The sequence below is a fragment of the Lampetra planeri genome, chromosome 10, assembly GCF_965212315.1.
Source record: "Lampetra planeri chromosome 10, kcLamPlan1.2.h2, whole genome shotgun sequence".
In the NCBI taxonomy this organism is placed as follows: domain Eukaryota; kingdom Metazoa; phylum Chordata; class Hyperoartia; order Petromyzontiformes; family Petromyzontidae; genus Lampetra; species Lampetra planeri.
The window spans coordinates 3,595,599-3,717,605 of record NC_136116.1 but is presented as its reverse complement, the minus strand read 5'-3'; the positions used below and the strand labels follow the sequence as shown (position 1 = coordinate 3,717,605).

The 122,007-nt window shown below is 48.3% G+C and overlaps 2 protein-coding genes and 1 long non-coding RNA gene across 6 annotated transcripts; 2 read left to right on the top strand and 1 right to left on the bottom strand.

Moving 5' to 3' along the window:
- Positions 1–8,202: 8,202 nt before the first annotated feature.
- On the top strand, positions 8,203–12,261 carry LOC144721153 (uncharacterized). Its single transcript, XR_013585845.1, has 3 exons — positions 8,203–8,308; positions 10,433–10,465; positions 11,663–12,261. It is a non-coding gene; the product is annotated as an uncharacterized LOC144721153 (long non-coding RNA).
- A 5,970-nt stretch (positions 12,262–18,231) lies between these two features.
- Positions 18,232–85,785, top strand: LOC144721128 (uncharacterized). Its single transcript, XM_078598524.1, has 38 exons — positions 18,232–18,310; positions 23,057–23,283; positions 24,626–24,807; positions 25,421–25,810; positions 27,153–27,173; positions 28,198–28,257; positions 33,363–33,416; positions 34,150–34,194; positions 36,656–36,682; positions 38,351–38,395; positions 39,849–39,893; positions 40,024–40,077; positions 46,871–46,939; positions 49,907–49,975; positions 50,648–50,716; positions 55,007–55,075; positions 55,676–55,744; positions 55,909–55,977; positions 56,663–56,731; positions 58,208–58,279; positions 62,340–62,408; positions 63,396–63,467; positions 64,996–65,064; positions 68,635–68,703; positions 69,659–69,727; positions 71,115–71,183; positions 72,086–72,154; positions 72,926–72,994; positions 74,099–74,167; positions 75,270–75,350; positions 76,566–76,601; positions 79,339–79,375; positions 80,045–80,193; positions 80,340–80,748; positions 81,911–82,059; positions 83,334–83,454; positions 84,106–84,285; positions 85,051–85,785. The coding sequence occupies exons 2-38, from the start codon at positions 23,061–23,063 to the stop codon at positions 85,071–85,073; spliced, it is 3,510 nt and encodes a 1,169-aa protein (XP_078454650.1). The 5' UTR covers positions 18,232–18,310; positions 23,057–23,060; the 3' UTR covers positions 85,074–85,785.
- A 4,227-nt stretch (positions 85,786–90,012) lies between these two features.
- Positions 90,013–107,080, bottom strand: LOC144720860 (ceramide synthase 6-like). Of its 4 annotated transcripts, none has more exons than XM_078597955.1 (11): positions 106,457–107,080; positions 103,695–103,800; positions 102,724–102,854; positions 102,034–102,091; positions 101,744–101,794; positions 101,454–101,546; positions 96,440–96,568; positions 95,423–95,529; positions 94,779–94,935; positions 94,050–94,081; positions 90,013–92,978 (listed from the first exon to the last, which is right to left on the bottom strand). In XM_078597955.1, exons 1-11 carry the CDS (start codon positions 106,627–106,629, stop codon positions 92,732–92,734), a joined length of 1,284 nt encoding a protein of 427 aa, XP_078454081.1. In that variant the 5' UTR covers positions 106,630–107,080; the 3' UTR covers positions 90,013–92,731. The 4 variants fall into 4 exon arrangements, with proteins under 4 accessions (XP_078454081.1, XP_078454082.1, XP_078454083.1 ...); XM_078597956.1 differs by having other exon boundaries at positions 94,050–94,076; positions 106,457–107,079; XM_078597957.1 differs by lacking the exon at positions 94,050–94,081 and having other exon boundaries at positions 106,457–107,078.
- Positions 107,081–122,007: the final 14,927 nt, after the last annotated feature.

Below are 122,007 nucleotides of genomic sequence, written 5' to 3'. Positions count from 1 at the left end.
TTACTACCCAGGAACACATTTTTTTCTCAACACAGTGTTATTCATTAAATATTTCCGCCCCCCCCACCCAAACCCAACCCACCCCCTCGCGGACCCCCAACAACAACAACAACACTCGCCATTCGCCACTAAGTGGCGGCGACATTACCGCGCCGCTTGTGCCAGGCTAGGTGCACTTTCAGTCAGTCGACCCATGGGCACCTAGGTATGTCCTTTGACCTCCTGCCAGCGGGGCGTTCGACACTTCACGTGGCCTTAAAGTGCACAAAGCCTCGGACCCCATCACAACAGGACACGACAGCGGTTGATGGCCTCCAAGTGCCGGTTGATGGCCCCTTCCAATGTGCAACATCATTGACGCGCGCTGCAGAAATCCGTGCGGGTTCCGTTCGCGACAGCCGACAGTGGAGTCATGCAACAACTCCACACACAGGACAAACTCGATTTACGGGTTGTATTGCGATGATGATGGTGATGATGGATTATAACGCGTGTCGTTGGCGCGACGGGATGCACAATACCACGCTTGGTCAACCATTTGATTCGTTCAGATGTTCTATAAAGCGTACTTATTTACGGACCTGCGTTTGTTTTGGATACGATAGGTTTTTGGAAATACTCTGTAGTATTAAGCAAGTGCGCGTTTAAACGTTTTGAAGCTTTCAATTGAAATGCATTGAAGCACTTAACTCTTGATTATATCATAGTCGATAATTCCAACATTCTTAGGCTGTCATCATTATTAGTGAGCGGTAGTTAACTGGATGCCGCTTGAGTCTGCCAATGTACAGCTGCGTGTTAGTAGAGACATTGCGTCAATCCACTGCTGGATGAGGGCCTCCCCACGCCGTGCGGGCCGTGACAATTATTTTGACCATACTTCACCACTCCAGTCAGTGCGGATTGAAGGCAGTGGATATAAACGTGGGAGCGTAGAAGCACAGTACAACAATGAATAATATTGCAATTCTTCTTGGTTCTTTCGGTAAAGTCACGTAGAAGGGAAATAATAAAATGATAAAAATAAAACATAATAAAATAATTCTCACGACGTTTCGGTCACAACGCAAGCAGTCGTCCTCAGGTGAAGAACAGGTCTGTCGGGAAGACGGCGTCATTCAGAACAGGTCTGTCGGGAAGACAGCGTCTGAATGACGCTGTCTTCCCGACAGACCTGTTCTTCACCTGAGGGCGGCTGCTTGCGTTGTGGCCGAAACGTCGTGAGAATTATTTAATTATGTTTTATTATTTTCCTTCTACGTGACTTTACCGAAAGAACCAAGAAGATGAATCCCTGCAGTCACGAATACTTTAAATCGAAATTTTTATTGCAATTTCCTCTGCTACCCACCACGTAGCCTTGCGGCTGCCGATAACACATATTATACATGGTGGTCGCCCATCCAGCCACTATCCGGGCTCAACTCAGATTACGAGATTCAGGTGATTTGGCCACCCATAGTTCTGGGATGCAACGTATTGTAATTGAACGGCTTTGGGACTAAAAGCCTCAACCTCCAGCACGTGGCACCGGTTTCCCCCGAGTCTGACCTGGTCACCGTCATCAACGCACTGGGCAGTCGCCCCCGTGACGTAGCTGCCGAGTGTGCAGGCGGTGTAACTGCACCGGGATTTTTTTATTTAAAGCTTTCGTGACTGCAGGGATTCATCTTCTTGGTTCTTTCGGTAAAGTCACGTAGAAGGGAAATAATAAAATAATAAAAATTTAACATAATAAAATAATTATCACGACGTTTCGGCTACAACGCAAGCATCCGTCCTCATTCTTCACCTGATGACGGCTGCTTGCGTTGTAGCCGAAACGTCGTGAGAATTATTTTATTATGTTTTATTTGTATTATTTTATTATTTCCCTTCTACGTGACTTTACCGAAAGAACCAAGAAGATGCACCGGGATTGCCTCCATTTCATTTCCCTAATCCGTACCGTACCGTTAGTATTCGTGCTCATGCCAGCCACGTGGTGCCTTCAAGGCTCCCTCTGTTGACAGAAACCCGAACTGCGTTACGAAAAAAAGGCTGCGAGTCCCCACCCCCCCCCCCCCCCGGTGTTGCCACGACTGCTACGAAGTGAAACTTTGTCGAGAGGAAATTCATTAGGAGGCCGTCCATAAATGACGTCACGCGATTTTGGACGATTTTTTACCCCCCCTCCCCTCGTCACACGGCGTCATAAAAAGGCAGGCCCCCCCTCAAATATGACGTCGCAAAGCTCTGCCCCCCCCCCCCAAACCATATTTCCATTTTGAAAATAAAACATGCTTCAAATCGCTTTAATCTATTGTCATTGTAGTGCGTACTCTGATGTTGTAGGAGAAAATATTTATTAAAAAGTCTGTTTAATTAAGTAGAACGTGTTGTCTATATTTATTTAAAGTTGCGCTTTTTGATGTGACGTCACATTTCTCACCCCCCCCCCCTCGTCGCACATCGTCACAAATATCTGACCCCCCCCCCCCCTAGGTGCGTGACGTCATTTATGGACGGCCCGTAGTTTGTGCTCTTGGAGTGGATATCGTGTTCATGTACCCGTGGTGACGTTCGCGACGCATCTGGTGCCCTAATAATAATAACAACACATTATTTTAATTGTGCCCAAAATGTTGAACCGAATCTCGGTGCATTTCTGAATAACGGCAAATTACAATATAAATAATGTGCGTTGAAACATTACCAAAAAAACAATTACTTATGTGAATTTCGAAACAAATATCTGCCGTATTGTCAATTCGCTTCTGCATGCAGGCCTCCTCCATGCCATGCAGGTCATGAGGGTGGTTTGACCATTAGCTTCTCAATGCGGGTTGGTAAAGGGGAACCATCACCGGTTCGGATATCACTCGCCATCGATGTTTACCGTGGCCGGAAATCTAATTTATATGGTCGGGTTAATAGCGCTGTGCTCTCATAATTGTGCTCGCAAACAAAATCATTCTGCCATTGAATATGATTCATCCTGGAAATTCTAGTGTAAGAAAAACAAAAACCCCGGACTTTTAACATTTGCCTTGAAGATGGATTTCTTGATGTCACGAAGGCATTGAGTCCAAAGAACACCGCAGATTGCAGACCCTCGTCTGAGCCGCGCGTGCCGCATGAGCCGTGCCCGTGAGCGGCAATCGAACACAAGTTCCGTGCGGCTTCCGCGCGAGATCATCGTGAAAGACTCATCGATCCCAGCACGACCTCGCCCGGTATACAGGAGTTCGTGGGTTCGATCCCGAGCCTGATGCCCGCTTAATATTTGGAGTTTGCGTGTCTCTCTCACCCGTGGTCGCGTGGATTTTTCTCAGGGTTCTCCGTTTTTCCACCCTCCACATTTAGAAACGTGCGTTTAGAATATTTGGATGCTATAAATGTCCACATGATAAGCCACTTCATTGGGATATAATTTGTGGACAGGTCGCTTCTGAAAAATAGCTATCTAGCTCACTTGGCTTAAATAAAAAATAGTTAAGTTTTATTAAATGGTAGGTGGGGGGGGGTGTCAAATTTCACCGCTCTTCGGCACCCCCGTCCACGGGCCCTCTGTTCAATTGCACCGCCTGCACACTCAATAGTTCCGCACCTGCGCCCTACAAAGTCTCCCGTACGGAGCAGTGCAGCGGGGAGAGTGGTGGAGCCAGTGCTGACGTCCCTCTTGACGTGCGCAGGTTCCTCGCGTGTCAGTGCGGCGTGCGCGTCACTTGCGCGTGTGTCTGCATGTGGGTGGGTGTGTGCGTCAGTTCATCACGCGCTGCGTTGCTTAAATTATTTATCGGGAGGATGAGCCCCTTCACTCGAGCCTCGGGCAATAAAAACGTGGGAGCGCACAGGGAGGGCGAACAGAGATCCGGGAGCGGAGAGAGAGAGTGCAGCAGAACAGCTCGTGCGCTAAGTAGAAGCAGGCTGTCCGGGCACGAGCAGGCACAGCAGTAGCGGGCATAGCAGCAGCAGCAGCAGCAGAAGACAGCAGCAGCAGCACGGTCTTCAGCTGTTGCGGGAAATACAGCGACTCGGGTGAATTGCGCATTCCCACTTAATTAGAAACAACGGCAAGCGTTGTTTGTCTCCTCTTGGAGACGTATTCACGCTCGAGACTTTTACGCAACAGGTGCAGTTTTATGAACGCGCGTGTCCCCACGTGCCAATGTACTCACGAAATGTAATCGCATCGACGCAGAGTGCAATTCATGCGTGCTTCGTTCGTTTTAATCGCGCCTGTAGTTACGAGCGTACTCTGTGCTGCCGTGTTATCGATGTGCGAGCCTGCGTGTCTGTCTATTGAACGCGCGCGTGTTTTGTTTTTGATTCCAGCATTCGTCTATACCCCAGCCAGCCTGGCTGCTGTAAGCATTTGACAGTGTACATGTTTCTATGCTTCTTGTTAATGATTGTCTACAGGGACCGTCGGAGGTGTTTTCTTTGTTCTGAGCGCGCACACACGCACACACACACACACGCGCGCACGCTGGCAACTCTTTCGCGAAATGGACAGCGCCGCGGCTGGAACCCAAACCCCATAAAAGTGAATGGAAGTTGCGCATTTACATCCGACGCTCATTTTAGAAGAGAGCATTGTCACTGATTATGTTTTGCGGTTCCGTTATACGAAATAGCTCTCGGATGCGTATCTGGCTTGTACCGCGTGCTGTCTGGCACGAATTCTTACCTTCAACTACTTCACCTGCTGGGAGCTCATTGAGGACCACGTGCGACGAAACATCGGACATCGTGCTGTACAACACGCGGTACAGCCCGAAACAGACGTGCGAGAGAGATAATCCCGGCTGTTGTTGCGCGCGTTTTCTTACAGAGTTCGCAAGCTTCTTCTTCACCTTCAGCAGCAGCAGCATCATCAGCAGCAGCATGAATCGTCTGCTCGCCCTGGCACTCGCCGCCGCCCTCGTAGCGCAGTGCGCTCTGAGCCACGAGCGCGCCTGGGAGGATGCGCCCCTCGCCCCGTTACGACGCGACTTGCAGCAGCCGGCCTTCTCCGTAAGACCCCGGGACCCATCCCGACCGCACCCCTACCACCATCCCACCCATGCAACCATCTGTCCGAGTCGCCCCCCCCCTCCCTCGTCCCTCCTCCACGTGTCCCCTTGCCGCTCTCGAGCTCGCTGCTCACTCCGCCGCTGCGGCGATGCCCGCATCGGGGCGCGCGCGCGCAGAGAACCCGGGCGTCTATACCCGCGGTGTCTAAGATGTACGTGCGGTGTTTTGATTCGTTTCTGTGTGTCAACGCTTTCCAATTTAGGTTCAAAGCGGAAATGCATTAGCTCTGTCCGTCTGTCTGTTGCACGGGGGTCGCGATAAACTCTCCTAATAGATGATCTGAAATCAATTAAACTCTCGTGTAACGTTGTGTTGTTATTGATAACGTTGTGGACACAACATCCACACCGGTGCAAAAAAAAAACTGATTTGCAAACTATACTCGTCGGCTTCCTTAAGGCTAGTAAAATAATTCTGAAGACAAAGCGTTACTCATGGTCCACGCGTACGCATGCTGTTTCTTCCTTCTTGGAGTTTACGTTGTAGATGGGATTTGATGATCGCATCGTTCGGTGGGGAGTGTAACGAGCGCTTGCGCGTACGTGCGTGCGTGTGGTGGTGTAGCGGCCAACGCACTGCGCTACGAACCCGACGACCCGAATTCGATTCCCGCTCACGGCCAACAGCAGTGGCGATTATCTGAAAGGGTCCTGGGCCTCCCCTAGGTCGACTCAGTCTCAAATAAGTACCTGGTGCGGTGTGTAAACATCGTCACTGGGGAGACAAAGGTGGTCAGGCGTGGTGCTGGTCACCCACCTTCTCGTGTGCCGTTCCGGCCTTCATAGGTGCTCGCTAACAGCACTTGCCCCTACAGTCTGTTCAGGCTATACGGGGGGATCTTTGTCTTTGTGCGTGCATGCGTGAACGTGCATGCGTGAACGTGCATGCGTGAACGTGCATGCGTGAACGTGCATGCGTGAACGTGCATGCGTGAACGTGCATGCGTGAACGTGCATGCGTGAACGTGCATGCGTTCATTCGCGAGCACGTGTGTGATGCTGCTCGCATGCGTGTGTATTCGTATGGAATACCGGTGGCTCATTCGCCGCTTGTTGTAACATTCATGGTTCGAGTCGAGCGGCCGCCCTGATTAATACTGCGGTGTGTATTAAACCATACAGATGTCCGCTTCACGGTGGATGTTAAATATCCCGTGACGTCTAAATTTGAAAACTTTAGCCGCAAATTATTTAATTTGAATATACAAAGCAATCACCGCCCCGCCCCCCCCCTCCTTAGCTCAGAAAGAGTAATTAGACTCACAGAGGCTTTCCTGGGTAAACGACCGTCATGATAAGTATTCAATGGTTTGCACGATGTAAATACGACCATTGGCTGTGCGCACGTCTCAATGGGTCTCGGCGGCTCTTGGAGAGACAGAGAGAGGAAAAGAAAAAGCGCCTCTCCGCTCGCCACTCGGCGATTCAATATCGCGCACGAAACGCGCGGAGATCCGTCTACCCTCGCCACGGAGGGCTTTTGACTGCTCGGTATCACGGAATGTCAAGACATAAGCTCTGCAAGCCGTGCGTTTCTTATTCTCCGCTCGTTGACGCGTTGAACGTGAGCGCTTTTGACGCGTAAAGGAAACGGCGCAATTGCGTAAATTCATCGTCAAAAAAATTTGCCGCGTGGCAACTGACATCGGGTGACCTCGCAAGCGTGTCGGTGGGATATATTATTTTTGTGTGCTTCAAAATCGATTACCGTTAAAATCTAATGCGCGGTTAACTCAATGAAGCTGTTCATGACGACATGCACACTGCAAAAAAAAAACGGGAGTCGCGCGGCCTCAATGACTTAAAACGGATAGAATTGACAGATAACAAAAAAAAACTCATTTGGCAATGGCTGCTCTCACAGGAAAATATGTGCTTGGTCAGTGGCAGACAAATCCCACAACGCAGAGATCTCAAAGCGAATTGATATGTTCCATGCAAAAGGTCCATTGCCCAAAACGTCGCCTATTATACACGTTTTCCTATTGAGGGCAGTGTTGAGGTTTGTATTATTTGTGCTTCTGGACCCCCCGTCAACGCAGTATCACGCGTTTATTTAGTTTAATTTTCAGAGATAGACACAGCACAACAACAAGAACACCAACTTGCATCGTCGCTCTATTAACAGGCGAATGTACACATGCTGAAGAATGTCTGAATATTGCATCGCCGTCAGATACATTCCGTCGAGAAACACGTTCCAATGCCTTGTAACTTTTTATTTTATTTTTTATTCTGAGCTATTGAGCTCTTTTTTAGAAGCGATCTGGCCACAAATGATAGCTCAGTGAAGTGGCTTATCACGTGGCAATGTATAGCAGTCAATTTTTCTAAACGCACGTTTCTAAATGTGGACAAATAACCCAGAGGACCCGGAGGAAAATTCACGCGACCACGGGAAAAACATGAAAACTTGTACATTTACAGCAGGCGTCAGGGTCAGGATCGAACCCACGACCTCCTGTCTGCCAGGCGAGGTAGTTAACATCTTGCTACCATGGTCGCCAACACTCACTCTGCAAGTAACTGCGTATCCTAGATAGGAAACCTGTCCCAGGTAGACTCAGACGAAATTGGGTACCTGGTTCTGTTTGTAACAATCACCACTGGCAGGGGGGAGAGACAGACAACAATGCTTGATTCTGGCCACGCCATACCCCTGTTGCTTAATAGGTGTTCGCTAACAACGTAAACTTCAGCAAGCTACAAGTATTCAGTCAGTGGCTCAGTACTAAACGAACGCTGTGTTAAACAATGAGCACTGGAGCCACATGGAGCACGTGGTGTGACAGTCTGTGTGTGCCCGCACCTGCGGGGAGCGGTGGTGTAGCGGTTAGCGTGCTCCGCTAAGAACCTGAGTTCGATTCCCTGCTCACGGCCAGCAACAGTGAATATTTATTTGAACCGGTCCTAGGCCTCCCCTAGGTCGACTCAGCCTCAAATGAGTACATGTTACGGTGTGTAAACATCGCCACTGGGGAGTCAACGGCGCCCGGGCCTGGGACTGGCCACCCACCCCCTCGCGTCCCGAACCGGTTTTCATAGGTACTCGCTAACAGCACTTGCCCCAACAGTCTGTTAAGGCTACACGGGGGATCTTTGTCTTTCTCTTTTTTCCCCCACACCTGTACCCTCGCCTGCACAGGTGGAGCAAGCGCTGCGGCAGAGTCTGAACGAGATGGGGGTGCGAGCGCGGAGGAGGAAGCCTCACCCCAAGGAATTCGTGGGCCTCATGGGCAGGCGGGCATCTGGTAGCCAAACACGCACGCACGCACGCTCCCTCCCTCATCTCCAGGGCTGTGCAGAGGTTTGGGAGGGCAGTTTCCCCCCCGGGCCATCAATAATATTTTCTTCAGGTGGTCCTTCTATCCAAATAAATGCCCTATAGTCGATGTCGCTTCCGGATCAAACGGGCGTGAGGTGGCTCAACTACTTTCCAGCGTCGAGTCCGTGGTGAAAAGTGCACATTCGCATGGCAAGAGCGAGGTTGCACATTGGACAATTGACGCTCGTTTGACTTCGCAAGTAGTCGTGGTGGTAGTCGTTGATTTTGCAGGGGTGCACACCAGGTTTGATCCCTGAGTGGGATTTGAACTGGTGACCTGATAGTGACCTGCATCAGCCACCTGGTTGGCTTGATCAATGCCATGACGAGATCTACGCGTGCGCTGACCACAGGGCAGTGAATGAGTAGCCCGTGGGTGGCTTTGTCTGCTTTTTATCAGCTTCAGAGTTACACTCCATCGGAGGTGAATTATTTGGTTTATTGATTACACTGGTCAACAAAATGAAATTTTTTTTTTCTGGCCTGGACTTTTGCAACTGTTTTAGACTAATTTCAGGATGCTGATTCCAAATCTGATCTCAGATTTGCTCTATCACATCTCATTTTATGCTATCGGCATACCCCATTTTCATTGATTTTACACGAAATTAACTCTGTCACTTATGATTGCAAGTTGTTGCGAGTCAGTGACTGCTTTAGTGTTAAAATATGGTGCTGTATTTTTAGGATAGTGTGTTTATAATATCATTTTATGTAGATATCCACATTTATTTAATATTTTTCTTCTGCAGTTTTCATTGAAAATGCAATATTTGATATCTCAAAAACCTGATGTGATAGACAAAAACTGATGCCAGATTTGGAATCAGCACCCCCAAAACTACCTTAATACTGTTGGAATATCTTATGCCAGAAAAAGTGTGTTGACCAGTGTTATTGATATCGCATTTTTAAGTATTTAGCATGATACTTTAAGTGATATATAAATATAGTCGGACCTTGCATTATACGAGTGAAACCAATCAGTCTGTTTTATGTATTTTTTTTAATTGGCCCACATTCTAATGTACATTTTTTCAGATAAACTCTATGCTAAATTTCCTAACCCTTCTTGGACATAATTAGAATGTATATCAGCCACTGATTGAGACAGCAATTGTCATGGATGTATTAAATATGATGCTCGCATGGCAAATGACGGGAAATAAATCTAGCTGAAGCTGCGAATGCGTTTATAAGAATATCAATCAAGTGTTCAGGGAAGCCTCTTTGAGACTTAAGACTTCCCGCAAAGACATCGGCATGGGAATATGTGATGGGCTTATTGGGGACATTTTTCTTTGTTGTATTGTCCGTGGCTGCTGTACAATAGTAACCCGTTGACAGTTGCTGATGAGTTTAAATGGAGTGGAAACGGATTTTAACGTTGCATAGTGTAAACAATCTCTGTTGTGATAATGGAGTATAGATTTTACATAGCGGGCGTGAGTACTGTAGGTCGTTCAAACCAGTAAGCTTCATTATGCATCAATAAAGGTTGTATTACCAATATGCCATTTGAAAAAGATAGGCGCTGCTTTGTATCTCACTAAAAGTTATTTGACAAGGTATTGATTAAACATTCTGGTAATTGATTCGACAAAGTTCTGATTATGTACCCAAATCCTGATATAAGCCTCCTTTCTCCAAGATAAGAACGAGGGCTTTTGTAATCTCATACAGTCCCTCCGCTTGGCTCACAAGGAATTACTGTCCGCTCATTTAAACAACGACGAACATTTATTGCGCCGTTGGGTGGAGCAGTGGCGCCGTGGCTTGTGTACCGCGCCACGAACCCGGCGACTCCAATCGATCTCCAGACACGACTGACATCAGTGGCGAGTGATATTTGAGCCAGCCCTGGCTCCCCCGCCCTCCCTTCACCAATCCACATTGACCGGTTTAAATTTCAACAAGAGAATCACGGTGACCGATAGAGTGTGTGGAGTGCACTGACAGAGTGGCTGGAAATTATTCTCAAAAAATTATAATATTGTGAGCTTATTATGAATGCAAGCACTACAACTTTCCAATATGTTTTCATTCGCAGATATTGAAGACATTTTACAAGAACAAATGCAAAGTGAGTATGCGGCACACGCAAGTACGATGCTACTACTATCTCTGCGATCCACACCGCGTTTGCGTGAGAATTGAATTGGTGAACTCGCAAGGGGCCGAGTCCTTCACGAGAAAAATGCGCAATAAGAGAGGTCGTTTTTGGCGGCGCCAGACATCACTCAGACGCAACAGGGCGAGGCAGTGAGCCGGCCTTTCTCGCCTCGGACGATCCTATCTGATCGTACAGGTGTTAATAGCCCATCTAAAATACGCAGCATTTGTAACGTTTCGGTGACGCGCGCGGGGAGATTGGACTGAAGGAAAGGACAGAGACGTATGCTGCAATTCGATGTTTATTCCTTTAAATTGACCTGGCCAGATGGAAACAGAGCAAGGCTCCGCCAAAGAGAGATACTGTATCTTAATGGGCTGCCAAATCACTTTCAAGAGGATTTGGTTACATTCTTGAAGCAAACTAAATTACTGTGACAAAAGCCAAACGTGAATTGCGTGCTTGGTTTTTTTCTCATGGATTAATTTAATAAAGGGTACTTTAATTTAACAGCAACAAACATTTTTGTGCATCCATTAAAAGTTTCAATATCACGTACGCACATTCTTGACGACATTCGTCTTTGAATTCGACGCATTATTCAAACGCACATACGGTGGAATTATACATTTAAATATACACAATTGAAACAAATGTGTGCCTGCTATGAGTTGAATACCGCGTGCAGTTGAGAGTGAGTGAGTGACCGCAGGTGAATGTGAATTCAGCGACGTGTGATTTGTCGCCATAAATTTCTTCCCGACGCCCAGAATTGTAAAAGCCCACTCGGCAGTTGAACCCCGGGAGGGGAGCAGCTTTAACGCAATGGCCCATTGCTTTGTCTCGAGCGAAATGTCGAGCCGAGGTGTTGCCATTGTGTTGGCAGCAACAATGGCCAAATACTCGAAACCCTCACCGCTCTTACATTTGTCTTGTCATTTGTAACAAACAAAAGAAAAGCCAGCGTAAGCCTCAATTTCATCGCCCGTGTTGGGTGACCCGTCATCTGGCCCCTTAAGCCTTGGATGTGTTTAAGAAGGAGGAGAAAAATACACTTTCTGCATCTCTTAAAAAAGGAGCGGCGTTCGGCGCGTGGCATGGCGCGTGGCATGGCGTGCCTGCGGTCGTTGTAACGGAAGTTTATTTGGGTGCCCTCTTTCCCCGCAGCAGATGATGCGGATGGAACGTATTGACGTAGGAACGACGAACCTCCAGCAACCGAAGATGAAAAAATGTAATGGAATACACATGTGTTGGATAAACAAACTTAACGCGTTTCCTTTCAAGTCGTGATGTTTTCGTTGTCGTTTGTTTGGTTCGCGGGTTTATGTTTTGTTTTCGTTTGTCTCGCCACTGCATGCAACCGATGTCAAGCTCTTTTTGTGTCCCATTTGCTGTAGCAGAGTTTACAGATGTGAACATGTTGTTATTAACCAGGGTAGAACGTTTTTGATGGCACTATACGATACCTCCATGCATAGAGATCTGTCACTCGTGAGCATTATAAAGGCGCATAGTCATGAAACTATTACTCGCACAGCCAGGCCGCTCGTAATATTTCACATGAAGATGAATTTGTACGATGTTCAGAGTTTTATATTTATTTTTGTTTTTTGTAAATCAAGTCCTATGAACTGTCCTCACACGTACGTTGTTTAAGAATTACGCCCATCATCAGAATTTACTTCTGTGTGTGTGTGTCGGTGTGTTATATTAAATGTATGTAATTTAAATTGGATATGTATAAATGGAGATATAAAAACCTACATTTTGTATTTGTACTTCAGTTTTATATATGTCAAGCAGCCAATCGACAAGGATCGTTTTGCGAGATGTGACCCAACAGGTCAAAGACAGTATTTTTTTTTATCCATCCACGTGTCTTAGGTCACCTGTGAAATTATAGCTCCTTGCCATGCTGCTCCATCTCTCAATAACTTTTCCACTTGAACCTTAGCAAGCAAAAAAAATCCATTATTTCTCACCCAGCATCGAATAACATGCGCCCTGAGATGCAGTCATATTAAGACACTTGATATAAATAACAATTTCTTACTGCTCTGTGAAAACGTTTTAAGAGAAATCTACTCAAATATGATTCATTATCACGTTTTCCTTCGTGTTGGATCGTGCAATGCATCTTTAAAATTTAAACTATAACCCTCCACCACCCAACAGAGCCAATCAACTCATGTTGTCACGTGGGCAAACGTGTCAATTGTTTTATTGCAAACCGGAATGTTGACAAGCAAGGAAAATGTCAACAATTTTAAATATCCAAACAAAGCAATGCTGGGCTTCAGCAAAAGTGTAATCTTTTGGACTCTGGGCATCAATTGAAAAAGTGCCGTCTCACTCAGCCGTGCCGCCGTGCAAGGAAAAAGAGCATCGTAGTGACACCCACCAACATCACAACTTCATAACCACTGCAGGCGATCGCCAGTCACAGTGGTAGAGCCTGCGTGACAATTATCCTGTACACACCCAGCCCCAAACGCAGTCGCACAAACAGTTCCCCACGTCACGAGTTGTCAGCTGTTGGGATAAAGGAGCCTCCACTATCTACGATCTCCGAGCAGTCAGCCGAGAATGTTACACAATCATAAGCTTGACGACGCACGGGCAATATGTTGCAATCTTTAATGAGCTACGATTGATCTTCGCTTCTGCCACAGCTGACACGGACGCGGGTGTATGGTACGTACAGCCGCATTGCGTTAGACACACTTCAGACTCAGAGTATTTATTCATACCGGAGAAATCCGATGAGCTATGAAGCTATTTTTTACGCAGATGTCCAGTAGGGGCGGGTAAGAACGTTACAACAACAAACAATACAGACACATGATAGTAGTGCAAAGTAAAAGAAAGGTAAACAAATCACACAAACACAAATAAAACTAAACCATCCCCATCCTACCAGGCAAAGCCTACTGAGGCATTCAACTATTTTTCAGAAGCGACCTGGCCACAAATGATACTTCAACAAAACGGCCCATTATATGGACATTTCTAGCACTAAAATAATCTAATTAACATAGCACGGGGGCCATGTTAATGAGATTAACACTAAAATTTCAAGATACAAGTCAACAACACTGCCTCAATATATGTTTTAGTATATTCCGTGACATTTTAGGCAATGGTGCTTCTTCATAACCATGGCCGTCCATAGGGGGGGGGGGGGGGGTTCAGGACCCAGGGCAAACCACACCGTGTGAGACCCCCCCCGCACGCCTTCACACTAAACCGGAAGCATTACATCTGAAACCGTGACATCGAAGCGTGGGGGAAGGGGCCCCCCAAAGCGCGGGGCCCGGGGCGGTCATCCCTATTCGCTGTACGCTCGTGAGGTCTCTGTTGGCAGCACACGTGCTAGCACAATGGGCCATCAACAGAGTACGTGCACTGTGAAGAAGCAGCGTCGAAGCCCAAGACGGCTGCCTGCCGAGTAGTGCGCAGAGTGCACACACACCGTACACATACAGAGTACACACACACAGTACACACACACAGTACACACACAGAGTACACACACAGAGTACACACGCAGAGTGCACACACACCGTACACACAGAGTACACACGCACACAGTACACACACACAGTACACACACAGAGTACACACACCGTACACACGCAGAGTACACACGCACACAGTACACACACAGAGTACACACGCAGAGTACACACACACCGTACACACAGAGTACACGCGCACACAGTATCACTGACAATGTTGCCCCACGTCCGACCGCATAGCCGCATGAAGAGTGAATTCAAACCGCATCGTATCGCGAATTTTGGGGAGAAATAGGTGAGCCCGCTTGTGTGCTAAATAGCACACACGGAACCCGCGTAAAGCGAGGGAAAGCCTGTATATTTTCTTGTTTCGGCCACGGTGTTGTTGACGAGTGTGTTGCGGTGTTGTGTTGTTGATTGCAACGTGCGCACCAGACGCAGCAGCATCAGCATCATCACCAAGCGATATGGTCACTGCTGATGATGATGGTTATGGGCTTCCACGCGCCATGCCATGCCCGTTCAGTCCCGGTTGGTGACGATGGGAAGCAAGGAATCTATTTTTTTTATTTATCCCGGAGAAATCACGATGAGCTATGAAGCTCTTTTTCACAGATGTCCAGTAAGGGGCGGGACATAAAGTTACAACAACACGATACAAGTGAAGAGTATAGGTAAGTTAAGCAAATCACTAAAACTATATACGTAAAATAAAGTATATATATAGGTTCAGGTTGCATAAGTGCACCGATTCCTAAGCTTGGGCTAAGCAGAAAAACAGTCCCATACCACACCGAGACAACAACACACAGTCGCTCAATAAAATAGCACATTTAAATTGAACCATCACGGGACCTCTTTTGCCAGTATCAAAATATGAGAATAGGTTTTCCCCTTTTTTCTGGCAACAAAACAGGTGTTAAGATGTTAAAACACCGAACTGAAACCTTTTACAAGGAATCATGTCTGCATTAACCACAATACTTGTGGTCAGAATGCAAAAAAAACATACTCTGCTCAAATATGCATTGTCTTTGAAACTGATTGGTCCACACCAGAGACAGCTTTCTTTGGAGCCTAGTCTCAAACGGTGTTAGACCAGAGGACGACAAAAGACGCCTTTTAGCGTCCTCTGAGACGAGGCTCCTAAGAAATCTGTCTCTGGTGTGGACCAATCAGTTTCAAAGACAATGCATACATTAGCAGAGTGGTTTTTTTTGCATTCTGACCACAAGTATTGTGGTTAACGCAGACACGACTCCTTGTAAAAGGTTTCAGTTTGGTGTCTTAACATCTTAGCATCTGTTTTGTTGCCAGAAAAAAGTGGAAAACCTCTTCTCAAATTGAACCATGTTAAAGAAGACTCTGGGCCTCTCTTTGTCCACGAGGTAACTCTTTATTTCCACTGCACAGGCTCGCAAAGTCTTCACTCGGTCTCTCTCCCGCACATCCCCGAGCTCCGCCTCCCACTCTCTCTTTTAACCTCTTCCTGACTCCGCCAATCCTCAACCTCTTTCCTCTCTCCTGACCCCCCTCCCCCTTTTGTCACTCGCCCACATCTGTCAACTCACACGGTTTATAACCCCGTGTCCATGTACAGGGAAATTGAGTTTTCAGGTCCATACGCCGTACATCCATTTTAATACGGGCAACATTGTTTTTTTTTGCCTATTTGTGTTTCTCCCTTGGGATGGGACTTTGTAGGATGAACGTTTAGATTTATAACGGCACGGGGTGGCCAATAAGGTCTGAATTGGTCTGTATTACGGTAGGGGCACGGTATGCTCACTCGATTTTCCCTTTTTGAACGTCCCCAGCCAATACCCCTTGCTCCTCGTGCCCTCCTCAATCAGAGCGTGAAGAGTTTGCTGCCCCCCGCTTGATTGCCAGGCGCTTCTCGGTCTTCGGGCGAGTAAGCGCCGCCCTCTTCCCCAGTCCCAGCAGGGATCGTGTGGCAGCGATGACAGCTACAAATCGCAGAGACGAACACCGTGCAGTGCGTCACAACGGTGGATTCCTCCCACGTTGCACCGGCAGCCGATAGCAACCTCGGTGGCCCGATTGTCAATCCACTGCTGGATGAGGCTCTCCCTCCCAACGCAACTCTCTGCAATGATTGCGTCTGTTGAACGCAAATTGCTGGTCGCCTACCCGAGCGCCATCCAGGCTCAAGACCTCCTGCTGCGCTTTGGAGATCGTGCCGAGAGCTGGCACATTCCGGGTGATTCGCTCGAAGGCAAGCAACGCTGTGGCCAAGGGTCCGTTCAACAACGCACTGAGCATGATTCAGCCGAACGTGGTGCCTCACTAGCACGGACAGCCCACGGGAGGGAACCCTTACATTGCTTTCAAAGCAGCCGACAGGAGGGGCGGTGTGTCAGTCGCGGGATAAGCGTGGGGGGCAGGCGGGGGGCGGGGGGGGTGCCTTGCCCCCCGCTCCGCCCGCCCCCTGGCGGCCAAAGCTACGAGTTGGGTCCCCTTTGACAACCACCTTGAGAGACAAATGAAAATACTGGGGGGCCCCATCTGACCGATTGCCGCACCCCCTCAAGCTGATCATGTCGTGACTACGCCACTGGCTTGTGCCTCTCCGTTCATTTGATTGTGTCGACGTATGCCTGGCACGAACAGCCCAACGAGCCTTATCCATCTCTCTCTCTCCCCCCGTGTGGATATTCATACACCGCGTCGCTGGCAGATGGAGTCGGTGGTACGTGGCTAGTAGTAGCCACAGCCAATATTGCGAGAGGGATACTGGATGCGGTGTGCCGGGTGCGGACATATATTTGCTTGCCGGTTCACCGAACCGGGCAGAGCCGGATCAAATTGAACACCTGGGTGGGAGTCCTGCCACTCTCAAGGGGCCGGCCATAAATGACGTCACGCACCTAGGGGGGGGGGGGGGTCAGACATTTGTGACGATGTGTGACGAGGGGGGGGGGGTTTGAGAAATGTGACGTCACATCACAATGCGCAACTTTAAATCAATATGGAATTGTTATAACAACACTAATTGTTATAACATTTCTACAACATCAGAGTGCAGCACCACATTAAATACGCACTACAATGACAATAGTTTAAAGCGATTTGAAGCATGTTTTATTTTCAAAATGTAAATATGGTTTTGGCGGGGGGCAGAGCTTTGTGACGTCATATTTGAGGGGGGTTCTGACTTTTTGTGACGCCGTGTGACGAGGGGGGGGGGGTCAAAAATCGTCCAAAATCGCGTGACGTAATTATGGACGGCCACAAGTGCCACGGTTTGATTCCCCGTCACGGCTAACACAGTGGTGAGTTACACAGACTCGGTACCCCCCCCCCCCTTCCTCACCAACCCGCACTAACCATTGTGGTGAAGTATGGTCGTACAAACTCTTCGACCGACACAGCGTGCAAGAGGCCTGGCTTCGTCCAGAAGTGGAATCGACAATGGCTGTAAGTTACGTCACAAGACGCAAACGACATGAGGTGCACACAGACTCAATCATTACAATAGCGACCACTTCTACAAGGGTAACAATAGTTGATGCCGTATGGATAACTGACAGGGCTTTAATTAAAATCGTGTCTGTTCGGCTCGGTGACCCTTAAAATACACCCGCACCCGGCACACCACATCAGGTATTTACCGCTGGTTATTTTAATCGATGTTGTTAGTCACGTATCATGACCTGGGTCGACCAAGCAAACCCGAGAAAATTATTCCTGAAAAACTAAAAAAAAAGATTAATACCCCACAACAGCACGGAGACAGCTCACAACAAACACTGGAGAGAGAAAATAAAAACCAACAGCAATGACAACTCTGAGAATCCAAAATTCACACGGGAGATGTCATATCGTGGTGCTTGTGGCTGCTTCGCATGGTTGGTGGCATTTGCTCGGGTGCAATGAATGAATTGGTGGAGTTGTAAAGAAATCGGTAGCCCGATGTCAGCAGAGCTCCCCTCCGGCCCGTTAGCCCCCCCTGCCCCCGTCGCACCCAGCACAGTTGCACCGCCTGCACACTCGACAGCTGACGCCCCGCGCCACTCGCAGTTGGGCGTCGTTCTGCTGCTGCTGCTACCGCCGACAAAGGCGGGCAGGGAGGGACGGCGGAACGGAGGGGGACGAAGGGAGGGGAGGAATGAAGACGAGAAATAAGAGCGACGAGAGAGGAGAAAGTAGGAGGAGATAGTTGTTGGGGGTGGGGGGGCAGAAAGCCAGACCCAGGGCAGGCACTCGTTTTGGATGAACGAAGCAGCGGACGCGGCATCTCCCGTCTCGTGATCGCTGCTCACCACGGCAGGAGGTAGGTGAGCCTCCGTGATGCCCTTCACTTTGCAGGTGGAAACCTTTCGGCGGAGCTACGCGCGAGCCGTACGCGGACTGCAGGTGTGTCTAACCACGAGCGCGCACTGCAGGTGTGTCTAACCACGAGCGCGCACTGCAGGTGTGAGCTCGTTGGCCACGGGTGAAGCGAATGGCCGGCGCGATAGGCGGCTTGTGAGATCGCGACAGGGCAAGCCTTCTGAGCGATAGCTCCAGGCTTGGTCTTCAGAGTGCTGTACATGTGAGCCTCAGACGCTGCAAAGCTACACACGAGCTTACGACAGTGGTAGGTGAACTGATTAACAAGTCGGCGGATTAACTGGGGCGACAAAGTGAAGGCCAATATTTACCGGAGCTCCAGGCCACCGTGTGTTTTCTTCAATTCACCCTGTGTCACCTGTGGAGTGCGCGCTGGCGGTGACTTTTGCCCCTTGGTCCCACGTGCTGATTGTCGCAGAGGTGTCATTTATTTGCGGTGGCGATCTGAACGTGCATCGCATCTTTACTTGCGTCGCTTTGCCCTTTCTTCTTTTGCTGCCGCCGCTGCTGCTGCTGCTCTTCGTACACAAACGAGCAGCAGTTCACAGACCGACGCAGTCTGGAAGCTGTTGAAGGCCCTCGCTGTCAATTAACGGCAGATTTGTTTTTACTTTTTACGACTAAGGAGGGAGGGCTACCGTGGCCGAGTGGCCTTGCCACCTGTCCCGGTTTTCCCCTTTTTAAAGGTGGCTATCCTGGGACGTCTGTAACTCTGCCGGGAATATTAAAGGTCCCGGTTTTTGTCAGTGGCGTCATGATGATGATAATAACCAGTCGCGTAACTATCGTGCGGGAAGGGGGTGCCTTGCCCCCCCCCCCCCGCCCTCTCTGGTGGCCAAAGCTACGAGTTGGGGCCCCCTTATCAAGCACCATGAGATATGTTTTTCAACAACGGTGTAAAAGAACAACGACACTTATTTAAAACGCGGTCGGTTTCCATTTTATTTGAATGAAAATGCCATCATTTACGTTGCGCGTTTTATTTTTATTTAATTAAAATTAAAATATTAGGGGCCCCCACCTGACCGATTGCCGCATGGCCTGAGCTGACAATGTCGTTACTGCGCCAAATGATAATAAGACACCACTCAAGGACACGCTTTTACATGGAGTTCTGTTCTCTTCCCCTGTATTCCTGTTTTTCCCATGATATGTTCCTGTTGGGGTGGTTCTTTCCAGTACCTCAGGTGGAAACCCTATTACAGAGTGAGGAACTGGTTGGTAATTACAAAAGTGAGTGATCTCTTGGTGAAGCTGATTATACACGCCAAGCGAAATCACTGGCTCTGTGGAGCGACAGAATGAGTTCGTGAAATATGGTTGGAATATACATGTACCTCCGATTGGCTATGTACGGTGCGAAAGAAGTTCAACATTCATGCGTGCATGATCCTTATGCAGCCATCGCTTTACAGCGCCCCAAAATTTGAGTGCTGAGTTTCGGGGTTGTTTTCGTTCTTCTCTGGCCTGACACTGGTGAGACGAGGCCCTCAAGAAGGCCGCTGTCTTTGGTGTAGGCCAATCAGTTTAAAATACAATGCCCGTATATTATCAGAGCATGTTTTGTCGGCATGTTCACCACAAGTACCGTGCGTGGTTAATGTAGTGCTTGATTGCTTGCAAAAGGTTCATATTTGGTGTTTAAACATCTGAACACCTCCTGTTTTATTTCCAGAAAGGGTAAACACCTATTATTATTATTTGAGTGATGAGTTTACTTGATTTGTTACACGGGAGATCCGTGGTGCTGCGTGATAACAGCAGCAGGCAATAAGAACAACAGCAACAACAAGATACATCAACGTCAATATCGCCAGAGAACGCGTAACACGACCCTTAAGGGATATTGCACAAGGAACAAACGAAGGCGTTTTCCCGTGGTAAAGGATCACGGGCGAATCTCAACGTTGATTTATTATCCGTTTACAAATGAACATTTTGCCTGCTCTGTTGGCGTTTGGCACTCTTGCTAGGCTGCCCACTAAACTTTCTGAACGCTGAATTCAGTGCGGGGTGTTTTTGTTCCATTTAAGACTGAACATGAGATAACGTGAACCCGAGCTATCGTCTGTGAGTATGTACTGCGGGCTGAGGGGCATGACACACGAATGCCGAAACCGAAGAGTTTCCCTGTTCGAACAAGCGATGGGACGTTGCTCGTCGATGCTAATAGCCCCGTGTCACGGACGACACGTCCAGCCCTTTGTTAAATCCACTGCTGGATGAAGGCCTCCCCGTGCCTTGTGGGGGCTGTTTGACTATACTTCACCACGCTGGTCAGTGCAGGTTCGCCGACGGTGGGAAGCATAGATGCGGGAGCTTATAAATACGGTACAACAACACTGTTTTGCTGCACTGCCTTCGACTGCCCAACCATATCCCTGCAGCAGCCTATAACACCTGTTATGCACGGTAGTTCGTTTTTCGAAGCACTATGCAGTCTAAAACCTGCTTAGCGTTTGATATCCGATAAGGAAAAGCACACTCCGCGTGATTTGGTCCTAGGCAATAACCCCTTCCGCTAGAGGTGGCAATTCCACGTTGCTCTGGCGGGAGCCAGTCTCCCAGCAGGAACAACTGCTGTCGCGTTCACAGCAAAGTCTCTCTCGTTGTCTCAAGCTTCGAGGGGCGTAAGGGGGCTGAGTCGACCCCGCCGACCAGGATTTGAACTCGCAAACCCTGACGATCGCGAGTCAAGCTCACGTCAACCCGCAGAGCCCCCTCGCGGCGCTGGATATGGCAAGATAATTACAGAGAAGGAACAACTCCGTAACTTAAAAAAATAAACATCCTTTAACAAAAACAACCACCACCAGACGTGACCATCACTCGTGTCCACTGGTCAACTTGCGCGATAGTTAACCTAAAAGTGGCTTAATGGGAAGTTGGAACTCCGATAAAACTCCAAACACGTGCACACATACAAATACAGATATCCCCCGTATAGAATTAACATACTGTAGGGGCAAGTGCTGTTAGCAAGGCCGGCACGGCACACGAGGGGGTGGGTTGACAACACCACGCCCGGCCGCCTTTGTCTCTCCAGTGACGATGTTTACACATCGCATCAAGTACTCATTTGAGGCTGAGTCGACCTAGGGGAGGCCCAGGACCGGTTCAGATAATCGTCACTGGTGTTGGCCGTGAGCGGGAATCGAACCCGGGCCGCCAGGTTCGTAGAGCAGCGAGCTGACCACTACACCACCGCTCCCCACTGCACACACACGCACAGACACTCACACACAGACACACACGCACAGACACTCACACACAGACACACACGCACAGACACACACACACACACACAGACACACACGCACAGACACACACGCACAGACACACACACACAGACACACACGCACAGACACACACACAGACACACACGCACAGACACTCACACACAAACACACGCGCACAGACACTCACACACAGACACACACGCACAGACACTCACACACAGACACTCACGCACAGACACACACGCACAGACACACACGCACAGACACTCACACACAAACACTCACGCACAGACACTCACACACAGACACACAGACACACACGCACAGACACACACGCACAGACACTCACGCACAGACACTCACACACAGACACACACGCACAGACACACGCACGCAAGCCTAACAATCGGTGGCATTCCAAAAGCTCGCCGTGGTTTCGTGTTTTTTTTGTTGTTGCGCGAGTCCCTCGTACAAGGCGAGCAAAGGGACCCCCCCCCGGTGACGATGACCGCACCAGGAGGTGGAGGGGACCCCCAGAGGCACCACTCCTCCTCATAGCAGAGATCAGAGGTCTTACCTCAATAAACTCTCCACCCCCCCCTCCACCCCCCGTGATTATAACCTTTAAAGCATTTGTGTGTGAACTTGAAGCGTTGATGATAAACTCCCTGGCACGTTTCAAGTGGTTTTGTAATTTACAGCGCCTCCCTCTCTTTTTTTGTCAAATCCGCGATTGGACCGCTTACCCCTCGTCACATCAGTGACGGGGGGTGAGGGGGGTTGCCGTACTTCGCTCTGCTTGTCGGTGCGAATTGGTGCAGGATGGGAGCGGACCCGGGACCATTGCCGGATATCACCCGCCGTTAATGTTCGCCGTAGCCAGGCATCGAACCCATGTGGTGGGCTTTGTGGTGGAGTGTGGTAACCGTGGCATCCACCCCTTAAGTAGTTGATGCTTCAATGAAGTTAGAATCTTGAGTTGTAGATGTGAAGCCCTCTGCACACCACCTGACGCTGGCCCCACTGTTAGCAGACATAACTCAGAACAAATGAAAGCACACCCGGGTGTCTGTGCAGGCAATGGGCCCCATATATCAATAGAGCTGTCCTACAGGGAGACGCCCAGAATCCATCAAGAGAGGTGAAGGTCTGTGTCAGGTGTGTGGCGTGGTGGGCATGGAGCCCTGGGGAAAGAAATTAAACGCGGGCCCCTGTAAAATTGTCCCCCTCCCACCCCCCCCCTTCTTCCCTTCGTGGCCCGGCGCCTGGGCCCTTTCGACCCCATTGCAGTTGCACCGCCGGGACACTCGATAACTACCCCACTCGGTCTGTCGAACCGCGTGTTGCGGGTACGTCTACTTCATACTCCGTGGCACCATGGGCCCCGCGGTGCAGTTGCACCGCCTGCACCCTCACTGTCTACTCGGCTGGTCTGTGCGGTGTCGCAGGTCCATGTCCCCGTTCAGGGCCACGTCTTCCGCGGGCGGCGGTTGGCAGCTTCGCGGCTCCACGGTGGCGCTCCTGGTGCTGCTGCTGTGCTGCATGGCGGAGCTGGCGAGCGGCCAACGGGCGGGCGGCCGGCGAGATTCGACAAGGAGGGCCCCCTCGTCGTTGCGCCACAAGAGGCCCCAGGCAAACCCGATGCCCGCTTCGTTGTACGGGAGCGACGGCCCAGGTTTGGCGGCGAGCTCACCTCTCAGTTGACAGACGCTTCCCGGTCAAATGCGAACTGCAGTGGGGCTTAGTTCCTCGACGGAATACTTTGTGTGACACTGTTTGAATGGAGTAGAAATGTGATTAGTAGCCACGGTAGTAGCGAGAGGCTTCTCCGGCCATCTGGACCGCTCTTCCTTCCGATTATAATCGGAAGCCACTGGAGCTATGCACTTTTAAATCTAGATTGAAAACTTATTTCTTTATAATTGCTTTTTGTGTTTTAGTTTGTTGTCCTTCCCCTGCACCTCCGGTTAGCGCCGTTGGCTACGTACGGTGCAAAATAAGTTTAACATACCTACGTACGAGATGTGGTGTGTTTTGGGTGGAAAAATGTTTTACGGGTCACCAGCGCTGAACAGATCTGGCTGCTGTGGGGAGGTGAAACTGTGGGGGGGTCGAGGGTCAGCCCGGCCACTCCGTGGACGCAAAAGTCAACCCCACTGGGACGGCTGCTCAACATCACCCAGATAGGAGCGCCAGTTTATTGCACTTTGTATTGAATGTTGTTTTTAAATTCACCCATGAAGCTTAATACAATTTAAAGCTGTCTCTTTTTTAAAGGAGAAAAGTCCTGCTTGGAAATTGTATCCGTTTCGTGATTTAATATTTTGGGTTTTTTTTTGCAAATAAATATTTTGGTGTTTGGAATTGCGCTGCTAATTTGACAATTTGAATTCAATACTGCCGCGTAAAATCAAATATTCTACGAACCACCAACATTTGAGACCTATGTCTGTTCACTCGTTAGCTACTGTCAGCCAGCAATATCAGTGTTTTTTAAAATATCTTTTTAAATTATCGGTAAAGTATTCTGTAAAAGTCCATTTTGGTTCGTTGCGACTTGCGAAATGTTGCTTATCCAGGCCATTTCTTAAGTCATCAATTTTCCTGAAACACAGAGGCCTTTTATTGGACACGCATTACAACTGGAGGATATGGATCCACTCAGATACAATCTGCTTTTGTCACTCTGCCTCGGCTGCCCCTGGGGGGGGGGGTATATCCCATGTCTCCATCTCTCAGCACGCGTGCATGCGCGCGCGACTGAAGAAACGCACTACGTCCTATCTTCTAATGCCATAAACGCTTTCAACTTGCTTCTGTTTTCACTTACCAAGCAACTAACCCCCCACCTTCCCACCCCCCGATTGTCGCCACCCATCGAGTCTTGACCTAAACTATAAAACATAATAAATAACAAGGCGGTAAACAAAAAGTTGTGTTGTCTTCGTCCGTCCCGTGCACCACACGTCTGCCACTGCTCGTGCGCCTCGCCGTTCCCTTTGGCAAATGTGGTCCAGACGTGAACTTGACCTGCGCCATGGAGATCGCCTTCCTCATCGACAGCTCGGAGAGCGCCAAGGGCAGCAACTACAATTTCGAGCAGAAGTTCGTGCTGGACTTCACGGCGATGCTGCAGAGGGAGGCCGGCCTCGCTGGCATCCTCAGCTGGAGGATCGGACTCCTCCAGTACAGCAGCACGGTCAGTGCCCTCTACTTTGCGAGGGTGTAGTATCTTTTTTTTCGATTAATGCGCCGGGGCCCCAGAGATAGAGGAATCGTGCGCGAGGATGATGATTAAAATATAAGCGTGCCCAATGATTTGTTTCCAAGGATTTCATTTTGTTTTTGTTAGATTTTTTTTCAAGTTACGTTGATAAATGGCTATGGTCACAAAAAGAAACATAATTTCAAGTAAACACGGATTGAAAATTATGATTCCCATGAAATATGGAGAATTTGAAACTCATATTGGGCAGGAACCACGTTGGAACACAAATCACTGACGCAGAAACAAAGCCCATCCACGACAGTGGCATAGCCTGGTTGCCATGTGCCCTGGTGCCAGCAATGAAACGTGTACTCCCATTACGTGTTTAATACGTGCGCGTCGATTGATACCCTGAGCATCCTTTCGACGAGATGTTCCATCTCAATGGATTTACGTGGGTGAAATATGCCAATAAACTAAATAAAATGTAGTTCCCCCCTTTAAATCACAACAAAACCTGTCGCCTGGGCCCCTCCTGCCCACATTCTACGTCCATACAACCGTGCCACGCGTGTCTCTTCCCCCCCTCTCTCTCTCTCTGCAGGTGCGCGTGGAGCAGATGCTGCGTGACTGGCAGGGACCGGACGATTTCTCCGCTCGGGTGCGGCAGATGACGTACATCGGACACGGCACGTACACGGCGTACGCGCTGGGCAACCTCACGGAGCTGTATGACGAGCAGGCGCGGGCCGACTCGGTGCGAGTCGCCGTCCTCGTGACGGACGGCGTCGACCACCCGCGCGGCCCCGACCCGGCGCAGGCGGCGGGGGCGCTGCGCGCGCAGGGCACGCGCCTCTTCGTGCTGGGCCTGAGCAACGTGGCGCGCCAGCCGGACAACGCGGCCCGCCTGCGACTCATGGCCAGCGCGCCGGCCACGCGATACGTGCACGACCTGCGCCACCCGGCCACGCTGGGCACTCTCGTCGCCGAGCTGGTGAGGCCGGGGGTGACGCGGGGAGAACGTTGCTGGGCAGCCGCTTCTGTTTGTGCTCGACGGAGGCCAATTGTTGAAAGTGTACGCAGTATGAAATGTTGGAAATCTTGTAAAAACTAAGTGTGCATACGCGAAATGCAAGATAATACGCACATTCTACTTTTCCTTTACAATAATGAAAGCCGTATAATGAACAAACAATCTTGATACTTTTCTGCAATCATGAAAGTGACCTAATTCCTGCACGCACAGAGCAGTTTTCACTGCAGTTCTTGGGGCATTGTGGCATATTATGCTCAGCAATCATTATGATGTAGGCGTCAGCGGAATTAACTGACATTTCCTAGAACACAATTCTGACATGCCATATGGTGACGAGTAAATGACGAATTAAAAGTTTGACACTTAGTTTTAAACAGGTTAATTGGACATTCATGATAAAGGTTTTTTTGGGTTAGGTCGCATAAGTAGAAATGTGTCGTTAACCCGACACAGCCAATTGGTAAGGTTTGTCACGTAAACAAAACGTGGCAACTAGTTGCTACTTCAGCCCACCGGTGTGTTGGAGAGTAAAATTTTACTACGACATTCCTCCGGTAATTACATCCAGCATCATCGGGCGATTTTGTCAGAATTGGCGGATTAACGATACATTTATACTCATGCGATCTAACCCAAAACAACTTTATTATGAATAATATTAGTCGCGAAAGCCTACGTGACAAACGAAATTGCACAGTGCTGCAGTAATTTTAGAGTAGTCTTGAACGATAACCTCGATCATTTTATATTTCACTTTATTTTGTTCATTCATCATCACGATCATCCATTTTCTGTCCACTACTGAATGAAAGCCTCCCCGTGCTGCCACCATCCTTTGCTTTCCTGCGATACCACAATCCGTACATCTCCCACACGCGAACTGATCTCTCCACTCCATCTCCGTGTTGGTCGGTTGTCCTCCTCAAGTGCATTTTATCCTTTGGCTGCCATTCTACCACCGGTCTCGTCTCTCATCCGTCATCCCTCGCGAGCGGCGTGTACTGCCTGAGCCCACCAACCTTCCCGAACGGCCAAGGCAGAGAGATCTCTGCGATCAGTGTTTGATTCCCCGCTCTGTGTTGTCCCTCTTTATGTGTAACTCCGAGCGTCTACCTCTCCGTGATTATTTGTGAATTCTTCCACTGCTGTTCTAGTTTCATCGTTTCGTGCCCACATTTCTAACGCACAGATCACAGCGAGAGTCATGCTATTCCATTTAGTTTATTGAAACGCTCAGTATTGTACCCTCATTTGTGTATTGTCTAATCTTCCGCATATTTTGGCATTATGTTTCCTGCAGAACACGCTTGCCGATGAAGAGGTAAGATGTGCAAAAGCACTGTTTCTTTTTTTTCCCTAAAATGAGAAGCAATGAGCGTGAAGCGGAAAATGCTCAATTCCGTCTGTTCAGCACGTCACCTGTCACAGTTCACGAGATTTAAGTGATGCATGTTGAGCCTGAGTTTTAACACCAAACTTTGGAGGTGGTTGTACATCTCAGGGGGCGGTTAATATTGAGTCAGAGACGTTGAACCAACACTGCTGAGATCCCGGAGTAAACTTTAGGCAGCTACCCATGATTAAACTGAACGCATCTGTAAACTATTTTAGTTATTTGTGACTGTGCACCACTACCAATGCAGTATCAAAACATATATTTGTAAAATTTTCATGATTAAGCTGGATTCCCAAGTACGGTTATTGTGAGTTTATGATCTCAGCTTGTTCACCAATGCACCGCATGACATAAAAAAATATTACCGTACCTTAAATATTATTTTTCACTACATTTAGCTTATTCAAGCTGCTGGAGAATGAAACATTTGTTTGACGGCGAAGAAGATTATTTTGCAAGGCATGTAAAAGGTGCTGCCCACGGTGCATATAAGAAGACTGTGAAGTCCATTCAGATGTAGTTCTGTAATGTCATCTTCTGGGGAGTTGTGCTCTAACATGTGGTGGTTTACTGCTCTGCTACAAGAGCTCAAAGGTGGATATTTCCTAATCTCATGAGATGCTATGATACCAATAACATTGCTGGAATATACGGTGTTCTCCACGCATTCACCCCCAATCCCGCACGCCTGCAATTTACTGCACAAGTTGGGCAATGCGTCTTGCAATCCAGCGTGTGTGCGTGTGTGATTTGTAGCTTTCTTTGCCACACCGGGCACGAGTTTGGACGTCCGTCTTACCTTCCGGAGCACCTCGACTCATTCGGAACCAAAACAAAAAATAACAGGAAATATTGTGTGTGTGTGTGTTGGGGGTGGGTGTGTGGGTGAAAGCAAAAAAAGTTTGTTCCCAAACTAAAATTTCCGTGTATTTCCTCGTGTGCCGAGCAGTGCCCCAAGCCGCCGGCGTGCCAGTGCGAGAAAGGCGAGCGTGGAGCTGCGGGAATCCCGGTGAGAAGTCGTGGGCCACCGTTCCCTGTCACACTTTCCCATGCACGACGACTCACGTGCCCTTGTTTGTGGTTCCTACGCAGCTGCGCGTGATGGCGGCAGTGGGATTTGTGGCGTTGAATGTAATCAATGAAGCCCTTAACGCCTGCATTAAGGAGACATTTTTCTTTTTTGTAAAGTGTGTTCGGAGTGTACGGATGTCGGGCTTTCGTAGAACAAAGCGTGTCTCTCTCTCTCTCTCTCTGGTTGCCAACATAGTTTACATTGCATGGTTGACAGACCTGAAAATTCAATTGGTTTCAAATAAAATCAGTCAGGTGTGCAACCATGCTCCTGGCACCGTTGGTACGTTTTCTTTTGCCGTGGACTTTTTCCCCCGTTTTTCAATTCCACCGCTCAATGCCATCGATAGTCTTGAGCGGTGCAAACGACGAAAATGTGTCTTGTCGATGGAGCGATATTTTGTTTCAAAAGTTTGGACATGGGCAATGACATCACGGTAGCGTTTCTAAGGTGGTGGGAGTACAGGTGGGGCACTCGGCTCTTTTTAATGCTCAATCGTTGGACGATTATGGAAAGTAAAGTTCGTGGTTTGGGACAGCAGTGATTCTGACAAAGGTCTGACGAACGTTGGAGTGGTCGGTTTTATATACTCGGTCTTGAAAAAAAAATGAAAATTAAAATATGCGTAATTTTTCCAAATTGGCATAATTCCGTAAACTTACACATTACCATAATTTCGGAAAATTACACGTTGTTTAATTTTTTTTTTATATATAATTTTCAAAACCGATTATATACAACAGGTCTCCAACGTTGGAGTCTGTTCACCAAGTGGAAGACCTCAGGGCAAATGGTGCGGTAGATGTTGGGCCCGATTTTGGAGATCGTGTGTCCTACCGTGCAGTGGCAGCTGCGGAACCTGTAGGAGGGTGGAAAGCGCTTGCTTGGTGTGGCGGTGTCAACGACCTTCAGGCCGCGATGACGTGCTGACGTTTATTGCTCTGACCATGGCACTTGCATGGCCTCAAATCGCACGGCGTGCCCGTGGCCACAACATCTACACCGCCAGCTGAATCCAGGGGACTCGTTTAGTGATGTAGAAACGTGCGTTCAGAGTATTTGGGTGCCATACATTTGCACATTCATAATCAAGTTTTTCCATAATTCTGGCAAAAATCGCCCCATGATGCTGGATGTTATTACCAGCGAAACGTCACAGTACCCAAATTGCAAATGTTGTGGATTTACTCTCCAACACACCAGTTAAGTAGTGACTAACTGGCACGTTTTGTTTACGTGACAAACCTTACTAATTGGCTGTGTCGGGTGGTGGCGCGATCCAACCTAAAAAAACTTCATTTTGAAGAATATTGGTCGCGAAAGCCGACGTGTTCCCGGTCTTAAATAGAGCAGCACGGTGACGTCATCATTTAACCCAATCTGGTGCAGTGATTTGAGGCGGAGAGGGGGAGGGTATTGAAATTATATAATAGATTGGTAATCATTCAGTTGTTATTAACTAGTATTTGTTTCCCCTATAAGGACGGGCCATGTCATCACTTTGCCACTGTTGTTAGTTGTAAGACCGGGAGCAAGTGGAGGGCTTCATCATTCTGGCAAATTGCCTGATGATGCTGGATGTAATTACCAGCGAAACGTCGTACTCAAAAATTGTAAATGATGTTGATTCACTCTTCAACACACCGGTGGGCTAAAGTAGTGAACTATTTGTGTTTTGTAAGCGTGACACATTTTTTACTGTTTGGCCGTGTCGGGTGGTGGAGGGTTACGACACATTTATAAATAACGCGATCTAACCCGAAAACCTTTATTATGAAATAATGTGTGGTAATATTATGGGCATTGTCTTTGAAACGGATTGTCCTACATCAGAGACAGCAGCAGCCTTCTTAATGGCCTCGCCTCACCAGTGTGAGACCAGGCCAAACGCCCTCCCCAGGGAGCTCCCGCGAGCCCTGCTTGAGCTACCCCGAGTGGAGGGCCCCATCCGCCTGCCAGCAGGGGCGTGAGCGAGCAATTACAGGGGCTGCGCCTCTAACCTTCTGTGAATGGAAGCGTCCAGCATCGGTGTGCGTCACGCGAAAGCAGGGAAGCCTGCACTGTCAGCCCCCCCCCCCCCCGTCTGCCTACGGATACCACAATGCGGCTTCTGTTCTGCCTACTTAGTCGCCAATAGGATAAACATTCCTCCCATTGACATTTCTAAAGCCGATCCCTCATGGTTATGCACGGGTTAAGAGTTCTTTCGAGGGAGGAGGGGGTGGCGGGTGGCAGAACCTCCCCCCCCCCCCAATATTTTAATTGCATTCCATGCATTCGAAAGTTGACTTGGTCTGTGCGCGTGCGTGGTCAGTGACCCGGGAGAATACTTTTGGTGTTTAGTGCCGTGCCCTCGTTATTTCTCTGGGTCAGGTGTGGGGGGAATGCTCAGGTGTGAGGCTGCGGCAGTGGTGCGCCCTGCGAATAGTTTCGCTGGAGAAGAAACCCTCCGGGGGGTGAAGTAATACAGCTCGGCCCCCGTACACACGTGCTCCGCCACAAGCCATTTTTATTAAATCTTTCACATCCTCCCCACTCCTCGGGTTACGCATACTATAATGGGGGCATGGCATTTCAAACCCGAATTTACCAAATGAATACTGGAAGAACAATTTATCATCGACAATTATGGGTTTTTTTAATACTGTACTCTGTGGGTGGAGACGTCCAGAAAGTGCCTCTCGGTGGTAAAGAATTTAGGAGAAAAAATAATAAAAATAAGTAAATTCTAACCATTCTCAATCCACAAAAAAAGTGTATTAGGGCCTTCCCACGCCACGCCTGTCACTGGAGTCTTTGACTCAACTTCACTGCGCTTTGTCAGTGCATGTTGGCGAGAGCTGGGGAGGGAAGGACGGTCCATATCATCACTTGCCACTGTGGTTAGTTGTAAGCCAGGGATCGAACTCGGGTCCCCGGACCAGTGCTCTGCCACTGGTAAAGGACCTCCTTGAATAATATCCTAAACGAAATAACACATGTGCCATTGCTCTCTCGAGGGTTTATGTGGATTTTTTTCTCAGTTTCTGTACGCCCACATTTTGGACCTAAATCCATGATATCCTGCATTAGCCAGTCTCTCCGCAGGGCTCACCAGTTAATGAAGCGGATCGTAAACGCTGCCAAACACAACACATGGCATTAGCTGCAATATGGACACATTCTACCGAATGGAGGTCTGACTAAAATGCCACTACCACCACCACCACCACGGTGGTAACTCAAGAGGGGCAGGGCGAAGGAGATGGGAATTCACATCAGGCAAAAAAGTGAAAAACACGGCGACTAATACACGAGGGTACGGAAAAAGTGTAGGGATGGCCTGCAGCGTCGAAAGTCTCGCAGTGAAGCCAGGTGGGCTCATGAGTGCGGTCGTATTTCTTCCCGGAGACAGCCATAATTGTCGGTTTGCTCTCTACCCCGAGTGGTGCAGTTTGAGGGCAGCGCTCACTCCAGGGCAGCGTGCGGCGAGTAGCGCACAAACAAAACAAACTAAACTATAAACTTTTACATTTTGATTTAAAGCTTTCATGACTACTGCAGGGATTCATATTCATGGTTCTTTCGGTAAAGTCACGTAGAAGGGAAACAATGATTGCTTGTGTTGCAGTCGAAACGTCATGAGAATTTTATTGTTTTATATTTTTATTATTTTATTGTTTCCCTTCTACGTGACTTTACCGAAAGAAACAAGAATATAAACTTTTATTTTTAGTTTACCCGGTAAGGCCCACTGACTGAGCTATATCACTATTTTTAGAAGCCACCGGGCCAAACATGATAGCTCAACGAAGTTGCTTGTCACGTGCACATTCATAGCAGCCAAATACTCTAAATGCACGTTGATTCTAAATGTGGAGGGGGAAAACTGGAGGGGAAATTCACGCGACCATAGGGAGAACATGCAAACTCCAAATATGCAGCAGGCGTCAGGGTCGGGAACAAACTCACAAACCTCCTGCATACCAGGCGAGGTAGTTAACATCTCGCCACCGTGGAGAGACGTTAACGCGCACAGCAGCCCTGTAGCACTTTTCGATTGAAGGGCGTTAGATCGGTGGTACTCGGTCAACTGAGTTTGATTCCCGGCTACAGCGAACATCGGTGACAAATGACGTCAGCACCGGCCTTGCCCCCTCCCTCGACCAGCCCGCACCTGCCGGCGTGTTTAAATGCGGCGATGGCCTCCCCAATGGTCGACATTGCTGTGGGAAACCCTTCATCATCTATACTCCTTGGTTCTTTCGGTAAAGTCACGTAGGTGAAAATAAAAAATATTGTATTTTATTTTTATTTACTTTTATTATTATTATTATTATTTTCACCTACGTGACTTTACCGAAAGAACCAAAGAGTATGGATCCTTGCAGTCACGAAAACTTCAAATCTAGAACCCTTCATCTGTTGGCGGATCGACAGTAGCTTAAATGAAAACAGAAACTTACTGGCGGGAGGAAGGTGGCACGACGCCGTCAACGTTGCCGCGACCTTGGGACAAACGTGAAGCGCCGTAGAGACTGCGCGCCGCCGCGATCTGCTCGCGCCTGCCGTGTGAGTGCCCTCTGTGTGAGTGCCCTCTGCCCAAGCTCCCCACCCCGTGTGCGTACGACGAACGGCTTCGACGGACCATCTCTTAGCCGTAACTCGAGTTGTCATTTTGTCCGGCTGGTTGTTGCAGACAGACGCATTTTTATATTCTTGGGTCTTTCGATGAAGTCACGTAGATAGGTTCAAAGGAAATACATAAATGATAAACCTATCTACGAGACTTTACCGAAAGACCCACGAATATGAATTCCTGCAGTCACGAAAGCTTTAAGTCAAGACGCATTTTTCATTTTTTTTTACATGTATGTCAAATGGATCTTGCGAATTAAACGCCCCCCCCCCCCCGCCATGCTACGTAGCTGGTGCCACAGCTTTCACGTTCATCAGCCCCCAGTGTTGGGGTTGTGTGAGTGTCTGCGAGTCTTTATGTATTGCTCGATACAGCTCTGTACACACGCGGGATTTGATGATGATTCTCTTTCTTTCTATCGCAGGGTAGGAAAGGAAAACCGGGAAGGGATGGTGCGCATGGTGAAAGAGGACAGAAGGTGAGCGACATCATCACCACCGCCTGCACCACCAGCACCAAAGACAACGATCCTCCGTGTAGCCTTAACAGACTGTTGGGGCAAGTGCTGTTAGCGAGTAGCACCTATGCAGGCCGGCACGGCACACGAGTGGGTGGGTGGCCAACACCACGCCCGACCACCTTTGTCTCTCCAGTGGTGATGTTTTCGCACCGCACCAGGTACTCATTTGAGGCTGAGTCGACCTAAGGGAGGCCGAGGACCGGTTAACATAATCGTGACTGCACCACCGCTCCCCACACCACTAGCACCATCGCCAGCACCGCACCTTCACACTCTACAGCAGGGGTGGGGAACGTCCGGCCCGCGAGCCGTACAAGGCCTGCGAAATCATTTGGTGTGGCCCTGCCAAGGCAACCGCAGACGGGACTCGAAATGCAATAAATCTAAGAGCAAACCTGGAAAAGCAGTTGCGAGTAGCAACATCATCAATACCAGCTAACATCACATGCCTCGCCAAAGAGAAGCAGTTCCAGCCATCACATTAGGGGTGAGTTAATTAAATGTTTGAGCAAATATAACGGGCTAATTTTATACTTGATAATTTTGTATGGCCCGCGAATGATGTTGTAAATATCCAAATGGCCCTTGGCAGAAAAAAGGTTCCCTACCCCTGCTCTACAGCTACGCCACTGACCGTTGATCTCCTCGCTAGGAGTTCGTCTCCCTTAACGGTGTCGCCCGTAACCCACAGGGCGACGCCGGGGTGCCAGGAACCCGTGGAGCTGATGGCGCGGAGGTGAGAAGCCCTGGCTTGAGACATTTTTTGTGTAAAAACTTTTATTGATATTTTAAAAACGAGTTTACATTCGCGAACAGGTTGTGATACATGTGTGATGAGACAGATGGGTCTGGAACTATTCAAGTCAGTATTGTCCACCCCTTTATTTTAAATAGCAGAATTTATCGAGGAATTATTGAATGATTGAGGTATTTAATTTCTGTGAAAACATTAATGAAAGAGGTCCACTCATTTTGATTTAGCAGCTGGTCCTACTTTTTTTGATGATGTCCACAACTATTCCATTTTGGTCTGGAAGCTCTCCAATTTTTTCATTCTGTGAAGGGCCGTGATTGCCTCTTAATGTCTGGAACATCCTCCTCCCCCTCATCTCAAAAATCTGTCATAGCACTCGCAGAAACACGGAGAGGTGCATGCTCGTAATGACATTGAAGGACGGGACGAGGCGGACATGGAGCAGGGAACATGTGCAAATTAAAGCATCGTATTGATCGTTCGGTAAATTAAGTGGCTTTGGGCAGGACGCGGCTCGGTAAGTGACTGTAGCGGATGAACAACGCTGGCGACGCTACGTCAGCTCAAAAGAAAACAACGCTCCCATGAGGATGACCACTTTTTGAGATGTCGCGACGAAATCGGCTCATGATGACATGGGGCGGGCGGGTGGGGGGGGGCTTCATCCGGCAGTGGATAGAACATGGCTGCTGGCAATATTGAGACGTTGCCGTTACGAGCGTAGGGTACACAATTGATGCGCAGTATTGTACGGCTAAGAGGGGGCCCTGTGAGCCTGCGTTTGTGCCCTGGGGGGGGGGGGGGGGGGTAGGGGAGGCGGTGGGGGGGACTGGTGAACAAAAAAGTGAACGTCTGCGATTTGTCTGGAAATAATTTTTCGTTGTGGCGGCTTTGATCACGAGTGTCTCTCTGATTTTTTATCGTGACCTTAATTTGTCCGTAACAAATTCGGTAATGTGTGAAAAAACATAAAAAGGAGATTGTTAGCCCGTGGAGAACAAGCGTGTGCTTTGAGTGTTGGGAATGCGATCCGTACACGGGACATTTGGAGGGAAAAAATATTGAAAGTCTTCCAGTCCTGCCCAGCGACTTGCTGGCTGTGGCTCCAGGTCACGTCAGCAGTAAACTCCATCTTGAGTTTTCCAGCCAAGAAATCCATGCACCCTCTACGTATGTATGTGTGTATGTTGAACTTCTTTCGCACCGTACGTAGCCCACCGTGCTAACCGGAGTGAGAATAGCCCAGCAACACCCCCTGGTCCATTAGACGTCGACTCTTGTTCTTTTCTACGTCATTATTCTCATTATTTACCAGCTCATCTCAACCACGCCTCTGGCCAAATCACCCAGAAACGTACCAGGTTTCGTCAAAACTCGCAAGCTAAGCAGGCTCTAGCCTGGATAGCGCCCGTGGATGGGTGACCGCCACACCCGGCGGGTTTTCATAGGGAGCTTGTGCGCGGTTGCTAGGTGCATCGGTGCATCGAAGGAGCGTGATGGTTCTGGGGAAGCCTCCAATCCTCCAGTGGATTGGGAACTTCTCGCGATAGTGAAATGACCCAGGCCTTTTTATGTGAAATCCTGATGAGTGAAGGTTTCAGAAGGAATGGCGCAAGTTCTTGTTGACAGTTGTGGTAAAGAAATTATTATTTATTTTGTAAACATTCATTTCATTGGTCAATACCACTTTAGTATGTAGAGGACTGCAGAGCTTGGGCATTTGTTGGCACCGGCTCATTGCGTGGGTGCCTTTCTAGCTGTCTGTGATTCCTCGTGCCTCTAAATGAGTCGTTCTCACTCCGTGAGGGCGAGCGGACACTGTGCGCGTTACGAGCCGATTTTTTTTCTTCATATTTCTATAATTAAAGGGGGTTCAGTTGTGTAATTTTCACAAAACGCGCTGCCGTACGCCCCGAACACATTCTAGCAGTCGCGTCAATAACGCATCTTCATTCCTTTGTTCCCTCACCGATGTTCAAAGTAACATTTCACCCGTGCAATTTGCAGTTTCTTATTACAAAACCGAGAAAGGACCACCCCAAAAAAGCGAGCTAAGTGCCCTCCAAGCTCTGATGAGGCCGGCACTTTTTGTTGTTGTTGTTGTGTTGCCGTTGCCGAGAGGACATCCCCGCGTGCGCGGTGGGTCGGGCGCGCCAGGTGTCGAGAGCCAATTTGGTGCCCTGAAATTACAGAGAGGGCTGTGCGCCACAGGAGCGCGTGCGCACACGTGTTTGGCTGCTCTTCTGCACACCCCAGACCTTCAACCCCCCACCCCCCACCGCTACGCCCTTTGCCCCCTAGCTGTTGTCGTCCGCGTAGTATATTTTTTTTCCACCGTTGATTCTCTTAACAGATATGTTTCGCTTTCCTTTGTTGTGCTCCCTTGTGGTTCCGTGTGGTTTTACGATAATTTACCTCGCCTTTTTTTCCCTGGAAATCGCAGGGCCGGCCAGGATTTTCAGGGGAGAAGGTAATCACGAAAAAGTGGCATTGTGTGTGGCCTCCTCTTCCATTGTACTTGACCTCACCCCCCTCCCCCTCCCCCTCCCCCTCACCCCCCCCCCCCCAAACTATCCTCCTGCCCCCCCCCCTCCCATTCACCGCCACCCATCGGTGATGCATCTGCGGCATTCGCATGAAAGATGCAGTCACCTCCTAAGTCATCGTCGAGTTCTTAACGATTCACTCATTGATTCATTTCAAATAGTTCGGTGGTCACAGTTTCACTCGAGCATCACATTTTAAAGAAATGTTTCGTGTCATTTGCACTGTCTGTACTGTACACGTTGTTTTTTCTGCCTTATTTCTCTAATCGCCTATTTATAGAAGCGATTTTAACAGCAACATCGTTTTTTTCATCAATTGTAAATATAGCATTATTACATGCCCGATTCTATGCACGTTCTTGTGCACACTCGTGAATGTTAAGTGCTTAATCAACCAATATTTGCATATACATTCTTAATTGATTTGCTTATTTATTTTTGGTGATTTTCTTACCTGTCCTATATTTTGCACATATTATCGTGTTTGTGTATTGTATTGTTGCTGTAACTTTCTGACCCTCCCCTACTGGACATCTGTGAAAAATGGCTTCACAGCTCGTCGGATTTCTCCAGGATAAACGAAGAATCTGATTCTGTTGATGCGCATTACTCATCTAATGCACTAAATAGTGTGTTCACGCACCAAAATGTATCGTGTCAACCGCCTCTGACCATACCACCCGCAATCCACCTAATGCCGTCAGATTTCAGAAGCTAAGCAGCGTTGAGTCAAATAGTGCTTGGATGGGCGAACACGGCCCAACGGTAGCGCATTTGCTGCTTGTGGCAGAGGTTCACTGTTCGAATCCATTTGGCCGCCCTGGTTAATACTGCCGTCTAATAATAATAATAATAACACTACTACGCTGCGTCTGCTTCACAGTGGACATTATAGATTTCCCGGACTAGAGTTGAACATTGTGTGTCGGCGTCAGGGTCAAAATTTTCCAAATTGGAAAAATTACCTGCAAATTACTCAAACGTGATTATACCGGCAGAAAAATGGTCATTTGCAGGCCAGGTGCGAAGTCACCTTTGTGCTCACAAGAACCAGCTATGATGGAAATCGCTCTGCGACACCGCAGCGTTACAGCAGGGCACTATATCAGCATCAAATCATTGTCACCAAGCATTTCAGGTGTTATAGGCTGTAGGGCTACATGCTTGACAGCAGAGGGAAGTTAAATAAATTACCTCAAGATACCTCTACATTCATGCTCCCCGTCTTCATCAAAGCCTCACAGTCCGCATGGCTCGGGGAGGCCCTCCTCCAGCAGTGGATCGATCGAGGGCTTGTTGTAACGTGTCCATTCGAAACCATCTCCAGCTTCTTCTTGGTTCTTTCGGTAAAGTCACGTAGAATGGAAATAATAAAATAATAACATTATTACATGCTTTTATTTTTATTATTTTATTATTTCCATTCTACGTGGCTTTACCGAATAAACCAAGAAGATGAATCCCTGCAGTCACGAAAGCTTTAAATCGAAACTATCTCCAGCTTTTGACCACAACATCGTCACCAAGTCACAGGGCTCTGGAGGACTCGTCAGGCGGTGCCCTGCCTGACTGTCTCTCGCCCCTCTGTGCAGGGTGACAGGGGTCAGTGCGGAGCCGCCGGCGAGAAGGGAGACAGGGTGGGTGAGACCCGAGCGGTTAACACGGGAGATGATTTGCGCTGATAAGAGTGTTTACACCAACATACACATGTATCAACAAACATACACATGTACAACCATAGACACGTGCAAACTATACAGATGTACAACAAAGGCAAATATAAAGATCCCCCCGTGTAGCCTTAACAGACTGCCGGGGCAAGCGCTGTTAGCGAGCATCTATGATGGCCGGCATGGCGCACGAGGGGGTGGGTGGCCAGCACCACGCCCGACCGCCTTTGTCTCTCGAGTGGCGATGTTTACACATCTCACCAGGTACTCATTTGAGGCTGATTCGACCTCGGGGAGACCCAGGACCGGTTGAGATAATCGTCACTGGTGATAGCCATGAGCGGGAATCGAACTCGGGTCGCAGGAGTTTTTTAAAATGAAAACAACTCAACACATTTGTCAAGAACACCGCATCCTTCATAATATATATATATAACCTGCAACGTTTCAGGCGATGGCCCTTCTTCATAGCACATGAGCAGAGGCCAGAGAGAGAGAGAGTGGATTATAAGAGTTGTAGATTGCACTTTGCACCATGGGGCCTGATGGGAATGAAATGTGAAAACAGTTTCCTGATGACCAGTTTTTAAATAGGTGTTTGAATAGTGACCTGGTAGTTAACTAATTAGTCCCAGAAAAAAGTTTTCAATAATCAAAAAGTATTACTATATAAAATCTGTTGGTATGAAAAGTGAAAAAATACATATGTACATATGCACAAACATACACACGTTTGCATGGTTCCACATGCATATGTTGGAACAAGTATATATTTGTGTAACTATGCTTATCAATGTACTGGAATCATATTTACACAGGCGTATGCATCTACAATCTCATACGTAATGTACACGCATTGAACTGGTAACTCTTGCACATATTTGTAACGGGAACGTATTTACACAAAACATGTACACACACAGAATACAACATTTGACGCCGCGGTGGCGAGATGTTAACTACCTTGCCTGATATATAGGAGGTTATGGGTTCGATCCCAAAGCTGACGCCAGTATATTTGGAGTTTGCATGTTCTCCCCGTGGTCGTGTGGATTTTTCTCCGGGTCCTCCAGTTTTTCCCTCCACATTTCGTAACTTGCTTTTTGATTATTTGGCTGCTATGAATGTCCACATGATAAGCTACTTCATTGGGCCATCATTTGTGGCCAGGTCGCTTCTGAAAAAGAGCTATACAGCTCAATGAGCCTTAAAAATGTGTGTAGTTTAATTGTATAGTTTGACCCGTACATGCAATCATATGCAAGTCATGTAAACTATCATCGTCACACGAGACTTTGCAAATCCACATGAGCGAAAGCGGAGCGCGCGATCACGCCTTGGCAGCTGGACGATGATTGATCACCGCATGCCAATAACCCACTTAACAGACAAATCTTGTTTTGTTCCTCACGCCTGCCAGGGACCAGACGGGCCGAGTGGTCCAAGGGGACCCGAAGGCCCGAAGGTAACGGCGCCGTGTGACGTCACAAAGGCGGCACCCGCGGTTGACGGCCTCCCGTTTGTGTGTGGGGGGTGTTGCGAGCCCTTTGGCGTGATTGTGATGCCCTCGACTAATGTGTCCATCTGACCTTCAGGGGCCTCCAGGACCTTCAGGTGAACAAGGCCTCGAAGGCATCCAGGGACCAAAGGTACGGTTTGGTGCAGGGGTGGGGGGCGGCGGTGTGGTTAATTGAAACATTCCACGCACTGCCCGGGTGAGATATATTCAGAGCGAAGCGTGTAATTCCTCCAATGGCCATGGTCCACGGGCCACTGAGCGTTGCCGCCGCGTTGGCCAGATGTTATCTCCCTAGCCTGGTATGGAGGAGGTCGTGGGTTCAATCCCAACCCTGACGCCTGCTGTATATTTGGAGTTGGCATGTCTCTTTCCCCGTGATGGCGTGCATTTTTGTCCAGCTCCTCCGGTATTTCCCGCCATATTTAGAATCAACACGCGTTTAAGAGTATTTGGCTGATATAAAGTTCCACGTGATAAGATGCTTCGTTGAGCTATCATTTGTGGCCATGTCGCTTGTGAAAAAGTCCTACATAGCTCGGTGGGCCTTACCTGGTAAATAAAGTAAAAATAAAGCAAAGAGCCTGCAACCGTGATCGTTTAGCTGCATACCGACTGCCCGGCCAGGGTTATGACATTTTTTTCTGAACGAGATTTGTTCAGTTGGCTTCATAATGCGGCCTCTTATTCTCTGCAAAAGGTCAACATAATGAGCTTGCAGGCCAGCTCTGCGTTCAAAACTGGAAATATAGAACCGTCGTTGTTAGCCGCAAAGAATGTGAGAATCGGAGAGAATGCAGAGATGTGCTGAGAGAACAAATGTCAGATGAGACAACATTTGATGTTATCAGAATATTTACCGGGTCCGCTGGTAGACTGAAGTAGTATGTGCCGCGTGAACAGTAGTCAGAGCCATAGCAGCGAGAGGTACACACTGGATACGGTGTGCTGGGTACAGACATTTCTTCTGCGTCTCTAACCCATACAGACCCGGTTGGAATTGAACCACACCGTGGTATACAATGTACGAGAAACATACGTGGTACAAGGGAAACCTGGGCAAAGCGCTTATCAGCTCTGCAACTTACTTTACGCATTTCTTTACTTCACACGCGGGCTCTTCTTGGAGCGTCGTCCGTAAACACTGACTCTAAAGCAACGGCGCCGTAATTATGGCATTACTGTCACGGTCACGTGCGCCACGGAAAGATAACGGGCGGGGAAATCTGACAGCTTACGAATGTTGGCTCCTCATCAAACCACCGGCAGCAGTGGGTTAGCACGCAGGTGTCCGGTTGGCACGCACGTCTGGAATGCTCGGAAAACGGCCGTGCCCGGTTTATTAAATTAACGAGCGGCTTGCGGGCCCTCCCTCTGATCGCTGCTTCCCACGGCGGGTGTGGTGCGGTCGGGTAGACGACGGGTGGAAGCTCGGGCTCGGTGCGTCAGACGCGTGCGTGTGTGCGACGCTGCAGATGCTGACAGCTGTTCGTCGGGCAGGCGTGGCCGCGCGTGCCCGGGCCTTTTCCATTCAGCAGCAAAAAAAAGGCAACTTTTACACGCGTCCGATGGCATTTTAATGCCCGCAGTAGGGCCACCCGTAGGTGGGAGCACAAAAGTGGCAATTTTTGACCCAGGACTTCACACAAAAGAGGGCACCCACAACGGGGCCGTGTGTGTTTTTTGTTGTTTCCTGTCGCTAACGAAAAAGGGGGCTGCACGTGACACTCTGCCCTGGGACTCCAAGAACCGTCCGTGTAGCACAGTTATTTGAAGTGGATAGTTATCGTTTATGATGGGGATTATTTCTCCAAAGAGGTTGTCGAGCAGCATTATTATCGATGGCTGAGTTATTATTGAGCCATCTGAAAGTGTTCCAAATAATGATTGGGGTAAATATGTTTTGGCAGCGGCGATCAATGTTGTAAATATATACCAGTTTCGCTTTGGACAGATTTAGTGACCTTTTTTTGAAAAATCTTATGATGGACTCAACCACGTGTCGCTTGACATACTTTACAGTGGTAGTACAGCAGCAGCAGTCCTTTATTTATTCAGTAAAACCTATTGAGCCTCAGCACTCTTTCTCAGCAAGGGGCCTGCATTGGGATCTATGGACAAGCTTGTCGATCATCATTCTACTCCTTTGGCTGTTGCTGCTGATGCAAATTCTGCTGTTGCTGAGGACCATTCTTCTATTGCTGCTGGTGATAAATACAATGCTGCATCTGATTGCTGCTGCTGCAAATTCTGCTGCTGCTGCTTATGATGATGACCATTATTATATTGCTGCTGGTGATAAAGCCAATGCTGCATCTGCTGCTGCTGCTGCTCCCACAGTCGCTGAAAATGATGTTGACGCTGATAATGATATTGGGTGTCTGACTGTGCACGGTGGAGGCTTGTGTGCAACACAGTGACAGTAAAAGGGCCAAATTCGGTGTCTGTGCTGCCGCTCCTATTAACCGGTCTACGCCGCAGATGGCCTTGGGCTGTGGCTGACTTGTCTCGCACTCCGTGGCTGCGGCGATGTTTTTACTGTGCTTTGGGTTGGATTTCACCTGTCAAACAAACCAAATTGGTGAAAGTTTTTTTTTTCTGTTTCTCCTGAATAGCTGTCTGGACGTTTCTGTCAGCCTCAGTATGCGCGCTAAAAAAACGACGGCTACCAGTGAATTAACAGATTAGGTTGTTCAAAAATAGAAGTATTGTTTTTTTGAGCTTATTTACACAGCATACATCCAGGCATTCCTCGTACAGATGGACGGGCATTCATTCCTCCCTGGGAGATGTTGCCCCTATGACGAATATGGAAATGACATGCGAGCGACACGCGGGCAGGGGATCATAACGAAGGCACCGCCGACGAGAAATGCGCATCGGTCGCGTCGCTCACGCCAGGACTACTCTACGATGTTGTCCGCTCTCGTTGTCTCTCTCTCAGTTTCAGCATTGGGAATGTCGCAACGTCTTGTTTCTGCTGTGGGCTCGGTGATAACGAAGAGTTGTCAAGCAAAGGGGCGCACAATGCACATTTCGCTGCCTTTCTCTTACAAAAGGACTGAGTGTTGCGATGGGGCAGTCGTTGTCGTTTCACGCGGAGGCAGGGCTGTTATTGACGAATGTGTTGGGTCATTGTTTTGTTATTTGTGCTCATGCACCACTGCCATCGCATGATCACCAAATGTTTATTTTTCTTTACAATTCAAAGATTGACTTTAGAGTTAAAATGTGGTTTGTAGCAAGGTGCACATTCGATGCTCAGAAACGTAATTTTTATTTCCACCATCAACAGCCAGGGTCAATCCACCGTGGCACGAAGGCCTCCCCACGTTGTTCCCATTCCTCGCGGCATTGAAATTCCACGATCCATCTCACTCCTGCACCCGAGCTAATGTTATCTCTCCATCTCCCTGGTGATCTGTCATTCCATCACCTGTCTTGTCCTTTGACCATCATCCCTTCTAGCCATGCCAAAGCCTGCCTCTTACGTCGCTTGACAGTCAATACGATGTCTCTGATTGGCATTGTTCCCTGAACAACGCGTCCATCTTTCGATTTCTCGATGTGATTCCCAACGTTCATCATTACGTTATCCCCCGTGTACTTTTACACTTCTTCCGTTGTTCTTGGTGGATTATCTTTCATTCACTTTCATCGCTTTTGTTTTTTCAACGCGTAAAAGTTTTGCCAATCTAAGAATGGCTGCCTGGGCGCGATGAGATTTACACTCTCGTCGTTCGAGTTTTAGCGCCTTCGTTGGCATGGAGGCACAGACTGAGCCGTCTCCTGTGTCTGCGTCGGCGTAAAAAAAAACAATTCTAAAAGCGTGAGAATGATTTAAGTTCGCAACGCTATTTACGACAGCGTCCAGACTTCGGACTTCAGCAGCGGGGGAGTTTTTATTCTCTTTTGCATTTTTCTTAAAAACCGTGTCCTGGAAACGCGTTCGTGAGAGCATTGGCGTCGGTGGCTTTATACTCGGTCCCGAAACTCGCGCTGCCGCCGTAGCAGCTGCTCAGTTTCAATGCCACCCCGCAGATACTCTGGTTTGCATGACAAGTGTCTTCCTCTGTACGGGCAACATCTGAAGATAAGATGCATCGGCTATCGTTGTTCCGAAAGCATGTTTTGTCCACAATAATTGGCACGTTATTTTCGACCGCGATATTGCAGAGTTAAGTCACCTGCACGATACGAGCTGCCATAGTTTGTACGCGTAAAGCCGTCACTGAAAGTCACATTCTTTATTGTATTCATCGTTGGTGCAAACAAATAATGCACAAATTAACCTGATAAAGAACTGCCAGACTTTGCAGAACGTCTGACATTTGCACAACTCGCAGACACAAAAACATTAGTATCGCGTGACAGAATTCCAGATTCATATCCCGCTGTCGCGGCGACGGCAGAAGTTGTGCCTTCAGATTAACTTTGTCCGGACAACCGTGTTCACGAACGACGCAGCATCAGTGGTAACCACAGGAAGTGGGGCCCGGGAGGAGGGGGCGGGTTTGGCAGTTCCCCCCGTCAGTAAAGGCCAAGGACGCCTCGGAGGAAGCATTTCGCACTGGGCTTCCAAAGAGATTTCACCGGACCCTGGTGGCCATTGAAGTCCACATCAGATTTAAGAAAATGTATTCCTCTGTTTCCAAAAAGTAGCTCTGATAAGGCACTGCGTGGTCAGTGACATCGAAACGAATACTCCTCGAACAGCAGAGCCGAGGAAAATGCTCCATTGCCAGTTGTGTTCCCAGGTTTGTCCAACTTTACTTTATTAATGACCGTTTTGTCATTTGGGAGATTTTCTCTGTCCAAATGATGTGTCCTGGTTGTTTTTTATTTGTAGCTCAGAGATGGCGACCCGAGATGAGATGTGTCCCTGCGGCGTGAGGGTGGCACAGGCTGGGAATCCCCAGGGAATGTCGCGGCTCTGGAAACACACCGGCCAATGTTTGCGGTCTCTGACGCCACAACGCCGCCCTTTTGTCCGTTGCCTGACTCGAGGACATGTGGACGCGGAGCGGTCTTGTGGGAAAAGCGAGTTCATTGTCAATTACCCTGGACCGGTGGGCATCTGGGTGCTTCGCGGGTCACTCGGCTTGACTTGCGGCAGAGTCGGTCAGGGCACTCGCCCTGGTGCGGCACAATGAATTATTGCGACTTGAACAGCTGAATGCAATAAAATTACGAGAGCCGCATTGCAAGTTTTTGTTTTACAGTCTATCATATTTTTCTACAAATGAAACTATAGTTAGCCGGCAGCGAGCATGACTGCACGCTCTGAGAGCTTATCTCTGTGTGCAACAATGAGCGGCATTGAAACGCGCCGTTTGGAGTGTCTGTCCGGAACGGAGAGCAGATTTCTGCGATTTTTTTCAGCGACTCGCGCGTCTGAAAACGGGTCACGAGATGCCAAAGCTCACTGGGCTGTCTGACCTACAGTACGACGGCCTGGCGCGTAAATACCCCAGCGTGCCTCTGCGACTCTGAATGCGCTGAAAGCGGTCCTTTAAAAATTAAAACATAAGGTGCATTGTGGCGGTTAACAAAATTCCCTTTCACGGGATTTGTTGTGCCGTGCGGGGGTGGAATTCATGACACATGCCAGGCAAATAAGTATGCAGGAGATGAACACTCTCACGGTGACAGTGTAGTGCGGCTGAGATTACAGGCAAGGGCGGTGGTAGGCGGGGGGGGACAGAACGGGTTGTGTGCGCGCACAGAACAGAGCTGTGGTGGCCCCAAGCTACTGATTCAGATGGCAAAAGCTGCCATGTTTTGTTTCAAATTAACCAGTTGATTCCCGCTTTTCAGTTTGAAAGGCGGGAATCAATAATAATTTCAGCTTATAAAACGCACAGTACTCGCTCGCTCTCGAAGAGAGAGAGAGAAAACAACTTAGAGACGAGATCGGGAACCGATGACGAGCGGTAAGGAGCAACGTCATTATCCGGCACCAATCATTGTCAAAGCTCTGCTTGCTATGTTTGGAGACAAAAAAATGAATTCGTGATAAATTATCTACCTTTCTGTTGCGGCTAACATGGCTGTGAACTTCGCTCACCAATTGCACAACCCATGCAAGAGGGCCAAGGTCGACCAGACTGATCGCTTTGTCTCACCCACGACTTTGTTCGACCACCGCCACACCGCGGCTCACGTCGCTTTCCGCTTCTTTGCTCGCACCGCCGCTCGCCTTTGGAGTTCCCTCCCATCGTCTCTTTCCCCAGAATGCTCGTATCCTAGATCCATTGAAGAAACGTACGGATTCTCATTATGTTTTACTATCAATTGCGTTATTTGTTGCTGACCGTTTGGCGTCTTAGGTGTTTGGGCCTGAGTTCAGCAACAGTGGTAAAACAAATAAAGGAGGCTTTAAAAACAATGGGAATATTACTTTTTAAATGTGAATACATTGGTATTAGGTAAAGCGCTTTATTCATCGTGTGGAAAATAAAATATCTTAAAACAAATATTTGTATTTATAGGTAGCGACAGATTGGAGCCCGGCTTACATTTACTTGAAGCATCTGCGTGCTCATATAAAACTGCTCGGCTCTTGAGCAGCATGGCAATGTCATATCTTTGCACGTGTGTGCGTGCGCGCGTGTGTATGCATGGGGAGCGATTAGTGCACTGCGCTACGAACCCAGCGACCCGAGTTCAATTCCCGCTCACAACCAATAACAATGTCGCATTTTTAACCGATCCTGGGCCTCCCCTAAGTCGACTCAGCCTCAAATGAGTACCTGATGCGGTGTGTAAACATCAGCACTGGGGAGACAAAGTCGGCCAGGCGTGGTGTTGTCGACCCATAACCTCGTGCGCCGTGCCAGCCTTTAATAGGTGCTCGCCAACAGCGCTTGCCCCAACAGTCTGTTAAGGCTATGTGGGGGATCTTTGTCTTTGCATGTGCCGGACAGGGAGAGAGGGGCTTGCCTGGCCCTCCAGGTGTGCAGGGCGAGGCGGGCATTGGACACCCAGGACCTAAGGTAAGCAGGCCTTCACCGCGTGACAGCAGAGGCCACGGGGCGACACCGCGCGACCTTCCTGCTGATACTCACAGCCCCAGAGAGACGGCGATGACGTCTTCGCTCGAGTGCCGGATCATCCTCGTAGCAAAACTAGCACGTGTAGCTACACATGTAGCTACACGTGCTGCGGGCCCCGCACTTTCAAGGGCCCCGCGCTAAACGCTTTCAAGCTATCAATTCCGGTTCAGTGATTCTGCACTTGCTCTATTACTATAGTACTATACTGCTTTAAACTTTTATGAACGACTGAGTGTTTAAGGTTAGCGATTTGTGGTATTATCTGTCTGTATAGCAAATGAAAAAATACAATTACTTTACCATGCAAGTTAAAATTGTGTGTTTTAATATTTATGTTTTTTAAAATTAAGGGCCTCTTTATAACATATGCTACAGACCCCGCACTAGCTTAATCCGGCACTGATTCGCCCGCAAGAGCAACGCGCAGACACGCAATGCCTCGCTGTCAGAAACGTTTCCTACGCAGCCATCGCTGTTCGCGGAGAAAGTACGCTTCTTGCAGAATACGCTTTTTTTACGAGTGTTTCTCAATGTTCTTTAAAAAAATTAACTTCGTACAATTGCTTCTCGTCCCCCATCACCCACAAACGCACACATTTGCCCAGGAAGCAGAGCAGAAAGATTTAAAGTTATAGCCAGAAGCGTTTATTGGATTAAAGAGACAGAGCTTAATAAGAGGCACCTACAGGCACGGGCGTACTTCTTGCTTTTCAGCCAAATTCTGATCGCTAAAGCCTCGGTGCACATCGGTGTTTCATGCAAAAAAAAATACTAATCGGTGTTAACACTTTGTTATTTTGTGCTGAGCCCATCTGTGCCTTTGGGGCAGTCCATAAATGACGTCACGCGATTTTGGCCGATTTTTGACCCCCCCACCTCGTCACACGGCGTCACAAAAAGTCAGACCCCCCTCAAATATGACGTCACAAAGCTATGCACCCCCCCGCCCCCCAAAAATAAAACATGCTTCAAATCGCTTTAAACTATTGTCATTGTAGTGCGTATTTAATGTGCCGCTGCACTCTGATGTTGTAAGAGAAAATATTTATCAAAAAGTCTATTTAATTAAGTAGAACGTGTTGTCTATATTTATTGAAAGTTGCGAATTTTGATTGACGTCACATTTCTCAAACCCCCCCCCCCCTCGTCACACATCGTCACAAATGTCTAACCCCCCCCCCCAGGTGCGTGACGTCATTTATGTACGGCCCCTTTTAGACGTTTACTTTTGCTCGGCTGCAACTTCAAGAGATGTCAATACAATGGAGATCAAAAGAGAGGCTCGCGCGGGCAAAACAGCGTCGAGCTTCGGGTCACGAGTGGCGATTTCAGAGCCCCAAGTTCTTTCGCAGCGCCGACCGGCATCATCACTCGGCACGCGTTCGGATCGTTTGAGGGACGAGATTCCTGGCGACTCTCGCTTTTACCGTTCATCGAGATTCGCGCGGCAACGCTTCAGAACCGTCACCGGTGATGCGTTCGTTGCCCGCAACCATCCCGGTGGGAGGTCTCCGTTTGGCTTTCATAAATCACGAGCAAAAACACCCCTCCTCGGCCGTGTGTGGGCTTCGTGCCGGCTGTGACAGAATGTGCAAGATTCACTGGTTTCATTGCGAGTGGGAGTCAGGAGCAACGCGCGTGCGCCTACGTGTGTGAGTGTGTGTGGGGAGCTGTTAGTGTAGCGGTGAGCGCGCTGCGCTACGAACCCGGCGATCCCACTCAGGGCCAGCACCAATGACGATTATCTGAACCGGGCATGGGCCACCCCTGGGTCGACTCAGCCTCAAATGAGTGCCTAGTGCGATGTGTAAACATCGCCACTGGGGAGACAAAGGCGGCCGGGCGTGGTTCTGGCTAGCCACCCCCTCGTGAGCCGTGTTGGCCTTCATAGGTGCTCGCTAACAGCACTTGCCCCAACAGTCTGTTAAGGCTACACGGGGGATCGTTGTCTTTGGTGCTGGTGGTGCAGGCGGCGGTGATGATGTCGCTCACCTTCTGTCCTCTTTCACCATGCGCACCATCCATTCCCGGTTCGCTAACAGCACTTTCCCCAACAGTCTGTTAAGGCTTTGTTTGTATGTCCGTGCGTGCGAGACGTGGTGGCGTAGTGGTGAACGCACCGAGCCGAGTTCAATTCCCGGTCATGGCCAACCAAATTTTTATTTTTATTAATTTTAATTTCATTTTTTACCTACGTGACTTTACCGAAAGAACTAAGAGTATGAATCCTTGCAGTCACGAAAGCTTCAAATCTAGAATCACAGTGAACAAATATCTGAACTGGTCCTGAGACTTGCCGAGGTCGAACCGGCCTCATTGTTGAGCACCTGGTGCAGTGTATGAACGTTCGGTGCTGGGAAGACAAAGACGGCCAGACGTGGTGCTAGTCACACCGTCCCCTCGTGCGTCTTGCCAGCCTTAATAGGTGCTCGCTGACGGCACCTTGCCTCGAGAGTCTGTTGAAGCTCTCCGATGCGTTTTCTAGACTGCTCCGCGTGTGGTTCGGCACGATGTCCGACGTTTCGCTCCGCGTGATGGAAGAACCTTCTCGAGAAACCCCGCTGGGTTTTTGGTTCAGTGGAAACAAAGAAAGCTCCTTTGGCGCAACCGCGTGGACCTACGCAGCGGGCCCCACAGACGCTTCTAGGGCAGTGGTGCTTATCTGCTTCTCAATCCAAAAAAAAAATGCATGTTAATAAATACATAGGGTGTGATGAAACAACGTTATTGTACTTATTTTTTTTTACCTTCTAAAAAAAAATCTGCCCATGTCTCGCACCCCCAGAAAGAGCATCTCGCACCCCTAGAGGGTGCAGCGTGCACGCCAGGTCAAGAAGAAGCACCGCTCCACGAGAATCCGCGTCTCTGTGTGTGTGTGCGTGTGGGCGTCTTGTGCGCATCTCCTAGGGCGACTTTGGTTTCCCAGGCAGAGCCGGACCTGCGGGCCCCGCTGGGATCGGTGAACCTGGGCTACCGGTGAGGCAGCGCAGGCACGGCGAGAGGCCTCACCGCACTCACGCACTCCGGCACGGCCGTCTTTATTCGCAGCGTGTTGCTCCAGAAGACCGACAACGGCCCGATCGTAAATGAATAATAACGTGGAGCATGTAGCAGCGCAATCGTCGGAGTGACAGGTCAGAGTGACAGGTCAAGAAGTGTTATCTCCAAAATTATTTTGACGAACATTACATGCGCGTGTGTCGTCTTGTCTTTGTGTGTGTTGTGTGCATTGAGTAGCCTGGCACAAGCACTTTGGGGATGTCACCGCCACTTAGTGGCGAATGGCGGTTGTCGATGTTGTTGTTTATGTGAAGGCAGTGGTGGCACTGTGGCTCGTGCAACGGTGCCTTGATCCCTCGCAACATGGGTTTGGTTTCTGGCCACGAGTGACATCAGTAGCCAGCGAAATACCAACCTGTCTCAACTCGACCGTAAATGAACACGTGGTGCAGTGTGTACGCATCAGCTGTGCGGAGACAAAGGCGGCTGGGCGTGGCTCGAGTCAGACCATCCCCTCGTGTGCACCGAACAGCCCTAACATCCTTGAACAGGCAACACGGGGGGGACGGGGGGGGGGGGTTCTTTAACATGCATGTTGTATGTTATTCGTATGAACGTGTGCCTGCGTTGTCCGTCTGTGCTGTTCAGGGTGCACCAGGAGCTCAGGGACAGCCGGGCGAGAGAGGCCTCGCAGGGGAAGGGTTTCAGGGCGCCAAGGTTCGGGTCGCACGATGCGCCGCGTCACACACGCAACAAAGACAAAGATCCCCCGTGTAGCCTCAACAGACTGTTGGGGCAAGTGCTGTTAGCGAGTAGCACCTATGCAGGCCGGCACGGCACACGACAGGGTGGGTGGCCAGAACCACGCCCGACCGGCTTTGTCTTCCCAGTGGCGATGTTCTAACGCACCGCACCAGGTACTCATTTGAGGATGAGCCGACCTAGGGGAGGCCCAGGACCGGTTCAGATAATGAATCGTCACTGGTGTTGATGGTCGCGAGCGGGAATCGAACCCAGATCGCCGGGTTGGTAGTGCAGCACCCTCACCGCTACACCACCGCCGCCCCACACACACGCACGTGATAACCCTCTCAACAACCTCGTTCTCGTTCTACGCACGTGATAACCCTCTCAACAACCTCGTTCTCGTTCTACGCACGTGATAACCCTCTCAACAACCTCGTTCTCGTTCTACGCACGTGATAACCCTCTCAACAACCTCGTTCTCGTTCTACGCACGTGATAACCCTCTCAACAACCTCGTTCTCGTTCTACGCACGTGATAACCCTCTCAACAACCTCGTTCTCGTTCTACGCACGTGATAACCCTCTCAACAACCTCTATCTCGTTCTACGCACGTGATAACCCTCTCAACAACCTCGTTCTCGTTCTACGCACGTGATAACCCTCTCAACAACCTCGTTCTCGTTCTACGCACGTGATAACCCTCTCAACAACCTCTATCTCGTTCTACGCACGTGATAACCCTCTCAACAACCTCGTTCTCGTTCTACGCACGTGATAACCCTCTCAACAACCTCGTTCTCGTTCTACGCACGTGATAACCCTCTCAACAACCTCTATCTCGTTCTACGCACGTGATAACCCTCTCAACAACCTCGTTCTCGTTCTACGCACGTGATAACCCTCTCAACAACCTCGTTCTCGTTCTACGCACGTGATAACCCTCTCAACAACCTCTATCTCGTTCTACGCACGTGATAACCCTCTCAACAACCTCGTTCTCGTTCTACGCACGTGATAACCCTCTCAACAACCTCGTTCTCGTTCTACGCACGTGATAACCCTCTCAACAACCTCGTTCTCGTTCTACGCACGTGATAACCCTCTCAACAACCTCTATCTCGTTCTACGCACGTGATAACCCTCTCAACAACCTCGTTCTCGTTCTACGCACGTGATAACCCTCTCAACAACCTCGTTCTCGTTCTACGCACGTGATAACCCTCTCAACAACCTCGTTCTCGTTCTACGCACGTGATAACCCTCTCAACAACCTCGTTCTCGTTCTACGCACGTGATAACCCTCTCAACAACCTCTATCTCGTTCTACGCACGTGATAACCCTCTCAACAACCTCGTTCTCGTTCTACGCACGTGATAACCCTCTCAACAACCTCGTTCTCGTTCTACGCACGTGATAACCCTCTCAACAACCTCGTTCTCGTTCTACGCACGTGATAACCCTCTCAACAACCTCGTTCTCGTTCTACGCACGTGATAACCCTCTCAACAACCTCTATCTCGTTCTACGCACGTGATAACCCTCTCAACAACCTCGTTCTCGTTCTACGCACGTGATAACCCTCTCAACAACCTCGTTCTCGTTCTACGCACGTGATAACCCTCTCAACAACCTCGTTCTCGTTCTACGCACGTGATAACCCTCTCAACAACCTCGTTCTCGTTCTACGCACGTGATAACCCTCTCAACAACCTCGTTCTCGTTCTACGCACGTGATAACCCTCTCAACAACCTCGTTCTCGTTCTACGCACGTGATAACCCTCTCAACAATCTCTATCTCGTTCTACGCACGTGAACCCCAGACACCCTCGCAGCAGCAGCAGCAGCGGCTTTTGTCTGCGAGCCGTCGAACAAAGTGGTCACCTCAACGCGATGCGCGTTCAGATGCGCTTCTGCGGCCGTCTCTAGAACGTTCTTCCTTCCGATATTAGGAAGCCACTGGAGCTATGCACTTTTAAATGTAGATTGAAAACGAATTTCTTGATAATTTCTTTTTTGTGTTTAGTTTATTGTCCTTCCCCGACACTTCCGATTAGCACGGTTGGCTACATACGGTGCGAAAGAAGTTCAACATACATACCTTATGCACAAATGGAACAAATGGAAAATTAAAAACTCTCCAGTGTGCGACTGTGGTCATCCAGAACAGACCGTACTACACGTAACGATATGATGGCCGCTCCTTAAATACGAAGTAGACCATCGCAGCGCTCCACTAACGCTGCTCTTGACGCGGTTTTCTGGCGTGACCAACTGAATGTGGATTGTAGTGGTTGCCTTGCTTCTACAGCAGTCACACGAAATAAGATGTTCTTTTAAATCCTTTATATTAAGTTCGCTTGCTTGCTTGCGTGCTTGTGCGCTTGCTTGCTTGCTTACGACCGTGCAAATCTTTCGGCCGTTTTTTAACCCACTTCCCGTGATCCAATCGAGCTGACATTTTCCACACAGACTCGTTGTGCGTGACAATTAATTTTCGTGAAAAAATTTTTTTCCAAAATTTTACACTGTTTAGGGAATTTTTTTTAAATATTTAATTACCAATTGCCTAATGCTGGCAGACAATCATCTGAACCATAGGTGGCAGCCATCTCAAGCCAGAGGACGAGAGGACTCTAGCCGCCACGCATATAAAGGATTTAGAGTGAAAAACTTTGTTTTTACGGGTTAATTTTTTATCTCACAAACACAATACAATAGCAAAGAGAGACAAAGAAAATGGCGAAAGACAGTGAGTGGGAAGACAAGACGGGGCAAGATCATGAAGCAGAAATCAGATCGAAACATGTTCGCAAAGTGGCAACGCGATTGCATTTTTTTTACTTTTCTCCTCGTTTCGCAGGACGGAGCCGAGGGATTTTGGACGCTGCGGTTTCAGGGGCTTGAGTCGCGTGTATCCCTGTGCTTTGGGTGGTGGTTTTACACCTGCTCCACCAATTTATTAATTTCCTGCAGGAATCTTCCTGCTAATTAGCCTGGGATCACGCGCTGCCCTGTTACGTTTCATAAGCTGATCAATCTCAACCAACACTCACTTTCGAAGACAGCCGTAATTTCTTCCATAAACATACGGCGCCTTCGTCGTAACAATAAACGGTGCGCGTCGTGTGAGCATCTATTGGCTTTGTGGTGTTTACCAACTCTGAAACTGATGGGATTGAGTCAATTTAATATAATAAATGCATAGTTTATAAGTCTCATCTTAAACATCAGAATTCAAATGCTAATGAAAATTACCAAACAAACAAAAAAAATCTCAATTACTGAAAATCGGCGATGACGCAAGCCCAGCGGTAGCTCGTTTGTTGCAGAGTTATCGCAGTTCGAATCCGGTAGGCCACCCTGGTTATTGCTGCGGGTATTTTTATGCAAACACTATGTGCCACTTGTTTCTCAGTGGATGTTAAAAGGTGCCCCGACATCTTTCGAGGCGAGCAGTCCCTTGTGTGCCTCCGTTCAAAAAAACGCAAATTACTCAATTGGGATTTTAAACGGAGCGAATTGGCCCCCGATTGCAAAATTACTGCAGAATTATGTCCGTGATTCACGGCGCTCGCACTACAGCCCTGCGCTATGAGAACGGCGCTAATACCAAACGTGCCCAAATTATTATTATTATCATCTCCTGTTTGTTACTTGTCCACGTTTGACCCACAGGTAATATGGGCCATCATCACTGTGACAGTCCAAGCGGAGAGAGTGAGAGTGGTTGGCTCGTTGCCAGCAGGACTTGGACTCTCTGCCGGGGCTTGTCGGCACAAATATGTCATTAGACGACCAAATCCCACTGAATTTTGTCTCAACTTGTCGGATCTCGGAAGCTAAGCAAGGGAGAGCCTGGCTACTACTTGGAAAGGGGAATTTCCTCGCCATTCCCGGTGTTGTGCCCATGACCAAATTAACCGGAATTTTGCGGCCGATTTCATAGCATCTCAGAAGCTGAGCTGAGCTTTGGGCTAGATCCTGGCTGCCGCTTCGGATGGGTGACCGCCATGCATAGCAGGTGTTATAGTATGTGGCGCTATGTTGTGGCCAGCAGAGGGCAGTACAGCAACATTTAATGTTGTATCATATTTCTGTGCCCCCCACATATATATGTACTCCCTGCCTCAAGCAACACGCACTGAGCCGGCGTGGTGAATTGTGATTCGGTGTAAGGCCAAAGTTGTACAGTACACGGATGAGCTATTTGTTTTTCTAAGCGAACAAAGTGACATGAATTGTGTGCTGATTGCGTAGGGAGACCGAGGAAACGATGGCCCACGGGGCCCCTTGGGGCCGGCGGGTTTCGGACAGAAGGGCGACAAGGTGAACCCCGTCACTCGATTCCTCCGCCAACACTCGCCGGGGAACACGCCATTCCTCCCACTCATTGTTTATAATTTTCGTTAATTTTCTCTGATGTCTGTCTGGTCTTAGATGTTAGCTACCTCGCCTGGTATGCAGGAGGTCGGGGGTTTTATCCCGTGTGTATTCGGAGTTTGTGTGTTCTCCCCGTGGTCGCGTGGACATTTTTTCGGGTCCTCCGGTTTTTCCTTCCACATTTAAAATCAACATCACGCGTTTAGAGTATTTGGCTGATGTAAATGTCCATATGATAAGACACTTGGTTGAGCTCTCAATTGTGACCAGGTCGCTTCTGAAAAAGAGCTACATAGCTCAGTGGACCTTACCTGTTGAAAAGAGTTAAACATACTGCGCATTAACACAAAGCACACATCGGATAGAGTCCTCCAACGCATCTGTGAAAACCGTCCGGTTGCAACCAAGCCCTGGTCGTACGATTAGAGCGACACGGTTGTGATTTGGTCTGACCGTGTCGTTTTGTCGGCACGAGTGTACGTGCGAGCGCGCCTACATTTCCCCGTCGATGTGCTGTGCGTTGATCGATGCTCTCCTGTCACCCAGGGGGAGCTGGGGTTTCCAGGACCTGCAGGATCCACGGGGCTGTCAGGAAAAGGTCTTCCAGGGGACAAGGTAGCGGTCGCCTCCCTTTGAGGGCACTGTCAAACATTGCCGAGCGTTGACGTCTCTTTATGGAGATAAATAACAGCGGTCGTCTGCATTTGTTAATGTCGGCGTCTGTTTTTGACTTGCATTCTTCAGTCTGGTGCAACCTGTACTATGTTGTCTCTTGCAAGGGAGATCAAGGCCCCAGGGGCTTGCCGGGCCCAAGAGGTCCTCCTGGTGAAGGCATTCCTGGACCCAAGGTATCAATAATTTCACTGCAAAGGACGATCACTCTTTATGCATGACAACACCGCACCTTCGATTAGCGTGGCTGGCTACGTATGGTGCGAAATAAGTTAAACATACTAAATCTAAACTCGTGTTATTTTACCAGGTAAGGCGCACTGAGATATATAGCTCTTTTTCAGCAGCATCTAAGCCACAAATGATAGCTCAATGAAGTGGCTTATCATGTGGACATTTTTAGTAGTCAAATACTCTCAGCGCATGTTTGTAAATGTGGAGGTAAAAACCAGAGGACCCCGGAGAAAAATCCACGCGATCATGGGGAGAACATGCAACTGCAAATGTACAGGCATCAGGGGTCAGGATCAAACCGATGACCTCCTGTATACCAGGCGAGGGAGTTAACATCTCGCCACCGTGGGGTAAAAAGGTGGTACTGTAATCCCACCTTTTCAAGACGTTTGGCCACCGTGGAAGGGTGAGGCTCAATACCCTCAGGATGGACTCTCTGTAGCTCTATCTTGTCAAAGTCCTTCCAGCAGCAGTAGGAGTGAGCCAGACATTGCAGGGCTGCGCCTTCACCGCTTACCTTTAACTCTGATATTCCAATGCTATACTTGGGACATTAAGGGAAGGGCGCTGTGGGATGGTTGTGAGCGGCGCGTGGAAGGGTTTGCCCCGGTGATGTTGCTCCCGCAGGGGATCCAAGGCCTACGGGGAGACCTGGGACCATCCGGCATCGGCCTGGAGGGCCCGCCGGGCCCAAAGGTGAGCGGCACCTGCCTCGTGTCACTTCTCCCCCGCAACATTCCACCGCCTGTTTCTCACCCTCTCTGTCTGGCTGTTGGGCAGCGGGCTTCGCTACACTCCCGATTGGAGACAGCGGCAAAGCCGGAGCTTTTATTTCAGTCGCGATGCGGTTTTTGCCCATCCCGTCACCTTCCAGGCTCAACTCTGCTTCGCTCGCGAGATCCGGTTGATTTGGTCATTCACAGGCTGGGGATCTCTATGCGTACGGGATGTAACATATCATAACGTGACGGCTTCTGAGGCTCTAAAAGCCGAGACCCCCAATTAACCTCTAAACCCCCGATACCTGGCACCGGTTTTCTCCCAAGTTTGGGCACACGGTCCACGTCATCAACGCACTGTGCAGTCGCCCCAGAGGAGTAGCTGTCGAGTGTGCAGGCGGTGCAACTGCGCCGGGGCTTGTGGGGCCGGGTGAGACCCAAGGCGCCGGGCTATAAAGAGAGGGCGGCAAGGGGACCCCCAAATTTAAATCCTGACATCAGGGGGCCGTGCAGCCGACGCCACTGGATGGCGCTGCAGTCGCAGCCAAAGCTTGTGCCCAGCAAAGGGCGAGCCCCGACCTCGTAAATGATGCCGTGGAAAGACTCCGCATCATCACACATCGCCCGATCGGGAGGAGACCGGTAAATAAATGACGAGGAGATCGTTCATCGTCCGTCTCTCTTTCACTCGCTTTCTGTTGGTTGTGTGCTCTGCGTCAACACAACACCGCGCGTCACGGGGAACGTTTTTATCTGAGGCCAGTGGGAGGTCGCTCATTCCCCTCCACTGCCCTCGCGGTCTGGAACTCCCTTCACCTCAATCGTCCGCACCGTCCGTGCTGTCCCAACTTCAGTCCAGCCTCAAAATCATCCCTTATCTCCTCTGCCTACGACTCACTGCCTCGCTAGAAAATAAACATTCCCACCCACGGCTTCTTCATACGCGGTCTTATTTTAGATGCTCTAATAATCCAGAATTGTGTTGTCGTAAAACATTCCTTTAGCATTTATTCAATCTAATAAACCCAGGGCCAGGAGACCAAAACCAGGATCGGCGTGGGAGAGTCAGATTGGGGAGTGGGGGGGGGTGTGCCTCCCTTATGATGCCACGTTGAGATGATACTCTTAGTTTTTTCGGTAAAGTCACGTAGGTAAAAAATGAAATTAAAATTAAGAAAAAAATAAAATAATAAAAATCACGACGTTTCGGAGGCAACACAAGTCTCCGTCATCAGGTGGGACCGTCACAGCCAGATTTGCTGTATCAAGTGATCTGGCTGTGACGGTCCCACCTGATGATGGAGACTTGTGTTGCCTCCAAAACGTCGTGATTTTTATTATTTTATTTTTATTAAATTTACCGAAAAAAATAAGAGTATGAATCATTGCAGTCACGAAAGCTTCAAATCTAGAATGAATACGTTGAGATGATGTTTCCGTTGCGACGTGGCAGGGAGAACTGGGAACTCCGGGCCTCAGCGGGTTGCCTGGGCAACGTGGAGACGATGGCGCTGACGGGCAGAAGGTACGCAGCAGCGGCGCCACGGTCACCGACGGTGAAAATCGAATTCCAAGTGAAACGGCTCGTTATGGGACCTCCTTTGCTCGTACCAAAATATGAGAATGTTTTCCCATTTTTTTCTGGCGTCCTCTGGTCTAACACCGTTTGAGACGAGGCTCCAAAGAAAGCTGTCTCTGGTGTGGACCAATTCGTTTCAAAGACAATGCATATATTATCAGAGTATGTTTTTTTGTTTGCATTCTGACCACAAGTATTGTGGTTAATGCAGACATGATTCCTTGTAAGAGGTTTCAGTTTGGTGTTTTAAAATCTTAACACTTTTTTTGTTGCCAGAAAAAAGGGGAAAACCTATTCTCATGAAACGGCTCGGTAGCAGGAAGGGCGAGAGGGCACGTTGTTAGGGGACTGAGCACACTGACCTGCCAGACCCCAACAACAACTGACCCCTGATCCTATCTCCACCTCTTAGCTGCACCTCTGGACCCCGTTTCTCCCTCGATCGAATTTGACGTTCGTCTTCGCGTCGCCCTTGCTGATCACCCCGCGGTCCAAAACACATCCATCTCACCGCCATTAAAGGCCTTTGTCTCGGCTACGCATTGATTTTATACAACGAGCCGATCCTTTGTCCTGCGGGTCCTGCAATTCCTCTTGCCGTGGCCTGGTGATTTAATTAAATTGTGCAACGCGTAAGTGCGATCATCGTGGGAATTCACTTCCGACTGTAAAGCACTGTGCGTGGTGGTCTCGAGTGGCCGAGCGGTGAATGCAATTGAAGTTCCCTTGGCTGTGTTGCCTCATCAGGAAGCGTCGCTAACGGGGGAAAAACCCCATTCCATTTGCACCACATTGCAACCCACGAATAAGTTTGATTCCCCGCCACGGCCAGCGTCAATAGCGAGCGATATCTAAATCGGCGGAAGACGGCTGCGGTGAAGTATGGTCGAACAACCTCCACCACCGACGTGGCAAGGGGAGGCCTTCATCAAATAGCTGTAAATTGGCAAATGGTTCTAAATGATGATGAATTATTACGTCAATACAACATGTTACAACTCATTAGGCATAGGTTTTATAACCATTACGTAATACTTGTAAGACATGAAGCTTAATAATTAAATTATGTGCTAACCATTGTGCAACTTTGACTCCATTAGGAGTACAGTACATCAAATAAAAAAAACCTCAACACTGCCGCAATATTTTTTTTAAATACCAAAGGCGAAAATTTCGGGAAGTGTCTCTTCTTCATAGGACGTAGGAACAAACAGCAATAATTGGTAAGGATTCATTATTGGTGTGTAGTAATGCGCGGTATATTCAGTGGGTGCGGGTTGTGTTGGGATGTCGGTGGTCACGCGGTGGACACTTTGCTGCTCCCCGCCCCACGCGCCCCCCGGGACGCTCTGCCCCCCGCTGTCCCGCAAGGCCCCCCGCTGTCCCGCAAGGCCCCCCACTGTCCCGCAAGGCCCCCCCCTTCCCCCCGTGGGAAGTGTGCCGCAGAATTGTTGCACCGCTGTCACAAAACACGAAACATGTTTAAACTATGGGACCTTTTTTGTGCCACGGTCAAAGTGATGAAACAAACAATTAATAGGTATATACCTACGTGACTTTACCGAAAGAACCAAAAAGTATGGATTCCTGCAGTCACGAAAGCTTCAAATCAAAATTAATAAGAGGTTGTACCCTCTCTGGCAATGAAACGGCCTTCTTTCCCGGCTGGTGAAAGTGCAGAAGAAAGCTGTCTCTGGTGTAGGCGAATCGGTTTCAAAGACAAGGCATTTTTTTTTATCAGAGCATGAATGTTTGCATGTTTTGCTACAAGTACGTGTGGTCAATGCAGACTTGATACCTTGCAAAAGTTATCTATTTTGTGTTTGAACATTTAACTCCAGAAAGGAAAAAAACCTTTTTTTTCATAATTTTAAATGCTTGCAGAAAAGGTCCCATAGATATAACTGCTCGACCCGATATATAAATGCTTTGGTATGTGTATTGTCTTTGTACTGTCCGCCTTTTGGCGTTCTTTGCTCTAACACTGGAAGTGAGACAAGGCCATAAAGAAGGCTGTCTCTGGGGTAGGCCAATCGGTTTCAAAGACAACGCAAATATTTTCAGAGCATGTTTTTCTGTTTGCATGTTTTGCCACAAGTATCTGTGATTAATGCAGACTTGATGCCTTGCAAGATGTTTCTACTTGGTGTTTGATCACAACGCCTCCTGTTTTATTGCTAGAACGGGGCAAACGCCTGTTTCTTTTTATGCATTTTCTTCACCAGATGTTTAACTGCGAAAAATATGTCGAGGGTGTTTGGCAGTGAAAGCAACGTGGGGGGTGGGGTGTGGGGGTGGTGGATCCACGTGCCGCTTAAACCCGGCCGGCTGCCCTGCGCCCCCTGCTGGCGAGAGGCCGGGAGCCCTCGCGTGTTTTGGTCCGAGCTGGAACGTTGATCATGGGGACGGTGTCAACATAACACATTCCTCCTGCGGAGGGAGCTGGTAGGAACGTTGGGTTGCTCGGTCAATGGCCAGGGTCAACGGCGGCGTGGTGTATTCCGCAAATATGCCCGACTGTGAGGGCGGGCACAAGCCGGCGTGAGTAGGTTAAACGTTGAGTTTTATAAGGGCACCACGGGGTGGCCAGCCCCTCCCCACCCAGCCCCTCCCCACCCTCCCCTCCCCACCCAGCCCCACCCAGCCCCTCCCCACCCAGCCCCTCCCCTCCCCACCCAGCCCCTTCCACCCTACCCGGACAGACGGACACAATAATTCCCTGTGGGCTGGTGTAACCAGGAGGTTCCTACCAGTATAAGAATAGGTTTTACCCTCTCTGGCAATGAAACAGTTGTGTTAAGATGTTAAAACACCAAAACTGAAACCTTTTGCATGGAATCGTGTCACTGCATTAACCTCATGTACTTGTGGTGAACATGTAAACAAAAACATGCTCTGGTCTCACACTGTTTGAGACGAGGCTCTAAAGAAAGCTGTCTCTGGTGTGGACCAATCAGTTTCAAAGACAATGCGTTTACTACCAGAGAATTTTTTGTTTACATGTTCACCACAGGCATATGTGGTTAATGCAGACATGATTCCTTGCAAGAGGTTTCAGTTTTGGTGTTTTAACATATTAACACAATCGTTTTATTGCCAGAAAGGGTAAAACCTATTCTTATATCTGGAACGTTGAGTTCACAAGAACAGCCCCCCCTCCACCCCCATAAAAAAAAACTATCCGCCTTGTTGTGAAAGATCCAACGCAGAAGAGCTCTGGTTTTTATCTTCCACGAACCCCCACGGTCCACCCTAAGCCACATCCGCACAAACCATGCCAGCAGATGCGGATACCTGATGCACGAATGGAGAAATTAAAAACTCCCCCAGTGTACGATTGCGGTCACCCAGAACAAATCCTACAATAACGACGCAATGCCCGATCAGCGCGGTGTGCTACGTGTGGTGCGAAAGAAGTTCAACGCACATTATAGCGATACACTGTTCCGTCGCTCCTGACGCAGTTATCTAGCTTGACCACCTGAATGTGTAATTGTCAGCTGTTGCTCTGCAACTACATCAGCAGCCAGAAGAAGTGCGCATTGGCTTTCACGATGAGACGAGCGTGTGTCTTTGTTGTGGGGAGTTCGATTCTCGGTCATGGTCAACACCGGTGACGATTATCTGAAGCGGTCGTGGGCCTTACCCTACGTCGACTCGGCCTCAAATGAGTACCTGGTGCGGTGTGCAAACATCTCCACTCGGGAGTCAAAGGCCGCAGGGCGTGGTGCTGGCCACCCACACCCTCGTGTGCCATGCCACCTTTCATAGGTGTTCGCTAACAGCGCTTGCCCCAAAGGTCTCTTCCGGCTATATAGGGGTGAATCTTTGTTGATACAGTGTATAAATGGAAAGCACATTTACCACAAAGTGTAACTTACAGAGGAAGTTGTTTCTCCCTTGTTTCATCTGCACAGCTTAAGTCAAACCAACGGTCCTTTGTCGTGGTCTTCGGTGCGTCGTCGTTGGGAATTCCGTGGCTGTTTTCACGTCTGTGTCCATGCAGGGAGAGACTGGTTTGGCTGGGCCCCGCGGGCCAGACGGGCCACCAGGGATTGGCCTGCAAGGGGAAAAGGCACGTGGTGACTCCCTTTGGCCTTCTCTCCATACGTGTTCCTGGGTCGTACCACACGATGTTCGGGATGATGTCCGACGTTTTGTTCCACGTGCCGGAAGCTTCTTCCGGGAACTGATTTAGACGTGAAACCGGTTCCTGACGAAGCTCCCAGTAGAATGGTCGAAACGTCAGACATCGTGCCGAACGGCACGCGGTGGGTGATGTGACGGTTAATTTTGTGCAGTCATTGGTGATGGGACTGAGTCCATCTCATTTCATCGCGCGAGACTCACACAAAGAAACATAGACTAGTATAGACTCACACAGAGACCCATAGACTAACATAGACTCACACAGAAACCCATAGACTAACATAGCCTCACAGAGACCCATAGACTAACATAGACTTACACAGAGACCCATAGACTCACATAGACTTACACAGAGACCCATCGACCAACATAGACTCACACAGAGAGCCATAGACTAACAAACTCACACAGAGACCCATAGACTCACAAACGGACCCATCGACTAACATAGACTTACACAATGAACCACAGACTCACACACATACAGCATGGAAACTGCAGCCGTCTATAATGTGCACAGCAGCATCCTCCACATCACCGCAGTTGCTCTCGATCCAACAATCGTTTCATTCAGCGCAGCATTGAAGCGCACGCCTGCACGTTGTCCCCACGATTATGAAACACTGCTCCCATTAGTTTCGGTAGTTTGTCAACTTCGCCAAAGCCGTGCTGCTCTATTGCGGAGATATCCATGGTGACGACAGCGTTCACGCCGGAGGTCGCAACCGGGTACCCGATACCCGTACCCTACCTGATACCCGGCTACCCGTACCCGACCGGGTACGGGTACCCGTTTGCGACCCAAGGTGCGGCCGGGTACGGGTACGGGTAAGGAATCAAAACCCGTTTGTGACCTCTGGTTCACGCCACTCGCTGGCTCGCAGTGTGATCGTGAATCGTTCTTCGCCCGCAGGGAGACCATGGCCCAAGGGGACAAAAGGGCTTTCCGGGCAGCCCAGGCCCGGTGGGAGTCACGGGGCCCAAGGTGAGCCGCGATCGTCGCACGGAGGCCACCGTGAGCCGCACACACGCAGCGGCTGTCTACCTGTCTGGTTGACACGTGATGTATGCATGTATGTACGTTGAACTTCTTTCGCACCGTACGTAGCCAAGCTTGCTAATCGGAGGTGCGGGGGAAGAACAACAAACAGAGCAGTTCTAAGGAAATGCGTTTTCAATCTAGATTTAAAAGTGCAAAGCTCCAGTGGCTTCCTAATATCGGAAGGAAGAGTGTTCCAGATTGCCGCAGAAGGGCACCTAAAAGCGCGCGATGCGGTGACCGTCTTTTGTTCGATGGCCAGCCAAAAGCCGCTGTGATGTTGACCGGAGTTCACGTGGTGTTGGTTTATGCTCCTTGATGCGATCAGCAAGGTGTTGTGGTTCATTTGTGGCAAGCGCTTGTGTGTGTAATGAGCGCGACCTTGTAATGCATTTATGTTTTCTGTAAGTGGTTCGTAACCTTTATTTTATTCATCATTACGTTCTCTGTATTTTATTCCAAGATATTATCCCGATTGTGATATCGCCGTCATGCCATGCAACGACGAATCCATTCGACTCCCCCAGAACAGCGCAATCGTCTACGTTAGAGAATGGTCCCACAGAAGTGTATATCACAGAACTAATTCTAAGATCACATTAAGTGGCCCGCTGGCCCTCACATGAGAGGCCAGCGGCACTTTCACAAATGCTTGCCACAAAGACTATTGATCCTCGAACGATAGTCAGTCACACTGGAAATGTTGTATTCTCAGAGCTGGTAGTTATACAAATTAAATGTCGTCATCGGTGATTGTGCTGAGACCATTAAATCGCCGCGCTTGAGGACTTCAAGAGGTCAAAGCCCACTGAGATAACGGGTGCCTTTTACAGGGGTATAACGAGGATGAATAGGGCACAGGAAAGCAATCGCTGCAGCAAATTAGAACAGTGCAACATGTTATGCTCGACTCAGTACCTCATGGCTTTACATCACATCTACATGCAACTGCATCTCAACGCGCTTTACAGACACAGCGGTGGGCATAGTTAATCTACTTCATTTATCAGTTGATGATACATGTGCCCGTATCCAATTTTATTCCGTGGAACTGATGGGTCCACGCTTAAATGATTGTTAAAATTGTGCACTCTTACGTTTGGGGCCTGTCAGCGTCGGTTTTGAGCCATGTCACAGGTTGTCAAGATTTTTCTGATTACTGGGCCCTCTGTAAAGGGATGCTGATCATTAGGGTTGCCACTTTTTCAGGCACAAAAAACCAGGACATATCATGGGCAAGAAGTTCTCACAATCCCAGAATAGGGGACAACTACATGTAAATAAGTATTTTGAAAAAATTGGGACTTTAATATTTAGTGACATGGGAAGATTGAGAGATTTTACGGGACAGCTACCTCCCAAAAAAAAGAGGTTGCTCCTGAAAAACCAGGACAGGTAGCAAAGCCCAGCATATATGTGTTGCACGATTTAACACATTATGTTCACCGAGTTGCTGTGTGTGGTGGTGGCACAGGGCCCGCCAGGGCTGCCGGGGGTCGTCGGCTTGCCAGGGCCCGCGGGCCACGGCATCGTGGGCCCAAAGGTAAGGCCCAAGTCCGTGAGTGCCGGTGGGTTGATCCTGTGGCCTTCACAGCACCGCTGGGATGCTCTGCGTGACCCGCACACTGTGTCGCTGCCCCCCTTCGCTGAACACACAAACACGCCGACAAAGACCCCCGATAGCCTGAAAGGGACTGTTGAGGCAAGTGCTGCTAGCGGGCACCTATTCGGGCCGCTGTGGTGCACGAGGGGACCGTGTGGCCAGCACCATGTCTGGAAAACCTTTGTCTTCCCAGTGGCGATGTTTACACACCGCGCCACATATTCATGGCTGATTCGACTATGGGGAGGTCCAGGACTCGTGTTAATATCATTCGCCACCGATGTTAGCCATGGGCGGAAATCATATTTAGGTTGAAGGTTTCTAAGGAGCAGTTTTTTTTTACCTATACGTCACCACCTATAGCCACCCATAATTTTGGCTAATTTCCCTGTCGGCGGCAATGGAGGCATCTGCCCAGTTTTCCTCAACGAACACCGTCAACATGAGATTCGGCTCCGAGCAAAGAAAATAAATGAGTGGAAAAAAAAACCTGAGAAGGCCATACGCAGCTATGGGGTGGAGCATATAGTTAGGAGGCAGCTACAATCGCAACCAAAATCTAGGCCTACCCCTCACCATAAAAACAAAACTAGACAACCATTAAAAAATACTAGGCTAAACTCACCATAACCATAGCCGGGCAGTCATGAGCACTTTTTCTGCTGCAATTCTATTTTAGCATAATTATGGCAATATGCTCGGGTAGCTGAATGCCAATGTCGAGGTCTACTCACCACGAGAGTGCTTCAGGAGAGAGTTCGTGTCGTGTTGCTGTTCCTCCTCCGTCCAAGGGGCACAGACTACAGTGGTTGACTACATGGTCCATAGATTTTGGTGACGTGACCACAGTTCCTGTCACTGACACTCAACGTTAACCCCACCCTTGGCACTTTGCCAAGCACCGTTTTTGTATTCATGTTTGCTCTTCACTTTTGTAAGTTACAGTGCCTCTATTTGTATATTTGCTATCCCCAGTTCGAGAGTTGCACGCAAATCTCGGTCACAGTTTTCTACTTTTGACTAAATGCACTCCAGCACAATGTCAATATTCCACGCCCAATGATGATGCATTGTGCTTAGTTGATATTGTTTAACCAGGTGAGAGAAATCAAGAGACCAGGATTAGTCTCATGTGCAAAGAGTGACCTGGTCATCAACAAATAGCAATAAATAAATAGCAAGGACAGTTAAAAACCACGCGATCACATTCACCGGATCATGCTTCATTGCCACTTTGAGGCAGGCTGATGCAATGCAATAATATAGGCACTACAGATGCACTACACGAGTGACAAGTTGATATTTGTTCAAGTTATTTCCCTGGATATCTCCCTTTGCAAGGGTGTTCACCAGTGGCAGCTCGTGACGTGTCCACTAGGTGGGGCTGTTCTGAGTGACCTCTGACAATGTGGTGTGCTAAGTAAGAAAAGCAGCTCGTCATGTTATTGGCCTTCCCGTGAAAGTTCTATAACTGTCTTATCTACCGACGGTAGGCATTTATAAACAATACGAAACAAAACAACAAAGCACTAAAATGCTGTCCCAATGACCTTCAAGTCCACACTACACAAACACCTTTGACGCCGCCACAAGCCGTCACCTGCTCTACTTGCACGGTGCAACCTCGCGTCGTGACACCGTCGTCTCATTACAGCCATGGGCGACTTTTTCACCGCCCTGAACTGGTTTCAAACGGCGTGGCTACAATGCTAGAAGATCATCGCAACGAATGAAGGGAAATCTCTCACTCGGAGGACGCCTTCACAGCCGCCCCAAGCCGAGACCTCCCCAAGGCTCAAATCAGACCGTGGCGTTGCAGCGGTTTCTAATATGAACGACTTAAAATGTTGTCGTCATTAGGCAATTCACGTTGAAATAATCATATTTTACTTTCTTTAAACACAATTTTTTTTAATGGAAAAGTATATTTTATTCGAAAAATTATTTCTCATCTCCATCTGCTTGGATCCCATACTTACTATCAGCTCAATTCTGGAAAAGACGACTGTACCTTCATGCGTAGCTTTTGTAATCTGTGAAATAATATTTACTTCAGTGGCAATCGAAGTGATCCATAGCTCTCACAGGCCAATGCCGATATATTGTTTAATCGTGGAAATGATGCAAACTATTAACAAGGTTTAAACAGCTCCACTGAGATTGCATGAAAATGTAACAACATACAAATCAAAAGCGAGACAGCCAAGGACATGCTTTGAACAAAATGAGTCACAATGATATTACTAAATATTTTCCAATAATATAATTTGTGAAATGAAGGCATTGGTGTTCCAACGTCCCGAGTGGACGAGCCACGCCTGGCGTCCACCAGGGGGTCAAATGACACAGCAAACACGTCATAGCACCTGTACAGATACGTTTAAACCCAAAATATATACACTATATACAATTATGCAAAGGCGTACATCTATTTATACAGCCTGAAGAACAGGCACACGACAGCACACATAAACATCACAACGCAGTTACATAAACATCACCCCGCAGTTACACACTTGAACGTCACACTGCGGTCACGCACATGAACAATACACCGCAGTAACATACATGAACATTGCGTTACAGCCACACTTTAACATATCACCGCAATCACACGCACATTTGAATATCATACCAAAGGCACACACACATGAACATCATACTGCAATCAAGCATGTAATACATGGTGCATACAGCAGGTTCATAAACAATTTCTCCAGCTGTAACAGTTACAAATGTCGTGCAAGTGTGTGTTTAATTCAGTAGAGACTCGTGGAATGGTTCGGTGTGTCTGGGGATCTCGGTTCCGTGGCTAGCCAAAAGCCGATCACGAGGATGATCAGAGTTTGCGTGATTGTTTATGCTCCTTGACGCGATCAGCAAGGTTTCGTGGTTCATTTGTAATGATTGCGACCTTATGATGTATTTATGTTTTCCGTAAGTGGTTCGGTAGCCTTTATTTTAATCATTACGTTTTCTGTATTTTTTTCCCACGATTTTATCCCGATTGTGATATCGCCGTCGTGTCAATCAACGACGAACCCATTCGACCCCCCGCCCCTCTCCAGAGCAGCGCAATCGTCTATGTTCGACAACGGTCCCACAGAACTGGATATCACAGAACTAATTTTGAGATCCCAACAAGTCTCCGTCTATATTCTTAGTTCTTTCGGTAAAGTCACGTAGAAGGGAAATAATAAAATAATAAAACATTACAAATATAAAACAACATAAATTCTCACGACGTTTCGACTGCAACACAAACAATCCACACTGTGGATTTCACACCTGATGATGATTGCTTGTGTTGCAGTCGAAACGTCGTGAGAATTTTTATTGTTTTATATTTTTATTATTTCCCTTCTACGTGACTTTACCGAAAGAACCAAGAATATGAATCCCTGCAATCACGAAAGCTTTAAATCAAAATTAAAAAAGTCTCCGTCTGTCTGGGGATCTGGGTGTGAGCGAGAGGTGTGTGCTTTGTTTGTGATGCTTTGTATTTTTCAGGGCGAGCCGGGCCCTGCTGGGCCTCAGGGGCTCATAGGTGAGATCGGGATTGGCCTGCAGGGACCAAAGGTGTGTTGACTGCCTTTCTAAATACACCCTGGGAGAGCCCAAGGGGTGGGGTGATTGACTTCTGAAGATAAGCCAAGCAGACAAGTGTTTATTGTTCAGGCCCTTTTGTCAATACACTGCTGGATGAAGGCCCTCCCACACAACATTTCGGTCACGGGGCTTTGTTATGACCATACTTCACCACAGTGGCATAGCGTGGTTGTCATGGGCCCTGGAGCAAGGAATGAAATGGGGGGCCACCTGTAGAGCTTTTGGAGCCTGGCACCTGGGCCCCTTCCTGCCCGTGTCCCCCCCCCCCCTCCCAGTGCAATTGCACCACCTGCGTGCTCTATAGCTACGCCACTGCTTCACCATCTTGGTCAGAGTGTGTATGTACGTGTGTTGAACTTCTTTCGCGCCGTACGTAGCCAACCGTGCTAATCGGAGGGTGCGGGGAAAGGACAACAAACTAAACACAAAAAGCAGTTCTGAAGAAATGAGTTTTCAATTTAGATACAAAAGGGAGAGCATTCCAGTCGGAACGCAGAAGTGCATCAAAAAGAGCACGATGCTGTGACCGTGTAGTGGGCGGGGGGGGGAGTCCTGGTCACTGATGTTAGCCACGGCTGGGATTTAAACTCCATTCACTGCTAGGTTCATTGTGGAGTGCACTCACCACCGCACCCCTGATCCCCCATGCTGCCCACTATCCGCGTAAGCCCTCTCTCAGAGCCAAGGCTCGCTTCTCAGGGCATCAGAACGCATGACCCGTGGCCTGCGTCCGTGAACGCTGTGGGTGGCGTGCCACCGTTCGATCATTGATCAGAATTATTTTCCAGGGCAAGTGCCCCAGTGTGACTTTGAGCCTTAGGCATTCTGAGCCAGTCGCATGATCGCTCATCCTTGCAGTGAGTTATTGCATTGTCGAAAGTTGACCACTGTGATGCACCCTGCATGCGAACTGGTGTTTTTGCAGGGGGAGAGAGGATTCCCAGGTGCGATCGGACCCCAAGGCGGCAAGGGAGAGGGCTACCCAGGCCCCCAGGTGAGTGCAGGCATTTCACATCCATTGAAATCACGAGCCGAGCGTGGCAGATTCTCACCTGCCTAACGTAGACCTCGTGAAATTTCACCCTTAATCAGAGGCGGGGTGTGGCAAGATGTTAACTATATTGCCTGGTATACAGGAGGTTGTGGGTTCAATCCTGACCTTGACGCCTGCTGTATAGTTGGAGTTTGCATGTTCTCCCCGTGGTCGCGTGGATTTTTCTCTGGGACCTCCGGCTTGTCCTCTTCACATTTAGAATCAAAATGCGCTTAGAGTATTTGGCTGCTCTACATTTCCACATGATAAGCCACTTCGTCGAGCTATCATTTGTGGCCAGGTCCGTTCATGAAAAAGAGTTAGATAGCTCAGTGGGCCTTACCTGCTAAAAATATAAAAATGTAATAGTGGTCGGCATGGGCCTTGTTGCAAAGGATGAAGTCGGGGCCCATTCTGAAATTGTGCTCAGCGCCTGGGCGCGCGAGTGCAGTTGCACCGCCTGCTGTACCACTCACTCGATAGCAATGCCGCAGCTCTCTGTCGCGACATGGAAACAATGCTTGGGAGAGTCACGTTCTAACGGTGCTGATCTTGCCAACAGTGAATCCATAAATCTGCTCGGCAAAAGCATTTCACCTGACTCGTCGTCACAAATCTGGCTTAGGTGGCATCGAGGATCTCCATTTTTTTTCCTCACCGGTGATCATTTGCTGCTGCTGCTGCTGTACTAAGTGCGAGTTCGGGCCAAAGTTGGAAACTGCGGCTACTTTAGGGCTGGAGCTCCGAGTTCCAACATGACCGTGATGGATAGATTCCAACATTAAGCGGCTTAATGGACTGATGGCTCTCACGCACACCAGTCACTCCGTAACCATCGTTCAGTCACTTCCTTGTTGCTCTACTATCGCTGCTACCACGACCGCAATACTCCAATTGATCTCGTGGACTTCACGCCCATCTCGGGGACCCGTTCTACCAGATTGATCACTTCATGTCATCCACACAGTGTTCAACCACTGTACGTACTGCAGGTCAAAACATTTCTCTTCCATCTCCTTCCCTCGGAAAGCTCAACTTTGAATCTCCCTCCCGTCATTCCCCTATCCCAGGTTTCTTGCTCAACAAAACGGAGCGCGGTTACGCTCCAAATCTGCCATACGATCGTCGCTGGCCCTTAGTTTCCGGCTGTGTGCGTTACCGGGCCTTTTATGTCTTGGCTATTAAATCCCCCTCTCCCCATAAAATATACATTTGCACGCGACGTGTATACGTTTGCACGGCGGCTCCTATTTGAATGCGCTTCAGGCGGCGCGATGACTGAATGTGTCTCGCGTCGTCGCCGCTGAACCCGATCTCTGTGCTGCCGGCCCTCTTCGACGACTCCCAGGGCCTGCAGGGCCTGCCGGGATTCAGGGGCGAGCCGGGACTCGAAGGCGTCGGGCTGCCCGGTTCAAAGGTGCTGTGCTGTCTTTTTGTTGTTGTTGCAACCTCCAGTGTTTGTCCACTCGTCTGTGCCCTGCATAACACGCGATGCACTTATCAGATAAACACATACGGGGCCCCCGCCCCGCCCTGTCAATGCACTGTTGGATGAAGGCCTCCCTCCATACCTCCACGAGCCGGTCAGTAGGAGAGTGGCCAGGACCTGGTTTAGACATCGCACGCCACTGATGTTGGTCGTGACCGGGAATTGAGCTCAAATTTACCAGGTTGATAGAGCAGTGCGCTCACCACTGCACCGTAGAGCTCTCACCCCTTGCACACATGTACATGATGTGCATCTGTGCTATGTATTGCTCTTTTTTTGTAGTGGTGCTTAATAACACGTAAATGTACATGGCAACACCTGAGATCCATGCACAGTTTGTGGTACTTCAAAACAAGCGTGACACGCCATTCAGTTGGCACCGATCCTTTCATCTCCACCCTTCATCTTTTAATGAAATTATTGGGTGATGCTGCTGCTGCGCCTTCGGCAGTGGTGCACAGTGGACAAAAAACTGAATACAGTTGTTAACAATACTGTGGCCTTAAAAGAAAAACATATATATAAAAGACGACATTTCAGTAATGGCCCTTCTTCATAGCAGAACAATTCTATGATATTTGTTTTGTTCTTTTAAGCCAATATCTTATTTATGAATGCGTTAACTTCGTATTTTTTGTTCATCATACAAACGAGGTACTGTAGGACGAAACGACAAACAATATAAACGTGATGGCAAAAACGGGACGAAAAATGATCGACCCTTGAATTGAATGACGACGCTGAAATCTGACAGCTCAACGGAGGTGAACCGATCGATGCCTTGGTATGTCACAGACGCAAGTCATCGCCGCGTACTCCTTCCTTTTCAGGGGGACACCGGGAGCCGGGGATTACCGGGAGGTCGGGGCCCCCCAGGAGAGGGACAGCCTGGTCCAAAGGTAACACTCGAGGATAACCGCGTTCCCGCATTGTGTGGGTTTTGAATGAACGCTGAAGGTGGGTTTGGTTAGATTCTCCAGCATTGTCTGTTTTTGGGAAGTGCCGTACCATGGTTGGCATGGGCCCTCTCCAACACACAACCGGTGTGCTGAACTAGTAACTATTTGGCATGTTTTGTTTACGTGATAAACCTTAGTGATTGGCTGTGTCGGGTGGTGGCGGGTTTAACAACACATTTATATTTACGCGATATAACCCCAAAAAATATCTTATTATGCATAATATTGGTCGCTAAAGCCTTAGTTTTAAACTTAATGGGCCCTGATGTAAGGAAATTAAATGCATCCTCTCCCTCTGTTCTACCACTGGCCCCTCTTGTCACGTCTCCGCGTGCCTATGGTGAGTTTCAATGCGTGCGTTTCAAACAACGTAGGCCGAGGCGTCTTGGTGTCACCCGAGCAGGTCACTTGCCACACACACCCACCAATCACAGCCACCCGACTGCACAACTTGACATTGCCACTCCTCCTGGGTCTCAACAATCTCCCACCGCTCTGGGCAAATGCCGACGTCGTCTGAAGCCGGCACTGCCAGGGCCGCAAGCCAAGAGCCAGCCCCCCCCATCCCTCCCACCTTCCCCACTCAACGTAGCCCTTTTCCTGGGCCACTCTGGCCCTGCACGCTCGATAGCTACGTCGCTGAGTTTGGGATGTGATTGCGTTTGTTTGAAACATCTCCGCGTGCGATTGTTCGCCGTGCGCCTGGCGCAGGGAAACGTCGGCCGGCAGGGTCCACCTGGGCCCCATGGACCGTCTGGGGAGGGCATCCAGGGAGCCAAGGTACACAGCGTCCACAAGTGACCAGCCACCACCACCACCACCTAAGCTACCACCAGCACTGCCGCCACTACAACCACCAGCACCAGCACCATCACCACCATCACCGGCACCGCTACCACAATCGTATTAATAATCACCACACAATCACTACAACCGTCGCTGCCACCATCACAACCATCATATGAATAATCACCACCATCATTACCACTACTGCCACCAAAACTACCACCACTGCCACCAATTCCACCACTGCAAGTGCTCATATATTATTTACTCCACAGGAAATAATCACGCTGCACCTTCTTTCGTCATAGCCATAAGATTAATTGCCATTTATTTTATTTTACAATGAACGCTGTTCATTATTGCATTCTCATGTTTAAATGTACGCAACATTAAAAATTAAATGAAAACTGCCTCCATGGCCAATATTTGCGCAAAGCGTGGGCCTGTTATTGAAAATCTAACGGCGCAGGTCAGAAAGAGCTTGCTCCCGCCACTGCTAAGTGGCAGGGTCCCGCTAGAGGGAGCTCTATAGACACCCCTCTAGAGGTTAGTTCGGCCTACTCTTCCACTCTGGCTAGACATCTTGGGGAGAGGGCTTTAAGAAACCCACCCCGTTGTTTCTGGCTGCCGCGCCAGGAGATAAAATGGAACCGGCGACCTCTAGGTTGCAAGTCCAGTGTGCTAACCATCACACCATGCCAGCATCTGATATTGATATTATATACACACATATATTTGGGTATTTCGGAGTGGGTTATATGTTTGTTCAAAGGCAGGGTTACTGATAAATGTGTGTGTGTGTGTGACGATTGTCTGAACCGGCCCTGGCCCTCCCCTAGGTTGACTCGGCTTCAAATGAGTACCTAGTGCAGTGTATAAACATCGCCACTAGGGAGACAAAGGCGGTCGGGCGTGGTGCTGGCCACCCCACCCCCTCGTGTGCCTTGCCGCCCATTATAGGTGCTCGCTAACAGCACTTGCCCCAACAGTCTGTTAGGGCTACACGGGGGATCTTTGTTTTAATGTGTGCTTGTCCCCGTGCCGGCTGCTCTCTTGAGGCTCATTCGCTGGGGGTCTTCTCTCTCTGTTTCGTCCCAGGGGGAGCAGGGATTCCAGGGCCTCCCCGGACCACGCGGGCCCCTCGGGGAGGGTATCCCCGGACCAAAGGTGAGCAGCGTCCTGTGGGTCTGGCCCACGGCATAGACCTGGGTCCGATATTGACCTACGCTGTGACAAATAAACCACATTCCTGCGGATGGAGCTGGTAGGAAAGTTGGGTTGCTCGGTCAATGGCCAGGGTCAACGGCGGCGTGGTGTGTTCCGCAAATATGGCCGACTGTGAGGGCGGGCACAAGCCGGCGTGAGTAGGTTAAACGTTGAGTTTTATAAGGGCACCACGGGGTGACCAGCCCCTCCCCACCCAGCCCCACCCCTCCCACCCCCCTCCCAGCCCATCCCTCTCCACCCAGCCCCTCCCCTCCCCACCCAGCCCCTCCCCACCCAGCTCCTCCCCACCCAGCCCTCTCCACCCAGCCCCACCCTCCCATTTTTGGATGCACGACGGACGGACGGACACAATAATCCCCTGTGGGCTGGTGTAACCAGGAGGTTCCTACCAGTATAACCACGATCTGTTTCGCAGTGCAGTGTAGTCAACTGTCAATTAACCAGGCGAATGTAGGGGAGCCTTGGCACAGATACAAATGAAAACACGGGCAATGGGAAACGCATGTAGATGAGACTACAAACCGTGTTTATCGTTTACTTCTGCAGAACGGTGGTGGGGTCGGGAGTGAAGGGTTAGAATGCGTCTCCATGTTATGTTTTGCTAATCTTATAGTAATCGGTTTTCTTGCCACCAACAACATCTCACTTGTGGCCACATGGACACTGAGGCGCTCGACGAGTGAGGAACTCGACCAGACCAGCGTGCAAAGATAATACAATTTATGTTTTGCTAGTACGGTTAATCCACAACACGGATAATCTCCCCGTGGTTATTTGAGAGTTAGCTGCATATTCTTTATTAATGAGTGTTCATGGCTAGATTGATAGCATTAACTTTCTTACTGAGGTGTAAGCTGAGCTTTGTGTATTAAATTGCCATAGGATTTAAAATACGTTGTTGAAACAGAATTAGACACCACACACAAACACACACGCACGCAGACAAAGGAAACCCAGGGATGCGCTCTCACTCATCTTGTACTCTGAGCGCAAATCTCAATGGTGACGACCATGACTCAGAGGTTCGTGATGGCCGTGGCAGGGTGATCGAGGGCTGCACGGAGAGAGGGGTCGCAAGGGAGATGCGGGCGGCCCCGGGGAGAAGGGCTCCCTCGGTGCTATGGTCAGTGTTCGCATCCCGCACCCATCGTCACGCTTACAACCACGCCGAATCTTTTGGGCTTGTTGCTGTCGGCCTTCGGTCTCGTGTGCTTGTTGTTTGTTTGATCGGATTGTAGCGGAGTACAGTTTGTTTTGGCGGTGGTGGTGGTGAGCGGCGTGCATTTGTATTTTACCTGCATTGTTTTTTTTACGTGCGTCGTGATATTATCAGATGATTATAAGAAAACAAATGTGCTTGATCCGCGTACATGACGAGCCCGCAAACAATGCGACTCTTTCGCAAACACTGAAGCACGAGGAATGACCCCGGGAATGTTCCGTGTCTCAGCGACATGCCCCGGGTCAGCATGCCCGCATCCCGTGAGCCGCGAAGCTTTGTGGACTCGGTCTCCACCTTCTCGATGGGATCGACTGACCGATCCTATTCCATTCTATGGAAATGTGGATCGAATCGGCTTTGTTTGGAATTTAATTTTCGACAACATCCAAATTACATGACCGATCCTATTCCATTCTATGGAAATGTGGATCGAATCGGCTTTGTTTGGAATTTAATTTTCGACAACATCCAAATTACATGCTCGTACTAAAACAAGATACACTGGAGCGCACGGCCCCACCTCCCACACACAAACCTGGGCTTTGTTCCAGGTGAGCTATCCCTCAATCAGGTATCTGCTTGAACCCCGTATGCATATTGGCAGGACAAAGGTACGATTTGTTGGTAAATTGAGAAGCAGAATATTGTGCTGTACTCGAAACGGTTTATCAATCAGATTTCTCACAAAGTCACCGTGACACAAGCCACCACCCTACTACCGGCTTCGTTGTTATGCCCGTGCGCGCATTGCGGTGTCGCAATGGAGCTGGGTACCCACAAACCTCGAACGACCAAGCCTGCCTGGCTCGGCTTGTGCTGTGATTATACACATTCGGTCGTGGTGTGGTTCGTAGCCCAACGTTTGGACCCATCTAGGCCGTGGGCCACCCAGTGCAGTTGCACCGCCTACACACTCGATGGCCACGTGCGATTTCAACGCTGCAGCCAAAATACCTTTTGGGTTAGTGTGACCCGACTGTCCCGCTTACAGTAGCGCAATAAGGCGCCGTGTGTTGTTTACTCGCTGCAAGCAAGAGAGCTTGAGTGGTTTTTCATATCGGTAAGACGCGGACCATTTAACAATGATTCCCATTGTTGTCTCTCCTTCACCTCCAGGGCAGGGTCGGCCAGAAAGGCGATCCGGCGCTAACTGTGAGTACACAAGCCCTTTGCCCATCTGTGCAGCTCTGCCCTAGCCAACGAAACTGCAATCTCGTCGATGAATGTGTTGAGTTGTTGTTGTAATATCAGAGCAGGTTGAAATCTTAACTTCATGCTAACAAAGATTATACTGCCTAGGTAGCCCCATAGCTTCCTAGCGGGGGGTGGGGGCTGGTGGTACAGGGTAGTTAACTGCTCTTCTCAGGGTCGTCCATTACATCTGACACCGTGACAGGGAAGCGCGTGGGCCCCCAAAAGCACGGGGCCCGGGGCAGTCGTCCCAATTCGCTGTATCCTGCCTAGGGACAGCTCTGCCTTGGCTGAAGACTCAGCCCCGCTTCTTATAATATTCCATCTTTATTTGATAAGAAAAATTGGGGCTGGGCGAGATATTATCTCCCTCACCTGGTATGCAGGAAGGCGTTGGTTCGATCCCGACCCTGATGCCTGTATATTTAGATTTTACATGTCTTTCTCTCCGTGGTCATGTGCATTTTTCTCCAGGTCCTCCGGTTTTCCCTCAAGAATTAAAATCACGCGTTTACAGTGCTTTTCACATGATAAGCCACTTCGTTGAGCTATCATTTGTGGCCAGGTCGCTTCTGAAAAAACAGTTGTGTAGCTGAGTGGGCCTTACCTGGTAAAACATTGAAATATATAATTTGAGCACAATTAAGCAATGGGTGCCACAGTCCCCTTCTCAAATATAGAGGGGGGGAGGGGGGGTAAGCACTGCAACAGAAAGCATCATCGACGAAAGCAGATTGGATCATGACTCATTCTATTCAGCATTTTTCACCGTGCCGTGACACTGATAAGGTCACGCTGCAGAGTTGTGCTTGGGTATAAAATAATTAAATCCTCACGCTATTCAAACGGTTATCACAATTCGTGGGACACAATTCGACGCGGATATCAATTGTTTCGTCCTGTTTATACCCGTCTTGTTTGATTTCCATAGTTCAGTATTTTCTGTTTCCTTGGCCTCAAGGTACCGTTAGCGTATACATCTTGGGTAAATTGCCAACAATCGCTCCTTACAAGCTCTATTCCAGTGGTTCCCAGCACGTGGTCCGCACACCACCCCTGTCCGCAAGGCCGTGGTGCGACGTCGCTAGTTGAACTGTTCCATAGACGATTGTCATCACCCAACACCGGACTATTCACTGCGGGGTGGTGCGCCGGGGTTTCTTTTGTTGACGGCCGACAGTCGACCATTGAAGGTCGGGGACCCGCTGCTCTATCCCGCACGCACATCGTGAGCTGAACGATCGATTTCGACAGACGAATCGGTGAACTGACGATGACTCGTCGGCTGGCTGGAGGCTGTTCCCCACTCACGTTTTGAATTCTATCCAAGTTAATCTGCTAAATCTGTCCCCTGCTGGGTTTTTGTACAATCCCCGTGATTCCCGTGTGTCAGCAGCACTCGTTTATTGAATGAAACATGCCGGGCCATGCTTATTTTGTTCTTTCGTATGGCTGGGCAATTAGCAACGTTACATTGTTGATATCAAAGTTTTTCCGAGCCCGTTGGGTGATGTTGTGAATGAATGTCTGAGACGCTGTCGGAGAGCGAGTGGAAGTGGGCACTGTTTGACAGTGTGTTCCATGGGTAAGGCTCTGAGAGCCACAGTCAGTTTAGCACGTAAGTAGGATTTTGCGACCAATACTATTCACAATAAAGGTTTTTGGGTTAAATCGCGTAAATTAAAATGTGGCGTTAAACCATCACCACCACCTGACAAAGCCACATTTGAGAGGTGTGTTGCGTGAACAAGACGTGCTAATTGGTTACTGCTTCAGCACACCGGTGTGTTGGAGAGTAAACCCACAGCATTTTCAAACTGAGTTAACGACGTTTCGCTGGTGATTACAACGAGCTTCATCAGGCGATTTGCCAGAACTGTGAAGAAGTATTCCGGCCTCCGGTCTTACAGTGGCAATGCAGGCTTGACGGTCACCGCATCGTGCACTTTCAGATGCGCTTCTGCGGCCGTCTGTAACGCTCTACCTTGCGACAATAGGAAGCCACTGGAGCTATGCACCTTTCAATGATTTCGATTGAAATCGAATTTTTTATGAAACTGCTTTTTTGCTTTTAGTTTTGTGTCCTTCGCCCCCACCCCCCGCAACTCTAATGAATACAGTTGGCTACATACGGCGCGAAAGAAATTCAACGTACATACATACAAAAACAACAAAGATAAAGATCCCCCGTATGGCCTTAACAGACTGTTGGGGCAAGTGCTGTTTGGGAGCACCTATGAAGGCCAGAACGGCACACGGTGGGTTGGGTGGCCAGCACCATGCCCGACCGTCATTGATGTTGGCCGTGAGCGGGAATCGAACTCGGGTCGTCAGGTTCATTGCGCGTGGCGCTGCGAACCTGGCGACCCGAGTTCGATTCCCGCTCACGGCCAACAATATACGTACATCAACATACATATGGGTCAGGAGAGCCCAGACATTATCGCGTGTTAGGCCCCGCATTGCTCCCTGGCTGGCCCAGTGCCCGTTGACTGTGTGCCGCCAGGGAACGGTGCCATCTGCACACGGTGGTTTGTTTGCAGGGAGAGCTCTCAATTTGCAATATCGTGTGAAGACATCAAAAGGCCACGTGAGATTGTGGCATTTATTGCACAGTATTGTTGCTCGGACGGTAACTCTTTTGAGAAGGTAATGCAATTACTTGTGTTTGCCCTTTCTCTTTTCTTATTCATTCCAGAGGCAAGACATAATGAAGTTGATAAAAGAGATATGTGGTGAGTAAGCCCATTGGTATAGAAAAAAACGTCTCCCCCTCGATGGGCGAGGAGCTCATGTTGTCTGCACAATAGATACGAAAGTTTCACTTCTCAACCAGCTGTTCACATCTGCTTTTGTTGCAAGAGAGTCGATCACACTGCATTTCAATGCGGCGGTTTGGGGGCGGTGGGCTTGAGGTCAATCCCAGCTACGGCTGACATCAGTGGCAAGGGGAGCTTGTCCTCCTGTGTCTTTCCTAGTTTGCTACTCAGCCTTAACTGACTTGAGTACCTGGTGCGGTCAGTAAACATGATCAGCTGTGGGGAGAACCGAAGGCTAACGTGCGTGGTTACGACCACACCACACCCTCGCCGTGTTGCCGTGGCAACCTTAAATAACACACCATGGCCCTTTTGTCAACCCACTGCTGGATTAAGGTCTCCACCACACACTCCGTGGGTCACGGTGGGGGTTATCTGACCATACTTCACCACGCTGGTCAGTGCGGGTTGGTGAAGGCTCCGATTAGCACGGTTGGCTACGTACGGTGCGAAAGAAGTTCAACATACGTATATACATCAACTTAATATTTGCCCACCCAACTATAAGCACTTGCCCCCAACAGTGTGTGTGTGTGACTAGACGAGCGAACGGGTGTGTTTCGTGGGCCCGTGTGTGCGCGGCAGGCTGTGGAGTGAAGTGCCGGCAGCGTCCGCTCGAGCTCATGTTTGTGATCGACAGCTCCGAGAGCGTGGGCCCCCACAACTTCCAGATCATCAAGGAGTTTGTGAGCGCGCTCACCGAGAAGCTGCCCATTGGCCGCAACGCCACCCGGGTCAGTAGCAATCCGCACAGCATCGCTTGCATCCATGACTCTCTCCCGTAGATCTGGTGGTGGGGGAGTGGTGCGCCCCGTGGACTGAGAGCCTCTGAATCGACATCCCCCCACCCCACCCCCGCTGCTCGTGCGGCCACCGCCAGGTGGGTCTGGTGCTGTACAGCCGGGAGGTGCAGTTGGAGTTCGGGCTGGGCCGGCACGCGAGCGCCGCGGAGGTGCGCCGCGCCGTCACCGCCATGGCCTACCTGGGCGAGGGCACCTACACGGGCACGGCGCTGCAGCGCGCCGTCACCGAGGGCTTCGCGGGCGCCCGGCACGGCGTGCCCAAGGTGGCCCTGGTGCTGACGGACGGCGAGACGGACCCGCGCGAGCCCTACCCACTGGGGCAGGCGGTGCGCGGGGCGCAGGCGGCGGCCGTCGAGGTGTACGCCATCGGCATCGTGAACCGCAGCGACCCGGGCCACGCCACCTTTGTCGCGGAGCTCAACCTCATCGCGTCCGACCCGGACGAGGAGCACGTATACCTCATCGACGACTTCAACACGCTGCCAGGTTGCCACGCCGCTCGGGAGCGAGCGGTGCGGAGGCCGGTCGGTTTAAGTTTTTCGGGCGATGAGCGGGTTTTGGGGGGGGTGGAGGACGGTCGGCTCGGACGTTCAGAGCGCTCGGCTGGGTGGCACGCCAACCACAGCGTTGACGGACGCAGGCCACGGCTCGTGCGTTCTGATGCTTGACAAGTGAGTCTGGCTCTGAGAAAGGGCTTATGTGGATAGTGGGCAGCATGGGGGATAAGGGGTGCAGTGGTGAGCGCACTCCAAAATGAACCTGGTGGAGAACGCAGTTTGAATCCCGGCCGGGGCTTACATCAGGGACGAGGACTTAACCCCCCCCCCCCTCCCACCCCCCGTCCACTACACGGTCACCGCATCGCGTGGCGCGTCCCAATGCGCTTCTGCGGCCGTCTGGAATGCTCTTCCTTCCGATATTAGGAAGCCACTGGAGCTGTACACAGTACGTAGCCAATCGCACGATAAGCGCGGTTGGCTACGTACAGTGTCAAAAAAAGTTAAACATACAGTACATGCATGCAGATTCTCTGGTTTGAATCCAGGTTTCATCCACCGGGTCTCTCATTTGCAGTGAGTTGACGGTTTCAGCCAGGTCACCGAAGTCATTGCAGTTAAATCTGGTGCCACGTTAAGTTTGGCTAATTCCCGCTGTGATAACTACAAATGTTGGGGAAACCGTCAGGTGACCAACTGGTGGGAAAGTACGGCCTCCCTACTGGGTGGATAATGGGTCACTTGATTGGATCTCGGGGGTATCTGTTTGGTATCCCCTTCAGTGGGCTGTTCTCCAACACCGAATAGAGCCTCCATAGCATTACCGATAGCAGACCCAAGATAGATTTGGGTGGAAAAAAATTGAAATTCCCATTGCAAATCGTTTATTGTCCATCATTTTCTAGACGCCTTCTCTCTCTCTCTCTAACAGCTCAAATTCAAGATCTAAAAATTGCATTCACAAATTATTAGCAATCTCTCCTTGACAATGATTACTCGGCTGCTGTTGCTGCTGCTGGCAGGCACAGCGAATCTCACTGAATCTCAATGAGGTCCCCTATGGTTAAGCAAAGGAATTCTCTTCACGCGAACGCGCCGCCTGCTTCTCAAGGTCGCGTGTGTGTGTGTGCGCGTGACTGTGCGTGCCCCAGCACTGGAGATGAAGCTCGTGAGCCAGCTTTGCGAGGATGAGAACGGCACGCCTTTCTCGCCGGCTCCAAAACCTCCCGTGCGTACGCAAGCCCTCCCGGCGACGCCGCACAATGGCAGGAGCCCGGAGGAGCGCGGGAAACGCATGCAGGTGCGTGTGGGGAGCAGGAGGAAGAGGAAGCCACCATCTTCCCAACACGGGACCCGTGAACCTCTGGGCTGGCGTCTAGCCACTTTTTTCTATTTTTGACACAGTTGTTGAACACAGGCCCAAATGGCGGCCAGCAGAAAACGGCGCTCTCGAAGGTGCAGTAGATAAAGGTGGTACTGCGGTGAAGAGATGTTAACTACCTCGCCTGGTATGCGGAAGGCCGTGGGTAAATTTGAAGTTTGCATGCTGTCTCCGTGGTTGTATGGAGTTTTCTCCGGGTCCTCCGGTTTTTCCCTCATTTAAAAACACGCGTTTAGAGTATTTGGCTGCTATAAATGTCCACATGATAAGCAACTCCGTTTAGCTATCATTTATGGCCAGGTTGCTTCTAAAAAGAGCTGTGTAACTCAGTGGGCCTTGCTTGGTGAATTAAAAATAGTCAAATAGTTGATGTTTTTTTTAATTGAGCAAGGTTATACGAGCTTTGGGAGAAGAGGATGAGAGGGTATTCCTATGTCGGGCTGTGCGTGTGACTTGCAGTGCAGTGAGTGAGTGGGTGTGTTGTTGTGACCTGCAGTGTGGTGGTTGAACACTGTGGATGAGAAGATACGAGTCAGTCTGGTTGACTGACTTGTGGGCGGAGGAATGAATGAGTGAAGTTTGTTAGAACACAAAGAAGAGCGATAGAGTAATGGAGCTGGTTGTCATTCTTATAACGGGGGATTGATATCCATGAGATGTGAAAAATAATACCCCCGTTGTTTCATAGTTAGGCTGTTATTTTAATTTGTAATTTCAGCAAGTGGGTGGTGGAGCAGTGGCACAGTGGTTGGTGTCATGCACTGTGAACACCGCCGATGTTGACCAAGGCTAACATCAGTGGCGAGCGATGCCTAAACTGTTTCTGGACACACCAATTTGACCGACCGACCACGCTGACCAGCTTGGTGAAGTATGGTCACAGAACCCCCCACAGCGTGGCGAGGTCTTCATCCCACAGCGGATTGGCAAAGGGCGGTAGATGATTATTATTTCTGGTATTTGATGAAAGTGAACAACAATACACGAGTGTAATTGGAGTGAGTCTCGCCTAAACCGAGTACCTGGTGCGGTGTGTAGTAAAAATCGCCACTGAGGAGACAAAGGCGGCCGGGCGTGGTGCTGGCCACCCCACGCCCTCCTGTGCTGTGCCGGCCTTCACAGGTGCTTGCTAACAGCACTTGCCCCAACAGTCTGTTAAAGGCTATACGGGGGATCTTTGTCTTTGTTTACAGGATCGAAACGGGGAGCCGGGACACTTTGGCAACACCGTCGAGGCGGTCACGGCCACCTCGTTGCTCGTGACCTCCGTGACCCCGGAGTCCTTCCTGCTGACCCGGCGACCCCCGACCCCGGGTAACGTGCAGAGCTCCTGCCGCTCGTGCCGAGGCACGGGGGCGGCGCGCGCACCGCCGGCGGAGCGACGCATTTCACTCGTCGTCATCGTCGCCACGGGCAATCATCTATCCGCACGCCAGATGAAGGCTTCTCTAACCCGTCATCGCCGTCGTCTCTTGCGGTCTTGCGATGACGACGGCTTAGAGATGCCGTAATCCAGCAGTGGATAGGTCGTAACTCATGATGATGATTAATTTTATATTTTCATCATGTTTATGTTTGAAAAGAAATATAAATCTGTAATTGCTCGTTAGGTCCTGTCGCTCGCGCGTGACGATACATCTAATTTGGTGAATAGTGTCTAAGGAGACAAGAGAGCTGGATATGCAAGGAAATCGAGGGATGAAGAGCCGCGTGCCATTTCCCCCACGTTGACACTCCCACGCACGCTCTGTTCCCGAGCAGGGCCCCCGTGTGAATCGATTGGTGCTCTTGAGCGGAAATCCCCGTTATGAAAGCGCCATTTCACGATCTCTGCCGTGAAGCATCGTCTCACTGTCCAGCCTGACGTGCGGCCCCAACGCGGCAGCTCTCCGTGCCGACAAACGGCGTCGTTCTCGGCTGCAGATTAAACGATGGGTTGTTTTTTTTCCCCCCCCGCCACGCCAGACCACGCACTCAGGTGCCAGGTTCAGTTGGACCAGGGACCCTGCCGCAATTTCACCTCCCGCTGGTACTACAACGGCGACGCCAACGCCTGCGGGAAGTTCTGGTACGGAGGCTGCAAAGGAAACGACAACAACTTCTTGACCTCCGAAGAGTGCCAAAGGACGTGCATCGGGTCTCAAGGTGGGATCCTTGAGCAAAGCCGCGCACACCCGGAATGACGCTAACGGAGCTTGCCCCAATACCGTGCTCATCTCGTCAAGGAGCATAAACTATCACGCAAACCCCGGTCATCCTCGCAAGAAGCGGCCTTCGGCCAGCCATCGTGCTGGCCATTGTGCTGGCCACACCATCCCCTCACGTTCTGTGCTGGCCTTCATCGGTGATTGCTATCTGCACTTGCCTCAAAAGTCTATTTCGACCATGTGGAGAATCTTTGTGTGAGAGTGTGTGTGCGTGCACTGTGCTACAAACCCGGCCATCTGAGTCAGTTCCCGCTCAGGACTGATAACCATGGCACATATTGGAACCAGTCCTGGGCCTCCCTGGTGTGGTGTACAGACATCAGCACTGGGAAGACAAAGGTGGCCAGGCATGGTGTTGGAAACCCACCTCCCTCCTGTGCCGAGGCAGCCTTAATAGGTGCTCACTAAAAGCATATGCCCCCAAAATTCTGATGAAGGCTATACGTTTGCATGCATGCATCCATGTACATAGCCAGGCACAAGCATCGAGGCGACATCACCATCAGTGGGTGGTGAATGGTGTCGGTTGTTGTTGTGCGTCCATGTGTGAGCATGTGCGCGTGTGCGCGCGCGCGTTCATGTGTGTATTTTTGATGTCTGCGTAAAAGGCGGTAAACATTAGATGTGACAGAATCTATCGTGCGCGGGCGTGGGGGGAGAGCATCCCTTGATTGATCGCGCCTCTGTGTTCGTGTAATTCCAGGGTTGGGGCCAGATGGACGGTGAATCTCAAGCAGCAATCACGCAGCCCGTGCCCCCCCCCCCCGCCCGCCCCCCACAGGGGAGGGGAGCGAGGCAGTGAGGCGCCGGCCGTGTCAACGTCTCCCCACAACCGGCACTCGCGTTAAACCGAGCTCGTAATTCCTGGATGTCGACGAAAAGATTTGCGAAGCACGACAGAGCACTCAGGTTTCGTCTCAACGACCACAGCCGTTCGTGTCACTTTTCGAAACGCCGCACATGCTTTTTGCGCGTGTGCGGGTTTTTACGGAGTGGGGGGGAGGGGGGTTTACATGAAAACTAAAATAACAATCCTGTGTTTCACTATCCACCAGAGGACTATATAGTTTATATTGGATCGTAAAATGGGCATTATTGTCCTTGCTCAGTCGATGCAAATATTAATTGCGTAAAGGCACTAAAGCAGTATTTAACCACGTAATAATATCTCCCGACCTCGAAACAGAATGATTACAGCTGTCGCGCAGAATTCTGCAATGGGTGCTCAATGCTGTGATTTCAGTTTGAGGTCTTGTGTAATCTTGCGGAAGCTTTCTATGGCTCCCCTCCCGTAATCTCCTCTGTACGCTCTGCACATTTCTCAGGATGCCACCGGTATTTTGGCCATTGTCTTAACGTGCAAAAATTCGATGCCTCTACAGTGTTTGGGGAAAACTGTACAATGCAGCAGGCCATTGGAAAATGTATGAAATCCTCTTGGTTGTTGTGTTTTTTTTATTGTTGTTGCATTCTGGGATGATTATTGGCAGGGGTTACTATTTTTTTATGATGATGCTGAAGAGGGGGGGGGGGATGTTCAGTGTAGTGTGAGAGTGTGTGCCCAAACGGTTTCAGATAAGCCATTGATACATTGCCCAGAATTAATCACATGTACTGTTAATATCATTACAAAGGCTGCGTTAAAGCAATAATTGCATAACAAAGAGTGACGATGATACAAGCTGTAAGAGATTACGCGATTGTTCAGGAGGGCTACATTTGTGCAACGTCGCCCTCTGTAGACTGCGGTGCTACGCTGTGGACAGCAGAGGGTAGTGCTGCAACATCCATTGTTGTACCATACCTCGATGGTCCCCAACATCTATGCCCCCTGCCTTCAACCTGCACTAACCAAATTGGTACAGGCCCCCATCCAGCAGTGGATTGACAAATAAGGCTGCTGTACGTGAACTGTTTAGGGTTTTTGGTCCATTGGGTTTTGTATTTTGACATTATAAGGCCTAAGGACTGATGAAACATCTTGAGCCAACAGAAACCTCGCAAAATTAACGCTCATATTGCGTTAGTGTCTGACAACAGTGTGGTGGGAGCCGATTCTAGAGAACTCAATACAATTAGTGAGAAGACATTTGATTTCAAAGCGTCCACACGTCTCCCACCAATCGGAACACACTTAAAAAGGCCTTTAACATTCCCCCAATACACTCTGTCCATCATAGACAGTGTGATCTACTTACAATTTTGATATATTGCGGTTTTATCACGTTAAGGCCGGCGAATACAGGGGCCACCACGCTAATTGTTCCGCCTTTGTCAATCCATCAATTGCTGGAATTATTTCGAAACTGAAACTTCACCATTTTATTTTATTTTACCATTTCAGGTCCACTGAGTTATATAGCTCTTATTCAGAAGTGACCTGGCCACAAATGATAGCTCAACGAAGTGGCTTATAACATGACAATGTATTGCAGCCAAATACTCTAAATGCATGTTGATTCTAAACTTGGAGGGAAAATCAGAGGACCCGGAAAAAAAATCCACGCGACCATGAGGAGACCATGCAAATTCCAAATATACAACAGGCGTCGGGGTCGGGATCGAACCCATGCCCTCCTGCATACCAGGCGAGGTAGTTAATATCCCGTGGTACCCCACGGTGGCGAGATGTCACCGAGGCCCTGTCCCGCGACTGAATTCTGGAAAGTATTTCCCTGCCTCCCTTCCCTCACTCACTACCGTTGAGGGCAGTGGGAAGGATTGTGGGAGGTGGGAGGGGGGCGGGGGGTCTGAGGATCTGGGAGTTGAGGGGGGGCAGGCTCAGAAAATATCCCATCTAAAAACTAGGCCCCGCCAACACACACGTCTCTTGTAACCAATCATGTTCTGCACCAGACCAGGGTCATAGAAGTCAATGGGATATCTAAAATTGGATCACCCCCTACTACCAACAGCAATCAGCGAGAACATCCTCAATAACAATGCACGTGGCTGCATGCCGGCTTGTATGTATGTTGAACTTCGTTCGCACCGTACGGAGCGAACCACAATAAAGGGACGCTCATGCAAAGTTGAAAGCCATTTACATTGATTTGGCTTTTCGCCGGGCTGTGTGATCACAAGTTCCTACTCGGATCGTTAAGAGTTGTACCAATGTGAACAAAATGTGTTCCATATGTATTGCTATTACACGTACCATAAGTCATGTACAATACTCTTTGATGTGTGTGATAAATAAATAAAGGATGTACACACGTTAACAATTTAAAGGCCTGTTTTGCACGTGCCAATGTGCATGAAATACCATAGCAAGGATCGTCACGCATCTAGTAACTTTGGCATCTGTTGGACAGGTATTTTCCTCTTTACATTTAACTTTCGTTTAAAATATAGCACGTAAAACAAAACAATAGAGGAACGCATTTTTTCCAAAAAATTCAGTAAATCAATTTTGGCCAAACAGGACCCAAAGTATGGCACTTGATAATTCCTTGAAAAAATAGTGAAAGATTCCACAGACAGTATAGTTAATGCCCCGGTTTACGTCGGGGATGCGTTCCTGAAGTGTGCGCCGAATATCGAAATAGCGTGTGTTTTGGCTATCCCAGTGTTCTTCATTGCAAGGCCCGCGAGCCACTTGCAGCCCTTGACGTGTGGCCCCTGATCATATACACGTGAATACACCCCTTCACGCTGTCAAACCCAATGAGTTCAAATGTGTGGCGGCTCTCATACCGATGTCTAATCGGCGAAAATATTCCTCCTTTGAAAATGAGTGCAGAACGCTGCTCTACATGGTTTTACCCGAGGCCTGTTTTTTGGAACTACGGGGGTGATGTTTCGGCTTTTGGCGGTCTGCCGCTGTTCATACTCTCATCTCCGTGTCAAAAAGTAGAGCCGTGAGAGTGCTGCATCTGTTGGACGGTGTGAATGAATCGTCTGTGGGAACAGTGTATTTAGGGGCCATCCATTTAGTACGTACGCATGGAGGGGGGAGGGGTGGTTCACCCAAATGCGTATGCCTGCATATGGGGGGGTCTGACAATGTACGTACACATAGGAAAGGGGGGGGGGGTGAAGCCTCGATAATAATTTGTCTACATTGGCCTTCAAATGAGCCACAGTTCAGTTTCTTCAGCTGTCACAGACAACAAGTCCTGCCGGGAGAAGTGGGACTGTGGGAGAGGTGTCACTTCGTATGTCACCGTGCCCCTGACTGCAGCTATCACGCAGCAGCTCGGAAAAATAAGTGGCCAAGGTACACAACTTAATTTTGTAATGCAGCCGGCGGTGGACTATCTGCTTACTTAAACACGTTAATATTATTCATCCTTGATCGTCTCTGCGTGGATTAAATATCGTCCGTTCTATAGGATTCGGGGGGGGGGGGGGGGGGGGTGTAAAAAGTACGCGTGCGTACAGGGAGGGGGGGGGGGGGTCAGGTTGACAGATTTTTGCGTCCCTACTAAATGTATGGCCCCATAAATCGCGCATGTTTTTAGCCATGTCGTTTTGTGTGGTAATGTAACACTCAAAAGGCACATTAAACATACTGTACTCAAAACTAGCGTACAGCACTAAACTTTAACACAAATGATACAGGTCACAATACGATATCGTACACAATAAAATCACCAAATTACTGAACATAAATAATATATTGGACTCCACAGTACAGTACATTTCTATGAGCGACGCAAAGTGATATTACAGGGAAGGTGATGGCTCAAGCGGCAGGGATACGAGAAAGGGTGGATGATGCCGCCAGCTCCGTGCGGGTTGAGGTGACGCAAATCAATTAGTGGGTTTAATAAAGTGACGACGGATTTGCGAAACGCCGTTAAAGGGGGGGGGGGGGGGAGACATAAATCGGGTTATTAATATATTTAGCATACTCAGCCTAATCACAATCAAGGGTTTAATGCCTCTTTTGATGGCCGATGATAAAACTGGATCATACTCTGCAGTAAATTTGGGTTGGTCTAGCAAACGGCAGCAGTTTCTTGGATCTAATACATATAGCACCGAGGTAGTCAGTGGCTCGGGGGGGAGGGAATACCGTGTCAGCGCACTGAGCTGGCACTAATGTGGTCATTGGTTCAAATTTGGGATTCAGCCACCCACGAGCACACTAGGTTCTGAAGCAGAGTGAATTGATGGGTCTCAGTCTGGTCACCAATGACTGACAAACATGGTTGACATCGCACGAGTTTTTAAAGCTAAACATTACGATAGCGGGGTACGCGAGGAGGTGCACCACCACATGTGGATAAGAAACAAATGGATGGATCTGAATGGTGTGCGGTCATCTTCAGGAGCCTGTTCTCTCGCCATGGGGTGATGGTTACACCACTTTCTGCGAGAGTTCCAAACGGTAAAGGTCTTCGTCTCATAGCATGCAACTGGGGAAAGGCCAAAACAAATTCTGGGTCCCGACGTTAACGCGATTGCCAAGCGTTATTACATCCACCTGGATTTAGTGTTCCGATAAAATTCAACCGCTGCCCACCATGGAGGTCACAGGCCGTTCAGGTCTTCCACAGGGACATGCGAATTTGATCACATTGTACGCACCACTTGTAAACAGCATCGTCCATGGAGATCGCGGCGACGCAAGTGGCATTCACCTTGCGGAGGGACATTCACGTCTAGGTGTATGCACACACGCGCGTGCCGATGACAAAAGTGCGGCGAGCAAAACAGCCTGAAACAAAAGTTCTTTAATAATATCAACAACATACACCGATTAAATTGATCCATTTGATTGTGCGCAAAGTAAAGCCGAACTTCTCGATCCAACCGTGTCTCTCGCCACTGGGCGAGATGAGTCTGTCCGCGTCGCACAATCGCTCTTTACAGCCGTACCTTTCTTTATTACAGTAATGACTCCCGACACACTAGAACAGCAATCGTCGCGAGGTACGAACGCTTCCCCCGTGGAATCGCATTATCGTTCTGCAGACGCATCGTAAAGCGCAAAGGGGGGGACTGGGCAATGGGGTAGACACAAATGGGATACCGGGTTCCTAGAATGAGCAAATGATACATGTCCACCATGAAAAGACGCACACCCAACAGAATTGGCTTCTCTTGAGTGGTTTCGCTCTACGTCTCAAACTCTGCGTGCAACAGGCGACGCTAAAGCAGCACAAGGGCAACTGCAGCTGCACAAAACAACGGCTTCCATACTCGAGAGGCATTTCTAAAGTGTTTCACCACACACCTGCCTTCCGTTACCTGTCACCAGTCACCTCGGCGCGGGGATTTAGATGTGAACAGGTGGACACGTGTCGCAATACCCATTGTTACCAACTTCGCGATTGTGGCTAGATTCAGCTGATTTTTTTTTGGTTTCCCTAGCAAGACAATTGTCAAGGCAACGATAGCGACAAAACTATGGACTTGTTGGGATGAGGATACTATTCCAGGTCTGTATTAAAGATCCTGTATCAGTTTACGATGCTTAATACTTGGTAAAGTGTGTTATTTTGTCTTTGACTTGAGAAATCGACCTAGGGACTTTAGGGGGTTGGTTTGGTGACTTTCTACTTAAAGGAAATGGCAACACAGGCAACACCATGCCCACATGAAACGTTTGTTATCAATGTTATCACATTATGCAGGCTGGGTCCCATCAAATGTTATTCAAATTAAGCATATGTTGTGTAAAACGTTATGCTCCCATACACTTATATGTTAATACAAACGTATCGTTTTACAGCCAACTTTTTGTCAATACACGACGACTGTTTTCAACAGCCCAAAGGATGAAAATTCCATCTACCGTACGAGCAAAAAGGTCAACTTCTGTGCATAATAATTGACGGCGGGATAAACATATCCACAGCTGTTTGTGGAATTTGTATTAAAATATTTTAATCTCGCTCGCTCGCTTTTGAGCGTTGTTCAGCGTTTAGTTGACGGACCGAGCCTAAAACCGCAGCAATCAAGGCTTTAAAGCCACTGTAATAAATTCACCGAAGACCAATGCGCAGAGCTTGAGCGGCCATGAAATTACGCGCCGTTTTGCGATTCTCGGCGCAATGCCAACATTGTGCAAGTCAAGAAATTACAACCGTGGCAGAAGCCGGCTAACCACGGCATGACTGGGCGTTGCTTTGTCGCTAAGCAGAATTTGCAACGGGTTCTCGAAACTGCTCACGCTACACCAGGGGTGAACAACATGCGGTCCTCCCCCACGAGGCCAGGGCTTAAATTTCCGACGGAATAGTTTCTGGGTCGCTGGTAGACTTAAGGTGACACGTGGGCTGGTCGCCACAGCCCTAGTGAGAGGTATACTTAGATGTGGTGTGCCGCGTGTGGATATACTTTTCAGGTTGCCAGCCCAGACCCTGTTGAATTTAAGCCCTGCGTGCAATACTTTAAGTTGTGCATCCCTGCTTTACATGATGTCCACTGTAACATTTGTAAACGTCAAAGATCAGCAAATACAACTTTGTATCTCTATTGAACACTCATGTTACATTCCATTGTATAGCTTATTCACGATTAGATTTGTCATTTTCAGACATCCAGATCTAGAATACAATGCCTTCTCTTAAGTCTTATCAGCAATAAATACTTTTAAAAACATTCTTAACGTACTATCTTGCAAGATGGGATGCTTCTCCTTCTGACAAAATATGGCCAGTGTACAGCAAAATACCTCTCTGAAACCCAGTGTGTATAAAGTTTTATTTATTGCTAATAAATAATCACACTATTTAAGTTCATTTCGTACACACTACGTAGGTGATTGAAATAGGCATTAATATGTTGACAATTAATTTACGTGTCTGGAATTGATGCCTTAAAAAACAATGGTAAAGGCAAAACCTGCTTGTTTTTACGTTGCATTTAAAAAAAAAATCCATCACATGAATCACACTTCCTGCCACCTTTATACTGAATATTTCATTGCCCAACTACACACCCTGTGATATAGCCACTTCATGCATTTTGCGATGAGCACTCGGATAATTACAAGAGTAAACCAGCTCGGGCGGAATGCATCTACTGCGAAAAAAATCACAAATAACCTACACCTGACGGACACTCCCACGACATACCACAGCAGTGCTATGCAAGCAACACATGGATAGCCGGCAACAGTAGGGCGAGAAGAAAGAGCAGGGCAAATGCGAATGAGGGAAGGGGGGGGGGGATGTGGGGGGAAAGTCTCAGGCATACACACAAACACTGGTACACTGCTAATTTTTCTTCATTTAAAAATAAACACTGGGCACCACCTTAAATAAAGCGTGGCACAAAGAGGATAAGGGGGGGGGGGAGGAGGAGGAAGAGGACGTGAACCACTTGCACCGTGGGCCTGAGCAGAGGGCATTGAGAGCAGGACCGAAGAGAGGGGAGGTGGGGGGGTGCAGGACCGTAATGGAGTGGAGGAGAGACAGCTGGTTTGGTTGTCAGGCGGTTGTGTGGAGCCCCAGTCCGGGACCATGCGAGGCCGCTGCCCCCGCCGCCGCCGGCATCTCAGTGCTCGTAGGCTCGCGCGGTCGCTCCCGCGAGCAGGTGGCCGTTGGTGCCGTTGGCGCTGCCCGCGCCATTGCCCGCGCCGTTGCCCGTCCCGCGCGCCGTGCCTTTGGCCCGGTCGCCCGTTCGCTCGTCGTCGTCTGAGCTGCTCTCGATGTCGCTGCGGTCGTCCTTGGATACCTGCGAGAGCCGCAGTCGACACGACGACGAGGGGTGTTGGCAACGAGGGCCCAGGTAGTCCCGGCGAAGGGTGTGGTCAGAGTATAAGGGAGGGGGTAAACGTGTGGAGTGTAAGGGACTACACGTGACGTCTGTGGGTATACCGTACGTGGAATACATCAGGGGGTATACGCGTGAAAGCGAAATGGGTGAACAGTGGGAATAAGAGTCGTGAATAAAAACATTGAGTGCAAAGATGCAATCAGAGGTTTAGTGTCAAAATCAAGTGCCCTGGTTTTTTTTTAAAGTGATATAAGTGAACACCTAGTGAAAGCGTGCTAGAGCTGTTAGCATGCACACCATATAAAAACTGAACGCCAACAAGTACTGCTTTTTAATAGTGTGAAATAATTGATAGAATCTCACCATGTCAGTATGTTTTGAGTATTTCATGAGAGATCTTGCTCTATTTTTTAAATTAGAGTGATACTTTAACCGAGCCAGGTGGCTTCGTAGGACGAGTGAGCGGTTCGTATTCGGAAGGTTGTGGGTTTATATTCAGGTTGGGGGTTGATTCAGCCCATCAAGCACTGCGTGGACAAAGTCAACAAACGGGAGTTGGCCTCTGGATCGAATCTCTGCTCCCGTAGGAATGTATCATTTCAACCAACCACTGGCTCGGGGCTGTAAAGGGGAAATGAGCACCGCCCTCAATGCTCGTTTGAGCTGGAAAAAGACTTCTTCCTTTTGACGGTAATTCAATATTATTGCTAATTGTGCAAACACACAAATGTCTGTCACGTGCAAATGATATATTTCACAGGCTTCAACGTTCATTTGCTAACGTTAACAAGCGTGCTGTAAACGCGGATGTGACGGGTAATGGCTGGCAATAAAATCAGGGCTTTCGGGGCGAATTACTTCGTAAAAAGCAAAAGTCCCTGGCGGCCTGTACACCTGGTAGAAGTATGAAAAGTTAGATTTTGACAACAGGGTGTGACGTCAAGGTGTGATTATGATCAAGGGTGATGATGAGGTGCTTTTTAACCCACAATGGCAAATGGGATTAGCAAGAATGAGATAAGTATTTACGTGCAACAATGAGGTAGCTTGCACCAACTGCACTGCAACGAACAACATCAGCAGAGGCTCACACAATCGGAATGCTGGAGTTTAAGCCTTTGAGATAAGGGCGAGCTTTTTATGGTAATGGATCTGTAAGCAATGCAGTCACAAATACATGCACAGAGGTGAGAGAATGCCACAATAAGAGCGGCCTGGTCCACTGCCCTCTGAGCAAAGTTGGCGCCTGGCATAACTTACATGCAGCGAGTCCCATCTCCCAGACTTCCAGAAGAGAGGAGGGGTAAGAGGAGGAGGGGGGGGGGGGCAGCACAGGTATTAAACAGGTCCGAGGAAAGCCATAGCGAAAAAAAAAAGATAGAGAAACAAGAGATCTGCAACACCGCGTCAGCAGGCAGAAAAAAACCCACAAGACGACTACGAACGTAGACTGAGGTTTTGACACAACATGAAAGACACAAGCGGCAGTGTGGAGAAGAGGGTTTAACGCTCGCGACAGCAACAAAATACTGATTTGTGTACATGGGGCTCAGCCCGAGGAAGTTTCAAATGTAAAGATTTTTTTGAGGCCAAGCACAACCAACTCATTTGTAGCACTGGATAATGTGCGCGTGATGATATCCGTCTAAGGAGTGTGGTCAGTATTTGTGTGTAAAAGGGCTCGCGTACGACTGTGTAATAGTATGTATGTGCACGTGCAGACACTAAATGGACGTGTACCCTTGCACAAGTACGTACCTTGCCCTTACGCAGGAGCTTGCAGGCGATGCGAAGTATGAGGTACGACCAGATTACGTGTAAACACTGCAGTAAAACCAATAGCCCCACAAACACCCACCAGGATGGATACGGCCCCACAATTTCCCAGCTTTCAAACATTGTGCTCCGCACAGGCCTGGGCAGAGCAAGAAAAGAAAACAAGAATAATTTGAATTAGCAGGTAGAAACAAAGAGACAAACAAAACTTGCATCATGCCAAGCATTCACTCTTGCCAAACCCACACCTGTTTAAATGTTATTCAATGCATTCATCCTTTTAGAGTTGGTCACGAAATTGCTTTGACCCTTCTACCGAACTCTTCCCACCCACACAGCAAATATTCATGGGAGGAAAACTCGGGATGTCGCAACAGTCTAGGCGCCAGCTGTGGCAAGACGTTAATTCACTCGTCTCAATCAGTAACATAACACAACGCGCACAGCAAGAAGCGCTCTATTGTGCACTTGTTGTGTTGAAGATGAATACATGATGTAAACTGCATTTTTTTTTAAGTAGCAAAAAAAAACTAGGGCCAGCAAAGACACAAAAACACATACAAGTCAAACAAAGACCGTGGCTGTCACTTGTGTTGGGGGAATAAGATGGTACTTGGTGCACTCACCAAAATGGGAACAAGCCCAGCCTTGTCACAAAGAAGACCAGGGCAAATAAAATGAAAAGAAGGTCGCAGAGCTTTTGGTATCGTGCGTAGTTTGCCATCTTGGCTGCCTGCAACGCATAAAAAAGGAAAAGCATTGAAGTTACAGTGTCTAGTAATACTAAACGTGGGTTAGAATTCTTCACACACTTACGGTCAAAGGTTATGGCATAAAAGTCAGCTGGTACACGGTGAAAAGAATACGTTGGCTCTGCCTACGAGAATTCCGTAGGACAGGGGGGTTGGGAACCTACAGCACCACAAATTCATCTTGTACACCCTGCGATCACACAAGATGTGCCACTTCGAAACGGCCACCAAACAAACATTCATCCCTTACTGAGAGTACCTTTGCTGCGCTGATTGGGTACTAGAGAATACTATTATCGACCTCGCAACAACACTGTTTAAAATGTTTGCACCCTGAGTAACTTGTGCGAGTGCAAAAGCATCATTGCATTCGGTCGAAATTTTATTTTTTCATAAGAAAGCCTACGTGCGTAAGCCTGTGTTAAACTGATTTTATTTTTTGCCTCAATACTGGATAACGGATGCCACTGTGGTGTGACAGTGCACTGCACTTGCAATCAAGAGGTTGCCGGTTCAATGCGATCTTCCTGCGCCGCATTTGAAACAATGGCCGAGTTTCCTAAATCCACCCGGCAGTATAAATGGGTACACAGGTGAACGAGTACACAGGTATCCAGACTGCTGGCATTCAAGCAGCAGGTTGCGGGTGGTGGGTTAAAGTGTGGGTAGTGCCACCTCTCCCAAGACATCTGGTCGATGTGAGGTTATGTCAAAATATCCTCTAAAGGGCCTTCTGCCAGCAGTAGCGAGGGCAAGCGATTGCAGGGCTGCACCTTTGCCATTTTTTCGTGTCAATGTGTGGCCACCTGCTAAAGTCCCATTCGGACGTCCGAAAGGAAAAGGCTAAAGCCGCCGTTTTCAAAGGACAACCGCATTGAGAGAACAACTCACCTCGAGGAGGAAGTCGGCAGCGTCGTGCATGCACAGGATCACCGAGCCCATGCGCACCATGTTGACGATGTACGAGAAGGAGATGAGACTCACGGTGATGAGGTGATGCATGAACATCATGAAGAAGTCCTTGACAAAAACACACAGGCGGGGAATCAAGACACACCGCCCGACTGTCCTTCACAATGCTCGCCAATCACGGAGCAAAAGCAGGGTCAGGACAGAACAAAAATATCCTAAACTAAAAGACCCTAGACTACGATCAACTGTAATGCAATGGAATGGAAATCATGAAAATCTCGTTTTAATATTTTCTTTGCATTTAAAAACAACAAATTAATGAGCCAAGTTGCTTCACATCGTAAAAAGGCTGCGCAAATACAATTTCAAGCGACAGCAGAAACTTAGCAAAGCATTGATCTAATACAGGAACACTCGACTTTGAGTAAAAAAAAAATAGGGTGATGTCATTCACTTAAACAACCTTGGCCCAGGCACTTCCTGGCATCTCTGTTGAAATGTTATCTGTGATTTAATTCGCATCCGAATGTCACATATCCACATTACTAAACGCCAAATAGTAAAGCCTTTAAGGGCTTATCGCGGTGAATGTGTAAAAAGTTTAACGAAATTTAGCAACATTACAGCAATCACCGAGAGGGAGTGATCAAAAGACTAACTTATGTGCACACTTAATATGGGGGCAAAAATTTGAATGTGAAAATTTAATAGCATCCATTACATTCAAATTATATCGCTGTAACTGTAATAATTTGCAATGCCGCATATACAGTTGAAGCTCATTAATAAGTAGACAATACGTTCACCAATTAAGACAACAATTTTTTACACAGAAAAGTTACGTGCTTACATTTGGCTATAACATGTCGTTGTCTAGTCTGAACCAGTGAACAAACATACAAATCTTATTTATGAGTGTTTAAAGTAAGTCTATGCTATATGGCCAGTTTTCAACACAGGTTGATGTATAGCTTGCAAAAATGTTCCAATGCCTACTATATAACTGTCCCCAAATAAGAAGCTACACAAACACAGTGTGAGTTACACTCACCCCTGTTATCTTACCCGAGTTAAGTTTTAACCGAGTGACGAATATTGACTTAAGAGCAGACAGATTGACCCATTTAATCTATTGTCAAGCAAGCAGTGCTCAGTACCAACAAAACGATGCGTTTATTCAGAAAGATCATATCGTAAACACTTCCTGAAAATGAAATAAAATAGCACTCAAACACTATCAAGTTCATATTTATGTCACCATGTAAAATAATATGATATTATGTAAACACACCCGATCCACTTAATGAAATGAATGGTGAATGTGTCGAGTTTTTGTGTTCATTGTGCTTGTGCACCACTGCAACGCAGCAGCATCACGAAATAATTTGCTTAATAATGAAACGCTGTCCAGTATTCGATGGCAACTGTAGATAATAGGGTGCCAGTGGAGAGATGTTAACTCCCTCGCCTGGTATACAGGAAGGTTGGGAGTTCGATCCTGACCGTGACGCCTGTATATTGGAGTTTGCATGTTCTCCCCACGGTCGTGTGGATGTTTCTCAGGGTTGTCCGGTTTTTTCCTCCACATTTAGAAACATGCGTTTAGAGTATTTGCCTGCTATAAATTTGCACATAAGCCACTTTGTTGAGCTATCATTTGTAGCAAGGTGTCTTCTGGAAAAAGAGCAGTGTGCTTTACCTGGTAAAATAAATAAAAGTTTAGTTTAGATTTAATCTTGATTTTAAGCGTTCGTGACTGCAGGAATTCATACTCTTTGGTTCTTTCGGTAAAGTCACTTAGATAGAAAAATAACTAATAGATCACGACGTTTCGATAGCAACACAAGCCATCGTCTTCAGGTGAAACAATACAGCAGGCGGACTGCTGAGGCAGGAGGAAATGTAGCGAGAGAGCTACTGCAACCAGAGGTTATAGACGTTTGTGGTGGGTTCAACCCAAGGGTAAGTGGGCAGGGCTCGGGATGGAATTTGCAAGTAAATGTAAGATCTCAGAACTGGCCTACCTCGGCTAATCCGAGGGGGAAGGGAGGGGGAGGGGCTGCCATAACGGGTGAGAGGGTGGGGGTAAAATTTACAGAGGGAACAAGGTGATAGAAAAAAAAGAGATCAACCGACCCTCTGTGTTGCATTGCATTACACTTCTAATTTTACTAAATTTGCTTTCTCAAACTTTCGATTTTCTTGCTGTAAACCATCGTCTCTCCTCCGGTCACTATGGTCCAGAATTCCACACTGCTCCCTCCTTGTCCCCTCGCTTGTCAGCTGGCCCCGCCTCCCCAGTCCTCTCTCTGCCCCGGCCCCTCCCCCCTCTCTCTATTTAAGGCATCGGCACAGATTCGTTGTCCTTCTGTTTGTCTTGGTGTGTGTGTCGCTCGGTGTGTCTTTGTGTGTGTCTCTGCATGCGTGTCTGCCGATGCTGTTCCCGTGTCTGTGTTTTATCATTCATTCTTACCTGATGATGGTTGCTTGTGTTGCAACCGAAACGTCGTATTCTATTATTATTAGATTTTATTTTCTACGTGACTTTACCAAAAGAACCAAAGAGTAAGTTATCAAACTTGGCAAACTTAGAAATGTAATGCAACTCAGAGTTGCACTATACCTAATTGATCAACGTCCTTATAAAGATTGTTTCACCTGAAGATGATGACTTGTGTTGCTATGAATTCCTGCAGTCCCGAAAGCTTCAAATCAAGATTGAACCACCCTCTACGGGGAAGATTTCCACACAACTCAGACATGACTTCAACCGAGAAGATGGATGCAAAATTTAGCAATCTTTGGAAGGACGTTGATCAACCAGGTAGTGTTAACTGTTGTGTTGGCCGACTCTCTGAGTTGCATTACATTTCTAAGTTTGATTTCTTTTTTCTCTCTATAACCTTGTTCCCTCTGTAAATTTCACCCCACCCTCTCGCCCGTTACGACAGCCCCTCCCCTCCTCGGATCAGCTGCGATCTTACATTTACTTGCAAATTCCATCCCTAGCCCTGCCCACTTACCCTTGGGTTGAACCCACCACAAACGTCTATAACCTCTGGTTGCAGTAGCTCTCTCGCTACATTTCCTCCTGCCTCAGCAGTCCGCCTGCTGTATCGTTTCACCTGAAGACGATGTCTTGTGTTGCTATCGAAACGCCGTGATTTATTAGTTATTTTTCTATCTACGTGACTTTACCGAAAGAACCAAAGAGTATAGTTTAGATTTATTTTCAAACAAGGCTATTCTGAAGTACATTCACCCTATATTTGGAGCAACTCTAAATTTTTTACGATAAGTTAAAATAATTAATAAAAGCGTGCCAAATACAAGGATTGACAAGCTTCAAGAAAGGCTTGTTTTTTAAAAAAACACACCACGATTTAATTACATACACATGCCACCTTTTCTGCCAAGTACACTAAGTATCTTATTGCTCAACTGGCAAGGCTTGCAACACTCACATGACAGACTTTTCATTTCGTTGTAGGGGTGAAAATCCAACAGTGGGTTCATGAGTGAGCAGTGGTGGGTGAGGTTAACATGCGGGCAGATATTCTCAGGCAATGAAGTATTTCACATGCTTGCACTTTGCACTGAGTACTGTTCTTGCAACAAGCTGTGTAAACACAGTGCGATTACCAAGTCTGCGAAACCTTCACCGGTTTAAAACTCTAGCACAGTATATGGGTTCCCATCAAATGAAATAAGCAAGATGCTCAGTTTACAGCTACTTGTGATGTAATCCCTTAAAATAAAATAAACTGGTCTTGGTACCTTTGCTAAATTCCTTTTGCATTTGCGAATGGCAAGCACGGACTTTGACATGTGGAATTCCATTCTTTATTATGTTATACAATGCCTTGTTAAAGTTGTATTGCCTCTCTATTTTTTACTAGAAAACAAATTCCACGAAGAAACCGCTGTTTCCACAAAGCGTATTTATTTTCCCGTGTACTGCACAGAACACTACAGGGCAGGATTTGCCACAAACATTAAAGCTGCAGGGTAGTAATCTTGATTTTAAGCTTTCGTGACTGCAGGAATCCATACTCTTTGGTTCTTTCGGTAAAGTCACGTAGGTAAAAATAAAATAAAACAAATCACGACGTTTCGATCGCAACACAAGCGATCTTCATCAGGTGGAACAACCACAGCAAGAAAATGCTGAAGTCGGCGGGAGAGCTGCCGTGGCAAGAGGTTATATAGGTAAGAGAGGGGGGAGGAGGAGGCAAGGGGGGAGAGAGAGAGAGAGGGTATTACCAATGTACCACAGCAGACTAGGAGCTGATGCTGAACACTTGCATATGCTGCCCTATTCGGCATTTCTGGATTGTGTGTGGAGTCCGGTCACAGTGTGCCACAAGCAAATGAGAGATGAAAACCTGGCTACCCAGGGCCTTTCAAAATTCACTCAGCCTTACTCTCAAGAGCAAGATAAACAAAAACAATTCTAAGAAACCATCATCCATATGTGCCCGCTCACAATTCTGTAGTAAATATTTGGCGACACCGAGATCGTGGCAGTCGTGGAACAACACAAATAAAATAAATCAACATGTTCCTCAATAACACTGCTTTAACTATATATATAATAGGTAGTATGTACTAAGAGGGGCCCATTTCCCAAAACGTTGTCTCTTATATATAATTGACCTTTTAAGGCAGTGTTAATAATGAATGTGTTGAGTTCGTTTCCATTAAATGTGAAATATTTTATCTGGTTTTACTGTACATCTGGGAAAGCTTACACAAAGATGAGATTTATATGGACGAAAATATTTTCAAAAGACCTCATTGCATCCAGGTGTTAACAATGACGAGAAAGCCATCCAGTATGTGCAGTTTTTCTTTGGAGTTGGGCCCTTCCACGTATAAATATGTCTGTAGTCAATGCCTTAAAGAGATTAGGGTTGTATTTGACATGCAGACAGAAAGCTCTGTACGTAGAAGTGGAATCAACCGAGGATGTGGAAAATCAAAGTCTCCTTACCTTCCTCTTGATGTCTGTAAACTGCGAGAACATGAGCGACCAGTAGAAAGCCAACTCCACAATGTAGTAGTACTGTATATCTGAAGGTAGTGGCTGCCAAAAAACACATTTTACCATGTTTATTGAACCAAATAAAGCCAGAACAAAATATTTTAATGCTCCCCTTCAACAACAACAAAACTCGTCAAAAGTAGAAACATTTGCAGTCATTCATAACATTGCACAATGGGTAACTTACACGTTTGAGATAAATAACTCCGAGCGGAAAGGTGACACGAAGCAGTGATTACCTGATAGGGGTGGTTGTACCAACATTGTCGACTGTCCCACACCCAAGTGCTCTGCAACAGGCATCACACGTATACAAGATCACATAAGGTTGTACAAGCACTCCCAACCTTCCTCCACACGACTTTTGTAGAGAAGGCAATACGTGAATAAAGTTTAGCCACGATGAATTATATTTACCAAGAATAAAATGTACTTTGCACCGGTAAATTGGGTGCACAAACAGCATTATAATGTACTTCAACACATCGTGAGGGTTAATGACAAAAAAACACATGAAAGCTATGCTCACCTGTGATAATAACCTCAGTCCGTACACAAATACGTAGAGGTAGAACATGAAGCGCCACCTAAATAACGAGAAAATGAATAAATCCACCGTGCAAAACATATTCGCTTTTAATTGCAGATAAAAACGTCCGAGTGCGCGGCACGGCTGAAATGATGATGATGAATGCTCCCCGCATTCCAGCATGTTACCAGATATTTTTTAATACATAAATTGGTATAAGGAATAGCGCGGGCATGTCTCGTGCATTTAAATAAGGCATGTTAAATAGTGGATTATATGAATGTGCCCTTTAGCCACGGCAGGCCCGACTAATCGGAATGCGTGATTAAAAACTAGAGCTGGCAGGCGGGTATGGTTCTGGCGCTTCATTAAGGCTCAAATTAGGACTAGTTTAAAGTGCAATTTCGCAGCGCGGTAAGAGATTCAAATACAGATTCCTTTGGGCATTCATCAAACCTGACTGCTTTACTATTAATATGGCTAATACCTAAACAGCTTTGCCTATACACCGCACACGAAGCAGAAATTATAACCTGCGTGTATCTTACCCCACAGTAAGCCAGCCTCATACAGAAAATTACCCTGCGAGATGTTGGCAGATGAATGCGGTTACAAAGTTTAGCCAGTGGCACTTCTGGTTGTGCCGAGGTTTGCTCGGCGATGTTATTGCCGCACGTGCATTAACCGTACATGCTCTCACAGAACTTGGCGAGGGGACTAGGCTTCTCCTGGTTGCGCCGGCGACGGAACCAGCGCTGGATGGTCCGCACGTCCCAGTCCAACTGCTTGGCCAGGCCGTCCAAGTGCTTGTCCCCTGGGTTCTGTTGACGAGCAAGCAAAAACATGCATGAAACAAATGATGCAGTCAGAGAATGTGGACAACGGAGGGCAGAGGAGCGACGCTCACAACAACAAGAGGAGCGCCAGGCAGCTGAAATGCAGAAAAAGTTGGTACAGGAGGGGGCACAGCTGGTGCATCTGCCAGTCACCTCATTCAGTCAATTCATGGCACCTGAGTCTGTTCCATGGCCTCCTGTCAGCGAGCCTTCGACACTTCACGTGGCCTCAAAGTGTACCTGGCCTGGCACAAGCGCCGTCGTGACATCACCGCCACTTAGTGGCGAATGTCGGCTGTTGTTATTGGTGGTATAAAAGTGCAAATAAAAAAAACTGCATACCACCCACATTATTGACACGGCCTTTCATCAGCCAAATACGTCGAGAGAAAGTGGAACGCAGGCATTACACCACATATGTGAGTTAAAGACATCATATTGACTGCTGGGTAAGGCGAGTGGCAAAAGAGATGATGGGCTGATGGTCGTGTCTAATGATGCAGTGGCAGCCAAAGGAAGGAAACGTGCCTGACAGTAAGTTCGCCACAGCGATGGTGTGACTAAATCACCGCATGTGCAGGTGCTTAATGAACTGTTGCATTTGCAAGGCCCACGACACATGGTCACAGCTTGGGGAGGAATGCATGCAGCAGTGGAGAGATCAATGTTAGGGCAGCGTTAATGCCGAAGACAGTGCAGACATTTTAGCGTTCGCATGTAAACATTTGTTTTTACCTTATGGCTACCGTTGCTATTTGTGCGGTTAATTAAAATGCGAAAAGAAAATTATCCAAATGAAACGAACTCCTGGCATGCACAATTCACCTTCGTGATGGACGTGAAGACTTTCTCCAGAATTGCATTGCTCTGAGCCTTCCGGGGCCCAGCCGCCTGGATCTTTAGTGCGTACGCACAGGGCCTTGCAATGCACCTACAGTGAAAAGAAACAATTTCAACATTTTCAACAACACAACTCGAATGAAACATTCATACCGTTGAAAGGTCACGCACTGCTCAACCATTAGGGCGTTACTACAATCCCAAAATAAATTAGGCGTCGTGAAGTACTGCAATAACTGCTGCAATTATTATTTATAATTTATTCCACTGTACGTTTTGTTCTGGCTGTGCCAGTGATACTTATGATGTGAACATCATAAAAAATATATAACTCAATTGTGGTTCACTATTACATTATATCTTTAAGCCCTTTGCTAAAATAACACGTCATTGCTTGCAATAAAAACACTAATCCCAGTGGCAGAAAATGTCGCCAAAGACGTTCAAAAATAAGCTGTCAACGGTTGTATGCGCTATTAATTTGGCACGGCTCGGCACAGCAAGGTGGACTGGGACAAAATCCTGGCCTTTCAAAGGCCTCCTCATGGCCACAGCGTTGCATCAGCATGGGCTCAATTAGATGTAACCAAGTGAACAGAAAGTGCAGCTGCACCAATTACGCCACCACTTGACAGAAACAAGAGAGTAAGGCTGTGCCGAGCCACAACTCCCATATGACGCATAAACAACCCCCCCTGGGCCTACAACAAACATCCCCCTAGTGCTAACACCAAGGCTCTACACACGTGAGGATTAACATCCTGAAAAATGAAATGGGCAAGCTCTCTCTGTCGGAACCACATGGGCAAGGATTGGTTGCAGTGAGTCACCGTGGATCACAAATGGACTGCACGTGTCTGAATTCCGAATGTGAAATATCTATATGGGAATAAAAAAAAACATCCAGCAAAACATAGCATTAACTTGAGTTCATTTTACAATGTGTACTCAGTATGGGGCAATTGAAACGCTGTAACACAAATGATGGAATTACACCCCACACGTACAGAAAATGCTATCTTGTCGCCAATTATTTCACGACGAAATTCATAAGATTATAACAACAAATGCTTTATATTGTCAACAACAAAGAGCCTAATAAAACTGACCTCCGCAGATTCCCTTTAAAATCCCCACCGCCCCCCCTAAAGAAATCCCTGGTGTAAATATCAAGACTTCCACTTCAATCAACTCTGCTTGGCTGTCATGACTGCTGAAGAACGATATTGATAATAGTAATTTAAAACTGGCCCGTGACCGAGTGCATCTAGCACAATTCGCTATGAATAGCCCTTGATTGTATTTTATTGGCAGAAGGGATCAAGCCACCATTCAATTAAAGGCAAGAATAATCTTGCATTCCAAAATAGATCATCTAAATGCTTTAAATGCGGAGGTCGTGTTTTTCAGTATAACAACAATGGAGTGCTGTGAATTTTTTTTTCCAAGTGCTATTTTCAGTTACCTATTTAGTATTCTGGGAATAGCTCCTTATTGGTGGTGTTACCTGAAATGTCATCGAGTGTTGTGGACACACGGCAGGGCACAGTGCTGTGGGTCTCACTGTGAAATGTTAACACGCTCGGCTTTATATATATATTTATTTTTTGACATTTTGCCAAGACCATCTTATAAATGGTAAAGCTGCCATCATCTTGTAATAATAATACTGCAGAGGATACACCCGTAGCATGTACTGTATATGACAGCGTATATCCTTCTATATTGCTGTGTGAATTACTGCATATATGTGCAGGATTATTCAAAGATGTGCATCCGATGCAAATTTAAAGCACCCCTGACACAGGAGTACATCGTTCGTACGTGCAGGTTTTTCTTGGCGTAAATCTGTTGTTGTCGACTGTATAATAAACATAGGCCGCGTTTTTATTTTACGACTGTTGTCAATGTCAGCTTTTCCATCGCTGTATCTCATCATCCTTGTCGCAGTCCGCAACCCCAGAGGGTGGCTTGGGTCTGGCCCGTGATGATGGCAGCCCAGTTGGGTTGGTGGGTTGATGTTGGTGGTGGTGGAGGAGGGGGGTTTTGTTGATGGTGGGTGTTGTTTTTGTGTGTGTGTGTGGCAGTGGTTGGTTATGAGCGTGGCTGGATAGTCGTGGTTGATGGGCGCCGACTGACGGGTCACCGACGCTTGATGCAGACGATGGTTGGTAAGCCCCCGCCCGGGTGGTAGTGATAAGAGTTGAGTTGACGTTGTTGATGGTGTTGTGATGATGGTGTTTGGTTGGTAAATGACGATGGCGGTTGATGGGTGGTTGGTGACGTTGGCTGCTGCTGATGATTAATCCATCGGACTCTGTGTAGGTGAGTGATGTGGGCGAAGTTATGCAAGCGAGGGATGTGTCTGCTGGTGTGATGTGATGCCGAATCTGGGAGTGGTTGTTGGATAATTGTTGGTGGAGTGGTGGTGATGGTCGATCGTGGATGTCGGTGGTGATCCTGGGTAGGTGACCAGTCGGTGATAATGGTTGGAAGTTGTTGCTGGTACGCGATAAGTGATGATGATGCTTTGTGGTAGGTCACGATTGGTAAGCGATGAAGATGATCGAGTGGATGATGATCTGTAGGAGGAGGTGGTGGGTTTCGCGAGCGAATGTGGCGGTGAACTGCGCCGGTCATTCATGGTGCTGCTGGCAGCAAGGAATCGTAACTGAACGACGAAGACGACGATGATGAGGACGGTGAGTGATGCTGCTAGGCATGGTGTGCTCGACTCTCTCCTTCACCTCTCAAAGACGATCCGCAGCACGAAGATGCCGAGCGCTAGCGGGAATGCCATGTAGAGGTCCTCGGCTTGAGGGAAAGTCACACCGTCGGGGTTCCTCATGTCGGCCCATGTCACATTGTGAGGCAGCCAGAAGCGCTCGTTCCAGAACCACGCCAGGGCGTTCGCCATCATCACCTCCGCCCGTGACTCCTCCGTCTAAAGCACCACCACCACCTAAAAACTGGATCTAAACGTACTGCCCCCCACCCCACCACCACCTCTTTCTCTCTCTTCTTTCAAACGCCACTAATCTTGCCGGGCAGAGAGACCGACCCAAGCGCAAGCAGCCGCCGGCCACCACGAAAGACAAAGGCAGTACACGCTCAAGAAGCAGAGCAGCAAGCAGCAGCAGAGGCAAAACAAGAAGCAGCAGCAGCCCGAAAGGCTGCTCCACCCCACCAGCGCAGTGTGTGGGTGGCGGGGGCTAAGAGTGGAGGTGGGAGGAGGGGTGAGTGAGAAGGAGGAGGAGGTGGGACAGCTGGGCAAGCCGCCCGCTATGTCGCTGCTATGCTGTGCTGTACACTGCGCGTGTCCCCAGCACCGAAGCAGCTCCACTATTGTCTGCGGCTCCAGCTGAACGAGGCGGATTCCAATCAAACGGAGCCCCGCCCACTCTACCAATAGCCACACCTACTCCATCAATAGCCCCGCCCACTCTACCAATAGCCACACCCACTCCATCAATAGCCCCGCCCATTCGCCAATAGCCCCGCCCTCTTTCCCTTATAGCCCCGCCCTCATTCCGAATAGCCCCGCCCACCTTCGCGAGGCGCGCGCGGGCGCCCCTTTTCTTAACCCCCCCCCCCAAAAACCCCTCTCATTGCAATGGCCCCGCCCCGCAAATTATGCAGATTGCATTTGGTAGCCCGATTGCGCGCGCGATTAAAAAAACGCGAGTCCCCCCCCACCACCCCCCCCCCCCAATTGGTGGCTCTCGGTCAATGGGCTCGTGAGGGACAGCTTCAGGGGGGGGGAGGGGTGTGGTTTGCTATGCTTATCCGGCGTGCGAAAAACAATGTGGCCTGGGTGACGTAACCGCGCTTCTCACGAGCACGTGGTTGGCACCCACGCCCTGGCCGACGCCGTTGTTGATTGACCGAGGAAGCGCGCTCGCCCTGAGACGCCTTACGAGAGACGACGACGGCCACCGCCGTCAATAATCGACGAAAGCGATATCAAGAGTCCAATTGGGTTGTTTTGTTATGGATACTGACATTTTTAGGCCGAATCCGTCTCAAGAGGGGCTCTTTCGAGCTCCCTCTCGTGGAGGAGGCGGGGGCATTGATCGAGCAATTTCAGGGTCGCGCCTTTAACTTTCACCGCAATCTATTAAACATGCCACAGCAGTGTCAATAATTCTGTGCGTGACTCGTGGTTTTGCATTTCCACGCAACTTTTAATACAGTGCGCACCTATTTTTTTATTTAACAGTTACAGTACTTTGTATATCATCGTATTTCACAGCCCCTCCATTCTTGCCACGCCTTTTGCCAGCTCGATAAAAACCTCTCCCCACGCCGAATCGGTCATGGGGCGGGTTGTTTATTCATCACCACGCTCGTCGTTGCGGGCTTGGTAGGGAGGGCAATACCTGTTCGGGTATCACGTGGCACTGATGTTAGCCGCGCCCAGGTTCATCCTACAATGCGTGAACCAATGGTGTCGCTTTTCTTGTGTACAGTAGCTTCAGCAGCAGTCATTATCCACTGCTCGATGGAGCTATCCCCAATCTCAGAAGCTGAATATTTATCCTGGAGGAATCCTATGAGCTATACATCTCTTTTTCACAGAACGTCATAACAACAAACAGTACACAAACACAGCAGTGCAAAATACAATAAAGGTAAACACATTACCAAAACATATTAAACTTTTACTATTTCCATATTTTGATTTAAAACTTTCGTGACTGCAGGGATTCATATTCTTGGTTATTTCGGTAAAGTCACACCTGATGATGATTGCTTGTGTTGCAGTGATAATTTTATTGTTTTATATTTGTATTATTTGATTGTTTCCCTTCTACGTTACTTTACCGAAAGGACCAAGAATATATATTCCATATTACCAGTTAAGGCCCACTGAGCGACTAGCTTTTTCAAAAGCGACCTGGCCTCAAATGATCGCTCAACGAAGTGGCCCATCACGTGGAAAACCACAGCAGCAAATTTATCTCAATATAAGACTCAAGTTTCTGTCTCAATCTCTCACGGTCCACCGAGCTCATGCACACACAGCCAATTTTATTGCTCCCATCTCTATCGACGGTGTCTCCCACGGTGGAAGGATCTAAGACCACTGCTACCAAATTAGCAGGGCCCCATCTTGAACGTAGGGGGGGGGGTTGCTCTTACCAATAAGATTGTGCTCTGGAAGGCGGCCGGGTACATGGCTGAAAGATTGGAAAGCTCAGTTTCAAACTACAAAAGCTGGGTTCGAATCCGAAACAGCTTGGTTCTTAAGTGTGCTGATTTGATGGAGCACTGTATCTGCATTCTAGCTACGAGAATTAAAGCTATGGAGTTGACTGTAAGAGGACCGTCCATAAATGACGTCAAGCCCCTAGGGGGGGGGGGGGTCAGACATTTGTGACGATGTGTGACGAGGGGGGGTGAAAAATGTGACGTCACATCAAAATGCGCAACTTTAAATAAATATAGACAACGCGTTATACTTAATTAAATATACTTTTTAATAAATGTTTTCTGCTACAACATATGTTTGGGGGGGGGGGCAGAGCTTTGTGACGTCATATTTGAGGGGGGGGGGTCTGACTTTTTGTGACGCCGTGTGACGAGGAGGGGGGGGTCAAAATCGTCCAAAATCGCGTGACGTCATTTATGGACGGCCCCTAATACGACGAACATTATTTTCTGAAGCAAAGGTTCTGCTCCTCGTGTAGCTTCGGTAATGTTGAATGTGAGCGGTAGTTCCGTGATGTCTGCTTCCGCGGTATATTCTCTTACACGAGGTAATCCATTGTGCTGCAAGAGTTTCGGTGGATTTGTTTTAGTGACGCGACACCAACAATACAATCGGATAAGATTGGGGGGGGACAAAGAGAAGACAAAGTGGACATGTATACACAAGAAACCCGATGGAGTGCTCGGGTTACCCTCGCTATTTGTTCAACAAACCAGGCTCTGCTGATGAAACCCAAAATGTTGGTTCTGATCCAGAGACTGCTTGCTTAAACAAATGCTTCTGGATAATATTGACTGCTTAGTAATAAGATAATTCTGTCTCGGGCGGGGGGGGGCTCACCGGGTTAAATAAAGGAATAATATTCTCCAGTTTTACATTGATGGATCACTGTACACACACACGGGTTTTATGTTACAGCAATACCCCGATTCACGTCTCACCCTTTTACGTTGTTTCGCAAATATATCATCACTTTATTAATACCACTACCTGATTTGTGTCACCTCAACCCACACTCACGTGGTTGACAGCGTCATCCGTCCTTTCTTTATCCCTCGCTTCAGCCTTTGCCTCCAGCTACCCCCTGTGAATCGCTTTGATTCTCGTCGTTTAGATATTCGTCACCCCACCTTTCATGAGCGTATCCCCGACATAAGCCGCGATATTTAACTCTACGTTGATTTTGAAACGCATGCACAGCTGAGCCTGACATCTTAGCTACCAGAAGCAGAGGGCCGCCTCGTATTAGGCCGGCTAGCCGCAATCTTCATTTACACCCTGTCACTTCACCTGCACACGCTGGGCTGAGTAAAAATTGCTGTGCTTATGAGAGAGCTATGGAGTGCAAAGGCGAAAGCTATAACCTATAACCTCACACTATATTGATACTACCACAACTGTCTTTACTCGACCTCGACATAAACCAACAAGTCCACGTGGCTTCCGGCTGTACTCTGCCCTGCCCTGCTCACGTTGGTTAACGAGTGCCGTTTTTGGGTCGTGATAAAGACACGTTTCCCTCTTGTCGCTATCACCCTAAATGCTTCAGTCCTCGGAAGCTAAGTAAGTCTGAGCCTGGATAGTGCTGGGATGGGTGACCACCAATCACACTCACATGTTGTTGTCTGCTACGTGGTCGGTAATTGACGGTAACAGTGGAGAACATTCCATCTGATGAAAAATAAGAATGGGGTTTACCCTTTCTGGCAATACGACAGGTGTTCAGATGTTCAAGACATCAAGTCTGCATTAATCACACACATACTTGTGGTGAACATGCAAACAAACATGCTCTGATAATATATGGCATTGTCTTTGAAAATGATTGACCTAAGACAGCCTTCTTTATGACCTCGTTTTACCAATGTCAGACCAGAGAACGCCAAAAGGCGAACAGGACAAAGTCAATGAAAGTATGACAACACTTATAGCTCGGGTCGTTGAAAAAATATCAATAGGTGTTACCCTTACCCTTGCAAAATGTTTATATTTAGTGTTTGAACATCATAACACCTGTTTTATTACTAGAAAGGGTAACCCCGATTATTTTTCATCATTTCGGATACTGTAAAAAAGGTTACATAAACATTCCATCTATTGTCCTGCTGTTACTCGAGTTTCCACATTCATGCTCCCCATCTTCACCAACACATTGGCCAGCTTGGTGAAGTATGATCAAACAACTTCCACGGTTGCACGCACAGGCGTGTGGATGCCCTCATCCAGCAGTGTATTGAAAAAAGGAAGCTATGTACATGGAAAGAAATGCACGTTTTAGCCCAAAGATGCGTTGCTGAAAGCCAAAGATCCGTCTTTATTCCTCATCATCAGAAATCACGTTTCATTCACTGCTGGACGAAGGTCTGCCAAATCTGCCGCCACCTCTCACGATATTGTGATGTAATTATTTACCTAGATAGCACTTTCCCTCGAGCTCATTTCATCGCTTCATCTCTTCCGAGTGCATCTTATCAAGACGCGATCAACCCCTTGGCTGCCACTCCATTATTATTATTCTTGACCATCTGCTATCATTCCTTTGTTATTACCGTATTCTCCGGATGATAAGTTACACTTTTACCCCCCGTATTTTTTTTACTAAAAGTTGTGGGCAGATGCGCCTCATAATCCGTGTGTCTGTGTGTGTGTGTGCATCGGCCAGTCATCTCAGTCAGTCAACCCATGGCACCTGGGTCTGTCTCGTGACCTCCTGCGAGCGGGCGTTCGACACTTCACGTGGCCCTAAAGTACACGTGGCCTGGCACGAGCGCCGCGGTGACGTTACCGCCTTTTAGTGGCGAGTGGCGGTTGTTGTGTGTGTGGCCATATTTTATTTTATAGCTTTATGGACACTGGGCACACGTTTGGGGTGCTGCTTACTGAATACACGATGTGGTATCCGCAGTCAACGTTGAATGTTGGACCAACGTTGGCCTAACGTTGCATGTTTGCTGGGTGTGTGACCAACAAGACAAACAGACATGCGCGGCTCATGATGTAATGCTATCCGCATGCCGTTGTTTGGTGGTACATTGCATTGTAGTTTCCTCACTATTCTTGCTGAGGGCTGTGGGTGCTTTTAATAATGCGGTATTAATTAGCCTGGGTCGTGGTGTTTAACTTTTCTGTACTCGCCCTTCCGTGCGCTAACGGCTGAATGAATGAATGCGACGATGAATGGATGGATGCAAAGCACGACCGTAGTGCAGCAAAAGTAGTGGCCAGGAATCACCGCTTTAAATAACCAACAGACTCAGCCGAGGCTGTCCAGGAATTGATGTCCGGGACATATTTACCCCGGTTTGGAGTTGGCGAGACCCCGGAAAATATTGCGTGATAAATTAAACCTTCACTTTAAGAACCCTAAAGCGACCTTTGTCTGGCTCTGCAGATATATTCCGTTAACAGTTAACCCTCGGAATCATAAAGGAGCATTATGAGCCTCTGTCATAAACAGAAACCACATGAATTGTAAATGAGTCTAAGTCTAGCAATACCCCCCCCCACTCCTGTTATGACCACTTCACCCTTAGAATCCTCGTATGACGCTGATCATGTGAGTAACACTGAACCCTGATCCATATTTGCTTTTGCTTGAGGAAACGTGAGCGTTGTATACCAAAAATTATTGTCATTTACCCTCCAAATTCGTACAGGATTGTCACGTTTAAAAATATCTTATTTACACGTGCCAATGTTTTGATGAAAGTCTAACCAATAACGTTCTCTGGTGGCTTGAGACTTGTTACGACTTTATTTTTACCATCGACATACGATTACATTTGGCTCAAACTGCTTTGAACTTCATCAGGCTGTGAACTCGAGAATCGAGTGGCTGCCACATCACCAACTGCCAAAGCATGCAACATCATATAATTTGGGCCTGGCCACATTTAACAAGTTAATTATTTAAAACATCAAATCCATTTCAATGGTCCGCAATGGACTCCCATTTCAATGGGCTACTCCTATTTCGCTAAATAATAATGTTTAGTCTAAAACTGCTACGTGGTCTAACCCAACAACAAATACGGACCATTATCTTGGCCGCATGAACTTAAGTTGAAAGTAAAAACTGAACCCTAAACAATCTTAAAGAAGCCTTAGTCTGACTTTTGAGGGGAATATACCCATGCGAAATTAAGCCCTGAACAGAATAGACCCTACAACCCTGAAATAATAATGCGTGTCTCGCTTTTGTCACAGACCACAGCATGAGCCGCAGAGTGCAAAATCAGAATATTTTTACAATCTCACAGGTAGCCTCCCTAAATGGCTTTAAACAAGACTACCGCTCAAGTTTAAAGGAATACTCCAACGACACACCAAACTATTGTAATAATACACTGTAAAATAAGCAATAAACTAAGTTTTATTTTATTATGTAAGGCCCACTGAGCTGATACTGATGATGTGTACATATCCACACTGTCATCTTTATTATTACAATGACAGCCTATGCACATGTGCACAGAGCAGCCCATGCCAACCTTGATGTGCATGGTGGTGGCCCATCAAAGCATTCTGCAGGCTCAAAACTGCTCGGTTTTTTCTCGATCTGACTCGATCGGTTGCATTCCAGTGGATTGAGTCAAAGGCAAAAAAGATCACACTCAAACAAAATAAAACATTTCAATGATGCTCCACCTCCGCAGAAGATTGAGTGGTCGGTGTAACAATGCACACAGCAAGCCTTTTGCAACCAATGACCCCTTGCAGATTATAATTCACGTGAGGAAATGGCAATGCACGCACGCATGGATTCTCTAACGCTTTACTGGAGTGCGTTTTGTCCTCAGATGTATTCAACAAACAATTGAGAAGCCAGTGGGTAGCTGTGAGGGCAAAACGCGCTTGGGTATTTGAGAATGGTTCTCTTTGGCTCTGACTAGATCGAGCGCATTGCAAACCTTTGATCAATTTGGCCGATTTTCTATCGGTTTAGTCGCTCATAGCAACACAAAGCTATAGTAAGGTTTGGTTCATATTGGAAAATCTTTACGCTAATTGGCATAACCCATTTCGTTATGGGTGGACAGAGCTAATGCACGCACGCTTTCAACGGAGAAATTGTCGTGAAGTTTTTATGCAAATAATAACTGAACGGCGGTTAACGAGCTGTGCTATAGCTCAGCGCCCTGAGTTCGATTCCTGACCACAGCCAACATCAGTCACGCACCCCAAACCTTCACCAATGCGCACACTGACCAACATGTTGAAATATGGTCACACAAACCCCATAACCTATGCAAATGCAGGGCTTCATTTTTCCACGAATATTTTTCCGGGTCGCTGCTTAGACTGCAGTAAACGTAACGAATAGCCACAGCCATCGCAAATGGTAGACTGGATGTTGTTTGCCGGGTTGCACAAATGTATATATACATTTCAGGTAGATAACCCGTACATACAACAGACTCGGCTGAAATTAAGGTCCGTGTAAAAATATGACAATCAACTGGCTGCTAAAACAATATCCAGCAGGTTTAAAACATACGCAAGTGTATAATAGTGGGCGTTGCACGATTTACTCGTACACTGCAATGGGCGATTTCTAATCGTTTTCCGTGGTTGCGGCTGCTTCTTTGGAAACCTTAACCCCAAGCGGAGCTCCATCCCCATTCATTGCCTAGCCGAGAGACTGAACCTCCACCGGGCAAAGCCTTCGTAGACAATAACAATTCATTTTAATGAATAAAAACTTGTACAAATAAAGACGTCTCGTGTATGCGTTTACAGCCGGTTTGAGCTCGGGTTTATAGGCCAATTGAATCGTTCACGACTGACTTCCCCCACACGGAGACCTTCGTGTGGGATCCCTCCCCCAGGGGTAGACCCTCAGAATGTTCCAGCAGCCTTGGTGCCAAGTTGACTGGAGCTGCTGCTGCTGTTGTTGTTTTAATATGACACTGCGTAAAGTTTCCAGGCATGGTTTAGTTATTGATCAGTTCGGGAGCGGGTGCTGCGGTGGTGCAGTGATTAAATTGGGGGCCGTCCATAAATGATGTCACGCACCGAGGGGGGGGGGGGGTCAGACATTTGTGACGATGTGTGACGAGGAGGGGGGGGGTGAGAAATGTGACGTCCCATCAAAATGCGCAACTTTAAATAAATATAGACAACACGTTCTACTTAATTAAATATACTTTTTTATAAATGTTTTCTCCTACAATATCAGAGTGCAGCGCCACACCTGGTGGCCAAAGCTACGAGTTGTGGTTTCCCTTGATATATATTTATATATATATATTTTCAACAGTAATAGATATTTTTCTATATTTTTCAACAGTGTCACGAAAAAAACAACGAAAAAATACGTAATTATGTGATTAGGTAAGAGAAGCCACGATATGTGGCCGAGACGCGACCGCGCGAGACCAAATGGAATATTAGGGCCCCACCTGACGGATTGCCGCACCCCCTGAGCCGATGATGTCGCCGTTACACCACTGCGAGACATATTCCGTAATCTAAAATAATCGGCGGCTGGTAATTTTATATTTGGATTCCACTGCATGGCTGAAATCCCCCGGCTTTTGGCGTGGTGGTGGTGATTTGGGCATGTCATATTTAAAGTCTCATCCCACGCTCTCTCTTCGGAAGAATCCAATGAGCAGTGGGCAAGGCTACCGAGGTGGAGCGTAGCGGTCAGGCCAAAATGCGTTGGCGTATTTGCGTTTCCAGTAAAAAAAATTGCTTTGGTGTTCTTAGGTTTTTTCGGTAAAGTCACGTAGGTAAAAACATTAAAAAGTAAAATAAAATAAAAATCACGACGTTTCGGAGGCAACACAAGCTTCCGTCTTCAGGTGGTACCGTCACAGCCACGACAGCTGTATCAAGTAAATGAAGACGACAGCTGTATCAAGTAAATGAGAGATTGCAGGAGTTACCACTGCGTTTATATAATGGTTGGAGAAGGTGGTGGGGCAAGGGCCGCATACTTGTTATTAATATGGTAAGGTGAGGCTTGGTGTGTTTGTCCAAGTTTTGGACAACCATTTCATCGGTATGGGGCCGGTTTTCAAGAGCAACACATCTTTATACTAAAGTTTGGTTCACGTAGGACCACCTTTATGAGAGTTATCATGCCCCCCCCCACTTCTCCCCGTTGTGGACGGAGCGAGCTAAAGCAGAAACGCTTAGAACCTTGGTTGGAGAGCGTTACATTATCACCGCACATTGCCCACGTATCTGTACCGACGACTCTTGATCGTAATTCCACGCATCTATTTTGTATTTCCCCTCGCCATCATCATGAGCCATTGACCTATCCACCGCTAAACGAATGCCTCCCCGTGCCGTTGCCATCCCACGCGGTGCTGCGTTTCAGCGATCCGTCGGGCAGATGATGCACGCGAGACGATTTCAACGCTGCGTCTCTACGCGGCGAGTTGTAGTCAACCTCCTCGGCTGCCCTTCCCGTGACCAGTCTCGCCCTCAGTTGACGATCATCGCTTCCAGCGACGCGTCCTGCCACCTAAGCCCCTAAGTCCTCAAGTCGAAGTGACGCTGCTTATTTACGCCGCGTGTTCCCCGGTTCTCTGCGTTCCTCTTTTTTTTTCTCTCTCAGTCTACAGTGTGGTCCAGATATCCTGTGACCCCCCGCCCCCCCCCACCCAACATGTAATTATATTTACTATTTTTGAAAGTGAGTTTTTTTTTTATAAGAATGTGCAAAGTAAAAAAAGGTGAGGGGTCAATTAATTTGGGGGTGGGGGGGGTTCACAAGACACCTAGACCACCTTGTACATTATTTCCAAACGTGCAAGTTCCACCTCTACGTGCTTCTTGGCACCACTTTCTCTACAACTTCATGAACACGCAATTTTTTCGAGCAACATTGTATCGTGTGCAGAGACGACGAACAACACCCAAACCATTCAGAGGTCCGACTGCTTCGGTGACGGATGTACGAGATTCGGGTTACTCTTAACTGAGAGCCTCCTCTCGCTTAAACAAAGTCCTTATACAGTAGTCGCAGTCGTGGAGGAGGAGGAGGAGAAACACAGTCCTTGGTCGTGTTTTGGGAAGTGTCGCAACATGCTCGTGAGTCGCGTAATTCGTGAGGCTTGCCAGATGCCAAGGGCTGGTGACGGGGGGGAAATGGAACATTCGTCCAGACCTCAAACATCGAGTTGGCCCACACTCATACGAGGTCTATGTATTAAATACGGGTACTCCTGCCTCTTCTAAGATGTCTGGCCAGCGTGGAAGTACTCCAAACACATTCTAGAACGGGCTCCCTCTAAGTGGAGGATCTTTCACCTTTTAATTTTACGTAAAACCTGCGCGTTCTAATTCACGTGATCATTTATCGTGCGAAAAATATAAAGACCAAATTTTTTTTTTCAAATAAAACTGACATTTTTATTCGCTTGTCCTTTTTGTACTCTGGTAAAAAAAAGTACATCTAGCGGTGTGTGGGCATGCACTTACACGCGTATCTTGCGTAATCGATATCCCGTGTACCGTATTCCGCGTGTGCCCGGTCTGTCCTTCCACCGCACGATGTAATTTGCGTGGCCAGAGGAACGCGGCTCTTCCACAAGGATGGCATTGGCATCAACTCCCCGGCCACGAAGCACATGGAGATAGAGAGAGAGGGTGGTGGAACTGGGCTGAAAATAGTAATATTATTGTCCCTTTGTTTACTCCTTCCGTGACGGATAACAGCAGAGTACGTACAGTGCAGCAAAATTCCATTGTTGTATTGTACTCGTATGGTTCCATGTCGAAACGTGCTTCCTGCCATCACCAACTGGCACCTACCAGTGTGGGGAAGTACTGTACAGTTGAGGGATCGGCGACCAAAATAACAAGGAGTCATTATTTTTAGAATTCGGCAAAAAACCCTAAATATATCAAGAAGCCGCAATGCACTGTGGTCAATACGAGACGCTGGTCATATTCGTGGTTCTTTCGGTACAGTCACGTAGAAGGGAAACGATACAATAATACAAATATGAAACAATAAAATTATCACGACGTTTCGACTGCAACACAAGCACTCATCATCAGGTGTGATAAACACAGCAGTCCCTTACAGAGCCGCATATCCGCTGCCCCAAGGGTCCCATAACAAGTTCACTCAACGCGTGTATGTTCATGTTATTTTGCGGTTCTGTTTGAAAACATTCTCTCCCTCTCTCCTTCCCCCCCCCTTAAAAAGACCACGTTCCCGATCGCTACCCCTACGTGAGTTTGGCAGTGAGCCCAATCGACCTTTCCTCCACTTAACTAAACTATTTTTTATTATTTATCCAGGTAAGGCACACCGAGCTCTTTATCAGAAGCGACCTGGCCACCACAACTGATAACTCAACAAAATGGCTTATCACGTGGACATTTATAGCAGCCAAATGACTCGAAAAAGAATGTTTCTAAATGTGGAGGGGAAAAACAAACCGCATCACTCGGATAAAAATCCACGCGACCACGGAGAGAGAGAGGGAACATGCAAACTCCAAATATACAGGCGTCAGGGTTGGAATCGAGCACCGCGACCTCCTGTATACCAGGCGAGGTAGTTAACATCTCCTAGCCACCGCGGGCACTTCGCCTCGGGCTTGTCGTCCGCGGAATAACGGGCTCAAGTTCAATAAAAAAAAATTTACCCGTAAAAACAAAGTTTTTCACTATAAATCCTTTATATGCGTGGCGGCTAGAGTCCTCTCGTCCTCTGGCTTGAGATGGCTGCCACCTATGGGTCAGATGATTGCCTGCCACCATTAAGCAATTGGTAATTAAATATAAAAAAAAATTCCTAAAAAGTGTAAAATTTTGGAAAAATGTTTTCACGAAAATACATTGTCACGCACAACGAGTATGTGTGCAAAATGTCAGCTCGATTGGATCACGGGAAGTGGGTTAAAAAACGACCGAAAGATTTGCACGGTCGTAAGCGCACAAGCAAGCAAGTGAACTTAATATAAAGGATTTAACAAGTAAACCCGTAAAAACTAAGTTTTTCACTATAAATCCTTTATATGCGTGGCGGCTAGAGTCTTCTCGTCCTCTGGCTTGAGATGGCTGCCACCTATGGGTCAGATGATTGTCTGCCAGTATTAAGCAATTGGTAATTAAATATTTAATTTGTTTTCCCTAAACAGTGTAAAATTTTGGGAATTTTTTTTCACGAACATTAATTGTCTCGCACAACGAGTCTGTGTGGAAAATGTCAGCTCGATTGGATCACGGGAAGTGGGTTCAAAAACGACCGAAAGATTTGCACGGTCGTAAGCAAGCAAGCAAGCGAACATAATATAAAGGATTTAAAAATTAACCCGTAAAAACTAAGTTTTTCATTATAAATCCTTTATATGCGTGGCGGCTAGAGTCCTCTCGTCCTCTGGCTTGAGATGGCTGCCACCTATGGGTCAGATGATTGTCTGCCAGTATTAAGCAATTGGTAATTAAATATTTAATTTGTTTTCCCTAAACAGTGTAAAATTTTTGAAACATTTTTTCACGAACATTAATTGTCTCGCACAACGAGTCTGTGTGCAAAATGTCAGCTCGATTGGATCACGGGAAGTGGGTTAAAAAACGACCGAAAGATTTGCACGGTCGTAAGCAAGCAAGCAAGCACGCAAGCAAGCAAGCAAGCGAACTTAATATAAAGGATTTAAAAAGAGCCGCACGCGACTCCGTTGCCGCAGGTTGTCGACCCCTGGACTCAGTTAAATAACCGCCACGCCTCTATGAGTCTCTCACCCAATCAGGAATCGAATTCAGGTCAATACTTCACCACGATATTCACCACAGCAAACTTACAAGCATAGCCGTTTGTCAATCCAAGCCAAGTCGCCTGTGGGGTTTGTGTGAGCATACTTAAGCACGCTGGTCAGTGATCCACCATCTAGTACATTCCGTGCACGTATGTACATGAAATAAACAAAACGAAACGTAACATCAATATTTGGTTGTAAACGTTGCCTGCCAGGGTTGCAGTGACCTCTCACAAATGGCCACTGACGGAGTGTGTGACGCTTCGATTTGAACCAAAATGTGTACATCGCCGGTGCGCGGTGATGGCAGGCGGTGGGTGAAATTCCACGTGGCCCTCGTGGTCTCTCTTCAGGCGCAGCAGTAAAGGAATTGCCCCTCGACCCTCCTCCTCCATCCGCATGCCCCTCACACACCACGTGTTGTTCAGCTGCTGCTACTGCCGTTGCTTCCATTTACCGCGAAGCTCCAGTCACTCACAACAACAATAACCAGTTCTTGGCTGCTTGGTTCAAGAATTGCATCGAGTATTCGCGGGTCACAGCGCGATCATCCATCACGTTGTTTCCAAATAGAACATCATCGTTTTTGTTGTTGCAAAGAGAACTGTCGGGAAAGTTGTGGAGGACAGCGTCGATGTGACGAGGCTGCGTTCGTCAGATGCGCTGCCCATCGCGAGATAGGACTGGTTATCTCTCACTCACACATTAATTTCCACTATCGTACCTCAATTGTTTCAGTGTGCAAATTGAGGTTGAAATCCGAGCGTCACGCTCCCTGAATGTTCCTTATCAGCCGGGAGTGACGACACCGGAGGCTGAACAGAGGACACAAGGACAGACTCAGCTATAACTTTAAAGTTTAAACAGATTGCCGGCGCAAGTACTGTTAGCGAGCCAACTATTAAATAAGACCAGCACGTCTTCCATAGTTTTGTGTTTTCACACCGCACAACATAGCCTCATCATTTAAGGCTGAATCGACCTGGGGGGGAGGTGATGGTGATGGCGGCGGCGGGGGGCGGGGGTGAACCAGGGCAGGTTCAAACATTCGCCACTGATGTTGGCCAGGAGCGGGAATCGAACGCGGGGCTTGCGAGGTTCGCAGTTGCGCTCCAGCCACTACGGCTGCTACCACTCCCTGCTGTTACACAGCGCGCGCGCGCGCGGGAGGGCGCGCGCGTGCGCGTGTTTTCTAAGGCGGCCGAGCGGAACCCGCGTCCCCCTGGTGCTGCTGCTGCCGAGACGACATTCCCCTGCCGTACCAGTTTTTCTGGTTTAGCCCCATTGAGCGTGTCTCGACACAAACATTGCCCGAGAGAATGGCCCGTCATTCTTTTGCGATGGTCTGTTGTGACAGATTGTTGTGAGACTGACGACACACGGGTTTCGGGTTTGTGTGGGCAAACTGCCTCAATATCTGAGACGAAATGAGGGCTAATTTGATGATAGGTTTTTCCCCTTTTTTCTGGCAACAACACATGTGTTAAGATGTTAAAACACCAAACTGAAACCTTTTACAAGGAATCGTGTCTGCGTTAACCGCAATGCTTGTGATCATGCAGCAAACAAAAAACACACTCTGATAAAATATGCATTGTCCTTGAAACTGATTGGTCCACACCAGAGACAGCTTTTTATTATCATATTTTGGTACTGACAAACGAGGTCCCATGATGCAGAGGGATAATTTGTTTATTCGTCTCGTCAAATAATGGAGAGACCGCCCCCCCACCACCACCACAATTTTTCACATTTACGTCAACAAGAACGACACTGCCATTATATAACAATCGGGGTTGGAGCGGTGGTACAGTGGTTGGCGCACTGCCGCCACCCTGAATTGTATTTATTCTGAGCCACGGCTCAATGTCAGTGGCGAGTTAATATCGGAACTGATCTTGGGGCATCCCTCCCTCCCATCCCTTCAACAACACCGCACGCACCAGCATGGTGAAGTATGATCAAACAATCATCATGCTAAGCAATGGATTGACACACGGCTGTGAATGACGTCAATGATGAATGTAACACACAGCTATATACAACAACATCATTGTTGGAGACGAATTAACAAATACAATGTATGTTTTATTGAAACAAGACCATACATACGTTAAGGTAAAAGCAATCATTGCTGCGATGATTGTTGTACAGTACTGTGTGGTTGGATGACCGTTGCACTCGCAATGTGTACGGCACAGTGAAAGGACTGGGATGCAGTCTGGTGTGGCTAACATACGCGAATATCAAACTTTCCCACTAGAGGGCACGCCTTTCCCGCTACGAGTCTGAAGTTTTAACGCAACGCATCACATCTACCCAGACATTGAATGATATTCAGTGCCGGATTATCCCAGTA

Coding starts and splice junctions, on each gene's coding strand:
- LOC144720860 (XM_078597955.1), bottom strand. CDS start 106,629: ATGATGGCGAACGCCCTGGCGTGGTTCTGGAACGAGCGCTTCTGGCTG. Junction 102,855..103,694: donor TCTTCACGTCCATCACGAAG/GTGAATTGTGCA, acceptor GCTCGTCAACAG/AACCCAGGGGACAAGCACTT. Junction 101,547..101,743: donor GGTACAACCACCCCTATCAG/GTAATCACTGCT, acceptor GTTTTTTGGCAG/CCACTACCTTCAGATATACA.
- LOC144721128 (XM_078598524.1), top strand. CDS start 23,061: ATGTCCCCGTTCAGGGCCACGTCTTCCGCGGGCGGCGGTTGGCAGCTT. Junction 34,195..36,655: donor GTGGAGCTGATGGCGCGGAG/GTGAGAAGCCCT, acceptor TGGAAATCGCAG/GGCCGGCCAGGATTTTCAGG. Junction 50,717..55,006: donor AAGGGTTTCAGGGCGCCAAG/GTTCGGGTCGCA, acceptor CTGATTGCGTAG/GGAGACCGAGGAAACGATGG.